Source organism: Callithrix jacchus, chromosome 7 (genome assembly GCF_049354715.1).
Source record: "Callithrix jacchus isolate 240 chromosome 7, calJac240_pri, whole genome shotgun sequence".
Taxonomy (NCBI): Eukaryota; Metazoa; Chordata; class Mammalia; order Primates; family Cebidae; genus Callithrix; species Callithrix jacchus.
This window is the reverse complement of record NC_133508.1, coordinates 147,819,900-147,961,391: the sequence shown is the minus strand read 5'-3', so window position 1 is coordinate 147,961,391 and position 141,492 is coordinate 147,819,900. Positions and strand designations below refer to the sequence as shown.

General features: G+C 47.6%; 3 protein-coding genes and 2 long non-coding RNA genes across 15 annotated transcripts in view; 2 read left to right on the top strand and 3 right to left on the bottom strand.

Moving 5' to 3' along the window:
* LOC144577071 (uncharacterized) overlaps positions 1 to 4,335 on the top strand; it is a 7,871-nt gene extending 3,536 nt beyond the window's left edge. For 3 of the 7 annotated variants that reach the window (XR_013520328.1, XR_013520326.1, XR_013520329.1), the window contains exon 3: positions 2,947 to 4,328. This is a non-coding gene — a long non-coding RNA (uncharacterized LOC144577071). Of the gene's footprint in view, positions 1 to 2,946 lie in introns of all 7 variants that reach the window. The other 4 variants (XR_013520330.1, XR_013520325.1, XR_013520327.1 and 1 more) reach the window with 4 other exon arrangements.
* Positions 4,336 to 7,982: 3,647 nt separating this feature from the next.
* Positions 7,983 to 11,880, bottom strand: LOC118143079 (uncharacterized). Of its 3 annotated transcripts, none has more exons than XR_013520333.1 (5): positions 11,780 to 11,880; positions 11,185 to 11,314; positions 10,663 to 10,848; positions 10,275 to 10,364; positions 7,983 to 8,397 (listed from the first exon to the last, which is right to left on the bottom strand). It is a non-coding gene; the product is annotated as an uncharacterized LOC118143079 (long non-coding RNA). The 3 variants fall into 3 exon arrangements; XR_013520332.1 differs by having other exon boundaries at positions 7,985 to 8,397; positions 11,185 to 11,325; XR_004727237.3 differs by lacking the exon at positions 11,185 to 11,314 and having other exon boundaries at positions 7,989 to 8,397.
* Positions 11,881 to 36,140: 24,260 nt separating this feature from the next.
* Positions 36,141 to 46,808, top strand: ALX3 (ALX homeobox 3). Its single transcript, XM_002751191.7, has 4 exons — positions 36,141 to 36,450; positions 41,670 to 41,986; positions 44,940 to 45,068; positions 45,430 to 46,808. The coding sequence occupies exons 1-4, from the start codon at positions 36,174 to 36,176 to the stop codon at positions 45,736 to 45,738; spliced, it is 1,032 nt and encodes a 343-aa protein (XP_002751237.3). The 5' UTR covers positions 36,141 to 36,173; the 3' UTR covers positions 45,739 to 46,808.
* A 5,272-nt stretch (positions 46,809 to 52,080) lies between these two features.
* STRIP1 (striatin interacting protein 1) lies at positions 52,081 to 72,243 on the bottom strand. 2 transcript variants are annotated; one of them, XM_009001853.5, is made up of 21 exons: positions 72,050 to 72,243; positions 68,496 to 68,568; positions 67,726 to 67,800; positions 67,177 to 67,311; positions 66,956 to 67,076; positions 65,891 to 65,959; positions 64,972 to 65,078; positions 64,756 to 64,883; positions 63,364 to 63,546; positions 62,793 to 63,010; positions 61,744 to 61,809; positions 61,571 to 61,634; positions 59,609 to 59,680; positions 59,070 to 59,144; positions 58,817 to 58,914; positions 57,474 to 57,600; positions 57,162 to 57,262; positions 56,304 to 56,370; positions 55,666 to 55,770; positions 54,837 to 55,041; positions 52,081 to 53,060 (listed from the first exon to the last, which is right to left on the bottom strand). In XM_009001853.5, the coding sequence occupies exons 1-21, from the start codon at positions 72,227 to 72,229 to the stop codon at positions 52,813 to 52,815; spliced, it is 2,517 nt and encodes an 838-aa protein (XP_009000101.1). In that variant the 5' UTR covers positions 72,230 to 72,243; the 3' UTR covers positions 52,081 to 52,812. The 2 variants fall into 2 exon arrangements, with proteins under 2 accessions (XP_009000101.1, XP_002751235.2); XM_002751189.7 differs by having other exon boundaries at positions 68,496 to 68,565.
* A 14,915-nt stretch (positions 72,244 to 87,158) lies between these two features.
* On the bottom strand, positions 87,159 to 128,348 carry AHCYL1 (adenosylhomocysteinase like 1). 2 transcript variants are annotated; one of them, XM_009001852.4, is made up of 17 exons: positions 127,556 to 128,348; positions 102,595 to 102,706; positions 100,106 to 100,249; positions 99,002 to 99,102; positions 98,460 to 98,562; positions 96,300 to 96,394; positions 95,631 to 95,737; positions 94,685 to 94,801; positions 94,402 to 94,465; positions 93,572 to 93,660; positions 93,138 to 93,208; positions 92,667 to 92,761; positions 92,485 to 92,583; positions 92,003 to 92,071; positions 91,260 to 91,338; positions 90,014 to 90,134; positions 87,159 to 89,229 (listed from the first exon to the last, which is right to left on the bottom strand). In XM_009001852.4, the coding sequence occupies exons 2-17, from the start codon at positions 102,683 to 102,685 to the stop codon at positions 89,223 to 89,225; spliced, it is 1,452 nt and encodes a 483-aa protein (XP_009000100.1). In that variant the 5' UTR covers positions 102,686 to 102,706; positions 127,556 to 128,348; the 3' UTR covers positions 87,159 to 89,222. The 2 variants fall into 2 exon arrangements, with proteins under 2 accessions (XP_009000100.1, XP_002751234.1); XM_002751188.4 differs by having other exon boundaries at positions 127,940 to 128,348.
* Positions 128,349 to 141,492: the final 13,144 nt, after the last annotated feature.

Here is a 141,492-nt window from a genome sequence, read left to right as displayed (position 1 = left end):
GTAGGTCTGGTGACTTGGGGAAATAATCAATGTGGCAGAGAGTGCTGGATAGTAGTAGGCTTGGACCCCTCTTGAAAACAACTGCAAATGCAATTTGTGTCGCTGGGAAACAAGCACGATGTCTGGCTGGGAAGATGGCTGGGCGTGGGAGGGTGCTTTGGAACAGGTCTGTGAACATCCGGGTTCCTCAGAAGCCCTTTGCAATCCTCTGAGCAGACTGACTGGACATTGTATGCTGAGGGTGTGAACTCCTCAACTCCTCAGGATAAAAGCCATATGTCCAGCTGCTGGCCTGGGACCTGCCCTGAGCAATCCCGTTCCTTGAGTCCCATTTTCCTCCTTTGTCTAACGGGAGTGTGATCACTGCCCAGGGTCCCTTGCAGGGTTGCTGTGAGGGCCAAAATAGGAAGGCCATGTCCCCAGGACCTAACACAGCTTCCAACCTATGAAGACATCCAGATGTATAGATTTAATTTATAAATGTAAATGGCAGCTCTTACTGTCACCCCTCAACAGTGAAGGAAGATCTCACTGTGCCTAGAACTATGCCCAAAGAGTGAATCCCCACAGGCCAGGGTGGGCCCCACTGCTTGCACAGGTCAGCAGGCAGAGGCCATTGCTGGCTGCTGACGGGGGCTCCAGGTGGTGGGAAGCTTACAACCACTCCCAGGGGCCACAGGAAAGGCTCATATGGAAGATAGGCCATGGCCTCTGCCCACCTCACTCCCCAGCAGATGATCAAGTTATTGCACTTCAATGATGTCAGGCTACCCTTCCAAGGAAGGTTCTTGGGATGGGGCAGAACCTGGGGAGACAGAGAAGGAGGGCAAAAGAAAGACAGAAATGGAGAGGGAAGAGAGAACAAGCAAGCTGAGCGCAGGAGCTGCTTGGGAAGGGGAGGACAGCAGAAGGGACACAAGGAAAAGGGAGTGGGATAAAAAGTGCAGGGGAGCAGTGCCAGGGAAGAAGGAAGACAAGAACCAGGGTGAGGGCGGTGGGGAGGAGCAGGAGCAGGAAGGGACAGTTGATGCAAACCAAGCGCAGTTGCCAGAGCTTCAGGCCTCCCTTCTAAGAGCACGGCCCTTCTGCCCCCTCTCCTTACAGTCTGCAAATGGTTCGTGGGAAACTTGGGCAGAGGGAGTGGAATCTGGGAAGCTGAGAGCACAAAGCTGTGGTCCCCAGCACACCCGGCTGCCTCCAGCCCATGCACCCGCATCACTCAACAGTGTGTCTCCAGTGCCCAAGATGTGCCGGCACCTGAAATGGTGAGGTGAAGACTGGCAGGTCCCTGGACACTGCCCTGCGGCAAGGGCTGCCCTGGGCCCACCACTGTGCTGCTGGAGACCCCACTCAGCCTGCGCCACCTCCTGTCACTGTCATGAGGAACCCCTCGCCCCTTTGAGGGAGAGGTCTGTCGGGGCTGCTCTGTGCCCTGTCAGGCCTAGCACTGGACAGGACAGCCAGCTTTGTAGATGGCCCCTGACCCAGGCTGCCCTCCACAGTGCCTGGTACACAGTAGGTGCTCAGTAGGTGTGGCCCACTCCCTGTCCCTCATCCACTGGCTGGCATTGGCTATCTCAGCAGCTGCACCAAAATGGGTCCATGGCTGCTCCCATGAGGGCCCTAAAGCCTCCTCCCTCCCTGGGTCTCAGGGAGCTGAGGCCCAGGTGAACCTGAGCCTGGGGCCTGCAGGGCCAAGGAGCTGGAGCAGGAGGAGGGCAGCAGAGCTCAGGGGCCCCAGGAGCCCAGGGGTCATCAGTTACAGTCCCAACCCTCTCTAGCTGACAGTGGGTAGTCCAACATCTGAGAGGCCTCGGTCCTCACACCAGACAACCTAAGTCCTGCCCTGCGCTGGTGTCCTGGAGCCCTGGAGAACTCAGGCACTGGCTGGGAGCAGCTGAGAAACCTGGCCCCATAGCCCACAAGGAACTCACACCAGCTGGAAAACCTCACCAGGCTGCAGCCTACCGTGACCACTAGATGTCACTGGTGACCTCACTGGCCAGCTCCAGTGGCTGACACCCTCCAAGTGGGCCTGAAGCCTGGGCACGACACCGCATGTGGAGACCAGCCCCCTCCTCCTGCAGACCACCAGCCATCCCCCTGCCCACCTAAGCTGGGATCAGCAATGGGCTTGCTTTCCCACACTGTCTCTGAGCTCCACTGGGACTCTCGGAACACCAGGACCCCAGCCAGTGCTATGCTGCCAAGAGTGAGTTTCTCCCTCCCTCAGTGCCTTCTCTGGTGTGCCCTAGAGGAGACAGTGTGCATGGTGTGGCTCGTGGCCCATTATCTCAGTTAGGGGTGCTTCCATCATGATCAACATAGGAGCATCTCCTGTGCCCGTCTGCACTCTGGGCTGTGTGATTTCAGCTGACAAAAAGTAATCTGCTTCAACCTGTAACTGTGGGACTGTGCCATCCATTTAAACATACCTCTAATCCCAGAACTTTGGGAGGCCAAGAGGCAGATTGCTTGAACCCAGGAGTTCAAGATCAGCCTGGGCAACAAGGCAAAACCCCATCTGTATAAAAAACACCAAATTAGCAGGGCATGGCAGTGTGCGTCTATGGTCCTAGCTACTCAGGAGGCTGAGGCAGGAGGATTGCCACCATTTCATTATCTTGCCTCAGCTTCCCAAAGTGCTGGGATTATAGGCATGAGCCACTGTTCCTGGCCTCCCTCTGGTTCTTGAGTACTTTTTCCCCTTTTGGGTCTTCTTAAAGTGCTTCCTGAAAAATCTACAATTTTATCTTGGTTGGAAGAATAAAGAAAAAAGGATTTATTCCCATCTAGGTCAGATTAGATGGAGAAGCAGAGGGCCTCCTGGGCCAGGCAGAATGGTGGCTATATTCTGGACGTTCTACGCAGGTCCAGCTGAGGGCCTGGACTTGGCAGGCACCCCCCACCTAGGAATGGCTTTGATCAATGTTCCCCTTCCTCTAGGGGTGACTGCTTCCTTGAAGATCTGTGTCATCAACCAGAGTGTCAGGAATCCTCCACCATGCGGTAAAAATCAAACATGATATATTAAAAGCAAGGACCAAGGCCCACGAAGCCCTGCCCTGAACACCTGCTCTTGCTGGTCTTGCCATCTACAGCCGAGTCTGGGTGGAGAAGCCTGTGCCTAATCTAAAGATGCTGCCACTTTGATTGCCCAGGACCAGAGAGCCCTTGATGCCCCTGGCGAGATACAAAAGCTGGTCTTTCATCAGGGCGGCTTGTGCTAGCCTTTCAGCCTGACTCTTGGCCTTAGGGTGCTAAGGCCAGTCCTTGGGTAAGATTCTTGCCAACAAGATCCCTTCTGTCAGTTGAGGAAAGCAGGCTCCTGCCAAGGAAGATGGCATGTAACAAGCTGCATGACCTCTGCCCAGAGGAAGCGGGAACCAAAGCGAAGGACCAAGGGAAAAAGAATGAGAAAGCTGGGAACAGACAGTGACGCTGGGCTTGGGGGAGCCTGTGAGACAGGCAAGGGGAAGGGAGACTGAATTACAGCTGAACAAGGGGGCTAGTAAACTTGGATTTGACTTAGGCTTGATTAACCCCAAGGAAGGCCACTTGGCAGGTGAGATGTTGGGTTAGGGTTACAATTAGGGTTGGCCTATTATTTTGTTTTCCTGCTATTCTAGCTGGTAGCTCTAACCACTTGCAGCCAGGCATCAGAAGAAGCTGGAGCCAAAAGCGAGAGGGAGAAAATGTAAATCCAGCCAACAGCCGACTGGATGATCCTAGGAGCGGCACAGACTGTATGGAAAAACCTGGCCTGATCAGGGGCCGTCTCAAGCTCCATATTAGACCATTGGAACTACTTCAATGGAGTCATTCCTGGTATCAAAACCCAAGTGACTAGCTGCTGCACCAGCAGCCTGAAATCCTCCTAGCTGATGGCCACCCCAGGGGTCACCAATATGAGCTTCTGCCCTCAAGTATCACACTGGACTGACAACCTTTTGTATATTAAGTATATTCCGTAATAAATGCTCCCAGGACCCGTAGATAAATCATCCCATTACTTTCACTAACAGGGACCTGATTAAGAGGTAAGTGTCTTGGAAGGGACAGGGCTCATGGCAAAGTGGGGAGTATAGAGCATCTGGCAACAGAACTGAGGGTGGCAGGGGCTGGCAAGAATGGCACGTGGGATCTTTGCCCTGGAGAAAACTAGAGCAAGACCAGGGAAACAGCTGTCAGCCCTGCCTCTCCTTTAGCCTCTCCAAAGAACTGCCTCCCTTTGTCTCCCACCCAGCAGAAGCCTGGATCCCAGGTTCAATAACTGCTGGCCTGAAACCATCTCTGGCATTTGCAATTGACCTGGACACAAGGTACTCAAAGGAGGAGTGAGAGGAACTGAGCAGAGCTCAGGTGATGGGAGGGCATGGCTGAATTGAGGCTGAGGGCCAGTCCCACAGCCCAAACTTTGGGCACCAGCTTCCTGGCAGGATGGCAGCTGCCCATCAATGCCAATCTCTATTGGGAGTGGTGTATCTGCAGTGATGTCCTGGAGGCCAGGAAGCAGGGTGGGAGAGTCATGTGGGGTGGCCCTGGGCTCCCTCCCTGCCTGTGGGTAGCCCAGTCAGGAAGAAGGAAGAGCCCTCCAACCAGGATGCAGCCGCAGGAAAACAGAAATGAGCACCCAGCCTCTGGGTACTGACTAAGCTTGTATGCCAGGCATTGGGTTTCTAGCACTGGGCCCCTCCAGCCCCTTGGCTGGGCAAAGGTAGATGTCACAGCCAGACTGTATTCTTTATGAGACAGGAACCAATGGCGCTAGAATGGGATGTGGCAGGAATCACACGGGTTAACAGATAGGGTCTTCTGTCCAAGCCACTTCAGGATCTCAGTTAGCGGTCAAGGCAGGAATCTCTGGAGCTATCCAAAACCATAGTGCACCCTCTCAAGCTCCACTGACACCTCACCCCTCCCCTACTTCTCTGCAAGGCGTGACATCTGAGTTCAGAGGATTGAGAATGACTCTCCTAATTTCTGATATAAGGCTGGGGATGTTGCTTCCTGAAAAACCAGAATAGGTGACTGGATGGTCCTGCCATACCCGAGCCTGGGGACTCACAGGCTGTAGAGTCATGGATTGTCAGAGACAACAGCAAGCTGAAAAAGCAGGCCCGACCACCCCCATCAAGAAAGTGGGGCCCAAAGAGGTGATTTGCTAACTCCAGGCCCATTGGGGAGGGGTTTCCAGGCCTGCAGAGCCCTGGGGACAATGCTTTCCAGGAGAGGAGCTGGCCCTGAGCCCAAGGAAGTAAAGCAGAATGGCCGTGGGGAACCAGGCATGGGGAGTGGTCCCCAAGGCCCCAGCCAAGATTCCGGGCCCCAGATGAAGAGTGAATCGCTGGTTCTCCCTGGAGGGGAGTAGTCAGTCACCCCATAAAAGTTTATTTTTATACATGTCTGATCTATTTCACATCCGCTCAGATATTTTGACACATACACAGGAAATGTAACTCTCCCCCATATGGCAGTGTTTGGTTGGCCGGACCTGGGGAAACTCAATAGGGTCACAGAGGAGCAGAGGGAAACTGCAGCATCAAGGAAGAACGTCAGAGGCCTGAGGCTGCCATGGGCACCCCTGGCCAGCAGGCTGGAGACGGAGGTCATGGTGAGGTCAGTGCAGAAGTCCTCCCGCCTGGGTACAGAGCCCTGGAGCCCCAGACCCAGGAAACTGAGTGTACTTCTGGTTGCTGCTCCCAGGAGGAATGGGAGATCCCCATGAGGATGAAGACAATCTGGACGAGCAGCCAGAGCCACCAAGGGCATGGGCAGCAGGACCGACAGACAGACATGTGGGTCTGAGCAGCAAAGGCTGGGGCATCTCTGACATCCGCAGGGAGCAGGGATTTTCTCCATGTTCTGGTGTCCTGGAAGGAGAAGATCAGGAGACCTACAGCTCAGATGACACAAGAGGAGAGGAAAACAGCTCTGGGCCGGGCGTTACCTGGTTAGAACTTCCCCCAGTTACCCAACTTCCTTGAGCTTCCATTTCCTCACATATAAATTGGGGACCCAGCAGGGAGGCCAGAAGGATTAAAGGAGAGAATGTGTGTGCTGCTTCTTGAAGAGGGCTGATAAAGAAGAGGTTGGCAGGTGCCAGCTCTCCTCATCCTGAACTCTAGCATCTCCCTGGCAGGGCAGAGGGAGGGTGAAAGGGGGCCATGTGCAGGAAGCCCCCAGCATCAGGCCTGGCTCTGGGGGCAGCAGGGAACACCGGCACTGAGCTCAGTCTAGAAGGGGAACCCACGGTCTGTAAGTGACACTGTGACAGGCCCAGTAGGCTGCTGTGGAAGAGCAGGATGGGGCAGCTTCCTCCCCTGACACCGGACAGGGAGGGTCCTCCTTTCCCAGAGAAAAAGTAAAATATGCAGCTCATAACTCCACGAGGGAGAGTGGGCTGGAAGAACACATTGATTGTGTGAAGCTTTTTCTTCTTCTTTTTTTTTTTTTTAATAGAGACAGGACCTCACTATGTTGTCCAAGCTTATTACAACTCCTGGGCACCAGGGATCCACCAGCCTCAGCCTCCCAAAGTGCTGGGATTACAGGTGTGAGCCACCGTGCCAGCCTTTTTAAGTTTAAATTCATGAACGTCACATTCCTACAGGGTGTCACGAGGAGGCAGGTGGATGGATGGGCATCCCCAACTCACAGAATCGACACCTGCTCGCTCCCTGTGATCCCTTGGGATGGGCAAGACTTGCCATGGATTTCCTAGTCCTGCATGCTTAGAATGTACACTGTTACCCTGGCTTCTGCTTCGACAGCTCTGTCTCTGTCTTGGCGCCTCCTTCTCCCTGGCTGGAGACCCTGCTGGCCTGGAATATGTGTTTTCTGCCTTGGTCATCAATGTGGCCCCAGGGGGCTGGTTCAGGATCTTAAAGCATCAAGGAGGAGCCTCAGAGTCCCTGCTTGGTAAATGGAGTGTGACAGCCAAGAAGTTGCTAAGTCATCCCCTTCCTCCCTTCTCCTCTGGAACCCAGAGAGTAGCAGCTCCAAAAAGCCCAGGGAGTGGAGTGTATCAGTAGGTAGCGACTGCACGTGGCCTCACCTTCCCCCATTCCCCAACCCACATCCCTATAAATCCTGGCGACACAACAGGAAGGCCCTTTAACTAGCATATAAAAGTGCTTTGGGCTTTCAAAGACCCTCTCTGCATTTACAGGGAGCCCAAGATTTTTATGGGCCATCTCTAGTCTCCCTTCCTCTGACCTGCTGACACATCTTGGTTTCTAGCTGTGGTGTGGGGAACTGTCACAGCCCAAGCCAAGTGGCCATGGGGTGTGGAAGGAGGACGAAAGACCCCTGGAACCTGGGAGGCAATGATGACCAATTAGACAGACTGACGCTTCAGACACCCACTGTGGCCCAGCATACTCTAGGTCCCTCTCTGATTTGCCCTCTGTCCTTCTTGTGGGGCAAAAAACAATTAAATACCCACAAAATTGTTATTTATCATTTGACTGATCTGCAGCCACAGTAGCTGTAGCTCAGCCTCGGAAGGGGCCCGATAAACACTTCTGAGTGAGTGGTGAGGGCCCTGTCCTGAGAGGTACACAGGCCCTTCTGGAGGAGGCTAGGCAGGTGAGCTACGAAGGCCAGCATCTTTTTTAGCCCTGAAAGAGTATGATTTGCCGTTCTATGAACCTACTGTAAATCTGCTGGCCAAGAGAGATTTTCCCCACCTGGTCCTCTGATCCTAACTAATCCAAAAACCTCTCTCAGGGATCTTGACTGTAAGTGCAAGGCAGGGGTAGGGGTGGTGGATGGGAGGTGGGCGTGAGGCTGTTCCAGAGAACAGGGAAGAAGAAATCTTATGTTCTGGTGGAGAGGGAAGAAACCCTAGCCCTGCAGATTCCCAAGGCAGTCACTGAGGCCCCTCATCAGCCGTCCTCTCTCTTCCGGCCCTTCCCATCTTTCTCCCACCAGCCCCACCCCGCTTCTTCCTCTTATCTAGCTTGCTTTCTTCTCCTCCTTCCCTTCCTCTCTGCCTGCGCCCCACCTTCCTGGCAGTTTTTCCTGCCCCTCTTCACTCTTTCTTTTCCATATTCTTCAGTCTCATTCCTCTTCTCCTCCAATCATTCTTTTTTTTCTCCTTTTCCTTTCCTTTTTACTTGCTTTAACTAGCTCTTCCCTCCCCTCCTAGACAAAATCATCTGCTAAGGTTTCAGTTAGCAATGAAATCACACAGTTTTAAGATCCAATCAACACGTGCCACGCACAGTATTAGGCACGCTCATGCCGTTACTGTATTTTTAGATAGCATGTTTAATGTAGCCTGTAATACGATGCCAGCTATTGTTCTTCATGTCCACAGTCCAGGTCCATACTTCTCCACAATGATCCCACGAGGTAGGTACTAGTACCGCACCCATTTTACAGATGATGAAACTGAGGTGCAAAGAGATTAAAGAATTTGCCCACGGTCACACAACTAGCAAGTAGTAGAACAAGACTGAAACGCAGTCACTTGCTGAGCCTCCAGACTGTATGCACCACTGCACACTCTCCCCCACACTCAGAGGCCTGTGAGCCCTGCCTACGGGATATGAAGGGGTCCAAGGCACATATCTGGGTCTGTGTGTCCTGAGGAACTCCAAGGCGAAGTGTTGGGGAGGGATAGAACGGGAAGGGGTCGGCTGAGACAAGAGGATCCTGTCTTCTTTCCAGAAAAGAGAGAATAAAGGCCTCTATTGGGAGCCCTCCCCACCCCAGCCCACTGGCTGTTCCTGGGAGGGCCTCTTGCCCCCCTCTCTGGGAAAGCCCAGGAGAAATTCTGACCCTGCTGCACCCCTCACACTCCCGGGGAGCAGCAGCTGAGTTCTGCCCAGGGAAGGGCCCGTCCACCAATGCCCACCAGCACCCCACTTGGACCACGGCCTCTCCAGCTCTGGGTACTTCCTGGTGGGTACCTGGCCCTGCCTCCCTCCCCTGGCATAGTGAGGAATGTGCCTCTGTCATCCTATCCTCCCTCTCCGACCCCAGCCCAGCACAGAATTGGATTAAGAACAAAAATATGAGCTGTGTTTGTTTTAATCAGCTTCAAGACATGGGGGCTTTTAGAGGAAAGGAGAACAGGCCGGAGCTGGCCCCGGGGCAGGCAGGCTGGGCGGCGATGCCATCCTGGGGTCAGAGGCACGCAGAGCAGTGAGTGAGTGCATCTGCAGGTCAGATCCTGGGCAGATAAGGCTAGGGGAGAGGACCTGGGGCCAATGGTGGAGGGAGGATAAAAAGGATGGGGAGGAGGGAGGGAAGACACGGGTTTTCCTGAGAGTCAGAGGGGCCAGGGCTGCCCACAATCCCTGTCCTGGAGTCAGGCGGGAGGGGAGGTGACACTGGAAAGCCATGGGAGCCCCCAGGGGCCTGCAGGAACCAATGGAGAGTAACTCTCCAGAGGAGGAGGTACCTCCTGGCCTTTGGAATGAGGGAGGATGGGAAGGAGGTGAGGGAGGGTCAGCAATGGTCTCCACCACCCAGTGGCAGCCAAGCAATGGCATCTGGAACTCGAGCTCTGTGCCTAGATGTTCTGGCGCCTGAGAAGACAGAGCTGAGTAAGCCGAACATGCAGAATTCAGTGGAAAGCGGAAGGTGTCAACGCCAGGTTTAAGGAGCAAAGGCCTGATAGGGCAAGAGGCTGGCAGAAAAACTACATTCCTGGGCAGATCTCAAGCTGGATGAAGACCTGGAGGCTGTGGGGTGTGGAGGAGCGCTCTGAGTGGGAGCCAGGACCCCAGCCTCCAGCATCAACTCTGTACCTGCTGCCAGCAGTGGGTCTCTGTCGCTGTTTCTCTCTAGTCCTTGGTCCCTTCACCCGTAAGACAGAGCAGCGGGGCATAAGCTAAGTGCTCTGGAATTGGGACATTTAGTCACTTCTTAAAAAGCCCCCAGAGCCATACCACTGTACATTTGCTACATTCGTGACTATCCTAACATTAGCTCAGTGAGCCAAGGAAAGGGGCCCAGAGAGATTCAGGGACTGGTCCAAGGTCACACAGCCAGTGTGAAAAGAAGCTGGTACAAGTGCCCATTTTGGCCAGTGCCCCAAAGGTTGAACAGCCTTGGGTTAGTGTGCAGGTCGAAGGATCTGGATAGAAACAATGATGTCATACAACTGAGGCCAGAGCCCCTAGAAGCCCTTCCCAGAGCCTTCCATTCTTTTACTGGGCAGCAGGAGAAGGGCCTGGGTTGGCTCTACTCTGCCCCAACCTGACTCCAGTGCTCCAGGCAGCCCCTTCCCAGAGGGGACTGTGCAGCAGTGGGGTCCCCACCTTAGACCAGAGTGTGCGCTCCTTGGGACAGGTCCGAGTCTAATTCAGGCTCACAGAAGGGTTTTGGTCCATGATAATGCTTGTACCAGTCTGAAATGAAGCCAAAAAATAACTAACGAATCCTCTGTACAGCTACATTTTAAACATTTTAGTTTAAAAATTTTAAATGGTATCATTCCTCCTCTTTCTTTTCTTTTCTCTTTCTTTCTTTCTTTTTTTTTTTTTTTTGAGACAGGCTCTTATCATCTAGGCTGGAGTGCAGTGGCACAATCACAGCTCACTGCAGCCTCAACCTCCTGGGCTCAGGTGATTCTTCCACAATGACATTAATTGAAGACATTCTCACCTAGCATAAGGCACAGTCCAGAGTACTTCATGACACACTTACTTAATAAATGTCAGGACCAGGTTGATGGAGTAAAGGCCTGGCGGTGCAAGAGGTTGGGAGAAGAGGACATTCTTGGCAACATCACACCTGGAGTCAGCGGGGACTGGGACTGAGAGCTCTAGAATCTGGAGCCTCAAATGGACAGGCCGGAGCAAATTACTTTATGTTTAGCCTCAGTTTCCTTTTCTGCAAAAGGAGGAGACAGGGCTATGAGGTGACCTCTGAGATGAATCCCAGCAGCAGCATTCCACAGCTGAGCTCATGGAAAACAGATACCCGACCAGTCTCAAGCACTGAGCACACAGCTATGCCCCAGGCAGAGAAGACATCCGACGAAGGGAAGCAGGGGACACACTGGGCCAGCCCCTGCAAGTTCTAATAGCAACAACAACGAAGGGCCTGTCAACCAGGAGAAAAGAGAACCTGACATCAACCAGGACCAGGCCAAACAATGGCCCCTTGCCCACTGTCCCAAGACCCTGGATGCATCTCCAAGCGCCTCCTGCCTGAGACCAGTCTCACTTCTCAGAGTGTCTCCTGCATCCACGAGTTATCTCATCTTCCCGCTCCCACCGTCAGTCAGTCCAATCCAGTTAATCAAACCTTGACTTAGCCCCTGCGCTGCGCCAAGGGTGGGGGCCATGTGCATGACCTAGGAAAAGACTGAATAGATTAGGGATACCAAATGTAAATTTTGAATCTATGTATTTAATGTAACTACTGCATCCAAACTTGTTAAGAGGCAATTAGACAAAATATCTCATTTGGGGTATGCTGTTATGTGTACCATTGACAAATCTCCCAAGCTCACAATATCATAGGGTGAATGCTTGGCCCTAAAGCCAGCATTTTCTTCATTGCAGCCTCTCTCTCACTCTATGACAGAGGTTTCCAGTCTGATTCCCCAACAAACAGATTCTGTCTGGTATTTAGCACGGCCCCAGGTACAAAGAGCACACAGATGTAAAGGGAAAGGAAACAGGGTGCAGATCACACATGAGTGTGACCAGCCTCTATGCTGGAGGGCCAGTTCTTCGAACTGCTGACTTTAAGGGGGATAGAGAGGAGAGAGGAGACCCAGGCCTCCCCCAGGAGAAGGTGGGTGTACCGCACAGACCTAGCAACTAGGCAAAACCAAAGGCAGAAGATGTGAACTGCTGGCCATCAATGGAGCCTGAGATGAAGACTTTTCCCTGAATGCTGGTGTTAGATTAGAATGGGGAGGGGAAGGGGTGAGGCCCTTCTGACTCCACCCCAAAGCATCATTCTTACATCACTATAGGGAGAGAAGGATGAGCTTGACCAGAGCAGGACACTGCCCACCCAGGCACTGTCTCCCAGGTGTGGGTGATTCTTCCCAGCCTTGTTCCAGTGATAAGGCAGGAAAGAGGTGTCTCTGCCAGGGCCTTGGGTGCAAGAGGAGTGGGCACAGTCATCTCCACTAAGTGTGGAAGGAACAGTGGTTCATGGTGCGGGGGTAGTGGCAGTCCTCCCTGCCCCCTCGAACTGCTCAGCTCTGCACATTCTCAGCCCCATTCCCCAGACACCGAAGGACACTCATTGCTGACACCACGGCATTGGGTTTCCCCTGGGCTGGCTCAGGCTCCTGTCACCAGGCCTGCCAGGAAATTGCTGCTGACACCTGGGGAAAGGCCCCAGGAGTGGAGAGGCCAGGGATTGGGAAGTCTGAGCCTGTGAAGTTCTGAGCGAGTGCTAGGTTGGGCCGGAGCAGGGGAGATAGCTACAGGTCTGAGAGGGATTCTCACCATGCAGGCTGGGCCCCTAAGTCTCTCTATCCTTATCCTGCCCCTCCTGGTCTCTCCCCAGGAGGCCGGGGAACCTCGGGGCTTGTGGCCAGTTTGGCCACATGGAGTGAGATGGGTATGGAGGGGAAGTGGCAGTATCAACTGAGGGCCCCAGGACCCCGCCACATCCCCAGTCCGAAAGTTGTACAAACTTGCTTCTCAGCCTCCTTTAGGGCAAAGCCAGGGCTGCCCCACACTTGCTGGGCCATGTGCACACTCAAAGGTCCCTCAGCAGCTTTAACCTGTGGAGGATGGTGTCTTTCCCTGGCCTAGCTCTGCGTCCTGGCAGCCTGCCCCCTGCATCCTCAGCCTGGCTCTGTACTCCAGCTCTTTATCTCTCACTTCCCTGCTGTCTCTCTTCTCTGCTGTATTTGTCAAGGTAAAAACATGCTTTGGCTCCCAGGCACCTCTGAGTATTTCAAAGTTTTGGAGAGAAACTACAGAGGGGGTTAGTGGTAAATGGCAGAAGGTGGGGAGGGATCCTCAGACTGGAAATACAGGTCACCCAACTGTTAGCACCCGCTCCTGGCCCTACACTAGGAAGTGTGTGTGTGTGTGTGTGCACGCGCACATGCACACGCATGCATATGTGGGTATGTGTGCTCGTGTGTGTGTGTGTATGCACATGGATGGAAGGACCAGGACACAGAGCACTCTGGGGCTCTCAAGTGCAATACTTAATAGGATGCTGAGCCCAACCCCACTTGCAAAGAAGCACCTGTGGATTTCTCTCCCTTCTGAACTGCACCCGTCCCTTCAGATGAAAGCCCTCATTCCTAGACTGTGACATCCCCATAGCTTTGAACCTGGACTGCCCCAAGCAGGAAGAAGAGAAAGGCCAGAGGTAGAGGTAGGTCTAGTGGAATGTGGGGAGGGGCCACAGCCTGGAGAACATGATGGAGGTGGAGTATCTGAATGAGAATGGGCTCAGTAGTGGGAGTCCAGCCAGGGACCCCCAGAAAGCGAGGGACAGTTCCTGGTACAAGGCTGGCAGCCCGGAGCATCTGACCTCACTGTCCAGCAACTTGGTGCTTAGTCCTTAGACAAAGAAAGCCCCATCTCCAGGAACTCCAAAGGCAGGAATGCAGCATCTGCCACAGGTGGTGGACCCATCAGCAGGTGTTCTAAATGCCCGCCACAGGCCCAGCGCTATGACAAACATCAGGATTGTCCCCAAACAGCCCATCTCTCCCTCAATCTAGGAGACTAAGGAAGGTACTGCTGAGGCAGGCAGGGTGGGGGCGAGAGCTCTACATTGCTGCTTCCCAAATTTGGTATTAACAGACTTTTGTTTTTGAGACAGGGTTTCACTCTGTCACCCATGCTAGAGTACAGTGGTGATCACAGCTCGCTGCAGCCTTAAACACCTGGGTTCAAACCACCTTCCCATCTCAGCCTTCTAAGCCACTAGGACTATAGACATGTGTCACTATACTCACTTTTTAAAACAAATTGTAGAGACAGGGTTTCACTATGTTGGTCAGGCTGGTCTTGAACTCCTGAGCTCAAGTGATCTGCCTGCCTCAGTCTCCCGAAGTGCTGGGATTATAGGCATGAGCCACTGTGCCCACCCCAGTCCATGAAATATTTTAATTTTCTTTTCACTGACTCAAGCAAGAGCATTAAAGAACAAACAAAAGGTATTTCAGCACTTTTTAAAAAAACAAACAGGATTAGATAAAAGACAGTCTTTCCCCAGTATCAATCAATAGTGACAGGGGTTGGCCCAGGAGTTTCTTTTGAGGGAACTGACTGAAGGCATAGAAAAGGTCTGGGGCACATTGGCCAAGTCTGGCTCTAGGTCCGGGAGGTGGATACACAGATGTAACACATGCAGAAATTCGCTGATCTGCGCATTGGGAATCAGTGCACTTTGCTTACATAAGATGCATCTCAGTGAAAAAGTAAATAGAGGCAGAAGTCAGACATTAAGCTTGTGGACTCGGGAGCCACACTTCATGGACACAAATTCTAGCTCTACCTCTTAGTATCCGTGCGACTTTGAATAAGTTACTTAACTTCTCTGTGTTTCCTCATCTCCAAAATGAGGATAATAATTGTACTTACTTCAAAGAGTTCTTGTGAGGAGCAAATGAGGTAACACATGTGAAACCCATCAAATGATGTTTGGTACACAGTAGTCACTCAGTAATTGGTTCACCATTATTATTTATATTCCAATCAATTCTAGCTGATGGGCAGAGCCATGTGAGGATCAGGGGAGAGTGGTCCAGGCAGGGAGAACAGAAGGGCAAAGCCCCTGAGGTGGGACGGAGTGTCAGAGCGGCAGAAAGAAGCCAGCCTGGCTTGGCTCTGGCTGACTGGCGTGTGCTGAGCCAGGGCAGAAGTTGTGAGGTCAGGAGAGGGAAGGAAGGGGAGAGTCAAAGCATGAAGGAGATTGGATTTTGTTCTGAGTGTCATGAGAAGCCACTGGGGGATTTTGAGCCAAGTGGTGATGCAATCACATTTAAGTCTTCAAAAGATCACTCTGGCTTTGGTGTGTGGCGAATGGCGAGGAGGAGGGAGACCAGCTAGGAGGAATTTGGGGTAATCCAGGCAAGAGATGGTGGGAGCACAGACCGGACCAGGAGGGTGGCAGAGGTCGCTGGATTCTGGATATTCTGGGAAGGTGGAGCCAACAGGACAGATGATTGAGTTGGATCTGGAGTGGGAGGACAAGAAAAGGGAATGTAAGCTTTGGGCCTGAGCATCTGGAAACTGGCAGTGCCTTTGACTGCGAAGGGACTTGAGAGAGCAGCTGGTTTGTGGGGGAAATCAAAGTTGCTGCTTTGTTTGAGCAGGTTAAGTTTGAGATACCCACTAGGTCTGCAAATGGGGAGGACCAATGGACAGCTGGACACACAAGCCTAGAAGGCAGGGGAGTGTGTGAAACTGAGAAAATCATTTAACAAGTGTCCACAGCAGAAGCATAGCTTGAATTCCCTGTTGGTTCTCATGCTTGGGGTTGTCTCATAGTCATTCAGGAAAAGTCTCTGTAGCTCCCCTGAGGAATATGGAAACAATCCTTCTAGGGTTGCCTCATTAAAGATGGACTATTCTGGGCAACATCAGCACCCTCCATCTCCCACAACTCCATCTGTTTTCCCCCCGTGGGCTGGAGAATGTGGCTGCAGTGGAGCAGATGTCCGATGGCAGTGTGCTCTGGGCAAAGGACAGTCAGGAATGAGATGAGAGGAACGCTTTAATTCAGTGGCCAGGGAAAAACTCCTCCTGGAGAGGTCCAGGGAAACCCTCAGTAACCCTGGGCAGAACCTGAGATAATCTTAGCTGGCACCCTAAACGCAGAGTGAGAAAGTCATTCCTCTCCTGTCCTCATTCCTGTCTGATTATAATGTGCCCTTTAAATGGTAGCTACATCTGGTCACCAAAAATGTGGCAGATGGGTGGGGAGGAGGTTAACGCCCCTCTAGCATTTGGTAGCATTCCTGTTTAAAAAAGCAAACCTGGGGCTCAAAACCTTTCACAGGCAACTCTAGCTACAACATGATAACATTGCCATGTTTCATTTCACTTGTATAGCTGCTCTGTTAATAACGAGTACTACAAGTGTTCCATTTATAGTAAGAATGTAAAATTCCCTTTAAATAGGTAGGGGTGTGTGTGTGTGTGTGTGTGTGTGTGTGTGTGTGTGTGTGTACTATGAGTTAAAGAAAAATGCTAATGATACAAGTGGCACTCAGATGTGGCAAAAATCATGAAGGTTCCCCTCCAGTCACTAAAGTCTGAAAAACACAACTCTAAAAGATGCTAAAACAAAAATATGAGCTTTGCCTGTCATGCCAGCACTGGGAGGCTGAGGCAGGCAGACTGCTTGAGCCCAGGAGTTGGAGACCAGCCTGGGAAACAAAGCAAGACCCTGTCTCTACAAAAAATACAAAACTTAGCAGGGCATGGTGGTGTGTTCCTGTGGTCCCAGCCACTCAGGAGGCTGAGGTGGGAGGATTGCTTGAGCATGAGAGATAGAGGCTGCAGTGAGCCAAGATTGTGCCACTGCCAGCCTGGGCAACAGAGCAAGACCTCTGTCTCTCTTTCTCTCTCTCTGTCTCTCTCTCTCTCTCTCTCTCTCTCTCTCTCTCTCTCTCTCTATATATATATATATATATATATATATATATATATATATATACACACACATACACACACACACACACACACACAAGCTCTGAGCCTCATATTCATATATGAGGCTCATAATCACCCAAGCCACCCTAAGACTAAGGATGGGAACATCCCCCTTCCCTTCACAGCCCCCTGTAGGCCGAAGGTGGATAACTTCCCCTCTTCAGGCCACTTTGGGATTGCTATACAGGGATTTCAACAGAGGGAGAAATTCTCTGATTAACAAATCTTAGCATCTCAAGGCCACAAAATTGATGTTGTAACTAATGCTATCCCCCTAAATGGTGCAAATTCATGAAATGGCTTGTGAATCAGTAGAGATTACGGTGTACCCTTTTAAATAAGCTGCAACTGACCACACTTCTGACGGGAGCAGAAGTTCTGGACAGCAGTGTTCTCAGATGATACGCTGCAAAAATGAGTGGGTTTGGCACATGTCAGTGGCCTAGGGCTGACCCTGAGGGGTCTCTGTGTCTTAGGTGGTCCACACACAGAACTGCCTGCCAGAGTCAGATGAGAGCACCCGTGTGGGGTCCACAGACACAAGCAGAGACCAAAGTTCAGGAGGAATGAGGTCAGGAGATAATCAGATGCGACTCCTGCTGCCTCTCTGGGACCCTGTGGAAGCCCCCACAGCCCTTCTCTGGAGACCTTTTGGCCCAGCAATGTTATCCCAAAAGTAGGAAGTGTGGGTTCTGGGTTCTCAGCACCTCCAGCTGCAGCTGGGCTGAGGAAGGCACAGCTGTCCTGCCTGAGGCTGTGTCTCTTGTGAAGGAGAAACATCCGGCCAATTCCATCAAGAATGTCAGTCAAAATCCCAGGGAGGGATCAGTCCAGTCGGCCCTCCTATCCAGCCAGCTCTTGTGTCCTGGGAGCAGGCCCTTGGACTCTCCTCAGCCAGGACCAGGAGAGGCGCATCTCCCAAAAGCTATGGCCTTGCTGCCCCTCATCCTGCACTCTCCCACCCAAAGCCTCGGACTGGTGGCCTGCAAGTGAGCAGGGGTTGATGCGGTGGTGCACCGGCCCCCGCAGGATATGACCCAGGATGTGAGGACCAGCAGGCTGGAGGAGAGATATGCGGAGGTGAAAGGGCAAACCTGTTTCCAGTCTCCTTATCAGGAGTAGTCGAGTGAAAGGGAAGTGGCAGCCCTGAAGGTCAGGCTGGGGGGTTGTGGCTGGGGCACAGCTAGGCTAGGTCTCCTGAGAGGAGACCCCGCTGGGCAGGGAAGAAAGAGAAAGGGGGGTTAGAGGGAGGGCCAGGGAGGAAAGGGGCTGGGAGGACTGACCATGAGTCCCTTTCCCAAGGGGAGGAGCAGCAGGGTGACCAGCCACCCAGACTTGCCCCAGACTGAGGGGCTTCCCAGGACATGGAACTTCTCATTAAACCCTGGATGGTTGGTCACCCAGGGAGCAGCCCTGGCTAAGGGATTGTCAGAACCTTGCCACCCATATCCCCTCCAGAGTCCCAGGCTCACATACTACCTTGTCTCAATGCCTTCTTACTTCTCTCCTTCCATTATTCATTCAATAAACATTAACAAAATGCCTACTATGTGTCGGGCCTGCTGCCAGGCTCTGGGAATTCAGCAGTAAAAGGACAGGCATGCCCTCTGCCATCGTAGAGCTTGGAGATTATGCATCCTTCAAAGTCACATGGGACCTTCACTCCCCTGCTGCCTGCCCGACCAGCCCACCCGCTGGGTTCTGTTTCTAGGAAGCCCTCCCTCAAGAGTGGGGATGGTGTCTAAATCACTGCCTCACCTGCCATGGTGCCTCACACAGGGCCCTGCACAGGGAGCTGCTTCATACGTGACTTTTGGTTGAGGAGCTAAGGTGTTGAAGGCAAGCTGGAGATGGGGGTCCCTCAGTCACCTGTCAATGCACGAAGCACCCTGTCACTACTGCCAGCACCCACGCATGTGTACGGGACATGCCTCTTCACCAAGCAGCATTCTCCCTGCCCCAGCACAATGGGGCTGACGTGTCCTCTTTTCAGCTGGGGAAAGAGGGCAGGCCTGTGGGCACCCCAGTCTAGTGTGGGGGCGGGGGGTCCCCAGGATGGAGGAATGGGACAAGTGCTGGCTTGTCTTCCCTGAGCTGAGAGGCCTTGGCCTTGGGCTCCAGCATCCTGTTCCCTCAGAGGTCCCACCTGCAGGGAAGCCACAAGAGTCAGTGTGCCCCATGTGTGCCTGGGGGCTTCTTGCAGAGGCTGAGCCAAGCCTAGGCTCCTCTGGCCTTGGTCCTTGCCAGTGAAGAAGCCAGTGGGGTCCCTGGGCAGATGCTAAGTAGGTGAAACACACAGAGACTGCTGGGGAGTAAGGAAGTGGAGCAGTGCTGGAAGAAACCGAGGGTTCCAGCTACAACTCCATCAGACTCCTCCGCCCAGCTAAGGAGTAGGGGACTGTATCATTGAAGCCACTGGGGGACCACAAGCTTCTTACAGGTGGGGGCTGAGTGCACGCATCTATCTTAGTATACCACAGGGCAGAGCTTACAGTAAGCTCTCACTTGCCGTGGAAAACAAGCCTGGCCCTCAGACAGCGGAGCCCCATGCTTCTGTCCTGCACCCTGGTGGCATTTCATTATATTGCAACTCCTGGGATACTACAGAAGCGGGAGTGTGAGCCCAGCCCAGTGGACCCCTGTCTTTGGGGTCTGGCTTTGAGATATCATTAGGATGGAACTCCTGAATGTTCTGGGAATAGCTGGAACCCCGCCACTCCCAACCAGCTGGGGCATGGGAGAAAAGAGCAGGACTCGGGAAGACCATGCCAGAGAAAAGGGCAGCATGAGATCTGATACACTCTCGATCCACAGCCCACAGACAAACAGGGAAGGCACAGAAGGCACCCTGGGGCGGTGCGGGGTGGGGGAGGTAGGGGGCGGGGGGGGGTTGGGTGGAAAGTCAGGCATCCAGAACTGGATCATGGTTTAATCATAACCTTTGGTTACTGACATGCCGTCATGCTTTTAATTGATTTTTCACTTAGGTAGTTTGCATAGCGCACAGGCACCTGTGAACCAGGGATTACTCAGGTAGTTTGTATAGCACACAGGCACCTGTGAGCCCTTTTCCTTCTTTCTCTCTCTCTGCCACAAGTTTTCTTCCAAAGGAAACTCCTCATGGAAACCCAGTATATGAAAAATGGAAAAGTGAAACTGCTCTGGCCGAAGTGGGGGTGGGGCCTGCCTGCTGCCTGCTTGGCCTCCCCGTGCGCTGCTCCAGCAGCCTTGGGTAGCCCCGGGGAGATCTGTAGAATACGATCTACACCATCCGGGCCAGGAGCGCGGGAAACTGTTTCCTCCATTTCTATGCCCCAGTGACTAGCACATGCCCAGTGCCCAGTTTGGTTCCTCATTTCAATAAATGTCGGGTGAAATATATTGAAACAGATGAACTTGTTCCAACCACCACTCAGGTCAGATTTGGGGAGGGGGGACTAGAAAGTGCCTCTGTCTCAGGATATTCTCCCCATCAACCTTCCACAGTATCTAGCATTCCCCATCACCATGCAGCCTAGCCCTTCAGGACCTAGAGCAAACACTACTTCCTCCACACTGCTTTCTCAGATGTCTCTAGCAGGAGTCTTCTCCTGCCCCTTGAACGGTGTAGCCGCTTGTTTCCCTCTCTCTCTTGCATCCTTCACACTCAGTCAGACTTCTGCGTAAGTTCCTGACATGTATGTTCATTTCCCCAACGGTGCAGACACTGCATGGCTCCAGAGTGGGAGATGTTTGACTTTGGCATCCATCTCAGTGCCTTCCCACAGTAACGTTCCATAAATGTTTGAGGAAGAAAGAAAGGTCTTCCGATGTTCCTCAGGACACCATGTCTCCAGGAGGGCAGCTGGAACCAATTTGACCTACTATGAAATTAGCATGAAGTAGTTTATAGACTGCAAACTGTCACCAAGCAGAGAGAATGGAAGGAGATTCAAGAAAAGGAAGATTTGGTGAAAAGAAATATCTAGGGCCCCAGTGGTACCACAGTTGCATGCACAGGATGGGTCCCTGGCCCTGAGAAAGAGTCAGAAAATGTGGCTTAGGAAGAGCTGGCAGTAGGGGTGGCAGGAGAGCCAAACTCTGGAGGAAGGTCTGGTCCTGCAGCACCTGAGTTTGCCTCCTGACTGGTTCCCTTTTTTCTCCCCCAGAACATCTGGGGCTACGTCAAACATGACGATCTGGTAGAGAAAATTGTTATAGAAATATGTAACCACGAGACGTTATCAAAGGTGTTTTTAAAGTCCCCTCTAACCCCCAGCCCGGTGGAGGGGACTGGAAATTGGAAAACTGGGAGACGATTACAGGACCATCAAAGTGGCCGAAATTCAATCCAATCTTCAGGTTCAAGTATGGCTAGCAGACCCCTGCCCCAGCCCAGAAGGCTGCAAACCCACTGTTTAAAAACTAAATCAACAGCATCATCAGATCCGGGTCTGGAGCAAACAAACTGCGCCCACAAAGGCTTCCCTGGATTTTCCTTGCGCTGGGGAAACCTGAGAAGCGAGGCCCTGGGGAGGTGCCTGGGAGGCTCCCAGCTTCCAAGGCTTCTATCCTTTCCTCCCTACCCCCAGTCTGGGCTGAGGTTCTTTATCTCTTCATCTCTCTTGATGCATTTCTTCTCCCACATCTTTTTTACCTACTCTTTCTCCTTCCATTTGTCTGCTCCTTCCCTCTTTCTTTTTCTAACAGCATTCCATCTCTTTTTGACTTGTTTCTCTGTACTGTTTCCCTCTCAGAATCTTTTATTTCGTGAATTTCATCCTTTTTGTGTATTTCAGCATTGTGTCTGTCTTTATATTTTGTATTCTTTCTCTCTCCGTAATAACCTTTTTTCCTTGGCCTCTAACTTTTCTGTCCTTTTTCTGCTTGTGAATTTCCTGCAATTTCAGACTATGGAAGAGGTGAAGGTCCTCTTCAGCTAGTTTATTTACTAATGGGAGTCCTCGGTATTTTTCCCAGGTGTCCAAACATGAATGACCCTCCATGTACACCCATCTAGGGATATTTCTCCCAATGTCCATCACCAAGAACTGTCCATTGCCTCGTTATAACTGTGCCAGCACATCAGGCACAGAAAATAGACATAAATTTCCACGCCTGTAGAGCCTGCTCATACCTATGACCAGGATCTACAGGCGTGGAAATTTATCAGGAGGGGTGGAATTCTACAGGACATGAAACTGATACACACAGAAAACGTCCACAATTAGCAATTCTTTTTTATGTGGTACGAGAGAAAGAAACCATAATTTTGCTCCAAAAAATTCTCCATGTTAATTCTCAAGGCGTGAGGCTTCATCTCCACTCACATTTCTCGTGGCCATAACCTTGGCGGCTATGTTAGACTGCAGGTTTTATTAAAAAGAACCCACTAGCACATCTCACTGGAAACCCAGAGGAGTTTTATCCTGTCCTGCAAAAGTTGTTGGTAATCATGCGTGGTTAGAAGAAATCTACATTTCGAGTCATTCGCCTAAAGAATCATTTTGGGAAAAGAAAGAGAACCACCACATATGCTTGTCAGAATGGACTTGAGAAAACGAAAGCACACACAGGCCTCCCGCCGCAGGAGCCCAAGGAGCGCACGGGAACCCGACCGACCGATGGCGGAATGTGACTGCCCGGCGGCTCCCCACCCCTGGCGGCTTCGACCGGCGTGGGCCGCGAGTTGTAGCGGCGGGTTCCCAGCATCCGCCCCTCTGTCCCGCCGCCCGTTGGACAGCCAGTCTTTCGTGGCCCCGCGCGTCCGCGCTCCCGGCTCCTGCGTTTCCTTTGCTTGCTGCCTCCGGCTCGATTCCCAGAGGCCCTGCCGCGCGACGGGCACCCAGCGGGTTGCGATCAAATCCAGGCCCCACGTTCACCGGCACTGCATCCATCTCCCTCGCTTGCCTGCGGTGCTCGAGCCGGTGGACCCGGCTGGAGAGAACAGCGCGGCTAGCGGCCGCGGTCTGGATTCCTGGGGCTCCCCGAGCCCCGAGGCCCCAGGGATCCGGGAAGAAACCAAATGCCTGTTCCCTTTGATCTGGTTTTATAAGGATTTAAGATTGACATTAAACTTTGCATAAATTCTAGCTATTTCGATCTTTTATTCCTATTTTGGGAAGGAGTCACCAGCGCGGCGAACAACCCCTGCGTGCTGGTGAGGGTGCGCAGAGGCACCCAGGCACGGGGATCAGCGCCCGACCAAGCGAGGGGGCGGAGGGGGGGCGGGGGAAGGGAGGCGACGCAGGGCGCACCCCCCTTCCCCACATCCACACTCAACTCCCACTCGCCCCACATACCTCTCACTCCTTCCCCTACAAGCGACCCGGACCTCTCCACAAAGCGGGCGCAGGAGGCTGGTACAAGGTCGCAGCGTGCCGGGGAGACTAGTGCGCCCCGAGACACCCAGAGGCACCGGGTGCGGAAGCTAGAGAGGAGCTGGGAGCAGCCGCCACCGCGCCTGGGCCCTCCCTCTGCAGTCCCCAGACCCACGCCAAGACTCAATTACTTTCAGGTGTGGACCACTTAATAAAATAAATCTTCCGGGGCAAGAGGCAAGTTTTTAGGGGCCAAACTCTCAAAGCAGCCGATTTCCAATAAATAAAAGAGGGGCTTCCCTAAAATATTATACGATTTTGGTGGAGGGGGAACGGAGGCTGGGGAGCAGGGAGTGTCTCTTCCTCAGGTGATACTGTCATTGTCTGGGCGCGGAGGCCCAGAGAGACTTGCTTTCTGTCGCCTTCCGACTGTCCTTGGCTCTGTCTCCGCCATCTCTGTTCTTGAATACATCAGAATGGAATCAACGGTTTTTGCTTTGAATCACCATCAAATCAACCAGATCCTCCCCAAGGGGAGACCCAGTGAAACTGAAAGCTCTGTCTCTCCCTCACCTCTTTCTCTTTGTTTCTACTTTTTCTCCATCATCCTCTACCCAACATTTTCTTCATCTGAGGTTTCCAAACCCAGCTTTGCAACACTCCGGGGCGACTCCAATTATCTCTACGGCTTTGTGAAATTCTCAAAATGAAATAAACGTCAATTGACTTTAATTATTTAACTGCAAGTTACAGATCCCTGATTGGGCAGGGGAAGCAGGGAAGATGTTGGTGAATCAAACAAACTAACCAGGGATGTGACAGCTCCCTGGAGGTGAGGAATGCTGGCTTTAGAATTTCGGGGCTCAGGAAAAAATCTGGGCTCAGGAAAAGAAAACCAAGTTCCCAGAAGAGAGGATGTTTGTTTTATTAAGGTTTGGGTTAAGGAAGGCTTTCACTGACAAGAGGGACTGGAGACTCTGTCCAATCCTGGGCTTCCTCCTACACCGCCTTGCCAACCATCTCCATCCCGGTTTTTAGAGAATGAAGGGAGTGGGTTTCTTCTTTCCCAGCACATGTGAAATCCTTCAGTAAGGCCCAGTTACACTGGACAAAGCAAATCGCTTCCTTATCTGTTTGCTAGAAAACTCAGACCACAAAACAACTTTTGCATGAATTCCCCAGGAATCAGAGCTGATGTAAACACACTCTGTTATGGTTCTGCTCTTTTAGAAGAGTTACTCACCCCAAAGTCTCAGAGGGCTCCTCGTGCCTCTTCACGCTGCCAGATCTAGGAAGCTGGTGGAGGGCAATTCACTCTGATGCAGCATCTGACATGGGCCTACATGTGTCCCGTGCAGAGAACAAATCTGCCCCATTAAAGCGTTACTCCGTTGGGGAAAACACTGATGCAATATTGGAAACATGCTGGGCCCACTGTGAAAGCCGGAAGAAGAGGCAGATCTTCCCAGGAAGGCAGCGAAGGCCAGTGGGCGAAACTAATCCTGCCACATCCACCCTCACTTGGCCTGGTAAATTAAGGGGGGGATTACTGACCAAAACATCTGCACAGAGCAAGACTTTGGGGCTAGTGGTGTCATTACAGGGAGAGCATCCGGGAACAGACAGGGGAAGATGGTGCTGGTGACTTGGGGAGCAGCCAGGGGAGCATGACTGTCCACCTGAGCTTGGGGCCAGACTGGAAAGGGACCTTGTAGCCACCAAGTCCATTTCCGAGAGCCTGAACTTTAATGGAAAATAATTCCATAGTTTGGGTACCAGCAACACTACTGATCTAAGTAGCTTATTAAAAAATTGAAAATACATAAACTACACAACAATTGCCTCTAATGTATTAAATATCCCCAAGTTATTTGCAAAATAAATAGCTGAGACCATATGGGTGAGGAGGAGAGTGACTGTGTCCTAACTAGCTGTGTGCTCTTGGCAAAAGTTTCTTCTCTAGGCCTCTATTCCCTCATTTCTAAGTGAAGATGGCAAACTAGATCAGGGGTTCTCAAACTTTAGAATACATTAAGATTACCTGGAAACAGCTTGTGAAAACAAGGATTGTTGGGCCCCACCCCAAGAGTTCCTGATTTAGTAGGTCTGCTGTAGGGCCCAACAGTTGGCCTTTTTTTTTTTTTTTTTCTTGAGATGGGGTCTCACTCTGTTGCCCAGGCTGGATTGCAGTGGTGCAATCTCGGCTCACCGCAACCTCCACCTCCTGGGTTCAAGCAATTCCCCTGCCTCAGCCTCCTGAGTAGCTGGGATTACAGGTGCCTGCCACCATACCTGGCTCATTTTTGTATTTTTAGTAGAGATGGGGTTTTATTATGTTGGCCAGGCTGGTCTTGAACTCCTGACCTCAAGTGATCCACCCACCTTGGCCTCCCAAAGTGCTGAGATTACAGGTGTGAGCCACCGCGCCTGGCCACAGTTTGCCTTTCTAACAAGTTCCTAGCTGTTGCTTCTGCCGCTGGCCTGAGGCCAAGACTTCCAGAACCTTTGGACTACATGATGTTTAAGCTCCCATCCAGAACTAACAATCCGTTCTATCCCATGCTCCTATATTTCCCCTGCACCCCCTGGAGTGTTTGCAGCCAAATATGATAGGGCCGATGTTTTCACACCCAAGCTTGTGCCCCCTGTCATCATTGCAGAATAAATCTTCCAGCTGGCCCACAGAGACTGGTCGCCCTGCCCACTGAGGGATTCCTGACCTCTCAGGGCAGATATTCCAGTTTGAACTCCTCCTTCAGCTGGCTGACCACAGTGCCCAAATCCTCCAGCAGTGGCTAATGCTGGTTTTCTTTTATGCTAAGCATCACTGGGCCTAATCCTAGCTAAATCCCAGGCAGGCCTGGGTGTAGAGGGCTGGCTTCGCAAGGATTGGCAACAGCCCAGGGTACATCTCCAGGCCTCCCAATGTGGCCTTGTATCTGCCAAACACTTGCCCCAACACACTCACACACACACACGCATGCTCACATGCACACACAGGCACAGGCACAGGCACATGCACACACACTTCACACACAGCACACCCAGTTAAGAAAACGAGTTTCACTTTGATGTACCTCTCACTGCACATTTGTTTCGGCTCCTCTCCTGCAGCCACAGTCTTATTTATCTTCTTGGCATGGGTTCTTAGAATCCCTCCATTCAGGCAACAGCAAACTCACTCAACTCCGCTGTTTTATGAAGTTTTTCAAACAGCAAAATATCCGGCCTCTTGGTCCAACAAATCTGGTGTGAATGTGCCTACAGAGCTGCTTTTCCCCAGATGTCTCAGGGACTGTGTGTGGTTACAAATACCCTCCCCTCTGAGGACCTTGCATGATCTAGGACTTGCCTGCTTCTTGCTGTAAGGGGCCTCCAAAGCAGATATAGGGCTTTAAGTCGCCTCCCAAATAGGGAGACACAGACACCAATACTTCACATATGCACATGCTCTGTTCACACCCCACCAACAGAGCCCCCCTCTTCCACAGCAGGCCCGCCTCCCTCTACACCTCCACACAACTGGCCTGGCATAGCGCAGTCCCAAAGAGGAGCCACTTCTAAAATCATCACTGGCCTGGGCCAGTGGCTCACGCCTGTAATCCCAACACTTTGGGAGGCCAAGGCAGGCAGATCACTGGAGGTCAGGAGTTCAAGACCAGCCTAGGCAACATGGTAAAGCCCTGTCTCTACTAAAAATACAAAAATTAGCCAGGTGTGGTGGCAAGCATCTGTAATCCCAGCTACTGGGGAGGCTGGGGCATGAGAATTGCTTGAACTTGGGAGGTGGAAGTTGCGTGAGCCAAGATTAAGCCTCTGCACTCCAGCCTGGGTGACAGAGCAAGACTCTGACTCAAAAAATAATCACTGTCTCAATCCTAAAGTTTGGGCCCTTTGTGGAGAGAGCCATTGCCCCACTCCGTTAAAGGGTCCATGTGTTTCATAGCCTCCACAAGAAGACTCAAGCAGCCACAGGCCTGGTCTTTCCCTCACTCCCCATCTCCCTTCCCCTCCCCCCAGCACCCTGCTTGCTTCCCAGCAATCCTCCTAATCCCAGGGGCCGGGCTCTCTCTCTCTAACCCCATTTGGGGCCTCTCAGCCTAGACTGTGGGTGGCTCATGCTCTCCGAGGGACAGGAGAGCCAGCAGCCTGGCCCGCTCTCATTCAGTACTTAGTATACCCAGTGCTGTCATTTGGATGGGCCCAATCACAGGATTCCTGCGCCTGGAAAGTCTACTCTGAGCCCTCTACCCTCTGCCCTCTGCCCCCTTAAGGAGATCCCCAAAGTCCAGAGAGCAGCCTGGGGCTTTGCAGATGCCCTGAGTTTGCAGTTCACGATACTGGATGAAGGACTCTTTCCTGCATAGAAATCTGGCTGAGAGGTTCACGACATTCACTGAAGACATGCTATCCCTCCTACTGATGCCAGATGTGGGGCCTCTGTGGCCCCTGTTCTCTGGGCTACTGTTCACCCATACACCCATACACACGTCCCTACCCAACCCTGATCTGGCAATAAGTCAGGTCATGACTTCCCTCTTCCTTCCTTGCATGCCTCTCCATTCTCTCGAACACATCCCAGTGCTGGCCTTTGTCACTGCACATCTGGACCAATCCCTTACCTGCTAAGTGCTTCCCCTTCTCCTCTGCCCCCTGGACACCTTGGGCAAGTTACCTCTCTGTGCCTTAGTTTTCTCATCTATAAAATGGAGATAATGGTACCTCCCTCCTAAGGAGGTTTAAATTAAATAAAATAATGTACTTAAAGGGCCGGGCCCATGGTAAGTGCTCAATAAATGTAAGGTATGATCATTTACTGTCATTACTCTAGTCAAGCTACCAAAATTATCTTCCCGAAGCGCAGCTCTCACTCTCCTGCTATGTAACAGCAGCAGTGGTAATAACACTCACGCTTATCCAACACTTACTGCAGGCCAGGCCAGGCCCCGCGTGCTTTCCAACACTCTTCAATGGCTCCTAGCTGCCCAAAAGAAAGTCGGCTGCATTTTCTGCACCTGCCACGTTTTCCTCCCACCCTGTCTGTTGCTGCTGCTGTCATCTCTGCTACGCCTTCACAGAATCCCCTGCTGAAGGCACCAAACTCCCTGTGACACCCCAGGCCACTTCCCAGGGTCAGCACCTGCCCTCCTCTCCATCTGCTCCCATTGTCCTGGCCCTTCACGTTTTCTCAGGCTGCAGCTCACAGATCTCCAAGGATTCTCTGCCAGGGGAAATGGCCCTTTCCCTTGGTCCCAAAGCCCATGCAGTTGGGACTCCAGTGATTGGTACTAACATGCTCATGACCACACAGTGGTTTCCTTCTCTACCTGGAAGTCACCTGGGAGTACCCCAGCCCCTTCCTTCTCACATCTGCTCCTCAGCAAGGGCAGGCCGACTCATGCTTATCAAATGTCTTGTATTTCTGGGTAATGTTCATGGGTCCAAATCTTGCCTCCCCAGGAGAAAAGGAAATGTAAAGGATCCACCCAAGCTGTGGAATGGAGGCACCTTTTTAGCCCCTTCATTCTGCTGAGCAGTCTCTGCCCCACTGAATGCTCAGATCCCCTGAATGGCAGGAGGGAAGGAAGGCACAGTTCTTGTCCATCTGAGATGGCTCAAGGCAGCATGAGACTCTGGCAATGGTGCAAGTCTACTAGGCCACCTGCCTGAGGTCCCTCCTGGTTCAGTCATTTAAGAGGAGTATGACACTTGGACAGTTTGCTTAATTTCTCTGAGTCTTTATCCTCATCTGTAAAGTTGAAATAATAATAGCTACCTCCTGACATAAGTATGTGCAATTTTAAAATGTGCAGTGACCAGTTCAGATCTAACTTATAGTGGGCTCTCAACAAACCTTTGGTGAGCTAACAGCAGAGCAAATAGGGAGTCCTAAGGCACTTCTCATACCTCTCCTCTGAAAAGCACAGAGAAAAGGTGAGTCTGTTTCCTTCGTCCACCCCGATGGGCTGAAAGGCCTGGAGGACCCCTGAGGCCACTCTCAGTACTGAGGGAGCCCTCCAGGAGTCATGGTGTAGAGAAAACCAGAGCACACCTTGGTCCCATCCCAGGGTCTCCCCAGTCTTTCCCAGGATAGGCAACATGACTCTCATTGTCCAGTGGGCTTTGCCGTTTGTGACAGTTGCAAACCTCTGACTCCTCTGAACCCATCAAGACAGCCACTCCTGACCCAACACTCAGCGTTAGAACCTTGCCTTTGAAGTCAGGCCAGTTGGGTCTGAATCCCAGCAGCACTTAGCAATGGTGGGATATGGGCAGTTTTCTGAACCAGTCCACAGTAGCCAGCCTCCAGAATGACCTTCAAGGAGGCTTGCCTTGTACACTCCTCTCTCGTGCTGAAGTAGAGCTGGCCGGTGTGACTATGGCAGCAGTACTGGTGAGTGAGTTGAGGCCAGGCCATAAACAGCTTCCATTTTGCTCTCTTGGGCCCTTTGCTGTGGGGAAAAGCAGCTACCAGGTGGTGAGGACACTCAGTCAGCCCTGGGGAGAGGTTCACATGGAGAGGGATGGAGGCCTCCAGTCAACAACAAACACCAACTTGCCAACCATGTGAGCAAGCCACCTTGGAAATAGGCCCTCCAAGCTCAGTGAAGCCTGCAGAATCCCGTAGCCCCAGCCAACATTTAACTTGCCATCCTAGGAGATCTCAAGCCAGAACCACTCAGCCAAGCTGCTCCTGAATCCCTGACCCACAGTAACTGCCTACTGTTGTTTTCATCACTGTGTTTTGGAGTGATTTGTTATGCAGCATTAGACAACTAACAAGCAGTCCAATCTCAGTTTCTTCATCTGTAAAATGTGGATAGGAACACCAGCTTTGTAACACTGTAAAGATTAGATGAGACGCTGTTTTCCCAGCATGGTAAGTGTTCTGTAAATAGTGGATTGTATTATCACTACCTACCCTCTACCTCTCCTTCCCTGGAGACTCCAGAGGAGTCTGGAAGCTGGGCAGAGGCCATCCACCCTCTCCTCTTGTTTTTCTCCCAGTTTCTTGTAAAGTTCAGGCCCAATCTCCCTCTTCTCTCTTCCTCCCGTGCAGGAGCAGACCCTGGGCTGGGGTAGATGCTTCTGTGTGCTCCAGTGAGGAGCTCCTTCCAGAACTCTGGAGTGGGTTTCACTCACACTTTTCAGGGTGTTCAGTGGTGTGTGTTTGCATTTCCTTTGAAAGGCTCCAAATGTGACAATTACATACTCATTAGTCCAATAAAATCACAAATCTGGAATCTGCACTCTGGAACCAATGGATTTCCTGGTGAAATGAGTTCAAGGGACGCCCTGGCCAGCATTCCCCGTAAGAGTCAAAATATGGCTACAAAAGGCCTCACAGACTACACCGCCCAGCCCACGCCACTCATCTCTGCCCCATCCTCTCAGCTCTCCAACTCCTGACTCCCAGCAAACAAATGCACTTTCTGTTCTTCTCCTTGTAGGTGCTCTTGTGCTTGTGTTTTCTTAAAGTCGTCTGCTGGTGTGGGTCCTGGGTACCCCCCTTTAGAGTAGGGGCACTTCCCAGGGCCTGGGGCTTCCTCCATATCTCCCCCTAGTGACTCAGTGCTTCAAGCCTGTGCTTGGCAGACCCAGTGCCTGTGGCGCCATTCTTTCCACTCTGGAGTTTCTCTAGATTCCTGTGGACTTTGCCTCCCTTCTCCCACCCCAACCCAAACTGTCTTCCTTCTCCAGGCTTCAGGAATATTCAACAAATTGAGTTCCCCAAGCTTGGCTTCCTGGCTCTCACTCTTGGGCCGTTCTCTCTGGAATGCCCTCTCTCTTTGCCCCTTGGTACTCCTTCACCAACACATCCCCCACCCAACTTTCCAGATTCTCAGATTCAAACTTAAAACATGCCTCATAGCTGCCCCTGCCTGAAGCTGGACAGCCGCCCTGCTCCTAGCTCCCAGGCCCGCTGTGCTCTCCCGCCCTCCACACAGTCACACTCCATGGCACAAATGCCTGTCGCTCTGTGTCTTCCTTCTGCTAGCCGAGAGAAGCCCTGGGAGCAAGGAGTAAGTGGTACTCTCTCAGGCTCCATTCTCACTGTGTGACCCCGCAATCTAGCACAGGGCAGGCAGTCAATAAATGCTTGGTGAATAAATGAATGTATAAAATTAATTAATCAAATTGTTAAAACTGCCAATACAGAATGCCAATTGTTAAAATTGCCAATTGTTAAAACAGAAAGGTCTGCTTTATATCAAGAATTAGTTCATGAAAAACTCCTCTATAAGACTGGGCACGGTGGCTCATACCTATAATCCCAGCACTTCGGGAGGCCGACGCAGGTGAATCACCTGAGATCAGGAGTTCGTGAACAGCCTGGCCAACACGGTGAAACGCTGTCTCTACTAAAAATACAAAATTAGCAGGGTGTGGTGGCTCATGCCTGTAATCCCAGCTACTTGGGAGGCTGCCTCCTGGGTTCAAGGAGAATAGCTTGAACCCAGGAGGCAGAGGTTGCAGTTAGCTGAGGTTGTGCCACTGCACTCCAACCTGGGTGATAGAGCGAGACTCCATTTCAAAAACAAAGAAACAAACAAAAATCTTCTACAAAATGACTTCTCTATGGTCCATGCCAGCAGTTGCCACAGAATCTATTCACCTTCACACAAAGGCAATAGCTCAAACTCAGGCCAGCCGCAGAAGAGACACACCTCTTGCCTCTCTGGCCCTTCCCCCCCATTACAATCCAACCTCAGTGAGCTGGGCAGAGAGAATGAGCAGAAAACGATAGGTTCCCTGGTGGATTCAGGCTCAAGAAATGTGTATAATCACTATCACATTCATTCATTCCCATAAAGCTGGAGTACAGATTCGTCTCTTCACATTTTCCTGTAAGAGAAAAACTTCCCAGAAATTTTACTCCAAAGCACAGACTTTCAGCCTGCATTGTTAGAATCGCAGCCAAGGATTCTGGGTGTCCCAGACACAAAGTTCTTTTCTTTTTTTTTTCATCTTGCTTCATTTCTTCCCTCCCTCCCTCCCTCCCTCCCTCTCCCTCCCTCCCTCCTTCTCCCTCTCTCTCTCTCTCTCTCTCTCTCTCTCTCTCTCTCTCTCTCTCTCTCTCTCTCTCTCTTTCTCTGTCTGTCTCTCTCTGTCTCTCTGGATCATGAGTGAGGAGGAAGCACCAGATCCGAAGGTTTATTTACCATTCCTCAGCCTGACCTTCCAGGAAGAATGTCACTAATGAGAAACAATCTTCTTGGGTTCCCAAACCCAGAATTTATATGAATCAATTTAGGATTTCAATATCTAAACAGGACAAAGGTAATACCAACTGTCTTTCCTTTGAAGGAAAAAAAAAGCAACTGAGTTTTTCCTGTTGGAAGGAAGTTGTGTGTATGTCAAACAAATCTCAGATCTGAGGTTACGTCTTTCTCCTTGTCCTGATCCCTTCCGGAGATCCACTGGGAGAGAAAGGCCGCAGGGTCCTTCTTGTGGTGCAGGCTGAGGGAAGTAGGGAATTAAAGGGAAAGTGGCGCTGGGGCTAATGTTCCCTAAATGAAAAGCTGACCTTACAGTTGAGGCCCCGAGCCAGGAACTCTTCTCCCAAGACCAGATTCCACTCTAATTCACATCCAAATGATGATTTTCTTCAATGTGGATGAAACACTTCCATTCTAGCAAAGTAGAAGCACTGTGAAGGCAGGGATCACATGCCGTGTGTGCCACTGAATCCTGATTCCCGTAAATGAGGATCACATGGTAGGCTCTCCTATTAAATGAATGAATTAAACATTCAGCCAGTGTAAAACAGCTAGTAAGTATCATCTCCATTTAAAAGGTAGCTCTTCTCAGCAGATGGAGAGGGGTTTTGTTCAGTTTTTTCATTACAGGACCTAGAATTATCTGGATCTTGCCATCCATTCATCTCTTACTCCGTGAACAATTTTTCAATGACAAATGCTTTTATGTTTCAATTGATTATTAAACAGCACGAATGGTGAACTCACGAATTCTCTTAAAATTCTGCCCCACATCTGGCTGTGTTGGTCGTAAACCTCTAAAGGGTTAAGCACTCTGTTTCATTTGGTCTTGGCTTAGCAGAAAATGCCTCCACCTTCCGTGCCAGCTGCTGCAGCTAGGCACACAAGTCTCAACGGATGCCACTTGCTGATCATGAAGGCAGCAGTGCAGTGTCCGCAGTCCACTCTGGCCTTGGCCTTCTGTTCCAGAAGGAGTCTCAGCCTTCCCCTGGGGAAAATGAGGGTGCACAGTGAATGATTTCAGCTTCATTCGCTGAAGAAGGACTGAAGAGTCATGTGGAGTTGGGAACCACAAATCTGAGTGTAAAATCTGGTTTTGCCCCTAACTGGCTCTGTCTACCTGAACAAATGGCTCCCTCTTGGCCTCAGGCTGTTTCTCTAGAAAACAGGGTAACTATATCATGGAATTGTGAAGATTAAATAAGCCAATCTTAGCCAGGCATGGTGGCACATGCCTGTAATCCCAGCTATTGGGGATGCTGAGGCCGGAGAATTGCTTGAACCTGGGAGGTTGCAGTGAGCTGAGATTATGGCCACTGTACTGTGGAGGTCAGGGCAAGTCAGGCAACAGAGTGAGACTCCATCTAAAAAACAAAAATTAATAAACCAATGTATGTAGAATACATGAGCTAGCACCCGGCACACTGTAGGTATATATCAGTGTCAGCTGTTGTTTTTATCCATAATATGAGGGCCTTTGTGGTACTCCATGATCTCCCAGCCTTCCTAAGAAGGACAATGTATTAACTCTGAGACTGCTGTTTTTGCAGTTTCTATGCACCTGTTCCATCAAACTCTTTCCAGACCACATACAGATACAAATAAAAGTTTGCACTAATGGTTTAAAAGAGGAAAGGAAAAGTCTCCTCCCAGTGTTCTGACTTGCATGGTTCTGGGAGAAAACTCTCCCAGGAGGGGCGACTCCATTTACCCACAAAAATACCATGTAATCTAGGGGTTTCTCTCTCCTCAGTTTAATTGGCCATACCATCCCAGAATAGAAATTGGCTCTGTTCAGAGACTGGGAGAATGTCAAGAGAAACTTCTGGACTTGGAAGTGGATGCAAGTCCCCACGTCTCTGCTCAGCTCCAGCCGTAGTCCCATTCAGTCTGAAGTCAGGAGCCGCCCACCTATTCAGTGAGGGAACCCATTGGAGATGGTAATTATCATCATCATCACCATCTGTTAAATTAACACAGTGTGTGAAAACACGAATGCTTCCCAAATACCCTACCTCCGTGTGTGGCCCACCTTTATGGTGAGGAAACTGAGGCTCAGAAAGGTTGTCACAGGAGGCAGAAGACTCAGCCTTTTATCCAGACTGCCTGGTTTAAATTGCTGGTGACATTTTCCTGGGTGATATTTGCATTCTCCACAGTAAACTGATAACTGTTGAATAGAATAGGTATCCTGAATTGACATTCTCCTAGAAAGTCAACAATATCCAATTTCATAGGTACAGGGAAGAGAGAAAAAAAACAATATCCAATCAACAACTATTGAAAAACCTTTTTAATGGGCAAAGGTGATCAGTTCAAATTGGTTGTCCAGAGCTGGATCCACTGGATCCTGGAGAAAGGACCCCTCTAGTGAGGCCAGAAGGGAAGCTTAATTTCAAGCCGAGCCTCCCTCTTCACTAGAAATACCAGCCCCAGGTGCTTCCATCTCTCTGGCCCCTCTGCATTCTGTGATTGGGGCCCTAATGGCCATAATGCCTCCAATGTGGTGTTAAAACCAATAAGGCTCCAGAGAAGTTACGGTATGTTTAATCATAGCTTAATGACTCCTTGTGAGATGCAAGGCTTCTGGTTCCTGTTTGGTCTTGATTTACAGCCCAACTCTGGCTGAGGAGAGCCAAGAAACCCCTTCTAACCTCCCAGCGGAAGAGGGAGGTGTTCATGCCAGGCCTCTTGGATTCCTTTAAAAATTGAGAATTCAAATGAAATATAAATGATGTTCGGCTCCCCACTGCTCTTGCTAGTCTGGGGCGGGGGGGGGGGGGGGGGGGCGGGGGTGGTAATACTGAAAATAAAAACAGTTTAACCCAGCCCCAAGGGCTCCTAAATCCATGGGAAGTGAGCAGGGTCCTCAGGTCCTCGGGTATTTCTTCCCAGCTCTTAGGGAGGGTGGGGTTTTTTCTTTTTTCTGAAACTCCAAGCTACTGTTCTAATCCTAGGTTTCCTTTTGGTTGGGGAGACTCAACTCTTAGAAGATGCAGTTCTACCCTCACCCCCTCCAAATCGGTAGGCCTGGGGGAGCACAGCCCTGAGGTCTGAGCTGCAGACAGCCTCTCTCCAGTGGAGCCCCAGACACTTGGATCATCTGCCCACTGAAAGGCATTCACTCCAAGCTGCTGCCCGAGGGAACGTCAGCCCTTCTGCTCATCCTCCACCTGCTCTATAAAGGCTGCCTCTGCAGGACACTGTTGGGTCCCGAGCTGCGGGTGGGAGTCTCCCTGTCTGCTCTGGCCCTGCCTCTAGTTCTGAAACACACCTCAAATACATACAAAGACCCAGAGTTGGCTTGCCCTGACCTCCACAGTCAGATGAGGACACTAATGATTGGCTCAAGGAGCCACAGCTAATTAATGATAGTGTCCAGGCCCAAGCTCCCCAGTACCCCATTCCTCGCTTAGATCCTCATCCACACAGCAATCCCAATAGCTCCTTTCTCTGAGAGAAACAAGAGATCTCTAAGGAAGGTGGTTTTTCCTGAGGCAACATTTTGCTCAGCTCCCAGCAGAGACCTAGGTAAAATTATAGCCTAAGGCCCGCCTGCCTGCCCGCCCACCCGGGCCCTCATCCTAGGCTGATGTCCAAAGTCAGGCCTAAAAGTGTTTGGGGGGATGCCCACACTGCCTCACCCCTCTAGGGGCAAGAGCCACTAGGCTGGATATCACGGGTGCTGCTCTGAGCAAGGGACTCACCTGGATGGGCAGACAAAGGGATCCCGCCCTAGAGAGGAGGTTGCTTCATCATCTCCTGAGCTGCCTGGGACTGGGCTCTGGGTGAATGGGGGGAGGGGGGTTCCCGGACTCCGAGGGGTTAACCCGCTCGGGGTTACACGTGACGTGGATGGTTCCAGCATTAAGTCAGAAACGCGGCCCCCTCCCCTGCCCCCCGCCCCCAGCCCCCCGCGGCGCGCGCCGCTCCCGGGGGCTCCGCGCCCCCGCGCCCAGGTCCCTCCCCCTTGGCTGGCGCTCACAGGCCGCGCGGGCAGCGCGAGCCCCGGAGCCCCGGAGGCCTCTGCGCCCGGAGCCGGCATGGACCCCGAGCACTGCGCGCCCTTCCGCGTGGGGCCTGCGCCCGGCCCGTATGCTGCCTCGGGGGACGAGCCTCCGGGCCCGCAGGGAACCCCCGCCGCTGCACCTCACCTGCACCCCGCGCCGCCCCGCGGCCCGGGGGTGACCCGCTTTCCGGGCTGCGGGTCCCTGGAGCCCTACCTCCCAGAGCCGGCCAAGCCGCCCGCCAAGTACCTGCAGGACCTCGGGCCCGGCCTGGCGCTCAACGGCGGCCACTTCTACGAGGGCCCCGCGGAAGGTAACGCGTGGCGCCGGGCGTAGCGCGCAGCCCGACCCTCTCTCCTTCTTCCCTACCTAGGCCCACCCTGGCCTTCCTGCTTATCTTTCCCGCTTGCCTATTTCTTAACTTTTGCCACTCTAGCCTTTCGCCACGGCTCCCACGGAAGCCGGGTCGGCGCTGGCCCAGGCCAGGCAAAGGCCGGTGCGGTGCGGGAGGGCGAACCGCGGTTCCTCGGTGGCGGGAATGGGAGGCGGGAGGTCGAGGAAAGTGGAGTGGCGACGGCTCGGGGGTCCAGTCGGGGCCCGGCCCGGAAGCAGCCGGACCTGGGAAGGAGAGATCATCCCTGCTGAAGCTGAACTGGAACTGTCACAGACCCTGAAGCCCAGACCCGACCGAGGGCTGGAGAGCCACACTGAGTCCTGACGCAGAAGCGCGGCTTTTGTGTCTGGCGCCCTTTGAGGGCCCCGAGGCTGGGCCTCGACCTAGAGTGGCCAAATCCGGGTCGGCTGGGGACTGCGGCCTGGCCTTGGCCCGCCTCTGCTCCCCAGGCCTAGCCTCCACAGGAAGGGCGCTGCCTGTGCGGCAGACTGGCATAATCTGGCCGCGACGAGTCACGCAGTGCCGCTGCTGTCCTCAAGGCGGAATAACTGTATTCTTATTTCTCAGACTAAGCTGGCTTCCATGCCGTTATGCACGATGATAGACGCCCTTCCTGCAGTCTTGGCTTCCCGTGCTGGATCATCAGTGCTGGGCAGTCAGAAGCAGCCCTAGGCAGCCGAACTCCCAGGCGCCGCGGGCTCGCGGGCCGCTGCCCTGTGCTAAGGCCCGCCGGACCGCAAGGGCATCCGAGAATGCGCCTGAAGGCAGCGGCCTGGCAGGCTGATCGGCAGGTCAGCTGCACCCGCTGACCTGTAAGGCACCTCGGCGCCTGCACCGCATCCACGGTATCTGCGCCGCCACATCCTGCAGCCTAGGCCCAGAGCTGGATCCTCCGAGAGCCGCCTCAACCCGCTGCGGCCGCCCGGCTGGCGCCTCGCGGGCCTCCACGTCGTGGCCCTACAACTCCGGCTTTCGCCCAGCTGGGGCGGTGGGAATGCGTAGGCGAGGGCGGGGAGGTGTGTGGGGGTCAACAGAGGAAATGAACGAGTCCGCGGAGCTTCGTGTCTGTGCCCTTTGAAAGAGGCTCTCCTGATAAAAACCACAGTTGGGACTTAATGAGAAGCAGTTGGCCAGGCTCCTCTGATCCCAGCCAGACGGCAGCGGCCGCACAGCGCGGTGAGCACCGCCATGGACAGGTACCCGGTCTGGCTCAGCACTCCGTGTCGGGCAGGAGCCACCCCACTGGGCCCACGTCTCTGAGAGGCGCGCCGCATCTGGCACCGATGGCTCGGGCGCCTGGACCACACCGGTGCCGCGCAAACTGCCGAGAGCGCTGGTGCGGAAGGAGCGGCCGGGAGGATCCTAGCACCCTGGAATCCGACGGCAAGGGTGTTCTTGACAACGAAATACTGAGAAAAAAAAACAAAGAAAGCGAACAACAACCAAGAAAAGAGGAAGGGAAATTGAACAAAACAACGGAGAGCGCGGCGAGAGCGAGAGATAAATGGCAGTCGGCGAGTTGGGATGACCTGAAAGGAATAAATGAAGAACGAACGGGAAAAAAAAAAGCAGAAGCAAGATGGAACAAAACCTGCAAATAGAGAAGAGGGAAAGGACAAAGGGGGAGGGAGCCGACAAAAGAAAAAGGAACATGTTTCAAGAGTGAAATACATCAAGATGAGAACAAAGGGGTAAGAAAATTAACGATTTCAGTTGAGCAGAGGACGGGGCCAAACGAAAGGGAGGCACGAGGGTGCGAGCGGAGCCGGGGAGAGAACCTGGCGGCTGCTCGCCTCCCAGGCGCTCTGGCCAGTGCTCGACGGACGGCGGTCAGCGTCCCTGCGGCAAAGCGGACCTCGCCACGGCTCGCGGTGGAGCCCGGCTGCTGGGGAAGATCAGCCCCCAGGGTCACGCAGCCTATTTTGTGGGAAGCGGCGGGCGAAGAGGGAACCCGCCTTATTTCCCGGCTTTTAAAATAACCAGCTCGGAGCGTTTTCAGTCCACACCAGTGAGCGCGCAGCTGCGCCCCATCTGCGGCGCGATCCTTCAGTAGGCTGGGCAGTTGCGCGCCCCAAAGCCTGGCGCACCTCGCTCCTTTCCTGCCCGCCGTCCGCCGCCCGCGCCCCGAACTGCCCTTTGCTGAGAGCGCCCAGCCCTGCTCTGAACCGAGGCTGCGTGCTGGCAGTGCCAGCCACTCTCCCGCCCTCCGCGCTTGGCTAGTCTGCCCCCGAGTTTGGCTCTGACGTCGAAACATGCTCTCGGCAAGCGACTCCTACTAGGTTTTGCCCGCTGGTGCGGAACGAGCAGCCGCTGAGGCTCTGAGCCGGATGACCCAGCAGACCGTCAACTTCTAGGAGAGTCCCAAGTTCTTAGACCTGGGCTGAGGCCTCTGGGCCAAGGCTGAGAAACCTCCAAGACGGGCACCGAAGCCTCACCGGGGTCCTGCCCACAGCATTTATGTCCACCCTGGCTTTGGGTCTTCGGCAAGAGCTGCAGGAGCCTGAGCCTCAGTGAGCTTTGCCGGTCGCTTAGCGACCCCACAGTGGCCAGAGGAAACAGTGCAGCGCGGAACAAGGCTGCAGCGAAAGGTGAAAGATGAGGCTGGTTCTACGGCCTCAATGGATGCCTTCTTTGGGGCAGGGGGGCCCTCGGGCCTGCAGCGGTACCGCTTCCTGGCTGTAGAGTAGCTTAGAAGCAGCCGCTGGTAGGGGCTCTGGCACGCCTCCGACTGAGGGGTGCTCACAGGCGGAAGACACCCCAGCGCAGAGTCTCCGGCTGTCTCCAACCGGCGTACACCACCTTAACCACCCAGTGTCTGGATCAGGTGCAGTGACGCCTGCACAGCCCATACACACCTCAGGTGTGCCCTGTCCTCAACAGAGCAGCCCTCTCTTCTTTACAAGCTTATGCTCAAACTGCTAGGTGCCATTCCTGGCCCGTTTTTCCTGGCTTCTGCCGTCCATTTATCCCAGTTCTATCTCTTTCCTCTTCTGGGCCTTGCTCCTCAGGAGGCTGCTCTGTGTTCTCTGAAGAGTGCCCTTCTCTCCCAAAGAGGGGGGATGCCGCCCTCCCTCTGGTGTCCTCCAGGTAGATCAAGGAGGTTTCAGGGCAATGACAATGAGGAGAGCAGTTCTGTGATCCCTTGGGAGGACTATAGACTGGGCAGGCTTAGCCTCTTTGGGGAAGTGTTCTGAGAAGTCCTACTGCACTTTCATCCCTTGTCCCTGGCAGCTTGGCTCAAGGTCAGGAAGGCAAGTCCCAGGGCCCCAGATCTGGTCACTTCCCCTGGGCAGGTCCTATTGAGACAGACACTGAGAATCCAAGAAGCAGGTGAGCAAGCCCCAGGGCTTTGGAGGGCCTCTGCTGGGGTGTCAGTAGTCTTGAACCCCAGCCCTGCCCCTCAGCCCTGAGCTACCCTCACCCCTTTTCTGCCTGAGTCCAGCACAGCCGCCCTACGAACCAAGACACTGAGACTCTTCCTTCTCAGGCTGAACATTTCCGTGGCCTGCTGTGTGTGTGTTGGGGGGGGGGTCCCCTTTCAGTGTCCCTGGCCTTCCTGATCATTTTCAATTATTTGGTTCAACTTCTGTGTCTTCCTTCGTAAGCTTCTATCAAATGCAACTGCCCCTAAACCCGAAATGTGCTGGCCAAGAATGGAAGTCAGGGACTAGAACACCTTCTCCCTGTGCTCCACCTGAGTTATGAAGGAACCTTGGTGCTGGGCTACCTGTGTACAGGCTGGGCATGGTCCAAGGCTAGGTGGGCCCTGCCTGACCATCCCAGTCCTCCAGGACACACACTCGGAGCTTATTTCGTGGTCTGGGTAGTCCTAGAAAGTCACTGACCACCTTCCAGCTGAAAGGGACCCTGCCTGATTTGTCCTTCACAGTGCAGCCAGGGACTCATCAGACCCTGATCCTGAGAGGCCCATTTCTCTAGTCCTATCCTCCCCCAGCTACAGCTGTGATCTCAGCACCAAGCCCTGGGAAGAAACTGCCTCTTGTGCCAGCTAGCTGGGTCTCCTCAGAGCCAGGCCTCCACTGGAGATGGGCCCAGAGCCAGGGAAGAGGGTGTGTGACTCAGTGGGGCGTCTTTGTGGCGTCTGATGGGCCATCCCAGTGGACTACTGAGGAGGGATTTCATGGGGACACTGCTGGGGGTCCTCGCCAGAGGGAGAGGGTGTGGGCAATCAGGGTGACCTATTTTTCACCACGTTCTGACCGTTGATCTGCCGTGGTAAGGCTCCACCAAGCTTCTGGAGTGAGGGTTAGCACGTCAGAGTGGGGCTGCTGGAAACTGTTCCCAGTCTGCAGTCAAGTCCCTCCCTGCCTGTTAAACATAGGCAATGGGGGAACAGTCAGAAACTCCTGGGGGTGGGGGCAGTGATGGGAATGAGGGGGACAGGGGGCTGTGCCCTGTTGTGACACTAGTCCCCACTCTCCTTCTCTGAGAGTGTCAGCTCTGCTTCTCTATTGCTGGAGCTTAGGTCCTTGCAAACATCACAATGTTAGGAGGAATGGAGGGAAGCAATCACTCTGGAAGCTTCTTTGTCCCATCTTGCCCTTCATACACCAGAGCTGGGCAACTTGAAATTGACCTGACACCTGGGATTCAGAGAATAAAGCTCAGCCGGACCAGCCAAAGATGGTCTGAGCACCCACGTCCACTGCCTGCCTGGCCCTGGGAACAGAGGCATGGGCATAAGGGCCTGGGAACGAGGAAGCACTTTCTGGCAGGGGTGGGAGATGTCAACCACCCCATCCTCACCCCCACCCTCTTCCCCCATTCTTGGCCTTGCCAGGGTGGTGGTCCTGCTGTGGCGCCAGTCCTGTCACATCCCTGTGGAACGCACCATTACAGAGCACTTCCCCGAAATGAACCCCACTCTGGCCCCAGCAGATCCGCCCAGACCACAGAGCTCATAGTTCCCCAGGGCCCCCTCCCCAGCTGGAGGCTCAGCAGGCAGGCCTCTAAATGCCAGGCTCCCATGGAGGGTGGCCGCTGGGAGGAAGGGAAGGGAAGGGAAAGGAAGGGGGAGGCGGAGACTGAGGCGTCAATGTTCTTCCCCCTCCCTCCATTCCAATCCACAAAAGCCCCTGGTTCTGTTGCCATCCTCCTTTTTGTGTTCTCCATTGCAGCTGAGGAGAAGGCCTCCAAAGCTGCCAGCTTCCCCCAGCTGCCCTTGGATTGCCGAGGGGGTCCCAGAGAGGGGCCCTCTAATCTGCAACCCTCCCCAGGCCCCTGCCTGGCCAGCCTGCGTCTTCCTCTTTCCCCGGGACACCCTGACTCCATGGAGTTGGCCAAGAACAAGAGCAAGAAGCGCCGTAACCGCACGACCTTCAGCACGTTCCAGCTGGAGGAGCTGGAGAAGGTCTTCCAGAAAACCCACTACCCTGATGTGTACGCCCGGGAACAGCTGGCTCTGCGCACAGACCTGACCGAGGCCCGGGTACAGGTGAGGGCACTGCAGAGATGGGGGCCTCTAGCTGCCTCTACCACCCACACAGTGACCAGATCCTGGAAGGGCTGGAAGAGGTGGGCGCTGGTCCCTCCCAGAGCTACCTTTTCCAGGGGCCTGCCCCTCCTGGGCTCACCCTCATGCCCAGCTCTGCTGCAGCCACAGGCTTTTCTGGCCCATATTGAGACTGATGCCTAGTATGAGGGCGATGGCCTCTGGAGCCGTCACCTGTGTGGGGCCCTAACTCTGCCGCTTACTGGAGGTTATTTGGAGTGTGTTATGGAATCTCTGTCTCAGTTTCCCAGTTCAGGAAAAGGGAATGATGGGACTGGCTGTGTGGGGACTATCTTGAGGATCACAGGGATGGCCACGTTATGGAAGCAGCAAAGTGCTGAACACACATCAGGGCTGCTCCTGAGGTGGTTGCCTAGAATGGAAGGGTCCCTGTCAAGAGGTCTAAGGGTCAGTGACTAAAATTTGTCAGTCCCCGCCAGCGCTCAGACCCTGGCTGGGAAAGGCTGGCTGGGAGCCCTTCCCCCACCTAACAAACTCCCCAGAGGAGATCAGGCACCAGGGCTTCCCAGAAGGGCCAGGGCCCCAATGCTGTACATTGGGGAAGCCCAGTCTGTGGATGGGTAAATGCTGAGAAGAAAGGAAGCGAAGGGAAGCCCATGTCCAAGCATGTTGGAAGTGACAAAGCACATGAAGGTGGCAAGCAGGCGGGGGATGGGGAAGGAGTTTCAGTAAGTCTGGCCCAAGTGGAAGATGGCCGTTCACTGGTTTGCATTGAACTGGCTGGATCATAGCAGGGATGTCAAGCAGGAGGCACTGGGAGGGGTAGGTTGGAGCTCTGGGGAAAGGCAAGGAGGTGACCCCCTAGGCAGAGGAGTCTCTCTCTCTCACCATGGAGGAGACTTGGCAGGGACAAAGCTCATGCTCTCCCACCCTGCATGGGGCCCTTCCAGAGACTCTTAGTGAAGGCACTAGGGCAGAAGACAGTCCTGGCAGGATACAGGGACTGGCAGGCCAGTCTGTAAAGAGGCCAGCTGTCAACCAATAGAGAAGGCCCTATAGCTGCATCCAACATAGGTTCAGAGAGGCTTGAGCTGTTTCCCCTTATCTGCTGGGTCCTCCTGCCTCCCAGGTGGCAGCCAAAACAGACCTCCAGGACTGTCCCCCAAGGCTCCCTAAGGGCTGAGGTCATCAGGGCAAGAGGCCCAGCATTCAAGGTAACCCCAGACGATATAAGCCATGGGAATTAGGACCATAGAGTCACCTCGGCAGGCCTCTAGGGTGGGGTCTAACCAGCTCTTCCCGAAGTGTTTGCAGGAGGTAGAGAGCACTTCCTCTGCTCCTCCCCTAGGCCTTTTCAACCTGAGAGGGTGCAGGAGTAGCCATGAGGTCCCCAGCCCTAGTCTAGAAGCTTCCCAAAGGATGGAGACCCTAGAGTAGGAATGTCTTCTCTGGCAGGAGCGTGAAACACACCCATACACCCTGCCCCATGGAGAGGAAGAATGAGACACCAGGCAACTCAGAGGGCAGGTCCAGAGCCCAGGGGAGGCCTACAGTGGGATCCCCAGGGGAGAATGGGTGATGACAGAGAAGGGAATGCCAAATAGCCAGATTCGCTGGCTCCAGGCTCCTTTATCCTTTGACAGGGGAGGGAGAGCAGAGAAAGGAAATCCAGGCAGCTGGGCAGGTTAGGATGGCCTTTCCCTGACCTTGCTACAGGCCTGCTCTGTTACTCTGTTATCTTGGCAACCTGGGAGGTAGGGGGATGAAGTATACACAGCCCCTTCACTGTTGGTGCCTTACCTGCCTGCATGAATAGGAAGAACCTGTACATGGGGCAGGGAGCCTGAGGGGCTGGGGTGGGATTTCTCATCTCAGATGGGGTAGATGGATTACTGACACACACGCAGCTTCTTCTGTTGTGACTCCCAGCTAGATATCCCTAGAAAGCAGGGGTTGTTTTTGTTTGGTTGGTTTTGTTTTGACATTGTTAAATTTAGCTTAGAGCCTAGCACATAAATGTTCATTAAATGATAGAAATACAAAACATAAATATCAATACACATAAATGTAACAGCCACAGCACATACACCAAACGAATTCATCACAGATATGTACACAGATGTGCACAACACACAGATGTGCCACCCCTACCTGCCAAGGGCTCACAAATAAGTGGGAGAAAGATTCCAAAATAGATCATGGTAATGGAATGGGGTGAGTACAAAGAGACATCCAGGGAGTCTTGCCAGTCCTGTGGAGGATGCCCAGCGTGGAGGTATGTGTTGAGGGGATGAGTAGCCCAGGAAGAGAAAACCTAAGCAAAGGATGGAAGGAGCAAGATAGCAGAGTGTTTCAGGAGAGCTGGGCGGGAGCTTGGGAGGCAACCAGGAAGAATCCAATGTGTTTGCCTGGCAGGACATGAGGCTCTGCAGAGAGGCAGGAGCCTCATTAGGAATCTGTGCCCTGGACCAAGGTCTCCAGGGAGTCACTGAGGGATTAAACAGGACCCTGACTGAACAGAAATGTCTAAGATTTGTTGGATGCTATGAGGTGGGTAGCTTGGAAAAGGAGAAGAGACAGGGAGACCAAAAATTCTACACATGTGCACAGTATACCCAAGAAGTGCCTAGGGCCCCTGAGACCCACAGACCCCCCACCATAACACCCTTACTAGACACAGTCAGGCTGGAAAACCAGCGTGACTCGTCTAGGGAGTGAGAGCTGGAGGCCCATGGGACCAATTAACCTGCTTGGGAATTGGGCCTCTCCCAGGCTTCCCTGGCCCCAAGAACAGTGCAGATTAATGGCCGAGATCCTCCATCCTGGAGCCAGCTGCCCATCCCACAAGAGGACACAACCATCAACTCTCTCTCTAGCAGACTCCTCTCCTCAGGGCTGCCCCATCACCCCCTCAAACTCCACAACCTGCCCCCAGGTCTGGTTCCAGAACCGCAGAGCCAAGTGGCGGAAGCGCGAGCGTTATGGGAAGATCCAGGAGGGGCGGAACCCCTTCACGGCTGCCTATGACATCTCGGTGCTGCCCCACGCTGACAGCCACCCTCAGGTAAGACCCCAGCCCTATCTGAGTCAGGCCCTGGCAGGGTCACCAAAAAGAATATGAGCTCAGGCCTGAAGAGACAGTGAGCACATCACTTAACTTCTTCCTCTGCAAATCGGGGCTCTTGCCTGGCTCATGAGTGACGAATCCAAAACACGAAGGAATCAAAGAAGAAAATCTCATTTTGAGAACAGTGGCAGGAGGCTCCTGAGATGTCACCGCCAGTGTTGGGGGCAAGACGGGTAGACCTGAGCCAAGTGCAGATTTCCTGGAAAGTTTCTGGGGCCCCAAGGACAGAGAAAGCCCCTGGGTAAGGAAGTCAGCTGAAGCTACCGGTTCATGGGCCTTCTTTCCCCTCTCTTTTCAGCTGCAGAACTCCCTGTGGGCCAGTCCAGGATCTGGGAGCCCTGGGGGCCCCTGCCTTGTGTCTCCAGAGGGCATCCCCTCACCATGCATGTCTCCATATTCCCACCCCCATGGGAGTGTGGCTGGCTTCATGGGGGTACCAGCCTCCTCTGCAGCTCACCCTGGCATCTACTCCATCCACAGCTTTCCCCCGACCCTTGGGGGCCACAGCTTTGAGTCCTCCTCAGACGGCGACTACAAGTCTCCAAGTCTCATCTCGCTCAGGGTAAAGCCCAAGGAGCCACCCGGCCTTCTGAACTGGACCACGTGATTGGTCACACGGACCTGCAGACTGAGCTGCCCACTTCCTTTTCCATTCCCAGCCGCTCCCAGCCCACCCCTGCCTGGACATCAGGGTGGAAGCACCTCTGTCTCCAAGCCCCAGATGGTTCTGGAGGCCTGGGAGAGCAGCTGGCACTGTCAGCCCTCAGCAGGGAACATGTTACAGGGTCTTTTCTCTTAGAATAAAGTGGGGCTGGCTAGGAGAAGGGGCTTCGAAGCAGGTAGGACTCTTCCTACCACAAACTGAGCCCCCTCGCCCGAACTCTGGGCAGGAGGCAGGGAGACCCTGCCTTGCTTCCTCCAGCTTTGTCCAAGTCCATTGTCATCTCTCCAGCTAAGACAGCTTACTTGGCTCCTCGTTCAGGGAACCCAGGAAAATGGGAGGAGAAGGGTGCCAAGTGGACTGGGGTAGCTCTTCATGATGAGACGGGAAACCACAAAGGGGGTCTCTGATGATGGGGTGGAATCAGCCCTGCTTCCCCTCCCCTCCAGCAGGGGTACACTGGCATCTGACACGAATGAGGGCCTGAAGGCCAAGGTCAGCATAGAAGGCAGCTGGCGCCCAGTGCAATGGCTCACACCTGTAATCCCAGCACTTTGGGAAGGTGAGGCAGGTAGATCATGAGGTCAAGAGATCAAGACCAGCCTGACCAACATGGTAAAACCCCCGTCTCTACTAAAAATGCAAAACTTAGCTGGGTGTGGTGGCCCACACCTGTAATCCCAGCTACTTGGGAGGCTGAGGCAGGAGAATTGCTTGAACCTGGGAGGTAGAGGTTGCAGTGAGCCGAGATCACTCCACTACACTCCAGCCTGGTGAGAGAGCAAGACTCCATCTCAAAAAAAAAAGAAAAAAAAGGCACCTGGCTCCCCAGCTCCAGCCGCCCTCACTCCCACCCTGTGCCTGCACTCCCAGATGCAGTCATCTTCCCCTGCAAGGGGGGCAGAAATTCCACCGGAAACCACCACATATTTGGAATCTCTTCCATGGGACCAGCCCAGAGCTATGCCATGGAAACCATATTGGATGTTGGGCAGAATAAAACAGAGTTCCACACACTAAGATCCTGATTCCCATTTTTGTAAAGACAGTTGAAAGAAAGAAGGGGGGAGGGAGGAAGGAAGGAAGGAAGGAAGGAAGGAAAGGAAGGAAGGAAGGAAAAAAAATTGCTGCCCAGAATTCTAATAGAGGTGGTGGTGCTGTTTTTATACCAGGTGACTGTCTACCCCCAGAGCTTGGTACTTGGTTGCTTTGAGGCTGATCTGTGTCCAGGATGCAGGCTGGGCCAGGACCACTGAGGGGCCAGTAAGGAAGGGGAAGGTGGTCCTGCCGCAGAGCCCTCAAGGGAGAAAAGCTCAGCTCTAGGGCTGGGCTCAAATGGCAGGGAAAACTGAGGGTGGGAAGGGCAGCAAAAATGCTGAAATAACTGGCTAAGCTGACAGTGGATGGGAGGTAGAATGGAAGAACAGGGTGCCCACTGAGGTTCTGCGCTCCCCATGGGCTGGGACCCCAGGGTGGTGGGATTGGGGTGGCTTCCTTCCAGATGCCCCAGGAACATGTCTGAGCTGTGGGGTAGAGACAAAAGCCAGAACTCTTTCTTGTGGTTTCAGAGTATTACCCATTCTATCCTTCATCCCCACTTTCTGCCTTATCTCCGAAGCCTGGAAGGCAGGAAAAAGGTCTGGCCCTCCCACCCTCCCAGTAAACACAACCACATTGCTCAGAAGAATTCAGCCTCAGCCAGCAGCCCAGCCACCCCCACCCCACGCCTCATCTTTCAGGCACAGAGAAACACAAGCCCACAAAGACACATCAGGGCTGAGCTGATTCCAGAGGAGGGGGTGAGTCCCCCACCAGATCAGATTTCTCAGCCAAGACAGTCGCATGTATCCCCAGAGGAGTCTGTGCCTTCCCTCCCTTCCTTCCCCTTCCCTCTATACAAGGGTCTGGCTTTTGGTGATTTCTTTCCTCTATCCTGTTGCTGGCTCTGAGGTCCAGGTGTGAGCCCTGTGTCCAGGAGGGGACCCAGCAGAAAGAGGAGAATCAGGGTAGGAAGGAGAGACATCTCTGCCTGCCACTGATGAACAGAATCTCCTTCACCTGGCTAGGCAGTAATGAAATTGGGGCTCAAGCCCACTTTCTGACTCCAGGGCTCACACCACTGTATAAGAAGTCTCTTCATCCAAGGAGTGATAGCAAAGTTTTGGACCTTCTTCCCCACAAAGTCAGAGAGATGTGAAAGTAGTTTCTTCTACAAACATTTTAGAGTACCAACTCAGCCTGGCGTTGTGCTGGGGGCCAAAAACATGATTCTTTCTCTCTCAAGAAGGCTTAGAAAGATGGAGGGAGGGAAGAGGAAAGGATCCGTAAAAACCCAAAGAAACCAGAAGTGGGAAGAGACAGACAGGAGAAAAAGCAAACTTGAGTCAGAGATCAATAAAGCAAGAGTGGGAGAGGCCGGCAGAGGCCAAGAGGGAACCCGTGGTGCACTGGGAGGCTGCTAGGGGAGGGCACAGGGAGGCCAGAGACTGGCTACTGGCTCTCATCCAGGGGCATCTGCCCACAGCTCATATTTTTCTGTCCAGTGACAGCTAAATGAAGAGAAAGCTAACTTTACAACCGCCCACTTCACACATAATGAATATGAATGGGCATCCCGGAGCCTGTTCCATGGGATCGTCTGTGAGCTGACAGGTCCTCCTACTGACTGGGCCATCCCAGCCAGCCTGTCCTGACTAGGACATGAGCAGCCCTTCCACCTGCTTCTCATTAGCTATGTCCCTCCTCCTCCTCCTCCACACCCCTAAGACACAGCCCCCAAAATCTCCAGATACCTCTGTCCTCAGCCTCACTCTAGAGATGACCTTAGACCTCCGCCCAGGCCAGTGGTTCCCCAAGGCCAGGCCTGTGCTCTGATCACTCCTTCTGGGAAAGGAGAAAGGAAGTGGCCCATCCTGAAATCCCAGCTCCCTTTGCTGAGGCTCCTGTCTCCCCCAGAGAAGATGCCACAGCCCTAAATTTTGGTCCTGGCAGGAACGTGGACACCAGGTCAGGACTGGAGGACCACAGCCAGGGGCCCATCGGTGCAGGCTTCCCACCTCAGTCAGCAGGTGGAAATGCTTCTCATACGTGGCATTCAATCCTCCTTCCTCACTTCTCCCATCTACACTTCAGCCTGAATTACAACCCCAAAGCGCAGACCCTCTGCAGCTCCAGACAGGAAGTCTAGCGTGGCCAGGAACTGGGAAGACCATAACATTTCCTTTATCCAGCACAGGAAAGACATACTTTGCCCCTGTCCAAGCCTCCTCCACAGGCTCATCCTAGCCATTTTCTCCTGGAGGGTGGTGAGCATGAAGCATCCGTTGTCAGAGCCCTTGCTCCTGTTGCTGGAGCCCCCTTCCTTCGCACTTAGTGACTGCTGGCTCCCCCAGCAATCTCTCCTCCAACAGGAAGAGGCTGGGACCAGTAGGACCTGTGGTGGGCCCTTCAGACATGTTACCTATCATACTACTGCTTTTACTTGCTCTTCTGGCTGTGTCTCCATCAACTGTGAGCTCAAGAGAAGTGAAAGAGCATGGTATCCTAGTCACCTGGAAATCCAGGGCATCTAGCACATGGCCTGGCTCCAGCAGGCCTTCACGGTGTGACGGCAGGTTGCTGAAAGAGTAGCTGACTCTTCTGAGACGCCTCTGGATTCAGAGCACCAAGCTAGGTCCAGGGGCTTTAAGGAAGCCTAAGACATGGTTCTGGTCCTTGAAGGGGATTTCTGTCTTCTGGGGAACACAGGAATAGTGTGCAAATTCACAGAAGGTTAAAGTTGGAGGGGCCACTGCCAAGACTAAGAACTGCTACCATTTATTGTCATCCCTTGTCAGCCAGATATATAGGCTCATTTCCATGACCTTACTCAGCCCACGCAATAGGACTATCATTAAACCAATTTTTACAGATGAGCCAACTGAGGCTTGGAGCTTGACTAGCTCTAGGTCCCTCAGTGAGTAAAGGTCAGAGCCCAGTTGAAAGTCAGGGCTATCTCACTCCCAGAGGGTGCACCTCCCTTGTTTTACAGCCAGCAGCCTGAGGCTCACTCTGCCAAGTGCCAAATGAATGTAACAGCTACTCTCCTCTGAGAAGTCAGCTCATTGAGGACAGACAGAAAGTCAGCCTCCTTAGAGATGAGCCTAACAGGTACAGAAGAGGCAGCCAACACAAAAGTTCTCTGGGACCCAGAGGAGAAAAAAATTTAGGCTCAGACTGAAAAGAAAAAACAGATGGCAGCAACAGCCAAGTTACCCTGAGGAGGGCACAGTCAGGGCACACTGGAGGCTAGGCCAAGGCCAAACTTGAGCTGCCCAGTTAGGATCTAAAGCAATGGACATTCGCTATGAATCCCATGCCAGAGACCATGCTAGAGCAATTATAAGTATTGGCTATGGTGCATAAGTGAGCAATGACTACATGAGTGTTAAGTGCTGGGGTATGACGATGACGAATTTAGCAAAGGGAGTGGAAAACACACATATGCTGAGACAGAGGCCTGGGTTTGAATCCTGGCTCTAGACTCCATATGACCTTGGGCAAGTTCTTTACCCTTTCTGTGTCACAGTTTTCTCCTGTGCAAAACAGGGATTAAAATGACATGTATCTTTCAGGATATTACAAGGAATATGTAAGATATTATACATCAAGTGGTTAGAATGCTGGCTGGCACAGAGTAAGTCCTCAGCATTTGCTGGTTGTGTAGAACATAAGCCTTCAAGAAGCATCTAATATTGTGCCTGGTACCTACTTGGCACCCTATAAGTAGTAACTCTTATATTAACAAGGGACAGCTCCCAGCCTTAGAGTGATACTACCTCAGGTTAATCTGTTCCTCTGTGGATTGAAAGAGCAGTGGACCCTGAGCCTACTTAGCAATAAAAAACCTTTTATGTAACTCAATCATTTACAAAGGGTCCTCATGTACTCTGCCCATTTCATGACCCAGATGAGATTTTAAAAGCCACAAAAAAGGGGTGGCTCCAAAAGACATTTCTGTACAAAGACCTGAGTTCAAATGGCCACCTGCCACCAACACACTCTGTGGCTGTGAGAAGCCCCTTCCTCTCCCCAGGCTGGCTCCTGGGCCTCTAGCTGAAGGGATTCATCTGCGCAGGCTTTACGGCCCTTGCGGCTTTGATAGTCCTGCATACTCTTTCGCAGGTCAGAGGAGAGACAGGCCTCTGAAGATGCAGGCTCAGTGACTCAGGCTTCACGGGGACAGTAAGAATGTGAAAATCCATCTCTCCCAAACTGACATCTCAAGGATACATATTTCCTATCAGTCCTTGCAAGAAATCGCCAGAAATCCATCATGCACATAAATTGTGTCAGTTCCCTTGTCCTGTGCAGGTTACTTTGGGATAAAGGGCCCATCAGTCACAGGGACTTCCCATCTCACAGACTGTGAGCACCAGGAGTCCGCTGCTTCCTTTCACCCCTGCTGTCCCTAACCATGCCGGCACATCAAAATGCCTGTCCTGAGGCTCAGCAGGTCCCAGGCCAGGCAGGCACTGAACACAAGACCCAATGAAAGGGAGATTCTCCCCAGAACACTGTTTCCTTTACAAGTCAAGACCCCTTGGAGATTCAAGAACCCATAAAACAACTGCCTACAGGTAAAATAAGAGCTTCCAGGAATTCTAAAAAGGAAACAGTCCTTTCACGAGCATCAAAACAGTAAAATCTTCTGAGGCAGACACAACCAGGAGTCTAGAGACCAGAGTGTAGGCTCCAGGTGTCTGTCCACTGACACCTACTAGAGATTCTCCTTGCTTTTCTCTCGCCCACAGTGGGGTCCTCGGCCCTCCAACTCTGTTTCCTACCATGCCCTGACTCCTGATGGTCTGCTTCCTAGGCTCCAACACTTAAGTTTCCGATCAGTCCCAACCACCTACCCCAGGGAGGGCCTAGAGCAGCTGATCCTCTTGCTTTCACCTAGTCCCTCCCTCCCTAGCACTGACACTGGTTTGGCTGAGGCTAGCTCAGGGATGGGATCCAGAGAAACCCGGGGCTCCTACTGAAATTCCAGCAAACCCAGGGGTGCAGGACAATTCATCAATAGAGTAACCTAGTGCTCTGGAGTTGGGCGAGAGCAATCCCAGATTACTGTGGAGTTAACTTACACTGGATAAATGCCAACCCCCCCTTCCTCTTCCCCCAGGATGGGAGTGGCGGGGAGCTTGGCAAAGACAAGCGGTGACCAGCAATACTGAAGGAAAAAAGACACTTTCTAGACCTGGAGGAGATAAAAAGAGGCCATATTTCCTGCAGACAAGCCAAGGGGAATTATTTTGCTTCTTTTTAATGTAAACAGAATACACAAACACATTAAAAACCCCAACATGACACAGGAGAATATACACGGAATTATATATAGATATTTACAAGCCATCAAAAGCAAAAAGGAAAAATGGCCCCTCTGGTTAAGGGAAGCTTCTCTTCCTATCTCATCCCTGTCCAAAATCAAAGTGCTGAGGCAGCTGCAGGAACCTCTGCGATTACTTCTGGATATAATGTAGCAGGAGGCTGGAATGACATCAGAAACCCCCCACCCCCACTCCAGAGCACAACCAAGATACTGACTTTCTGGCCCTGGCCCTAATCCTAAACCCTCCTCCTTTGCAAGCTGACAAAGCAAGGATTTGTCTGTCTCGGGAGGCGTCAGCTTGACCCCTGAAATTCAGATGCACTGCAGAGGGGTTCCCATCCCATTCCAGCTTTCCCAGCCTTGGGCTGATTGTGAAATGAGCCAAAGTCAACCATGTCCAAGAGAGGAGGGTGGAGGAAGTAAAGAAAGAATGGATCCCAGGCAGAGATGACTGCTTCTGAGCAGGACCCTGGGAACTAACGGGGAGGTCAAGCTGGGCTCACCAAAGCCCAGAAGAGACTGTGGAGGACACAGTGGGGCTGTGCTGCCACCTGGAGGGGAGTGGGAGCTCTGCAGCAATGAACTAGGACAGTACTGCAAGTACCTTGAGATCATCCTTTCTTTCAGTTTCAGTCTCCTAACCAACAGCCTCACTGCAGCAGCTCTTCCCAGGAAATGGGCTTGGAGAAGACCTCCCTTTCTAACCACAAGTCATAGTTCATCTGAAAGTCCTCAGGGAGGTCCACCCGTTGGCCCAGGACACTCTGCAGGCAGTTGTCCACTGGCAGGAAGTCAGGGTTGCTGTGGGCCCGGTCATAGCGCCGGGCATTGAAGCGTTCAATGTTGGCACGGAGGGCACACTCCTCTGCCTGGAAGTCCCAAGGCCGGGCATCAAGATCTGAGACAAAGCAGGAAGAACACAGTTAGGAGCCAAGCCCTGTGGCAGCTCCCCATGGATTCACTGCAGCTCAGGGGCCTGGCTAGGAATGTTGAGTGTCAACTAGGAGCAGGACACCTCCGAGTTCATCCTCAGAAAGATGACAGGAATTCCCTCCTAGATCCAAAGGAGAGTCAAGGATAAGCAGAAAAGACAGAGGTACTGAGAAAGAGGCTTATACTGTACGGATTATGTAGACCCAGAGAGGGAGAGCCATGTATTCAATACGTTTCTGTCTAAGTGGCATTCTCCCTGGCTCTCTGGGGTCAAAGGCAGGAAGCCTGGCAATACTCTCATTTGCTCGTTCTCTCCCAACTCCCTGACCAGGTACTGCGTGCCACCATGGGCCTGCACACATTCATAGGGCATTGGGAGTACAGACACAGTCATTTAGCCATGGTGCTATATTCCAGGTACACAACAACGCAGCAACACACACACAGAGCAGCCCAGGTGGGCAGGGGAGGTACTGCGGACAGAAGGAAGAGTGCCTGCAGAGCCTGGCAGTGGGAGCCACATGGCTCATGTGCCAGGACCAAGCACTCCTTGTGCCTGTTGCCCTGGGTATGATGGAGGCTGGGCTGACAGCAGGGAACAAGGTTGAAAAGGAAGCTGGGTCAGATTGCAGAGGAGGAGAATGAAAAAGGACGAGTGAGCCTCACATGCCCTGCCTAAGAGTTTGAGTCTAATTCTAAGGGAAATAGGAAGCTAATGAAGGATTTTACTCAGGGCAGTAACAGCACAGGATCTGCATGTTGAAAAGATTCACTAGGGGGCCAGGTGCAGTGGCTCATGCCTATAATCCCAACCCTTTGGGAGGCCAAGGCTGATGGATCCCTTGAACCCAGGAGTTCAAGACCACCCTGAGAAGGCGCAGTGGCTCATGCCTATAATCCCAGCACTTTGGGAGGCCAAGGCGGGTGGATCACTTGAGACCAGGAACTTGAGACCAGCCCGGCCAACATGGTGAAACCCTGTCTCTACAACAAATCCAAAAATTAGCTGGATGAGGTGGCATCCAATTGTAGTCCCAGCTACTTGAAAGGTTGAGGTGGGAGAATCGCTTAAACTTGGGCGATGGAGGATGCAGTGAGCTGAGAGCCTGGGCGACAGAATCTCTATCTAAAAAAAAAAAAAAGTCCACCCTGGGCAACATAGTGAAACCCTATCTCTACAAAAAAGATACAATTAGCTGGGCATAGTGGCAAGTGCCTGTAGTCCCAGCTACTTGGGATGCTAAGGCAGAAGGATCACTTTAGCCCAGGAGGCAGAGGTTGTGGTGAGCCGAGATCACACTCCAGGCTGGGCAAGAGAGCGAGACCCTATCTTTAAAATAAAAAATTAAAGTAAAAAAGAATCACTAGGGAAATCTGAGACACTGATGGAGGGGAAGGAACTGGAGGAAGGGAAGTCAGTCTGGAACTATACTATAAGAGTTTAGGTAGCCAAAATGGGGGTGAAAAGAGGGGACAAAGTCTTTAAACAATTTCTAGAAAATGAATGACTGGGAGGGACAGGGAGAGATGGGGCATGATCAGAGATGCCAAGCCTGGGTAGCTTCCCAACGTCCTTCCTAGAGTGCCTGTCCTGAGGCAGCAAAAGCAGGAGCTGGGCTCCTTCCTGCTCCTCGGTGGGAAGCTCAGGGCAGAGAAGTGCCTGAGTACCACGGGCAGGGACTGAAAGATGTCACCTTTCCCAAACACCCCAATCCCAACCTGGCTGAGTGCAGAGCCTCACCATTGCCGTATGCCCAGTCGTCGTTCAGCCGATGCCGCACCTTCTGGTAGATGGCAGACATGGTCTTCATGTTGCTCTTTCGCCACTGCCGCCCCAAGTATTTGGTCTGCACCTTGAGCAACTTCAGCACATAGAGCTGCATCATGGCTTGTTTCACCTTGAGGGCCCGCTTCAGGATGGGGGCTGACTTGAACACCACCAGCATCTAGGAAGGGAGATCAGAAAGCAGCCCAAGGTGAGGACAGAACTAAATGCAGACGGTCGGGTCACACTGCCGCTTAACCCTCTGGAAGTTATGGGCAGGGTGACAAACCATCCCAGTTCCCCTTGGACTGAAGGGTTTCCTGATACATAGGACTTTAAATGCTAAAACCAGTAGAGTTCCAGGCTAACCAGGATGGTCAGTCACCCTAACTATGGGTCACTTTGGAATCTGAAGCTATGGATTCTTCCCAGAAATATTCCTGTGTACACAGACACAAGTATCAGAGGATTCAAGGACCTCCTCACCCCAAAGGCATCCAGACCCAGAGTCAAGGAGGATTCTCACAATCCTGGTTATGTTACCCATCAAGATTAAGGCGACACGGAAAAAGCTCTTCTGTAAGTGTAGATTTGTTTCAGTGTATGGCTTAGCCTCTTCCAGCTTCCAGTTCATCTCATCAAGAACTGGGAATTAGCCCTTAAAATGCAAGGATATGGCTACAGCAAAGTTAAGGGAAAAGGCCCAGTGAGCTCTGCCCTGGGGACTCCCTGCTCCCAGCATGAAATGCGACACTCTTCTTCGAGCTCCAAGTTCCAAGCCTGCTGACTGCACTGACTCACTTACCATTGTCCTTGAATGCTTCCACTTTGTCAGTTTGTTCAAGATCCGAAGCAGATTGATACAGGAAAAGAGGTTCCTCCAGCAAAACTGGTTACTGTCGCCTGCTTCCTGCAGGGACAATCGGGGACAATCAGGGACAATCAGCCCCCACGGCTGCAGCAGGCCCTCACATGCGATCTCAGGACAGCTGGGCCTCCAGGCCTCTTCCAGGAACCCCCTGCTCTCAGAGCAGCCTGGGGACTCCATCCCAGAAGTTGGCAGGGGACTAGGGCAAGAGGGAAGCTCCCTAGACTTTTCCTGCAGGAAACATGAACCAGGATCCTGGGAGCTGTGGCCTCAGGCTGCCCCAGAGCTCCTACTGCTGAGTCCAGTGTTCGGGGAAAGAAGCACTCTACAGTGAGCTCTGGATCAGCAGCCCCTGAAGAGCACACTCCCTAACTAATCCCTAAATCCAAATCTCTCTGCTCTGCAAGGGCCCTCCTCTTGGCCCTTCTGTACACTTACAGTTCTTTCAAAGCCGGGCACTCCACAGTGACCTCACCTGTGGGAGACACCTCTATTCCTGTCTTGTTGGGGGAGGCAGGCTCTCTACCCACTGACCCTGGTGCTAAAGAACAGCTGAGGAGAACCCAGCCACTCACCAGACTCTCTGCAGTCAGCTCTGGGAGCTCATGCACCACGCAGTGAGGGTAATCCAGGACAGAAATGCTGCAGAGGGGAGAGGACCCAGGTGCCCACCATGAGCAAAGGCCAAGGGCCTGGCGGAGCAGCCGTGCCTGAGCCAGTTCCCAGCTTTCCTCCCTCACTTGTTGGAGTAGAAGTAGCAATCTACCTGGTCTGTCCCACTGTCTTTCCCAGTTTCCCCAGCTATAAGATGAGGAAATATCTGCTACAAGAGAACTTGTAAGGCACCCCTGTAGCCAGCGACTAGCATGTTGATCTTGTAAGGGGCAGAGACCCTCAAATCTTTCCCCATAGCAATGAATGTGGGGCAGGGGAGATCGTTCAGGGCAACTAATTTATGCCAAGCCTTTCTGGAGACTGGTCTGGCCGGCGCCCTATGGTATATCACACCAATGAGCAAGTAATGTCAAGTACAGCTGGCACCAAGCCAACAGCAGGGGCTGAGTTAGCAGGCGCAGCATTACAGGGCACATGGCGGAGATCCTTAGAGACAGCAAGCAGCCCATGGTCTCCTCAAAAAAAAAAAAAAAAAGTACAGAAGGGACAAGAAAGTACTAGATTCCAGGATGAAAACCCTCCTGCCCAGGCACAACCAAGTCACCTGGGGCAAGACTGGCCAGACTCAGATCTGACACACTGGGCTCTCCACAGGCAGGGGTCATGCCTCATTGATCTTTGTGTCCTGATGCCCAGCACAGTGCTGGCTCGTAGATTCTGGAAAAATGTTAGCTGAATGGACACAGGGGGAAATAGTAGCTGGGAACTCTGCTGTCTGACCATACCCGCCCCTTCACGGACCCTGGTCCTCTCATCACCTGTTCTTGGCGGTGATGTAGGACATGATGTTTTGATTGAAGAACTTTAGGATCAAAGGAATGCAGTTGGCAAACACCAGGTGCTGGGCCATGTATTCAAACTGAAGCCAACAGAAAAAAAACAGTGTATCCCTTGGGACCTTGCCCTCTTTCCTCCAGGGATGAAAGGCCTTGGTTGGAGGGCCTTGTCTTAGAACATTCATGCAGAGTTCAAACGGGGTCGAAGGCCAAGGCCCCTGTTCTTGTGGGCTGGAGGGGCAGCAGTGTCTGAGGCCCCAGCCCACAGGACGGGAGGGAAAGCCCTGCCGGTACCTGGTAGACATGGTTCAACTTGAAGTGTTTGAGCAGCAGCAGCAGGACGGCAGAAATGGCCTTAACAATGACCTCTTTGTGGCGGTTCACGTCCACCCCCAGCTTCATGCTCTGCAACACTGTGGTGCTGGAAACGTAATTGCCTGGGTGAGCCGCCAGTATGTTTAGTACCTCCTTTCTAGGTGCCCGCAGCAAAGATGGACTCCGGAGCCTCCCTAGGCAAAGACTCCCACCTCCCCACTCACCCCCTGGACATCTCGGAGGTCAGCCCAGAGCTCCCCACCCACCTCCCAAGCAATGTAGCCTGGCACAGTTTATTCCTTCTCCATGATGCCCTCAAATACATTCTTAGTCTGTTTCTCTCTCCTTTCCTCCAAAAATGAACTTCTTCTGCTTTCCAAGATCTCCCCTAAGCTTCTGCTGCCATATTAACCTGAGTTCCCCAAACTGTGTTCTGTGGAATACCAGGATATTGACAAGTTTCATGCCATGGAAAAGAAGGGTTTTGGAGTCAGATACATTTAGGAAGCACTGAGTCACATCGGTTTCTTAATTCACGACTTCTCATTGTACATCTTTATAAGAGGAATTCCTCTTTGTAAGAGAAATCTATGAATCGGATATACAGTATTTGACTCTAGAAGCTTTTTTCTCTAGAACCATCATCACATGTGGCCTAGTGTTCCTGCGATCCTCCCTCTGGTATTAGCCAATCCCTGCCTCCTCCCTCACCTGGCCATCACTGCCACACTCCAGGGGCTGGGTGGCCCTGGCAGGCAGGAGAGCAGGTAAAGGCTCAGGTCCTTCTCAAAGTAGAACATGATCTCAATTGTACTCTCACATGAAAGAGAGGAGTACAGGGCCCAGGGCAAAAGAACGCTGAAGAATCTCACTCTGTTGCCCTGAGACACTTGCTAGCATTCTGCAGGCCTGCTGCTCACTGGGGGAAAGGGAAGGCTTTACACCTGGTGCAGGCTCAGCTGCTGCTGGACGAACTAACCCTCCTCATCCTGGGTGTCCCGATCACACAGCTGGAGAGGGGTGCTTTGGGGAATGTCAACTGCGGCCCCATTCATTTTATAGAGGAGGAAATGACTTGCCCCAATTCACTCAGGAGTTCGCTCAGTGACAGAATCTACACTAGAATCCAGGCCAACTGGGCCAAGCCATCTCCCCAACCAGTGAAACTCTTTAATATAGTAGCTTCCTTTTTTTGAGTCAAAAATACCTACATTTAACCTGCAGAGAAGCTGGGCCAACAACAACCAACTAACAAAATGAAAACGTTTGCCCTTCCCTATCTGTCTGCTGCCCCCCTGCTCCATTCACAGAACAGTACTCACGGCATCTCCTCAGGCAGGACATCTGCTAGGATGTTGATTGAGTCTGTTTTGGCTTTTGAGGTGGGTGCTGCAGCCAACAGGATCTTCAGCAGGGCAATCTGGGAAGAGCAGACCCTTCAGACAAAGGTCTGATAGCCCAGGGCCAAAATTAAGCCCTAAGCAGTCCTGCTGTTGGTCCAAAGGTGGCAGGAAGAGGGCAGGGCCCACTCTAAGGCTAGTGTAGTGGGAGGGTCCCACCGCAGGCGCCACTCACCATATACTGAGGCAAGCTGGGGAGCAAGCCTTGGTAGAGGGTTTCTGCAGGGACTTGCTCAACTTCTTCTTCTCCCTTTTAACATAATGGGTGCAAGCATGAAACCCCAGCCCAGAATACAATCTCCTGAGCCAGCTTGCTAGCTGGCTGGAGGAGAACCTGTAAACAGTGATGTACATCATGATGTTAATGGTAATAGCAAACCCTGAACACACACTATGTGTCAAGCATTTTACTTGTAATAACTCAGTTCATCCTTACAACCCTATGATGGTCTTAGTATTCCTCTTTTACAGATAAGGAAATAAAGCTTAGGGAGACCCAGTAACTTGCCTAAATTGCCATTCAAGGTGGCAGGTCAGAGGCAGGGTCCTGGCTCAGTCTCTATTCTTAACCCTGCACTAGACACGTGTCACCTTCAACACTGGAAGGTAGACTGGGAGCTCTTTGAGGCCCTGGGGCAGCTTTGTGGTCTAATCCCAGTACAATGCCTGGGAAGAGCTGGGGATCCTGGGGGCTGAAGAGGACCCCCAACTTACCCCTGAGAGAGGGGAGCGGAGGTACTCCTCCTCCATCTGCGCCTGGACCTCTGCAATTGATGTGTACTTGTGCTGGAGGGAGAGACGTGAAAAGAGGAGCTGGGGAAAACATTCTTTGGCCAAACTCCCTGCACTCCAGCAAAAACCCCACACATGTGTCTTCAACACAGTCTTCTTAAAAAGGATTGAATCACCACAAAAATCCCTAACTAAAATCCCAAACCCAAATATTTTTCTTTTTTGAGACGGAGTCTTCCTCTGTCGCCCAGGCTGGAGTGCAGTGGCGTGATCTTGGCTCACTGGAACTTCTGCCTCCCAGGTTCAAGTGAGTCTCCTGCCTCAGCCTCCCGAGTAGCTGGGACTACAGGCGTGCATCACCATGCCCAGCTAATGTTTGTATTTTTAGTAGAGATGAGATTTTGCTATGTTGGCCAGGCTGGTGTTGAACTCCTGACCTCAGGTGATCCACCCACCTCAGCCTCTCAAAGTGCTGGGATTACAGGAGTGAGCCAGCATGCCCAGCCCCAAAATATTTTTCTAAGTGGGCACCTACTTCTTGCAACAGGGTAAGAAGCCCACAGTAGATAAGAAAAAAGTAAATATAAGGAGGGAAACAGGCTTTCGGATAGCTACAGTGACAGGAGAAAAACGAAAAGAAAATCAAGTACTCAAAAAGCCCAGACGCACAGAGACCACTTAGTACTACAAATTCCAAAAATATATTTCAAAAACATATAAACAGTTTCACTCCAGACAGCTGTTAGGGGAGACGCCTCTTCCCGACTCTTAATGTTCTCTCCCACGTGGAGAGACACGGGTGTGCCAAACACCCCTTGTCTCTCTCTGCCCAGTCTAGACACTCACTCCTCTATTTTCTGACTGGAGACTATGGGAGGGGACACAGGGCAGCCTTGTCCCCACCCTTCTCTTTCCCCTTTAGAACCTGTCTGCCTGCTGAGAGCCTGTGCTCTCTTCTCCTCCCCCACCAGGCTTAGCAGGGTCTCTCTGCACTGCCTGGGACGGGTAGGTAATTCTGCCTAATCCTGGAACAATGTATTAGGACGCTACTGCTGTATTAAGCCTCATTCTCCACAGCTCTATGAGCTATAAAGTTGGCATTACAATCTCCATCTGCCTACTCCTCTATTTCAACTGCCTGAGAATGTGAGCAAGGAAAAGGAAGGCTATTTATTGGGCTCCTTAGAATTCCAGCAACTGTCAAGACCGGGCGCGGTGGCTCACACCTATAATCCCAGCACTATGGGAGGCCAAGGCGGGCAAGTCACCTGAGGTTGGAAGTTTGAAACCAGCCTGACCAACATGAAGAAATCCCGTCTCTACTAAAAATACAAAATTAGCTAGGTGTGGTGGTGCATGTCTGTAATCCCAGCTTCTCAGGAGGCTGAGGCAGAAGAATCACTTGAACCTGGGAGGCAGAGGTTGCGGTGAGCCAAGATCACGCCATTGCACTCCAGCCTAGGCAACAAGAGCGAGACTGTCAGGAAAAAAAAAAAAAAGAATTCCAACAACTGTCAAATAATATAATCCTTTTTTTTAAGAGTCGGGGGTCTCACTCTGTAGCCCGTGCTAGAGTGCAGGGGCGTGATCATAGCTCACTGTAGCCTTGATCTCCCGTGCTCAGTCAGGAGGTTGATCTCCTGCATCAGCCTCTTGAGTAGCTGGGACTACAGGCATATACCTTGGCGCCCAGTGGTCAGGTAATATAATCTTTAAAGACTTTCCGGTCAGTCCCAAACAAAAGCTCACCTTAAACAGTAAAACTTAAAATAAAACTAGCAAAACTCATAAAAGACTGTTTTTAGGTTATTTCGAAGTCTACCCCTGCCTCTACCCCAGGTTCCTTCAAGCAGACAAGAGTCTTAAAACCGTCTCCCTACAGGCTGGTTTCACTTTACTCACTAGGGACCCAACGAGGCCAAAAGCTCACCCGCAGTCACTCACCTGTTTCAGAGTCTTGATGCTTTCGTGGATTGGCCTGGGCAGCCCCACCACTGTGTTCGTGTCACTGGAGAATAAAGAAGGCCCTGTGTTGAGCCCTGACATCAATTCACCTGGGACCCCAAACACCAAAGGACAGGAGAGCTCACAGCAAAAGGAACTCAGCTTCTACTCACCTGCCGAGAGTGTAACCTATAAATTTGCTGCGGCTGGACTCGAGGAACACCTCAATGTCTTTCTCTCTGCCGTGCCCCCAAAACAAGAGGGAGAAAAGGTTTTTAACAAAAGCTATTTCAAAGTGCTACAGTTAACAAAAATGTAGAACATCCAGAAAGTGTGAAGCCAGGACAAGAAAAGTCTCCTACAATTGTTTTTCTCCTTGAAAGAAAGGGAAAAAAATTGAAATTTTCATAGTATTTTAATGTTTCTTATCATTTTACTGGATCAATAACCTGAAAATATATTATATGTTAATTAGTTTATTCATAAAATTAAGGGGATACATCAAACTTAAAAACATACTTTACTCAGAGAATATGAACAAGTTTGTCAGCAGACTTTCTTAAATATTAAAGTTTTTAAACAAAGCTGCAGGCCACCGATTTTTCATTCAGGTCACATTTTCCTATCCCAAACAATCAGCATACCTTGCATTTTCAGAGTCCCTTCACAGATCACTGAAAACTGAGGCTTTACCTGGATCAAGAAAGTGACTTCTATATCCTCTCACACATTCATCTACTTTATTTCTTAAGTTGCTGCCTCTCAAACAGACACCATTTATGTATCTCCAGGTACCTTTCCACCCATTTACCCACATATACCTCAAACATTTTCATCATAGCTCTAAAGAAACGCTTCCTTAATCCATCACTGTTCTGTTAAAAGTCATACACAAGCCCAGGGTGGATGGGGGCATGTTTGCTTAAATGCTCTTGTTTTTATCTGTTTCTATTCCCTTTCACTAGCATGCCTAACTAACCAAGAGCTAACTCAAATTGCTGACTCAGTAGCCACATGGGGGCCATGTTGTGTGAGACCAGCAAGGCCAGCCTCCCTGAGACCCTCAGGCCAGCACAGGGAGCTTTAAAAGAGCCTCATCTCAGAGCCAGGGTCAGCCTGCCCTCAGATGACCACTCACGGTGACGCAGGCCAGGTGGCAGGCCTGAGGGTGTGAAGGCTCTAGCTTCAGAAGCCAAGAATGCTCTGGAGGTGTGAGACTCACCTGACCTTGGGAGCCCACGGTAGCCCTTTGGGGCAGGTCAGCCTGTCAGTCTGCGGGTGCTGTAGTGGGGGAGGCATCACTTCATCCCGTTCCAGGGGGAACGTCTCCCCCTCCAGACTGTTGTCATCATCATTCTCCTCTTCCTCTTCTCGAGAATCATCAGCCTTGTAGGGATCCCGCTCGTTGAAGGCATCTAGGTTGTCCTGCTTTATCAGAGCCTGAAACCAGGGAAGGGAGATGAGACAAGAGCCAACTGAGGACACAGACCAGAAGAGACAGAGCACAGAGGTGTGTCGGGCAGAGCTTAGAACAGTGGAACAACCAGAGGCAGAGTCAAGACGGGGGCCAAACAATCAACTACTTCTTCCTCCGGTCCCTCAAAAGCACCACGTGCTGAGCACACATCATAAACTAGACCAGAGCAGGGGACAAAGTGTCCTTGCCATGGAGGCATGATTCTGACTGGCTACTCGGTGCTCATTTCCAGTAGCCCTGCTCCTCCAAGGACCGCACTGCTCCAGCGTGCACCTTGAGGACCCTCAGGAGTCACAGGGACCTCTGTCGCCCTCACCTTGTGCTCTCGGCGGCCTCGTTTCTGCTGCTGCTCAATCAAGTCTGAAGCAGATGCTGGTGGAGAGGCGGCCCTCATGTTGCGAATCACTTTGATGCTGTCCTCAGGAAGTGGGGGGAGACCCAGAATGCTGCGCTTCTCAGCCTTCATGCTCTGCAGCTCCTCAAAGCCACCCAGCGTGCACTGCATCATAGACGGGAGCAGAGCCAGGGTCAACATGTCCACAGGGTTGGTCCCTAACCATTATGTCAGGCTCAGAAGCACCCATGACATCATGACCTGGGTCTCTTTATAGAGACCCAGGCAACCTCTGAATAAGGGACTAAAGCCACTCACAAGAATTCAGTGACACCATCAAGCGAAAGGAGAAAAAGGAACAAGGAAAGGGTATAGAGATGCAGGCTGACTGACTCTTGTACAGACACACTGAACTCTGCACCTATGACATACTCTTCAATTTAAAAAAAGGACAACAGCCTAACCCTTCAAGTTCCTAGAAGTTGGTAAGACTCATATGTTTCACAAGTTGTACATGCAAGTCTTTCAAAGTCAAATTGGAGATACAGTTGGATGCTCAAATTTGAAAGAAAAAAAAAGCTTCAACTAAACACCTCCCAAGAAGCAGAAACCCCAGAACCATGCAGCAATTTTACACTGCTTAGTTTTACTGTTTCTGCGCAATTCAGCTTTCCTCTCTGGCCTCAGCAAGGCGTTGTGAAGAACAGAATATGTGTCCAAGATAAAATGCGTCAATGACTCTTGAGAAATCCTACACTTACTGGCTCCAGGGTCAACCCATTCTGAAAGGAGGAGGGATGAGCCCCAGTGCAGCAGCAGTCCCAACTCACCTCCACCATCTCCCCACGCCACTCCTCCTGGGATGGCCTGGCTGCGAACAACACTCCAAGCCTGGTGTGCTGGCCGGCCCACCCTGGCAGCCAGTCCCTCCCTCCCTAGACACAGAATCAGGTTGACAGTATACCCTGAAGAAAATGAAGACTGGCTCAGGGCTCACTCTTGCCCCTTCAAATGACATCTAACCAGGGCCCCAGTTACACAGGCTTTAACTTTGCCTCAAATCCCTTTACAAACTCCAGGTTCAGAGCTGCTTGATGAGAGGCAACTTGTCTGGGAGAGAGCTGTCTGTGACTGAGAAAACAGCTTCCAGGGATCAACAGTCTATTCTGACTCAAGGCCTATGTCCTCGCTGGCTACAGTGGAACAAAAGTGGCACTTCTTTGTCATCTCTTTAGCGGCTTTTTAAATATATATATTTTTCTTACCAAAGCAGTTTTATAACCACGTCATTCAATATTCAAAAGGATAGTCAAGGAACAGTCTTCCTACTGCCCCTCCCCTACCACCCGAGTTCTCCTCCAAGGAGGTGCTCACCAATACAGTCTTCCAGAGCAGCAAGAGAACTTTCTTCATGGGGAAGTGAGGGGCGTGACCGCTGCAAAATTTGGTCACCATCCCAAACAGCATGATGGCAAATGGCTCATTGTTGTACAGCGGGGAGCCTGGAGGTGACACAAAGGTATCAGGACCCTCCCAAGGCCTCCTGCCTCCTCCAGGCAGGGCCTCTTCAGAGGATCCCCAGGGTCCTACCCAGCTCGGCTCTGAAGGTCTGTCGCATGGTCCTCCACTCAGCCTTGTCACCCTCACACTCCTGGTGAACAGTCTCCACTATCAGGTACATGATGTTGAGCAGGACCCTGAGGACAAGAGCCAGCTCACAATGGAGTAGGATCGGGAGTCAAGGGAGCACCCTAGTGTCTAACGAAGTGCTTACTCAAGGCAGGGGCTTAATATTAATAAATGGTAGTGAATAAACAAACATGAACAAGAATGGTTAAAAGCATTTACTGCCCTAAGCTTCCTGAAGAGAAAATACCACAGAGGTGGTAGTGAGCTGTAGGGTCACAGTGAGAACAAAAAACAGGGCTTATGACGAGGAAGTGGAAAGCAGGAGCTGGGACGTGACACCCAGCGATCCTAACACTCAGGAGGGAACACTACAACCACAATCTACAAACTCCAAATTCACAAAACAGCCAGATTTCAACCCTCAAAAACTGGAGGGTCATCTTGTTGTTTAGCAGTTGCTTGAACTCCTGGGCAGCCATGAAACATTAGCAAGTTGCTGGGTCTAATCCAATGAAGATGAGGATCAAGCTGTGTACACAAAGAAGGCCCAGGGAGCCCAGGGAACATCATCATGTGTTTCATCCAAATATAAAACACCCCATACCCGGGTCCTCGTAACAGTGTGAGGAGGAGGCTCACACTTAGCTGTGGCTCTAATTAGTCACTTGACCCTGGATTGCCTTTGGGAGTCTCAACCAAGAGCCCCACCTAAGTCGAGCCCTCAGCAGTTCCTACTAATCATTCACACTGAGCCCATCATACCTGCAGATGAGCGTGTACAGAAGCACACACACCAAGGACACCAAGACAGCCTCCCACGCCCTGCTCTGATCTCATCTCTGACTAAGGCTTGGGAGCCCAGGCGTGCCGCGTGCCTCACCTCAGGTCTGTGCTGTCAGCCAGGGAGATGGCGGGCTTCCTCACAGCACTGCTGCAGGCGGCACTGTTGCTGCAGGAGATTTGCAGAGTCAGCTTCTTCCTCCAAGAAGGAGGGTCAGTGAAGTCCCTGACAAGTACTGACCCATGGGGAAACAAAAGGCTTGGGCTGCACGAGGCCACAGGATACGGTGGTTAAGAACTCAGGCCACAGCTGGGCGCGGTGGCTCACACCTGTAATCCCAGCACTTTGGGAGGCCAAGGCAGGTGGATCATCTGAGGTCAGGAGTTCGAGATCAGCCTGGCCAACATGGTGAAACCCCATCTCTACTAAAAATACAAAAATAGCCGGGCGTGGTGGCAGGCGTCTGTAATCCCAGCTACTCCGGAGGCTGAGGCGGGAGAATCACTTCAACACGGGAGGCAGAGATTGCAGTGAGCTGAGATCACACCACTGCACTCCAGCTGGGACAACAGAGTGAGACTCCATCTCAAAAAAAAAAAATAGAGATGATAATATTATCTATATCCATAGCACAAATTAATACATGTAATGTCCTGAGAACAATGCCCCGGACACACAGGCACTCAATGAGTGGTCTTAGCTATTATCATTAGATGAGCAGCAGCTGACCTGTCCACTGGACAAAGGACAAAGGTGACACAGGCAAGGCCAGGCACTGGTTAAGCCCATGTGTCAGTCTTAGGCCTGGCCTCCTGCCAAGGGGGAAACTGCAGGACACACACAGCAGAGTCTGCAGGTTCAAAAGTGAGCTCAAAGTGAGGAGTCCCCTGAGGAGCACCCCAGGCCTGGCCAGGGCCTGCAGTGTCTGGTGTAAAAACTCTGGCGTCGGAGAGCTGCAGCGACCTGTCATTAGTCTCCATCAGTCTTCAGGGTGTAAGTAAGCAACTCTGTTATTCAACCTGGGTGACCAGAACAGAGCCTAGGACCAGACCTTCTGCCCCACGTGGCCCATTTAACCCTCTAAAAGCCAGTTAGTTCTGCAAGCTCTGTCCCCCTTCCCACCCGAGCCTCCCCTTCCCTACTCAGCCCCTAAAAATTGCTCACTCTATTTCCATGTTCAGAAGCTCCACCAAAGCATTGAACGTGCCCACCTCCAGGAGAAGAAAGATGTTGTAGCGCATCCAGGACTGCACCTCTGCCTCGGAGCTGCACTCCCCAAACGTGCCTGCAACACAGGGTTCAGCTCACTGAGCCCCTCTGTGCATCTGAGTGGGCAATCTCACTAGAAGAGGTGCCAGGGGAGCCCGTGGAAGTCCACTCAATACCTTGAGCAACGTAGAGAATTGCTCGAGCCACCTTGAGTCTCTTCTCCCTGGCAGTGACTTCCAAGCCATCCAGGAGCCTCATGGCATGGGTCCGGTGCTGGTTGGTGTCCAGCTCAGTCCACTTCCTGTCTGTCACTTCAGGGCAAGAAACCAGTTACACCTGAGCCTAGAACAATCCTCACAATGGCATGGACCCATGTTAACTCTCCAAATCTAGAACTGCCATAGGACCAGAAAGACAAGTTTCCCCCTATTTCAGTGGTAAGATCATACTACTGCTCTATGAATTTGATTTCCAAATTGAAATGCTGGTATTTTGGGTGCAATTTTAATCACATGAATTATTTTTTCTCCCCATATGCACATTCTGAAAAGCCCCCACCAAAGTGCCCAAGCCCACTGTACATGTATCTGACTTTGAACCATCAGGATTCAGTAGGTTTCTCAGGCTGTTCCAGAATGACACAGGTCATTCAGATACCCAAAAGAAACCCTGCAGCTCTTGTTATGCAGGGCAAAGGAAGCAAGAAGTGGGGGAAATCATCTCACCATGGATCCGGAAGTCCTCCTCAAAGCATTTTCGATTCATCAGGAATTCTGGCCCTTCCGTGTAGCTGTAAAGCTCTGTCGGAACAAAGTCTCGTCACCACTGGTTCCATGTCTGCATTGCACACCAGGTCTCACATGTGCAGAGAGAGCAAGGTGTTTGCTTCCACTCTCAACTCTGTCCCTGAGTACAGTGACTCCTGGACTAAGTTCTGTAATTACGAAAGGGATCTTAGTGCTCTGATGTACACAACAGAGAGAACCAGAGTGCCAGAGTGCCATCTGCACACTTCCAGTCTGATAGGCATCCATCCCACCATGCCATGCCAGGCTGGCGGCCACCTGGGATGCATCTCTCAAGTGGCTGCTACCTCTTGGGCAGGACCTGTATTATTAGAGGCTTAGAGAAGCAGCTCACACCGACCTCGTGTTACATGAGAGTGGCAGTGGCAGCAGCAGATGGGCACAGATGCAGGCATCCCTCATGACCCATTGCTGGAGGAGAGACCACTGTCAGGGTCACATGGACAGCCAAGGAACATCACTGTCTGACAATGGGACTGGGCTCTAGCCAGCTTCATAAAAGTAAAGGACAACAACAAGTTATAAGATACACAAGGCTTGAATCAAATAACTAACATGTTTTATATACATACAATTAACTGAACTAACTAGGGAAAGAAATGAAGTCCTAAATGATATTCATTCTTAATTTTCTTAAAGACCAATGAGGAAAAAACCACCCCCAAATAACACAAAGGTCCCTGCCTTACCCGAAAGCTCTGCAGCCCACTTGTCCGTGTCAGCATACTCAAACTCCAGGTCTGGCGACTCTGAATAGCCCTGCTAAGAAGAAAGAGCTTTAGGAATCAGATCATTCTCTCAAAGAAAGAAACACATGCTTCGAGACACTGTTGTATTACAGGATACCACTGCCTCCACTTTTTTGATGTTTTCTTCATATTTTGTTTCCTAAAACCTCTAAGAGTATCCTATACTTTTCCTTCAGAGCACTTACCATAACTTATCATTATAGGATGTGTTTGGTGCCTGCCTTTCCACACGACTGCAAGTTCCTTGAGAACAAGAACATCATTCATTTAACTTACCAATGATTTCACAAAGTCCAGCATAGGACCTGGCATGAATAAGTGAATGAATTAATGGTCTATACTCAAATATTTGTTAAATAAATAAATACAAGGTTTCTATATATTTTGTGCAGTGAATGGTCCTTCCATGTGATGCTAAGATTCCGGAAATCTTATTTCTTTCTGGCTAGTGGGCTGTCAATAGCTCAGGACAAAACAAGTATTGAAACTCTCAGCTTTCCCACCCTTGTCTCAAATTTCAGTGAGAACTGACAAAGAAGGCAGCAGCCCCTCCTAACATAAGAGAGAATGTGACAAAGACAATCTTTTTCCTGCTGGAAATAGGTGATTACTGAGAATATACCATCTTGGAAGACTTGTACTGGGAAGACAGAAGTGAGAAAAAAAAAAAATAGGTAAAGTCCTTAGGTTTAATTACAATCTATGTAGGAAGACAAAGACCAGTCACAAAATGACATAACATACCCAGAAACATCCAGGTACGGTAGCTCACACCTGGAATCCTAGCACTTTGGGAGGCCAAGGTTGGGGGATCATTTGAGGTCAGGAGTGCAAAACCAGCTTGGACAACATGGTAAAACCCAGTCTCTAACAAAAATATAAAAATCAGCCAGGCATGGTGGTGCACACCTGTAATCCCAGCTACTGGGGAGGCTAAAGCAGGAGAATATCTTGAGCCCAGGAGGTGGAGGTTGCAGTGAGCAGAAATAGAGCCACAGCACTCCAGCCTGGGCAACAGAGGGAGACCCTGTCTCAAAAACAAAACAAAACCACTCCCACAAACAAGAACTCCACACTATGTTCAGAGACAACACAGTGTACACTCACACAAGTTACTGAACTTCAGTTACTTCATTCATTGAATGGCAATTATGAAACCCTACCTTGAAGATTTTTAAGGACTAATCAAAATTATGTAGTACACAGTGGGCTCTCATAAAATGCCAGCCTCCCTGTCCTCCAGGCATTCACTGATCAAGCTCCCAACTACAGATTTCAGCTATGACTAAAGGAAGATCACAGCATCAGCCTCTTTAAAGAAATGGATTTAGCCAGGCACGGTGGCTCACGCCTGTAATCCTAGCACTTTGGGAGGCCGAGGTGCATGGATCACCTAAGGTCAGGAGTTCAACACCAGCCTGGCCATCATGGTGAAACCCCATCTTAAAAAAAAAAAAAAAAAAAGAAATGGATTTAGACAGGTCTCTGCTTAAATGTGTCCATTTGACTGGTCTTTCATTAAATTAGTCTATTCGGAAATGTATGTATGTATGTATTTGGAGGCGGAGTCTCGCTCTCTTGCCCAGGCTGGAGTGCTGTGGCATGATCTCTCTCCGCTCACTGCAACCTCCACCTTCCAAGTTCAAGTGATTCTCCTGCCTCAGCCTCCCAAGTAGTTGAGACTACAGGCCCCGTGCCTCCATACCCTGCTAATTTTTTGTATTTTTAGTAGAGACGGGGTTTCACCGTGTTAGCCAGGATCTCCATCTCCTGACCTCGTGATCCGCCCCCCCTCCCCGGGCTTCCCAAAGTGATGGGATTACAGGCGTGAGCTACCACACCCGGCCTCTATGTGGAAATTAAGGGGTAAAAAGAGAAATTAAAATTCGTCAAAGGGTATTTATTTGACCATTCATAGCTACTTAGGAAAATTTAAACCGTTTTTCAAAATGATAACTCCTCTCATGATGAAGGAAGTTCACTACCCTCCACTTTAGTAATCCTCTCAAGCCTGTAAACCCAGCATTTTGGGAGGCCGAGGCGGTGGATCACGAGGTCAAGAGATCAAGACCATCCTGGTCAACATGGTGAAACCCCGTCTCTACTAAAAATACAAAAAATTAGCTGGGCGTGGTGGTGGCGGCGCGTGCCTGTAATCCCAGCTACTCAGGAGACTGAGGCGGGAGAATTGCTTGAACCCAAGAGGTGGAGGGTGCGGTGAGCCGAGATCGCGCCATTGCACTCCAGCCTGGGTCACAAGAGCGAAACTCCGTCTCAAAAAAAAAAAAGGAAAAACTGAGTAGTTACCACTGATGTCCATCATCCTAGCATGCAAGGGCTCCTTAAAGGTCAGTTTCTTTGTTTTTTCAAATTATTCACTCTAAGCTCAGATTACTTCTACTTTGGGGTTGCCAATTGTTGACACGTTTTATCAGGGGTTTAGGCTTGCTAACAAAAACAAAAGCTTGTGAGGAACTGATTTCACAAGTCTAAAGATAGTATCATTGCTCTATGAGTACATTATGCTTGGACAATGAGGAATTCCCTCTCATTAACTTGGCTGATTCGCTTGGGGGCTGATTAACATAGGAGATGGCATAGTAAGTGCTCTGGGAACGTGCTGATTAAGAAGCCCTAAAACGCCCCGACATGTGTATCTTCATTCATGAATTCTGCAGAGGAAGGCAGTGGGAGGAATTCTTTAACTTGGGGTGAGGTTACTAGTCGGCTCCAGACTATGCCATCTCCAGAACGGCAGGAACTGCTCACTAGAGAGAGAGGAAGGAATGCTGGGTCCTAATGCATGTTTTAAAATGTCTATTTCTCATCTTTAACAGTTCAGTATCAGGCGCACTGGGCAAAATACCCACCAGAGGCACTGTCAACCCATGGCCCGATCCGGCTCAGGTCAGAAGAACAAGGCATAGTTTCCCCCTCCTACTCTCGGAACCTCCGGCAGCGCAATACTCTCAGTGATAACTATCTCGGTCTGGCCTTAAGTGCCTCCTAGATCCTCGCCGGTGCCTTGCCTGCCCACACGCGCCGTCCTCTGCGCGCGGCACGACCCAGGAGCCTGCGCCCCAGTACCAGGGGCAGAGGCCCGAGAGGTTTAGAGGTTGGGGGCGCGGCCGCCCAGCGCCCTGGAGTGCACGCAGACCCCCAAATTCCCACCCGCGAGTTGGGGTGAAGGAGGCTTCCCAGGGTCAGGGGCCTCGAGGCCACGCCCACAGCCGGGGCCCAGGAGAGCAAACCAGCGATCGCAGGCTCCGGGACGCTCTCCTGGGCGGCGGAGCTCGAGCGGGGACCCGGGCTTCATGCCTCTGACCCCAGGAGCTGCCAACCTCGCTTCCTGCTCCTTTCGCTGTATAATGACAGCTCCCGGCCGGGCTCTACCGAGCCCTTCGGGAAGCCCAGCCTGGCCCCTAGAGCGGCCCAATGCCCGGGACCCCCGGCGCCCCCCGCCCGGTGCGAGCCTCGCCCCCGAAGCTCCTGACCTCCGAGTCTTTGCGCTGGTTGCGGTTGAACTCGCGGGCTTTGCCCCCGGGCAGGAGGCCCGCGCCGGCCCGCGGTCCCCCAGGTGGAGGCTGTGCGGTTGCCGGCGGCGGAGGTGGCGGAGGCTGGGGCTGCTTGTTGTTCACGATCAGTGGGCCCGGACTGCCGGCTGCCGGCTCCATCTTGGCTGCTCCACACCCCCAGCTTATTTCGCGGACAGCCGCCGTGATGCAACTCTCGCGTGATTTTCTCCAGGAACTTTACCTGGTCGCCATATTAAGTGTGGCGGCCTGCGATAGAAGCCATCTTGGCTGACCAGCACGATACTGTCTGCAGTTCTTCCCTTCTTGATCTTTTTAGTTTTCCTCCCTTTCAGTTTCAGTTTCAATGTAATTGTATTTGTGAGGCTTCCCTTAGCTTCTTCAGTCAGTTTAGTCACCCCTCCTTCCTCTAAATCGCTTTGCACTTATCGAAGACTTGTTCAAGTCTTAGGCGGTATTTTGTAAAGAACAAAATGGGTAGGATCCTAGTCTTCACAGAGTTACAGTTGTGATGAGTGCTAATCACTCATTCAACAAACATTGAATAAATGTCTCCTGTGTGCCAAGCGGTTAAGATAAAATGAGGGACAAGTGTCTGCAGTCATGGTACATAACAGTGCTTGGTGGGTCCAACAAACAATAGACAAATATAGAGAAATAAATGCTGAAAAGTGTCAGAGGAAAATTTGCTCGTGAAACTAATTAAAGATGGTAAGGCAGACGTTATGTCAGAGAGCCCAGGTGATAGTTCTAGAGACCGCTACAACCAGACCTTGCAGTGAAGAAGAGGAATTGAACTTAACTCTGACTCCAACAAGAAATAGTAGGGATTTATGATCAAAAAGCAGGATGAGAGTCAGTGGACAGAAAATTACTAAGAGAAACATCAAGGATAAGAAGTTTCTTGCTAAACTGACCTAACAGGATTATTGCTGAAAGCAGGATAGGGTGCTAAGATATTGAGGGTGGTCAGATACCAAGTGTTATGGTTTGAATGTGTCTCCCAAATTCCATATGTTGGAAACTCAATCCTCAAATTCATATGTTGATGGTATTTGGAGGTGGAGCTTTGAGGGGATAATCAGGATTAGATAAAGTCATCAGGGTAGGGTCCCTGTGAGGGGACTGATGACTTTATAAGAGGAGGAGCGATCTGAGCTGGCCCACGTGCTCTTGCTCTCTCCCTATGCAGTTTAAGAAAGTCCTCACCAGACCCAACCCCTTGACTTTGGGCTCTCCAGACTCCAGAACTGCAAAAAATAACTTTCTTTCCTTTAGAAATTATCCAGTCTTTGGTATTCTGTTATAGCAACAAAAAAATGGACTAAGACACCAAGAGTGGAGCGTTCTTGCACAGACTGGGTTCGACAAGGCCAGAAAGGGAAGCCCAAGGGGTTGGGCCCAGTCAGGCAGAAGACTCACAGAAGCTAGCCTAGAGCTTTGGCCAAAGAAGATGATCTTTGTGAGAAGAAACAAAAATAAATATAAGAGATTAGAAGGTGGCAAGGGGATAGGTTGGTGGAGGTGGAGAGTGTGGCAATGAGAGGCACGCTGCCCAGTGAAGGCAAGTCTGAAGGTGTGATTTGGGATGGGTTCTGAAAGAGGTAAGGGAAAGCCTGGCAAAGTTCCAGGAAGGGCACACAGACAGAGACGATGGCTAAATGCGAAGGCCCTGAGGTTAGCGTGTCTGAAACCGAGTGAGCCAATAGCAGTTGATGAGAGCCATGTAATGATAATGCAGGGGCCAGAAGGCAGGGCCTTGAAGGTAGTGGGAAGGAGTTTGAATTTTATTCTAAGCGAAATGGAAAACCATTCGAAGGTGTTGACCAGCAAGATGTTACGGTGTGATGTGTAAAAGATCAACTTGGCTGCTTTTGGAGAAGGGACTGGAGACTTGCAAGAGTGGTTAGGGGCAAGACAAGTTCGGGGACCACGTAGCTGGAGATAATGGTGCTTGTACCGGAGTGGATTGGGTTGATACTTATATACTGAGTAGGAAGCGGGGACGGGATTTGCTGACATTTTTTTTGTTTGTTTGTTTTGTTTTGAGACGGAGTCTTGCTCTGTCACCCAGGCTGGAATGCAGTGGCATGATCTTGGCTCCCTGCATCCTCTGCCTCCGGCGTTCAAGCTGTTTCTCCTGCCTCAGCTTCTTGAGTAGCTGGGACTACAAACCTGTGCCACCACGCCCGGCTAAGGTATTTTTAGTATGGACCAGGTTTCACTCTGTTGGCCAAGATGGTCTCAATCTCCTGACCTTGTGATCCACCCACCTCAGCCTCCCAAGGTGCTGGGATTACAGGCATGAGCCACAACACCCGGCCTACTGGAATCTTAAGAGCTGGAAGAGGGGAATAAACAGAGACCTCCTAGATTTAGGTTTGAGCAACTGAGTGGATGGCTGCATCACTTTATAATAAATAAGTAAGCCTGAGAGTAAGAAAAACAGGTTTAGAGGAAAGATCAAGACTTCTGTTTTGGACACATCAAGTTCGAGATATTCATCAGACATCTTAGAGGTGTTGTGTAATAACAGCTGTTACTGTTATCCGTTGCTATACTGTGAAATCCTTAACGGCATTTGATCCATCTTTGTCTCTCCAGCTTTACACCTTGCCTGCTTCACACCCCAGGCTCAAGTCCAGAAAGTCCCTGTGATACAACTCCCCAGTGAGTTCCCCTGAGGTCCAACCTAGTAGGTGCTTAAAAAGTCTTTGTCGTAAGTTAATAAATTAATCCAAAACCATCACACTGCAATTTCTTCCTGCCTATCTTCCTGTACCTGTCACAAGCTGTATCACTGGTGAAAAACATTTTTCAGCTAAATTCAAAACAGGTAAGGTTTTGGTGCAATAATTCCACTTCTAGTAATAGATTCTAAGGAAATAATTAGATTTAGATAAAGATAGGTATATGATAATATTCCAGGCAATGGTGTTTTCAATAGTGTAAAGCTGGGATCAACCTAATTTGAAAAACAGCCAATAAGAAAACGGCTAACTTTGAGGGGCCAGACACTATGACTCATGCCTGTAATCTCAGCAATTTGGGAAGTTGGGGTGGGAGGATCGCTTGAGCCCAGGAATTTAAGACCAGCCTGGGCAACAGGGCGAGACCCTATCTCCACAAAAAAATAAAAATAAAAAAACCGAAAAACAGTTAAATTTAAAATTTTTTAAAAAAGAAAATGGCTACCTAATGGAATGGGGCATTCATAAGACAGAGTATATGGATCTAGAAGGAAAAAGAATCCCAGATGTGAAGGAGCAGAAGCACAGCTGGAGAGCTGACTACTACAACTGGCTAGGAAACTTTCAGAAAAGCACAACTCAGTAGAGAGTAGAAGTTGTACAAGTGTCTTCATGTACTTCTCTTTTTTCTTCCTTCCCCATCTGTAAAATGAGAATAATCCTACCTGTATTTCTGTCAGAAGTGTGTGAACCAGAGCAACTCCATCTTGAATAGAGGCTGAATAAAATGAGGCTGAGACCTACTGGGCTGCATTCCCAGGAGATTAAGGCATTCTTAGTCACGGGATGAGATACAAGGCCCGCACAAGATACAGGTGACAAGGAACCTGCTGATAAAACAGTCTGCAGTAAAGAAGCCGCCCAAACCCACCACAACCAATATGGCGATGAGAGTGACCTCTGGTCCGCCTCACTTTTGCACTCCCACCAGTTCCGTGAGGGTCTGCAAATGCCATGGCAACACCAGGAAGTTACCCCAGATGGCCTAAAAAAGGGAGACATACAGAATCCACCCCTTGTTTAGCATATAATCAAGAAATAAGCATACAAATGGGCAACCAGCAGCCCTTGGGGCTGCTCTGCCTATGGTGCAGCCATTATTGTATTCCTTCACTTTCATAATAAGCTTGCCTTCACTTTACCCTGTGGACTCACCCGGAATTATTTCTTGTGAGAGATCTAAGAGCCCTCTCTTGGTGTCTGGATTGAGACCCCTTTCCTGTAATATTTTGAGGCTGTGGATCAAATGAGCTAATTTATGTGAACTAATTGAAAACTATAAAGCTAGTTGGGTACGGTGGCTCACACCTGTAATCCCAGCACTTTGGGAGGCTGAGGTGGGCGGATCACTTGAGGTCACAGGTTCAAGACCAGCCTGGTCAATATGATGAAACCCTCTCTCTACTAAAAATGCAAAAATTAGCTGGGCGTGGTGGGCATGTGCCTGTAATCCCAGCCACTCAGGAGGCCGAGGTGAGAGAATCGCTTGAGCCCTGGAGTTCCAGGCTACAGTGAGCTAGATCCTGCCATTGCACTCCAGCCTGAGCCAAAGGGAAAGACCCTGTCTCTAAAAACAAAATCTTAAAAAAAGATTAAGGCAAAGTACTATGTAATATGCTGTGTCTTCATCTATTTTATAAACACCTGGGAAATTCTCAATTTCAAAACACAAGGATTTCAGAGAAAGAATTGCAGACCTGTATTTTATTATCCTTTGTTGGCCAGAGACAACCAGAGCACATGAGAAAATGCGCCATCTGGTGGTTGTAATGAAGAACCACTCCACAAGACAGCCAGATGAGGGAGAAAGGCCACCACCCAGAATAATTCCTTCTAGAGGACCTTTTAAAATGTCTTCAAGTGCTGCTTGTGTAGACAGAAGAGATGTTACTTTAGCTTAATAAATTAATATTATTAAAGAAAAAAAACCATTACTTAAGCTTTTTAAAGTTCAGCTTATAGGCTAAGCACTGTAGCTCACACCTGTAGTCCCAGGATTTTAGGAAGCCAAGGTGGGTGGATAACCTGAGGTCAGGAGTTCAAGACCACCCTGGCCAACACAGTGAAACCCCATATCTACTAAAAATACAAAAATTAGCTAGGTATGGTGGCACGTGCCTGTAGTCCCAGCTACTCAGGAGGCTGAGGCGAGAGAATCACTTGAACCCAAGAGGCAGAGGTTGCAGTGAGCCTAGACCACACCATTGCACTCCAGCCTGGGTGACAAAGTGAGACTCTGTCTCAAAAAAAAAAGTTCCAATACTGTGTACTTATATGTTTCCAATACATAATATAACTTTCCGGCCAGGCACGGTGGCTCACGCCTATAATCCCAGCACTTTGGGAGGCCGAGGCGGGTGGATCACGAGGTCAAGAGATTGAGACCATCCTGGTCAACAAGGTGAACCCCGTCTCTGCTAAAAATACAAAAATTAGCTGGGCATGGTGGTGTGCGCCTGTAGTCCCAGCTACTCGGGAGGCTGAGGCAGGAGAATTGCTTGAACCCAGAAGGCGGAGGTTGCAGTGAGCCGAGATTGTGCCATTGCACTCCAGTCTGGGTAACAACAGCGAAACTCCGTCTCAAAAAAATATGTATATATATATATTTTTTTTTATATATTTATTTGTATATATAAAACTTTCCAATACTATACATAAAATTGGTTGCAACTTAAAATTATGTTTAAATTGATTATACAAGTACACATAATTATTTATTTATTTTTCTTTGAGACCAAGTCTCTCTCTGTTGCCCAAGCTGGAGGGCAGTGGCACAATCTTGGCTCAGCCTCTGCCTCCTGGGTTCAAGCAGTTTTCCTGCCTCAACCTCCTAAGTAGCTGGGATTACAGGCATGAGCCCTCATGCTCGGCTAATTTTTGAATTTTTAGTAGAGATGGTTTTTACCATGTTGGCCACGCTGGTCTTGAACTCCTGACCTCAGGTGATCCTCCTGGCCTCGGCCTCCCAAAGTGCTGAGATTACAGGCATTAGCCACCGTGCCCGACTCAAGTACATATTCTAGAATGCAATAACAATTACCTTCCCAAGCGCTATCTGAGTTGCTTTGTCAGTCTGCTGTCATTTCCTGATCCCAAAGGGAATCCTGGCCAGGATGCGGGTGAATTTAGCATCTGCAACCAGACTGGAAAATGCTTTGTTTGATATCCTTCCTTTTCTAATACTTTCATTCTCTGTTACTGCTCTCACACAGAGATCCCTCTTCTTACCTAACAGAATGCAAATTAAATGCTTTCTGATACCTCTTTCCCTTTCTGCCTAACACAACCTTTATACCTGGGATCAGCAAACTTTCTGCAAAGGGCCAGATAGTTAGCATTTTGAGTTTTGCAGGCCATTTGTTTGCACCTATTCAACTACCACTGTGGCATGAAAATAGCCATAGACATTTCATGAATGAATGACTGTGGCTATAATCAAAATTTTAAACATGAAATAATCAGTCTAACAAAAAAGTAGCAAGTATATATAATTTTTTCCTGACCCATCTGAAAGCGAATTGCTGACTTGATGACCCATCACTCCTGATACTTCAGTGTCACTCCATTTATGGACACTAAAATTTGAATCTTAGATCATTTTCACGTGTCACAGAATATTAGTGATTTTTTTTCCAACTGTTTAAAAATGAAAAAACCATTCCTAGCTTGGGGACTACACACACAAGCAGTAGACCAGGTTGGCTTGTGGGAGAGCTATAGTTTTGCCAACCATTGCTCTAATTGAGTATTTCATCATCAGTTAGCAGAGAAGTACTGATGTTAATTCTGCTTTCACATTTTTTTTTTTTTTGAGATGGAATCTCACTCTGTTGCCCAGGCTGGAGTGCAGTGGCATAATCTTGGCACACTGCAACCTCCGCCACCCGGGTTCAAGCGATTCTCCTGCCTTAGCCTCCTGAGTAGCTGGGATTACAGGTGCCTGCCACTGTGCCTGGCTAATTTTTGTTTTAGTAGAGACAGAATTTCACCAACTTGGCCAGGCTGGTCTTGAACTCCTGACCTCGTGATCTACCTGCCTCAGCCTCCCAAAGTGCTGGGATTACAGGTGTGAGCCACCGTGCCCAGCCTACATTCTTTCAAAACGTACAGATTTCTCTAGCAATGTCCTGAATTCAGGAGCAATTTGGCAGGGAAGCCTTTGTTCAGTATCCATAACCAAAGAACACTTTGGAGTAGTTCCTCTCAACCCCACTCATCACTTTTACTTTTTCTTTTTTATTTGAGACAGGGTCTCAACCTTCCACTCAGGGTGGTATGCAGTGGCATGATCAGGGTTACACTGCAGCCTTGACTTCCCGGGCTCAAGCAATCTTCCCACCTCAGCCCTCAAAGTAGTCGGGACTACAGGTGTGCAGCTCCATACCCGACTAATTTTTTAAATGAGTCTCAGTATGTTGCCCAGGCTGGTCTCAAACCCCTGAGCTCAACAGTCCTCCCACCCTGGCCTCACAAAGTACTGGGATTACAGGAGAAAGCCACTGTACTAGCCTCCGCTTTCTTGTTGAACTGTCTGGTCTGTATATTACTTTAGTTGTGCTGTATTCTCAGTGAAATACTTTTTTGCATAGACATATAAAACACCATTTTTCTGTTGGTTTTGTTTTATTTTCCTTTACTAATCCAAAAGCCTTTACCTTTATTATTTGGTCTAAGATGTCCCTAAATAGAGCACAGTTGAGTTTTTAAATTTTCTTAATTGATCAGGCCAGCCTGACTTTTTTGTCTTCAAATTCTCATTGAACAAAATTTTAACTTTGAAATAATCAAACTAACAAAAAAGTAGCAAGTATATTACAAACAGTTTTTTCCTGACCCACCTGAAAGGGAGTTGTTGATGACTCATCACTCCTAATACTTTCGTGTTTATTTTCTACAAAAAAGCTTTCTATATAACCAACTTAGCCATTCACATTTGGAAATTGACAAATATATCTCATCCTCTGAGCCCTTTCAAGTTTTTTTTTCCCCTTTCAAATTTTATTGGTTGCCCCAATAAGATCCTTTATATCTTTATATAACAAAATGAACAAGTTCAGGATAGCATTTAGTTTTTTTTTGTTGTTTTTTTGAGATGGAGTCTCCCTTTGTGGTCGCCCAGGCTGCAGTGGTGTGATCTTGGCTCACTGCAGCCTCTGCCTCCCTGATTCAAGTGACTCTCCTGCCTCAGCCTCCTGAGTGGCTGGGATTACAGACGCCCGCCACTGCATCCAGCTCATTTTTGTATTTTTAGTAGAGATGGGGTTTCACTATGTTGGCCAGGCTGGTCTCAAACTCCTGGCCTCATGGTCCACTGGCCTCAGCCTCCCAAAGTGCTGGGATTACAGGTGTGAACCACTGCACCCGGCCTAGGTATATTAGTCTCCTGCAGTTATTTAGTCATTCTTTGACTTTGATACTTTAGAAGATTAGTTCTGTTGTAAAATGCCCTTCAATATGGATTTGTCTTAGAAGGGAAGCTGTGCTCCTCTCAATGCAACCTATCAAGTGGTTTGAAGATCTAGATTTGTCCCACTATCGATGCTCATTTCTTTCTATTGATTAAGGTGGTCTGCCAGACTTCTTCACTGTGAAGCTACTCTTTTCCCCATTATTGTATTTAAGAAATACTTTATGGAAGGCTACTTTGAAAGTATACACAGGCTGAGCGCGGTGGCTCATGCCTGTAATCCCAGCACTTTGAGAGGCTGAGGCAGGTAGATTACAAGGTCAGGAGTTTAATACCAGTGCGGCCAACATGATGAAAACCTGTCTCTACTAAAAATACAAAAATTAGCTGGGTGTGGTGGCAGGAGCATGTGATCCCAGCTACTCGGGAGACTGAGGAAAAGAATCACTTGGACCTGGGAGGCAGAGGTTGCAGTGAGGCAAGATCATGCCATTGCATTCCAGCCTGGGCAACAGAGCCAGACTCCATCTCAAAAAAGAAAAAGAAAAAAGAAAAACAGAAAGTATATACATATACCATTCTTCATTAAACTTCTATTTACTTATTCATTTCTATTAGCAAAGAGTCATAGTTTTTTATTTTGCTCAATGAGTGACTCAGATTTACCCCCATGTAAATCCCTTAAAGCTGGCTTATGTATCCTTTCTTAAGTCCTTCCTTGCTTTCTGGCTTATCTTGTACATTTTTTGCTCCACCATGGAATCAGTTATTTCTCCAACGAGTCCTGGCTCCTTTCAGTGGAGAATGTAGTGCCTAGACCTGTCCCCTCTGGAGGTTAGGTGGATGCACCGGGGGAAGACAGGAACCGCTGCTCCAAGGCTTGCTTAGTAGACAGAGCGAGGGAGTGTTTGTACACACACACGTACATTGACATCTGTATTTCTTTATCTAGGTTGTAATTTATGAGTTCACACCAACATCTCCTGTTCAAACCCAACAGCAGAGTTCATTCTAGTGTTTTCCCTTTCCAATGTGTAACACCTTCCTCGAAAATGAGAAAGCTGGCTTCCATTACCCTGCGTGTTGTCACTTACAGTGATCAAATCCCTTATCCCTAACCAATCCACCATTGCCATTCATCCCCTGCATGGATGCATTTCCCATCTCACTTAGGATCTGACTCCTCGTACCAAACTACACGCCCAGTTCCAATAGGGATACCACCCACACTTACAGGATGCAAATCCACAAGGATCCCTAGCTTGCTCTGCCTTACCTAATGGCCGAATTGTGGCTAAAGGAAAAAGGGGAAGGAGAAGTCTGAATCTTGTTGGAATTTTACATAAACATCACAAAGGAAGAGATCTTCTGATTTAAACTCATGTATCCCAAGTATCCAAAACAGACTTTGGCACATACTAGGTACTCACTAAAAAAAAAAACAAGGTCGGGCACAGTGGCTCAAGCCTGTAATCCCAGCACTTTGGGAAGCCGAGGCAGGTGGATCACGAGGTCAAGAGATTGAGACCATCCTGGTGGACATGGTGAAACCCCGTATCTACTAAAAATGCAACAAATTAGTTGGGCATGGTGGCGCGTGCCTGTAATCCCAGCTACTTGGGAGGCTGAGGCAGAATTGCCTAAACCCAGGAGGCAGAGGTTGCGGTGCCATTGCACTCCAGCCTGGTTTACAAGAGCGAAACTCTGTCTCAAAAAAAAAACAAAACAAAACTGTAGAAACAATTTTTATAAAATTTTAAGGTCAACATTCGTTTACATTCTTTTATTTAGAGACAGGGTCCTGCTCTGTTGCCCAGACCCGAATGCAGTGCTGTGATCATGGCTCACTACAACCTGGAGCTCCTGGGCTCAAGTGATCCTCCTGGCTCAGGCTACTGAGGAGCTAGGACTGCAGGTATGCACCACCATGCCTAATTGTTTTTTTTTAAACGTTTTTTTAGAGATGGGATCTCACTTTGTTGCCCAGGCTAGTCCAGAACTCCTGGTCTCAAGTGATCCTCCTTTCCCAGCCTCCCACAGTGCTGGAATTACAGGCACAAGCCACCATGCCTGACCCATTAAAATTCATTATATTTAAATATTTAACTTCAAGGTATTCTCCCACCATTACAGACAACTTTTTTCAAACTAGAAAGTTATCAAATAGATTAGCGAGACAGTAAAGGTAACATCTGGGCAATATGGAGTTTATTTTAAATTTGGATTTATGCAAATCATAAAGCCTTTCAGAATTAAAAACACTGACTTTACAAGACTGCATAAAACTAATTAACATTGTTTGGGACCAATCTGATACAAGAAAATAGAAAAGATATTACTTTTATTTATTTATTTTTTGAGATGGAGTTTTGCTCTTGTCGCCCCAGACTGGAGGGTGATGGTGTGATCTTGGCTCACTGCAACCTCTACCTCTCAGGTTCAAGTGATTCTCCTACCTCAGCCTCCCAAGTAGCTGGGATTACAGGTGCGTGCCGCCATACTCAGCTAATTTTTGTATTATTAGCAGAGATGGGGTTTTACCATATTGTCTAGCGTAGTCTCGAACTCCTTACCTTAGGTCATCCATCCACCTCAGCCTCCCAAAGTGCTAAAATTACAGGTGTGAGCCACCACGCCCAGCCAAAGATATTACTTTTTTTTTTTTTTAAAGATGGGGTTTCACCATGTTGGTCAGGCTGGTCTTGAACTCCCGACTTCAGGTGATCCACCTGCCTTGGCCTCCAAAGTGCATGGATCCCAGGCGTGTGCCACCACGCCAGGCCATAAGATATTACTTTTTTAACAACATGCTTGATACTGCTATGGTTTGAACGTCTGTGCCCCCTCCAAAATTCATGTAGAAATTTAACCTCCAATGAAACAGTATCAAGAGGTGGGGCCTTTATGAGGTAATCAGGCAGTGAGGGCTCTGTCCTCATCAGTGTGAGTAGTGTCTTATAAAAGGGCAGGAGGGAACTAGCTAAGGTTTTGTTTTTGTTTGTTTTTTTGAAAAGTAGTCTCACTCTGTCACCCAGGCTGGAGTGCAGTGGCACCATCTAAGCTCACTGCAAGTCCACCTCCCGGGTTCAAGCGATTCTCCTGCCTCAGTCTCCCAAGTAGCTGGGATTACAGGCACGCACCACCATGTGCCTATAATCATGGAATTACAAAGTGCTGGAATTACAGGCATGAGGCACCTCCAAAAGTGCTGGAATTACAGGTGTGAGCCACTGCGCCTGGCCCTAGCTAGGGCTTTTTGTCCTCTCTCTCTTCCACCATGTTGAGAACACAGTGCTCATCCCCTCCACACCCTGCAGAGGGTGCAGCAACAAGGCACCATCTTGAAAGCAAAGACTGGGCCCTCCCCAGACACTGAACCTGCTGGCACCTGGAGAGCTGTGGGCAATACATTTATGTTGTTTACAAATTACCCAGTCTAAGGTGTTTTGTTATAGCAGCAGGAACCAGGACAGAAATTGGTACTGGGAGTGGGGGCATTGTTATTAACAAATACTTTAAAAAGTGGAAGTGGCTTTGGAATTGGATAATGGGTAGAGTCTGGATGGTAAAGGGCTACTCTGTTAAGCGCTCAGAAGAAGAGAGCTGTGTTAAGTCCTTTACGGTTACTTCAGCCGTCATCATCAGAATGCTTGTAGACACATGGACGTAAAGGCAATTGTGATAAGGTCTCAGACAGAAGGAACAAGGTATCAGAAACTGGAGGAAAGTTCATCCTAGTTATAAAGTGGCAAAGAACTTGGCTAAATTGTATCTGTGTCCTGCTGCTTTGTGGAAGGCAAAACTTGCAAACAATGAACTAGAATATTTGGGGGAAGAACTCTATAAGCAGTGTGGAGGATGCAGTGTAACTTCTCTTGACTCCTTATAATAAAATGTGAGAAGAAGTCAATGAATTTTATTATAACAGCAAAATTTTTAATAAAAAGGAGAGCAGAACTTTCAGATGTGAAAAATTCTCAGCCTGGCCAGATTGCAAAGAATAAAAGGCATGTTTGGGAGAGACTAGCAAGGGTGTGGCCAAGTTATAAGAGTTAAAGAGGAAAGAAACACAAAAAGTGGCTCAACAAACACAGATTTACTTTGAAGAATAAACCTGAGAGGAGCTTCTGGCTGATTTCAGTCAGGAGTATTCTCTTTTTTTTTTTTTTAAGACGGGGTTTCACCATGTTGGTCAGGCAGGTCTTGAACTCCTGACCTCAGGTGATCCGCCCGCCTTGGTCTCCAAAGTGCTTGGATTACAGACGTGAGCCACTACGCTCAGCTAAGAGTAGTCTCTCTTATAGACCAAGAATATTTAAGAGTTTAGTAAGCAGGTAGCTTATTGCAGGCTCAGAATGTTTCTGTGAATGAAAGTTTATTGCAGGGTTAGAATGTCTCTGGTTGGGGAGGAGGCTATCTCGGGGTTGGCATGTTTCTGGTTGGAGGGGGGTTTAGTTTATCTTACGGTTGGAATGTTTCTGCTTAGCTGACATTAGTCATTAGGCTGATTTTTTGGACTGGATTTAGGTGGTTTTCTAATCAAGGGGAATTTAAAATGGTGGTGTTTGTTCAGGATGGCGATACCCCTGCTCTGGTGGAAGTGAATGTTTGAACTATGAATCTAAAGAAGTCGGTGAGACGATGAAGACAGACCCTGAAGGCATTTCGGACATTCAAGGCTGCCACTCCAAGTACCAGAGCCCTGAAGCAGCAGGTTTCAAAGGAGAAATCCAGGGTGCCTGGGGTGGGTGGGGGTCTTGGGGCTTGCTGTCCAGGGCTGCCTCAAGTTTCTGTTCCTCAAATTCTGGTGAGGCATCCCTTAATAACTGCCCCAGTTGTTGGTTCAAAAGTGGACCCCAAGCAATGTGAGCTGCTGTTCCAGAGGTCGCGAGCAATAAACCTTGGCAGTGTCCACGTGGCGCTAACCCTGCAGGTGCACAGAAAGCACAAGCTACGGAGGCACAGCTGCCTCTACGTAGATTTCAAAGGATGCCTTGGAGAGCTCTGAGTTTCAGGCAGAGAACTGCCACAGTAGCAGGGCTACTGCAGAGTCACCACCAGGGCAATGCCTAGTGGAGCTACGGGAACAAAGTGGCTTCAAGAACCTAGAACAAACTCCAGCCTGGGAGAGCTGCCACATGGGTTGCACCCAGCAAAGCTTTTGGGGCCCAAACCCCACCCCAGTGCATCCAGAAGGTAGAGCATGGGAGTCTGATTATTTTGAAGCGTGAGATTTAACACGTGTCCTGTTGGGTTTTAGATTTGATTGGGATCTGTTACTCCTTTTTTCTTTCCTATTTCTCCCTTTCAGAATAACAATGTTCCCTATGCCTATCCCACTATTGTATTTTGTAAGTACATAACTCATTCGATTTCACAGGTTCACAGCTGGAGAGCAGTTTGTCTCAGGATAAACTGTATCCTTTTTTGTGTGTGAGATGAAGTCTCCCTCTGTTGCCCAGGCTGGAGTGCAATGGCGCCATCTTGGCTTACTCAATTCAAACTCTGCCTCCGTTTCAAGCAATAATCTTGCCTCAGCCCCCTCTCCCCCAACCCCATCCCCCGCAGTAGCTGGGATTACAGGCGCCAGCCACCAGGTCCAGCTAATTTTTGTATTTTTAGTAGAGACAGGGTTTGGCCATGTTGGCCAGGCTGGTCTCAAACTCCTGACCTCAGGTGATCCTCCTGCTTCAGCCTCCCAAAGTGCTGGGATTACAGGTATGAGCCACTGTGCCCAGCCTTGAATGAACTGTATCTTGAGTTTCACCTGTATTTGATTTAGATGAGACTCTAGACTTCTGAGTTGGTAATGGAATGAGTTAAGACTTTATGGGGTTTTGGATATATTTTGCATATAGGGAGGACATAAATTTGGTGGGCCAAGGATGGAATGCTGTGATCTGAGAATCTTTCAAAATTCATCTGTTGAAGCTTAATTGCCAATGTGATAGTATCGAGAGGTAGGGCCTTTTTTAGGAGCTCTGTCCTCATGAATGGGGTGAATGTCCTTAAACAAGGACTAGAGGGAAATAGGTAGGCCCGTTTTGTTCTACCTTTTGCTATATGAGGATGCATAAGAGGCACCATCTTGGAGGTGGGGAACAGCCATCTTCATACAGCAAATCTGCCAACGACTTGACCTTGGACTTCCTGGCCTCCAGAACTGTGAGAATATCAATTTCTGTTCTTCATAAATTACTCAGTCTCAGGATTTTGTTGGAGCAACAGAAACTGACCAAGACAGATACTTTGTTACATCAGAAGACACAGGCCAGGCACTGCGGCTCACGCCTGTAATCCTAGCACTTTGGGAGGCAGAGGCAGGAGGATCACCTGAGCCCAGGAGTTTTGAGATCCGCCTGGACTACATGGTGAAACCCCATCTCTACCAAAAATACAAAAAAATTAGCTGAGACTGTGGTCTCAGCTACTCACGAGGTTGAGGTGGGAGGACTGCTTAAGCCTGGGAGGCAGAAGTTGCAGTGAGCTAAGATCAAGCCACTGCACTCCAACCTGGGTGACAGTGAGACCCTGTCTCAAAAAAAAAGAAGACACTGAGATCACTTCAGAAACGGATACAGGTGCCGGGGGAGGCTGAAGCTTACATAACTTTGGGGGCATTCTTTAGAAATGAGATTTTAGAAGGAACTATGCAAATGAGGAGCCCTGAGGCTTAAGCAGCAAATCTGCTTTCTGAAAGAGGTTAGGAGTGAAAGTACCCAGGCTGGGTGCTTGGCACAGAGCAGGAAAACAAAACTTCAGGTATTACTGAAGAATACTGTATCCAGCCTCTACAAATTAGGTCCTCAACAAATCTCTATTAAATGCTGCTGACCTATAACTTGTCATACCTTAGAAAACAGGTTCTAGTGAAGTTTTGGTGTTCAACAAAGAATGATACACAGACTGCCAATAAGGTCTTATCATTTTAATTGATTTTAATGATTATTGCTAATCTGCAAGGATTAATATTGCATTCATTAAAAATCATTCAATACAAAATGAACTCGTTCCTCCCAAGTTGCTCTCCACATGCTCCCTCTGATGCCAGACTGTTTTTTTTTTTTTTTTTACAGTGTCCTTTGTTACATGGCTTGACAGAGACAGAGCCCTTACCTATTATTCCTATGGACACAGTAATAGACATGGGATCAGGGGACAGGCCAGAGGGCAGGTTAATGTGGGTGCCTTCCCTCCAGCAGGGCCAACGTGATGGATAGGTTGTTGGCCAGGTTGCCTCCCCTAACAGATGTGGTGTTCTGACTGGCTGGTTAAGTGCCCGAGGAAAAAGGGCCTCAACTGTTAACATCTACAGAGAAGAAAGCATGGTTATACACTGGCAAGGAATGAGAAGGGACTGGGTGGGGGAAAATGGGAGAGAAAAGGGAAAGAAGTTTTGGCAAGACAATTGTCCCCTGCTAAGAAGGTGCAGGGTGAAAGCTTTCCTTTCTTTTATTTTCGTTTTTATATGTCTGACTCTCTGATCAATGGAAAAGTGAAAATTTCTAGTATCTAGCACTAATGTATGACCCAACTTTGAAGGATCACAAGCTAGAACAGGTTGAGGATTTAAAATCCTGGATAATTGTATACTTAAAGCTCACGAGCATACAGCTCATTTGACCATGCAGAGATGCTGGGCAGCAGGGTGCATGGCATGGAAATACATCTCCCTGATCTTTGAGAGAGCCTCTCTGGAGATTCTTTCAGAGCATAAGCCAGGATGGACTGATGACTTTCTCCACACATCAATTGCCCTTTGAGATCTCAGTTCATAAACTTTTTGTGGTATGTAGCAATCAAAAGTCATTATTACTTCTGTAAAACCACCATTATATAGGCTGTATAGTCCCAGACAAATTATATGAAGCTAGATTTTTCTCACCCTGGCCCAATTTATCATTCCTCCTCCTGCCCACACCTACCCCCCCTTAAATATTTCAGGTTGCAGAAGCACAGCTGACCAGAAATTTGCTCTTAAAGATAAATGCTAAAGATAGAAGTCAGTGCTTTATACTGAGTAATGGCTCAAGAAATTCGCCTTCAGCACAGCTGTATGGGACAGAGCTGACAGAATTTGCTGTTATGGCTCCAGTTCACTGATGCTATAAACTATGGGTTAGAAACACAGGGCCATAACAGGGTTTGAGACTAGCATTTCTCTAGACTCAGCATCCTTAGCTCCAAGGGTTTAAAATTTAGAGAAATTGGTAACGACTAACCACTCAAGCAGTTCCTCAGCATTAACACTAAAAATTTTCCTTAATTTTTCTTTTTGGACAATAGAAATAAATCCTAGAGGACAAAATTCAATTCAACTCAATAGAGTACAGTCTAGTTAAAAACTAGAAAAATGAGAAAGTCTGGTGGGAGTAGAGGAAAGGTGTACTATACATCCAAGTGGGCTTCCTGGTCTTAACAAGCAATGCTCATTATACACATCTCTGAACCAGACATACCACCTTTACACAGGAAACAGGGCTTGGAACTTCTAAGGGAAATTAACATGCACCACCTACATCTAACCTACCTGCCTGGTAGATACCATCCCTACTTCTCTGAAGAAGTGAAAGAGCCCTGATTTCAGCAGCTAAGAAATGGGCTCTTTTAAGGCGATTTAGACATTGCAGATTGTTCCACAGAGAAGGTACCTTAGCATTTCCTGTTAATAAGGTACCTAATTAAGACTAAAGTCCCCAGAAATGGTAAAGAAAGAATCACCTTTCTGGGCTGGGAGAGTAAAATCCTTCTTTAGTGACTGGGATGAGGAACCCTGAACTTCCATTTCATCTAAAGAGCTATGAAGCAAGTTCCTTTGGGGTCTGCAGAACTTAGATAAGGAGATGAAAAAACAAGAATGAAATTACAGGAAAAACGATCAAGAGGAAAGGAGTAAGAAGAAAATAAAAGTTATCTTAAAAAATATTTCTTTTAGAGTGTGTGGTTCACGTGGACTGGTCCTTGGTAATATGGTCCATTAATATCTGTAAAGAGAGAGAGTGATTGGTTAACACTTACGTTTTCCATATGAGAGCTCCAAGACGACAATTGGAAACCGAGCACCTTCTCCAACGCCCCTCCCCAGCCGGTGTGGGATCCCTGCAGTCATTTCCCAGGACACCATTATTCCTTGTTCTTATACAGCGTCTCTGACAATGCCACTTCTGGTATTACCACCTGCTCCCAAGAGTCAGTGTTTTTCAACTCTGACTAAACATTATAATAATCTGGGGAGGTGTTACAAAATAACGTTTTGTAAATTTGGTCCCATCAGAATCTCTTGGGGTGAAGCCCAGGTTCCAAAATTTCAAAAAATCCCCTAACTCCCTTACATTCATCACAATCTCTGTCTACCTTGTTAACTAGAACAGTTGGGTTTTTTTTTTGAGACAGAGCCTCACTCTATCACCCAGGCTGGAGTGCAGTGGTGTGATCCTGGCTCACTCTGCCTCCCAGGTTCAAGCAATTCTCGTGCCACAGCCTCCTGAGTAGCTATGACTACAGGCGCATGCCCCTACACTCAGCTAAGAGATAGGGTTTTGCGACATTGGCCAGGCTGGTCTTGAACTCCTGACCTCAAGTGATCCATGCGCCTAGGCCTCTGAAAGTGCTGGGATTATAGGCGTGAGCCATCATACCTGGCCTGGAACAGATTTCTTGTACTCTTCAAAATCAGGTACAACATTTGATCTTTATGTCAGAAAGAGGCTAGCCTGCTTGGTTTAATACTGGGAAAAAGAGCTTTTCACTTGCTTCTCCTCAGGTTACCTGTAATAATTAGGTTTGAATGGCCCGTTTTTGTTGAGTCCCAGATACTTTGCTTGGTCATCTGTCAGCTCTGTAAGGTGGGCATCAAATGATGGCAGGTGCAAGCTGGCAACATATTCATCTAGGAAGAGCAAAGTGGCAGGAGAGCAGACTCCTTTTCAATATGCCTCTCAGGTTATAACTTCCCACTACTTTCATTTGAAGCTTTTTTAAGAAAGCAGACAAGGGGTGGAATAACTGAAAGAATTCACAACTTGAAATACTTGCTTAACCAAAAAAAAACCTCAAAGCTGCCTTTCTTGGCAGGGCGCTTCTCTCAGCACATCTCAAGTGTGTTCAGAAAACCACTTACCAGTAATAAAAGGGGGTGGCTTTTACCTCTCTACCGAACTCTGGCAAAGCTGGGGGCTTCCCTGCAGTGGCCAACATGTCACGTGCTACTCCTATTTTCTTGTGACAACTTCCTTAACTAGATTAAATTACAGTCAAATTATGAATCAAAGTGGACACCAGTAAGCTAGAAAGAGCCTGTGTCATTAACACTCATTTAGGATAAGAGCCACCGATCTCAGGATCAAATCTTAGGATCAGGGATTTCTAAGGTAGTTGACACAAAATTATTACTTTTCCACAGATAAGCTTCCCTTTTATAATTATATATTTAAAAAGAAGTCTGAAGTAAGCTATTGGAGGAGAAGAGAGCAAGAAGTATCTTACTGTTAAGAAGTCAGGGATTTGGGCTGGCCAAGGAGATATGGCAGATGGGTACCAACATGCAGAAAGGTAACGGACTAGAGACTATGTATTATGTTGATATATACATGAACACAGCACGAGCTGCTTACATGAGATTGGATAGTCTGCATATCCTCACAGAAAATGGACAACAAAACCTGTGTTTGTTTCTCTCATTTTGGTCCAAGGCTGTATATACTCAGCTGCACTGGGAAGTTCACTGAACTTCATAAGGCTACTTAGAATAAGAACATCTATCCTAAACCATTGTGTTACGCATGGTTACTCATTAGCTGTGATTCTCGTACAATTCTACAATGTATGTAGTATTATTCTCATTTTACCAATCAAGAAACTGAGGCTCATGGAGACTAGAACTTTTCCTGAGGTCAAACAACCAGTAAGCACAAGAACAGGAACTGGAACTCACTCTAAATCCAGTACCTTTCCTAGCAGTAGCTTTACCAAACGATGCAGCTGTCTGCACAGGTTTCCACTGCTTTTCACTCACCCATTTTCTTAGGAAGTAAGTACACATCCTGTTTGTATCGTCCTTCAGGTGCATTATAGAGTTCTATCAGTGCCAGAGCCTAAGGTGGGAAAAGGAGGCCAGAAAACACAAAAAATATTTCTTAAGCACATACAAATAAAACCAGGTTTAACGGCATCTGGGTAAGTACTGCAGTGATCTACCACAGCGACAGTATCTCGGACTTTGCCTATACTAAAGGCCAGCACACATTATCAGAGGATGTGTTGTTTTTGTTTAGTTCCTGACAAAAGAACGAATCAAATAAAACTAAGCTGGAACATTATATTCTCAACTAAAACAGCCAATTCAACAAACATTGACTAGTGACTCTTTTCTTTTTCCTTTTTTTTTTTTTTTTTTGGAGACAGTCTCGCTCTGTTGCCCATGCTGGAGTGCAGTGGTATGATCTCGGCTCACTATAACCTCCGCCTTCCGGATTCAAGCGGTTCTCCTGCCTCACCCTCCCGAATATCTGGGACTACAGGTGCGTGCCAGCATGCCCAGCTAATTTTTCTATTTTTAGTAGAGATGGGGTTTCACTATGTTAGCCAGGACAGGTGACTCTTCTGTACTTAAGAATGCCTAAGTCTCAACAATTTATTAAACTCATTAAAAAAGAATAGGTTGATGAGAACATTGTACAGTACACCCTCACTGGAACTCTGATCTATGCCCAGTTCTACAAATCGCAGTGCAGCAGAAGCAGGCATTTTGCCACATACCTGTGTTGTGGCTGTGATGGACAGAACAAAGGTGGGAACTGTGGAGCAGCTCAAATTGAGAAGACGACCCTGGAAAGGTAAGAGAGAGCCCCCTGGGATGAGCTCTGTCTCAGATTCCAATGATACAAGTCAAGCCAAAGTGGGAGAGGACTTTATACCCCTCTAGACTCAGTTGGAAGAGGAAGAATTACAGTTCCAGATCAGGAGTCTAGACTTTTTCCTATTTTCTGCAAATCCATCTGAGTCTGAAAGGTTAAAGAATCAGCTGTGGTTAGGAAATAGTGTTACTTAGTAAAGAGTAGGTTTTTTTTTTTTTTTAAGTGGTTTTATTTTGGAGACCAGACAATTTGTGAAAAATATATCTCTCTCCAAAGATAAAATTCAGGGAAACATAGGCTCAATATTTCTTTCCCTCCTCTCTCTCCTCATGGATCTAACTTCTCTGCTTGTGCTGCTCTGCCAGAGTCCTTCTCTGCGTGTACCTCTGCCAGGAGGACAACTCGTTTGCCATCTGGCCAGATGACATGGTCCACCTGAGAACGTACTCGCTCCCACGTCAGCTCCGGAGTGCGGAGGCTGGTCTGAAAGGAAGAAAGCGTAGTTGACTACGGTTATTAGTGAAAGGTAGGGGAGAAATGCCTAGCAACACACGAGAGAACCTTACCACATCGATTTCCGTGTTGGAGTGGCCCATATTGCATACAATACAACTGTTTTTCATGCGATCCAAGTGCTCCCGTGTCACTACATTCTTATTTCCTAAAAGTAAAGATGGGTGGCTAAGGAAAGAGATGCCGGGCAACAAAGGTACCGGCTGGCTTTCAGGCAGAACACAGGAGACAGGAGGTTTGCTGGCATTAAAGAACATGTACACATTCTGAGAGAAGAGGTGCATAACCACTTCCTTAGGCTACCTGGTCTTAAGATGAAACAGTACACAAAGTCACCACGGAAAAAGGTTTTTCACTCTGGAAAATGGTTTTTACACTGGAAAATATGTTAAGGTTCTGATAGCTTATTCTGGTTCTGCGATCTATATACTGAACAGAGGTCTCAGCTCCTCTGTATACAAGTCAGTCAGACTACTTTCAAGATTCAGCCTCTGAATAAACACTCCTCTATGCAGGTTATTTACCTGTACAAGTTATTACGACATCGACTTGCCGGATGACTTCATTTAGCTTTACCACCCTGAACCCATCCATGCTGGAGGAAAAGAAAACACCATGAGTAAAGCAAGAAGGCAGTGGGAGGGAAGATGGTCATGAAATGAGACGGCAAGATCCCCTTCTAAAGTTGGATCCAGTGCCACCTCACAGGAATGGCGAGTGATACGCTGTGCTCAACTATATACACTGGCCTCTTCAGAGTCCCCGAGACTCCATCCAGGAAGGAAAAATGCCAAGAGGCTCTAAGAAAGCCCCAGGGTTAGAGTGAGAAGAACACAGCAATCCTAGCCTTCTCTTCTAAGTGATTTCTGCAAAAATGATTAATATAGTCAATTATGAATTCTCAGAAACATAAAGTACCTGGAGTGAATCTAACAGTATTATCACTCCATTCTCTTACCAGGCCTGCAGAGCACAGATGGGGTCGATTTCAGTAATGTAGACAATTGCTCCAAGAGCTTTGAGAGCAGCACAGCAGCCCTTACCTACCTGCAGAACAAAAGAAAGTTCAAGTCATTGGGTTCATTAAGTCATGGATATTTAGGGTAGGTAGGTTCTTTGTGAGACAGGAATTAACCTTCATGAAAGAACCCATCATCTGGTGAGCATCTGCACAGACACTTCAATCCCAAGCAGAACAGAAACAGACCCAGATTACGCTGTGAACCTGTCAGAGAGGTAATTTAGCAGACATCTCGTAGGAAGGACTGGGGCTTCGCATAGCAGTTTTCATTGGGGAAACAAGACTAACAAAAACAACTTACTCTAAGCAACCTAACTTCTTGTTCTCTTACTTGAGATGAGTCTACTTAAGGATAGCCTAGTAGCTCAGGAACTTCCGTGGGTCATTGCTGAAGACAACAAAATATGTGACCTATTCCAGTTTGGAGATACACAATTAAATGCCACCTCAGATTCCACCCTTAATTCTACTGCAAGTCACTTGTGGAGCTAAAATGCTACATATTCCCTTAAGTCTCATTAAAGATTATTGTTATATAATTGGGGAAAATTATACTGTTATCTATTTCACAAGACAAAATGGTAAAATCTGAACACTCTTCATTTTGTATGTTTCTATTCATAAATCTGAATAAAAGACTTTGCTATTGTTTGAGATACATTATCTAAAAAAATTTAAACCTTGCTTCAGTGATTCTATATTGACAGCACCAGCCTCCTTCACCCAGGTACACAAAAAGAAACAGACACTGAGACCCAGCTATTTACCTCACCATAGCCACACACCACCACTTGTTTCCCACCAAACATCACATCTGTGGTCCTCTTCAGGCTGTGGAAACAGACAAGGGCTCAACTCAAACATTAACAGCTCAAACTCAGTCCCTCTTTACAAAGTCAGAAGTGTGGGCCAATGCCCATGAGAATGACAACTGGAAGCTGGCTGAGCTCAGTATAAAATGGTCCCTCCCATAAACTTTTAAGGCCAAAGGAAGACCAGCGGACAAGACTGGAGCCCATAAAAGTTTGAATATATATACATTCAACCTACCCATCCAAAATGGATTCTCGGCAGCAGTACAAGTTATCAAACTTCTGTTTGGTAACAGAATCATTCACGTTCATGGCCGGAACACAGAGCTTCCCAGCTTTGGAGAGCTGATATAACCTAAAGGGAGAAGAGGTCACAAAAACAAACAAAAACCAAGTTAGCTGGCAGAACATAAAACATGGCGAAATCTGCCTAATTCTCTTCAAGTTCCATGCTGCCCTTCCCAGTTTCATTTATTGCCCAAGGATATCAGAAAACATGATTATTTCCTTGTCATCCCTCCACACTTCTTTGCATTTTCTTCTCCCTTTACCCCTTTTTTGGAAGAAAAGAAAAACCTTTCAATTGAAGAAATGTACATCTCTTCCCCCTATAGGGAGTGTTATTGCCTTTGATTAGCAATTTTCAATAGAAACCCATGCCTACTTCTGATAAACAAAGACTATCAATGATTCTGATATGGTTCTGTGTGTGTGTGTGTGTGTGTGTGCACGCGCACGCGCAAGCATGCACAATGTTTCCCCAAGAAACACTCAGATATCTTTTCAGTATTTCGACAAGCCAAGAATATTTTGCCCAGTTTTACTTTTCGTAGTATGTATAACATGTAGTTTTACAATACAGTTGTTCTTCATATTTCAAATATAAAATGATAATACAATATTGAATACAGTTTTTCAAGATACACTTATTCCCTATCCGCCCCTCAACACTAGTTGAGAATCACTCAGTGGAGTAAATGGGAGAGAAAAATGTACGAACTAGAACCTGAAATAACTTCCTTCTAGGGTCAACTTGATTTTGAAAAGTAAAAACTCAAAAGTTTTATCTAATGAAAATATTCCCATTTAGTTATAAGTCTGAAACACAGTCCTAAAGCCTGACAGAGACCAGAAGAGTTTGCTGAGGCAAGGACACAAGGGGCAGCTACTCCAGAATCTGTTACCTGTGAACACCAGTCACGCTCTCTTCCACAATGCCTCGGATCTTCTTAAACACGTTTGGATACTTCTTATAAACCCAGTGGGTTAAGTCTCCCCCATCATCCAGGATCTATAGAACAGCCAGAAGACTTCTATGGGCATTCAGGCTGCTAGGGCTGGGGGGAACTTTGAACCCACTTTCTGTACTAGTAAGAGAGCCCTGTATGTTTTGGAAGAGTACTCCTCAGAGCTCCTTAGAGCAGGCTTAGACAGTGGAAATACAGTCAAAATTGTTGGTGTAAAAGGGTTAAAAGGATTCCTACGTTTGTTTTAGGCTACAGTGATGAGTATTAAGCTAATTACAGACTCATTTTTAGTCTAGAGTCTTGAAATATATAGCCCCTTTGAATGCAAAAGGAGAACTGGGGCAGGAAGGAAAGAAGGCAGAATCCTACTCCAAAGCAGCACCACTATTTAATTCTGGTGTGTTTGAGCCATGTGTTCAGTTTACCCTTCCCCCACCTTTCCATTCAGTACTCAGACCCATTCTGAATAGGTAGCAAGCTAAACACTTTAGCAACAAAGTCAGTGCATGAGACCAAACATCCAAAACATATTTAGGGAACCATGCTTTGAGGGAAAAAAAGGAAATAAATCTATCGTCAAACTGTAGGACGGAGATGCATTATTACCATGTTGGCCTGCCACCCATCCAGGTTCACACAGCGGTCAATACACCACCAGAAGTCATCTTCTGACTCGCCCTTCCAAGCAAACACTGCAACTCCTGTAGAGACAGAACTGAATCAGCTGATTGCTCCTCTCAGGAGTGTCCTGGACCAAATCACTTTCTGAGATCCATGTGGAGAGAAAAAGGCAAAATAAACTATTTCAGAAAGGAAAAAACTTAGAGCAAAAAGTCAAAGAATCATTTTTGGCTCAGAAATTCTTTAGGTTAAGAAATGAAAGAATTTTTGTTCTCAAAGTATTTTGGAACCTTAAACTGTTCCTTTCTTTGGGCTAATTTTATACATAGGAGACAAAAGGAAGTGGGAGTTAATACAAAGTTGTTAACTGGAGCATTACTGATACTAGTAAACATCTTGAAACAACCTAAATGTTCAACATTGGGAAAACAGTCAAGCCATGAGTATTACATATCATGCTGTCAAAGTTTTCAGTGACATGGAAAACTACGTCTGAAAATACTATATTTAGGTTATAAAACTGTATACATGTTATAATTTATTTCATCCATGTAAAGTAGAAAAAAAGGAAAAGGAAAACTCAAATACTATATGAAGTAGGATTTTAGGTTTTTGGGAACTTCCTACATTTTCTGAAACACAATCCTAAAGCCTTTATCACTTATCAGAAAAGAATAAACAAAAAAACCCTAAAAGTATTATAAAGTTGCTTTCTGAGCATCTTAGAAAGATAGGTCCAGCCAGGTGTGGTGATTGATGCCTATAACGCCACACTTTGGGAAGCCAAGGCAGGCAGATGACTGGAGGTCAGGAGTTCGAGATCAGTCTGGCCAACATGGTGAAATCCTATCTTTACTAAAAATACAAAAATTATCTGGGTGTGGTGGTGTGCACCTGCAATCCCAGCTTCTCATGGGGCTGAGGCACAAGAATCACTTGAACCTGGGAGGCAGAGGTTGTAGTGAGTTGAGATTGTGCCACTACACTCCAGCCTGGGCAACAGAGTGAGACTCTGTCTCAAGAAAAAACAAAAAGAGAAAGATGAGAGGTCCTCAAAGAAACTTCACAGTGATTTTCTTCTGAATATTTGAATAATAAAAATTATTATTATTATTATTATTTTTGAGATGGAGTTTCACTCTGTTGCCCAGGCTGCATTGCAGTGGCACGATCTCAGATCAGTGCAGCTCATTGCAACCTCTGCCTCCCGGATTCAAGCGATTCTCCTGCCTCAGCCTCCCAAGTAGCTGGGATTATGGGTGCACACCACCACACTCAGCTAATTTTTGTATTTTTAGTAGAGACTGGGTTTCGCCATGTTGGCCAGGCTGGTCTTGAACTCCTGGCCTCAAGTGATCTGCCCGCTTTGGTCTCCCAAAGTGCTGGGATTATAGGCGTGGGCCACCGTGCCTGGATGAATAATAAAAATTACTTTATGTTTAACTAAACTCATGAAAGCCATATATTTTAATGCCATACTGAATACCAAACTATTTAATGCACTACCAACATAACAGGTACTTCTTATTTGTGCTCTCTCACAAAACTGATAGCACTTACATAGTTTAACATTCTTCCTTGTTCAACTAACATTAGAACTGTGCATTTCCCCATGCCATTAGATTCCTTTCAAAGGTCTTTTTTTTTTGAGATGGAATTTCGCTCTGTTACCAGGGTGGAGTGCAGTGGCGTAATCTTGGCTCACTACAACCTCTGCTTCTTGGTTTCAAGCTATTCTCTTGCTTCAGCCTCCCAAGTAGCTGGGACCTATAGGCACCTAGCACCATGCCCAGTTAATTTTTTTCTAAATATATTTTTAGTAGAGACAGGGTTTCACCATGTTAGCCAGGGTGTTCTTGATCTCTTGACCTCATGATCCACCCACCTCAGCCTCCCAAAGTGCTAGGATTACAGGCATGAGCCATCGTGCCCAGCATCAAAGGTCATTTTTAATGACTATATAAAATTCCATCATGGATAAACGTCTTAATTTTAGTATCCACTTTTTTCCTGTTGAGGTTTTTATCATTCCCAATTTTGCAGCCTCCAGACATATATGATACTGTAATGACAATTTCGATACATAAAACTTATATGTTTGGATAATTATTTTGGGGCAAAGTTAGTGAAAACATCTGAACTTACCAGCCTCAGCCAGTGCTGCAGCGACTTCATTCTGAGTTGAGTAGATGTTACAAGCAGACCAGCGGCACTGGGCCCCCAGGGCACAGAGTGTCTCAATCAACACCTGTGTAGAGGTGTAGGAAGACAGGGTGAGGAAGAGAAGGGCTACCCAGACATAGAGAGCAAACGTCAGCAAGGTAACAATACCTATCAGCTCTGCACCAACAGGCACTACACTGGGAAGTTACAGAAGGGTGTAATCCAGCAAGGTGGTGCCCTGGTACTGAACTTGACAGAGAACATAGATTTCTAGTCTTAATAACATCTTAAAACAATCATATGTTTGCAAATCTAGACCTTCCTAGGTCAAGTTTGCTAAAAGTGGGTTTGCTTATACAAACAAAAACAGAAAACCCCGTTATTGTGTTACTAGGGAGATCCTACTAATAAGATCCTCCGAACTCGCATTTGGAGGTTGGCAAGTTACGAAAAGCGAAACAAACAAAAAATCCATTTCTTTCTTCCCCTTGTCAGAAGTCCCTCTTTTCTTCCAAAAAACTCACCGCTGTCTGGGCCGTGATATGTGTACAGCCCACTATTTTAGCACCAGCCAAGGGCTTCTCCCCCTGAGCACGTTTCCTGAGTGAAATCAGAGCAGACATGTCTGTGAAAGAACAGAGGATTTGAGCTAGGTCTGCACTAGCAGTATCATCAATTTCTGCCCCAGAGCTGGTCTGGATCTGTTGAGATATGGTGAAATGAGGCAGAAAAACTTTGAGCCTATTTTCATGACAACTGGCAGCTTCAACAGCAGAGTAACAGTGGAGAGCTGTCATGCAACCACTTGGAGTTTCTCTCTTCCTCTACTGCTTCAGCTTTATATGCAGAGGGCTGAAGAGAGAATGAAGTAAATCCTCAAAACTGATCAAAATGAAGGGTGAGTCTCATCATTCAGTTGGGAAGAGAGAGAAGTAGTTAAGGCATTGGCTAACAGATTCCTATGTAGAATCATCAGACCAGGAAGACTACCCTCGGCGGAACCCACTGACTTCTGTTTTTCTATGTTGTCTTACGGTATCCTGTCAGTCTGTTTGGTTTCTCTACTGCCTCTCAGTATAGAACATGCCTCCAATGTGTAAACAACACAAGACTAAAGAAGACCTTACTGGGAGTGGCTGGACTAGAGAAACCAAGATTTAACTGTCAGTCATTTCTACTCTTTGTCAGCAGAGGGTGCTCAGGACCAAACAAGACTCTAGGTCACCACATCCTTAGCTTAAAACCCTTCCTAATCAGCTGCTTCTGGGAAATCTGGGTCTCTGCCATTGGCAGCTATAGTAATATCCCATATAACAAACTACCACGTAGTGATCTAGGACTTGCCAGCTCTGGCATGTAGATCTTTGAAGACGGTGGTGGTAGTGGGAGCGGGGAGGAAAACAGAAACTCTCTGTGTGTAATCACCACATGCTGAGAACAGGAGAAAGAGAGAACAAGAGTCCTGAGTCTCAAGTTCCATAGAGAGAGAAGTGTTTATCCTAAAGTCCATAATATAGTCTTTCTTCCTAGGATATTTTCAAGTCAGCTTTCAAGTCTTAAGTTGTTTGTGGATCTGACGGCCAACAAGAGGGTTGCTTCTGGCCCCCTAACCCACTCCCTTTCTTTACCTTGCTCTGCAATCTCAATCTCCCGGCGTCCAAATTCTGCCTGCTTGATGTTCTTCACACAGAAATTGCTGCTACCCTTGGAGTTGGTTTGCTGCTTCTCTCGGGGAGAAACCTCATCATCAGAGCTATCTGTGTAGGATGCAGCTAGAGCCAGGAAAGAAAAAAAAACAAGGATAGAAAAACCTCAGTGGCCCCAACTCTGCAGCGCAGTCCCAAAGGACTTTCATTTAAGTTAAGGGAGCTACCTTTCACGAGCCTCTCAGTTCTGCTCCTCTAGGTGGCATGAATGAAACTGTTGTGGATGCTTCTGTGTTACAGCTCTTTCACCCACCCTAATACTGTGCTATTAGTGCCTGTGATAAGAGACCACTGATTCTAAACCTGTACCAACTATAGTAATTCCGGATAAAAGAGGTACCTGGTCCCGTCTGGATTGGAAGCAGACCTGGCGAAAACGGAAGAATTAATTTAGGGCAGATAAGGAAAGCTATTTCTATAGATCACTGGTTCTCAAATTCAAGCATCTATCACAATCACATGGGAGGTTTGTTAAAATATGTATTACTAGACCCCATGGCCAGTTTCCCATTTGGTAGGTATGGAGTGGCGCCTAATAATCAGTATTTCCAGCATGTTACCAGGTGTTGCTGATGCTGTTAGTCAGAGGACCTCACTTTAAGAACCAAGGGTAAAGACAAAGTGATAAGATAGTCTACAAGGGATTTTACACTAGCTTGTGCTCAAGGAATAGAGAAAGAAAGAAACGGCACAAAAGACAAGCAGCTCTATTGTTAGCACTGGGAAAGCCTGTCAAAATGATCAACTTTAAAAAGCAGTTTCACATAAAAGCCAAAAAAGCCAACAGACATGCAAGAAGACATACAGCAACCATTCCTTACCTCTCAAATCACTTCGTTCCTCTCTGAATTGAGCGCTTTCCTCATCACTGTTTCTGCTCGTATACCTGGTCTCTCTCACTGACTGACTTCTATATACAGGTCCTCCTCCTGTCCAGCTAACACAAATACTACTAAAGATTACCTTCCGGCCAGGTGCAGTGGCTTATGCCTGTAATCCCAGCACTTCGGGAGGCCGAGGCAGGCGGATCAAGAGGTCAAGAGATTGAGACCATCCTGGCCAACATGATGAAACCCTGTCTCTACTAAAAAGACAAAAATTAGCTAGGTGTGGTGGCATGCGCCTGTAGTCCCAGCTACTTGGAAGGTTGAGGCAGGAGAATCTCTTGAACAAAGGAGGCAGAGGTTGCAATGAGCTGCCATTACACCACTGCACTCCACCTGGGCAACAGAGAGAGACTCTGTCTTTAAAAAAAAAAAAAAAAATATCTTCCCCACTGTAACAATTTAACCACATCACTAGGCTTTTTAAAAGGCTCTAATACATTTCTGCAACATGGCCATCAAGATCTTTGAAGACTTTTTAAAAGCCTTCTTCAGTCATTTTATCATTCTTCCTCTCATAACTGAACTTTTCACGATGTTTCTTCTTTCTTAGCTACAATTAGCCTGCTTGTCACCCACCTCTTTTTATCTGTCACTCCAAGATCATATATAATGGCTTTTCATTTATGTTAATCCTTAATGTTAATAACACAATGCAAAAGGTATTCTGGCAAAGGACAATGAATGGCTTTTGGTACAAATATCTCTGCTGATCATTAATAGCAATCTGTAACCTGTAATCTTTTTAACAGTGAGTTTTCAGTTAAACAATGACAAGGTTTTACTGGATGCCCCATTAGATATCCCTGATGTTTTCTCCTATATTCAGTTGCCAAGATTCTATATTCTTTTCTATGCTAATTTTCTAATACATGCTCTATAGTTGGGAAGGACACAATATGAATCAGAAAAAGACTTTACTTATAGAGAGTTAAGATAGGAGGAGAGGACTAAGAAGAAACAGAGCTGGAGTCACATTATAGTAGAGTCTGAATCTTTCCTACTTCAGAGGCTAACAGGGGAGGATATTACAACAGAAGGAATAACCTCGTAAATAAAAGGAGCCAAAATACTAACTATGATCTAAGCAGTTATTGTTACAATCTAAGTAGTCTTGGGGACAAGAAAGAAAAAGATAGGGGGCAGGGTATATTTTATACAAAGAAATCGTGCTTCAAAATGCACTTCGTTTTCAAGGCCAATTCTGTCAGCCAAAATAGCATTGATTTCTTCCCTTTGAAATGTGGGCAGCTCAATGTGGGAATGGGAACTAGCCCAGTCCTACCAACTGGGCACTGGCCACAGACCACACACATAGACGGCCAGGGGGAAGAAAGTCTCGCGTCAACAAAAGCTTCCCCAGCTACTAGCCTGAATGCAGAACATTCCCACTGCTCAGCCACTAACTGTTTTCAGCACAATGGTGGGCAGTCATAACAGGAGGTATTTCCAGGCTGGTAAGTGAAGAGCACAGGTAGCAAACAGGGAAGAGAGATTCAAGAGGTCATGGAGTTTATTCACATCTACCTGAACTGTAGCTATCAGTAGAGGACTGTGAGATGGAGCGAGACAAAGATCTTCGGCCAGTTTTGGTGGGGAATTTGGTGAACTCCTGCATGTCATCAGCAAACTGGATTTGCTATACAAAAGAAAGACAAAAAGTTGAAAACTTGTAAGGAAATTCCATGAAATGTTCCATTTTTTAAACTGTCTTTCCTAAAAGCCAATGTTATCACATGGCTCCTACTAAGCCAGCACTTTCCCACCAGAAACAGGGGAAGGCAAGGCTACTCTCTTGACTTCTCCCAAAACATCAATCACTTTCTCCTCCCAATTATTTCTGCAGGATTTGGAAGGAGGGGCTAAGATTAAGCCCAACTTCTTTTAGTATTTGTCCAATTTTATAAACCTTTCTCACATTCCATAAAGTTTTCCTCCCTCTTATAACCCTGACATGTTAAACTCTTTGCCCCCTTCCCAAATCTTTCAGAAAACAGAATCTCATAGTGTTACTGGGTTTTTTTGGTTTTTGTTTTCAGAATATTCTCTGGTAGCATATTCCTAAAGTTGGCAATGGTCTTGCTTTCTGAAAGAATTATGAAGAGATGCCTAGAAATGATGATGGGCATTAAGGTGCCAGTACTCAGAGCCCAACCATATGTCTATACTTCACAAAGCCAAGGTACTATCCCCAAAACCTTCTATCCTAGTAAAAAATTTAAAATACCAGAATGATAAAGAAAAATTGAAAAACCCGCATACACTATAGTCAATTCTAACTCATTAGGACTAATATGAATGAAGGAGAAAATAATGACTTGGTAAACTTCGTATTAAAAAATACCTTAAATGAAATAAACCAGAACTAGATAATTCTTTGAAGGATACTTGGAAAACTGGCTCTAATCAACAGCAAATAGCTGGTAATTAATATTAATTATAGATTTATACAGTATGTAACACTTTTATTACATGGTTTAAATCTGCTGAACTCCTGTTTAAACTCTGACAAACCCCCTTCAAAATAAAATAAACTTCACCATCCTGAAATAAGCAGGATGGCTTGAGAATCTCAACTGAGATTCTGTTCACAGTCTGACTAAATTTGAAAAGGTTCCCATGGAGAATCCATTAAGCTAAGCCTTTAGCGAATACTTCAGAAATGTAAACAACTACAGATTAAAATCTTCTCTGCATAATACTGGCAACATGGTTATAGCCATTTTAAAGCCAGGAACAGTAAACTACCCATTAGTTACAGCTGCAAAAGCTTCCCCTCCTCTTTCACATGTACTCTTCAGCTAGGAGAGCACCAGACTGCAGTGTAAGAATCGGGTTTAAGGGGGCAGCCTAGGCATACGCAGCTAACATAAATAAATTAAAAACTGAATTAGCAGGACTCCACAGGTAATAAGGCAGTAATCAAGGGAACACAAGTCTAGCACAGTTCACACCAAGAATGAAAGCAGAGACCAGCCATGTAGTAATAGCCATGCATACTATGAGTACCAGGCCTAAGAGAAAACCCTGTGGGTATTTCTATTTAAAATTTAACCAGGCAAGTTTTCGTTAGCCTACTCTGTGAAATAAGGAGGGGACAGAGGACAGATCCTGTTTAATTAAATCTAGGAACACATCCTAAAGGCATGGAAGGGAAAGAGCTACCTATGCTGGCACCCAGCCCAGGTTCTTAAACATGTAGGAAGGCATTCAATGAATGCCTGTAGAATGAGTCATCGTTTCAAAATCCTTTCTTGTGTTTCCACACAATTAGGATATGGTTCAAAAAGGGAAAGAAAGAAAGACTTTCTCGTGTAAGATAAATCAATCAAGTTTCAAAGATAAATAAGAAAGTAAATAAAGACTCAAGCCAAACCACATATACTGCACCGGAGCTTGACTAACAAATATCTTTATACATCCAAAGCGGCATTTTTAGTTCAGGTGTTAAAATTTTAATGATAAATAGCTTAAACATCGAAAGGACATTGTCTTTAAAAGAAAAAAAAAAATACTCATTGAGGTGGCCACAGGTCAGCATTTGCCCTTCTAGACAGGATTTCTCACTGCATGTTCACATGATTTCTGCAGTCAGCAAAGCTAGTTTCACTGAAGAAATTAATCCAGGACCAAGGTACTGACTTCCAAGTCAATATACTGTTATTTTGGTGATGGAAAAAAAATACACAATCAAGAGACGATCAACCCTGCTTAACACTCTCCAGAGGCAGCCCTTCCTCTACCAGCCTCCCTGCTGCCGGCATATGCAGTCTCTTCTATTTGGAAGCTCCTCTCCCCTCCGCTATGATTCCTTCCCCTGTTCGTCTTTCTTCAAAGGGTTCTGGGCCTGTTCCCAGACACCACCTACATAGAGGGTGAGGGTGGGGGAGGAAACTGCAGTAACATTTGCAGTTTTTCAGAGAGAGAGGTGGCTATGGCAAGACAGAAATGTGTTTCTTCAGCAACCTAAAAACTGAACAGTCATAATTTCCCCTTATGTTAATAAAGCTCATCGGTAGCCTAAAGCTGAGCAAAATCTTTCCCATCTAAAAATACTGGACTATGTTGCAAGCAGCTTACTAATCAGTTCAGTGCCCCTACCTCCCCACCTCTCAAATAATGAATATGGTCCATATTTGAAGTGGGCAGAATGTTAACTCAAGCCATGGAAAGGATGAACGGCTGTGTATTTTTGCAGCTCTCTGACATTCTCACCACTTACAGGGTGTCCCAACAATACAAAGATGCATGAAAACCTGGTCTTCTCTTCCACCCCAAATTACATGCTGATGAGAGTCTGTGTCACAACTGATGCTGTGGAATCCGTCTGCTCTGCCAGTTTCCTGCAGACCGGCTACGTTCACTGGCTGTCTTCACGGCGAGCAGCTGTTTTCCCTTGGTGAAGTACCTCCTGGAGTGTCGTTCACCCTCACACTGTAAATATAGACACTGCTGCCAAAAGCAATTTTTGGATGTCATAATTTTTCTCTCTACATCTCAACAACAGCCTTCTGGCCGGGCACGGTGGCTCACGCCTGTAATCCCAGCACTCCGGGAGGCTGAGGTGGGCGGATCATCTGAGGTCGGGAGTTCAAGACCAGCCTGACCAACATGGTGAAACCCTGTCTTTTGAAAACAACAACAGCAGCCTTCTGACTGGGTTAGACTCACTGCATTCGAGGCAAATATGGTAACCTGGATAAGAAGAAAACCAAGACTACAAACTTGTTCTGTTTCTGTTAATTCCTATTATCATCATTTCTTCCAAACTTTAAGTCTTAGTTGCTGTGCTTTCATCTTTCTTCAAATCTACATCTAACAAAGAATACTACATCTAAATAACAAGCAGGATTGGGAAGAGAAGGAATGGAAAGGAAATCAAGTGGCTGAAACGCAGAAAGTATCTTTCAGTAAAAAGTCTTAAAGAACGATGTTCTGCTTAAGTGCTCACCACCCCATAAACAGCCTTACCCACAACTGAACAAGCACAGCAGTATTCCATTCTTACACAAGAGCATATTTATGAAAGGCTAGAAGGTCAGATCGACCCATTCTTCAAATAGCACACCCAAATACAGAAGTCTACTTGCTGCGTCTTAAAAACCCAATTAAATATCAGGCTAGTTTAACATGCTATTTAAAGCACCTCTTCAAATAGCTTAGCAGGTTCAACGGTTGACTTTCTTCCACGTGATACTGAGAATGGTAAAGAAAAGCTCTATCAAATGAATAATTTGGGGAATATCCACTACCTAGTGGTAAGTCTGGTGACAAAGTGAGCTGAAAGAATTGTCGTGCAGACCTTACCAAGAAGGGAGGATCAGAGGCAATCCAAAAAAGTTACGTCTCAAGAGAAGAAAAATTGTATGCTATTAATTTTATTGATCCTAAGAGATATTTTCACATTAGAAGCTGAGTTTACTTTCACAAACACACATATTCTCAGATGTTACATAGCCCAGCTACACTCCTTCCCAGGTACCACCCACTTTTGCCTTCTAGCTTCTGAATGAGAAAGAATTAAAAGCCACCAGAATTCCACTACAACATTTTAGCCAAGAAATTGTGATCAGGATATCTGTGGTGCATTATATTCTTTAGTCAACGCATTTGCTGGGCACCAACTAAGTACCCAGTGCTACTCCAGGAAAGTTCTCTGCAAGGAAGAGAACTTATGTCTACATGGTCCCTTCAAAACTGTAGACATAAAGGCCGGGCACGGTGGCTCACGCCTGTAATCCCAGCACTTTGGGAGGCTGAGGCAGGCAGATCACCTGAGGTTGGGAGTTCCAGACCAGTCTGACCAACATGGAGAAACTCCATCTCTACTAAAAATAAAGAATTAGGCAGATGTGGTGGCACGTGCCTGTAATCTCAGCTACTTGGGAGGCTGAGGCAAAATTGCTTGAACCCGGGAGGCGGAGGTTGCAGTGAGCCAAGATTGAGTCATTGCACTCCAGCCTAGGCAACAAGAGCAAAACTCTGTCTCAAAAAGAAAAAAAAAAAAAAAAAAAATCTGTGGACATGTTTTGACCCACAGCAGTGGCATGGAATTTCACTGCTCCATGAGAAATATGCCAGGTATTACAGTCTTCATAGCCATATCAAAGTATCGTTTGACTTAGACATACTGCCAAATTTGTTATTTTAAATGCCAATCTAATAGCATTTAATTTCCTCAGAAAGGTTTCTTCCTAAGGGTGAAGAACTAGATTCAAGATAAACAGCAATTACTAGGAAAACAAATCATTAAGAAAGAATAACGTAGAAGTGAGCAGAGCAGTCTTTCTTACTGCAGAGAATTATTTGAAGGGCTAGTATCCCTCTTTTGGTACACTACTGATTTTCTGGGACATTGCTAAATTTATATATTCTGTCCCATTGTATCCTCTAGCATATTGTGTATAGAGATTTTTCTGTTTAGAAATTATGGGCAGCATCTTAGCAACTGAGCAAAGAAAAAAAAAGCGACGATAAAAAACTAGAAATTTTAACAAGGTCATCATTACTAACTAAGCCTATCATGTTAGAACACTTTTCAAGATTCCTACATCTTTTCTAATCCCTCTTTCACACATATTTTCAGGCTAACTTATTCTTTTTTCTATAGATTCTACCCTCACTGACTCCTTTTCCAGAGGAAAGGAAAAGGATAGGCAGTCAGCCAAAACACGTGTAACACCTTTACTTTCTTCCTTTCTCTCTCATTCTCTCTCTCTTTTTAAAGAGACAGGGTCTCACTGTGTTTGCCAGGCTGGCTGCAAACTGCTGGGCTCAAGCAATCTTGCCACCTCCTGAGTAGCTGGGACTACAGGCCCACATGACCATGCCCAGTTTTTCTTGATATTTACCAGTCTGATTCCCATTTCAGATGAACTCAAAGAAAGTTATCAGCAGAAACCCACTCCTTGGTACAAGAAATACCCAAGTCTGAATACCTTTCACCTCAATTAAGTAAAAAAGTTTCCCAAAAGAAAGGAATTCCCTTCCCAACACAATGCCCCCAGACACACCTACCGGAAAACAACTTATCTCAAGGGAATCAATCTCAGGCCAGAGTTGAATCCACAGCCACCTTCAGTCACTTCTTCCATTCCCTCGTGCAGAAACCAGTCTTCTGAGTGAGACTCAGCCGGTTTTGGCTGCTCCCTACTCTCCTTCCCTGTCTCAGGTTTCTTAAGTTCTCAGTCTCCCCAGAAGGGGCCTGAGTTTCTTCGGTGGGTAGGGGACAGGCTGACTAATCTCAGCACATATCTTTCCCCCAACTCCCGCCTCTGTGTCTCGACAATAACAGGATATAAAACACAGAGCTAGAATCCAATTCCACAGTCAGAAGCAATACTCCTTTCAAAGTAGGACTCAACCAGACCTTTTGTCAATGCTGGTGGCAAGAAGAGGTGAGCAATACCAGGCCCCACGCTGCTGAGTCACTTAAAAGGTAAGGAACATACAGCTTGAAAAATTCTGCCAAACAGTAGTTTGACTGTTAGGAGCTACTCTCCTCTCTTCCTATAAAACAAAATACTTCACTGACTTCACTTCGCTATTATCTCCTTAAGTGCTTCAGTCAATGTGAGTGATTGAGGCCCGCAACTGCCAACTAGAAGTAAAATTAAGAGGTTAAGAAAAGGCAGTAAGTAGGACAGAAAAGGGCTTCCCAATCTTTTGAACACCACAATCTGCAACAGAATGTAACACACATCCAGACCGTTTCAATGCCTATTTAGCTACTGACCTGCCCAGTTGCCTGACCTGTACATACTTTCCTTTCCCTCAGTCTCACTACCAACACTATACAAACGCAGGCCAGTCCTCTCGGTTTCTCCTGACAGTGAATTATCATCAATTCTAGCTGTTAAAAAAAATCAGTACAGGTGACTGAAGACATCCTGATTCCTGGAACATACCCACTACTTTAGTGACAACACGAAAGTCTCCTCTCCCACTCCCTGTTGTACTATTTATTTTTTCAATTTTATTATCATTTTCAGCATATAAAAAAATTTAACGCATAGTATAATGAACGTCTGTACTTCTCCATCTAGATTGAATCTTTCCGTAATAGGTTTTTTCTCTGTATATATACACACATACACATACATACTTTCACACGGTCCTACCAAAACAAAAAAGGTTGCAAACATGAACATTTACCAATAAATTCTTCAGAATGTGTCTCCTAAGAATAAGAATATTCTCCTACAGAACTATGCTGACATATCACACTTAACAGTAACAATTATTTTGTATCTTCATATATCCAAACTGTCCAGGTTATATTCACATTTCCCCAATTTTCTCAATATTTTTACATCCCAACAGTCTCCTCAACCCTGCCAACCCAGCATGGATTCAAGATTCATTAAATGCAGCTGGTTGTTAGGTTCCTTTAGCCTCTACCAATCTAGAACAGTCTCTCCAATGTCCCTCACCCCCTTGTGATACTAACTTTTCTTTGAGGAATCCAGACTAGTTGTCTCATAGAATTGCTCATGTTTTGAATTTTTCAGAGGGTTTCCTTCCTATAAACTGGAAGTTCAGTTCTGAGGTTTTATTAGAAAGAGGTTAACATTCTGGCAAGAATATTTCCTGGATTATGTAGTGTATTTCACCTTGTATCACATCGAGAAGTACATGTCGGGTGGTTCCACTATTAGCAATGCTAAGATTGAGTCCTGGTTAAAGTGAGACCAACAGATCTCTCCTTTGAAAGGCACATTTTCTCTTTTGCAAGTAAAAGTTAATTTGTGGGTGATACTTTTCATCATGTTAATAGCCTATTCCCTAATGACTTTACCATCTGTTAATAATCCTTGTCTGAGTGAAAATGTGGCATATATACACCATGGAATATTATGCGGCAATCAAAAATGATGAGTCCATGTCCTTTGTACAGACATGGATGAACCTGGAGACCATCATTCTCAGCAAACTGACACAAGAACAGAAAATGAAATACCGCATGTTCTCATTCATAGGCGGGTGTTGAACAATGAGAACACAAGCACACAGGGAGGGGAGCACTACACACTGGGGTCTGTTGGGGGGAATAGGGGAGGGACAGCAAGGGGTGGGGAGTTGGGGAGAGATAGCATGGGGAGAAATGCCAGATATAGGTGGAGGGGAGAAAGGCAGCAAATCACACTGCCACGTGTGTACCTATGCAACTATTTTGCATGTTCTTCACATGTACCCCAAAACCTAAAATGCAATAAAAATAAATTTAAAAAAATAAATAAATAAATAAAATAAAAAAGAGAAAAAAATAATCCTTGTCTGAACCAATTTTATTGGGAAGGTTATAGAATCACAACTGTGTTTTTCTATCAATCCTTCTACATTAGCTGGCATTCTTTTGTAAAGAAAATTCTTCTCCCTTTTTTATCAATCAGATTTTTATTTCTTTAATAGGTTACACTCAATTATACATTAATTGCACTGAATGCTCATATTTCCTTAAATTGTGCCAGTGGGAGCCTCCTTCAAGCTGGCTCTTCTGTCCTTTTGACATGATTCCATTACAGTCCTTCCACTCTTTTTGAAAAAAGAAGATATATCAAGCTCACCTTGTTCTTCCTCTTCTCTAAACCTGGAATCAACCATTTCTCTCCAGAGCCTTTCTTTAAGTAAGGAGTAGTATTTAGAAACCAATGTCTGGAGTAAGAGGTGTGATAATTGCTATTAGAGATGCCACTCCTCCTAGGTTCTTCAGGTAGAGAGAGGAATCTCAATTTTTTATCATGAATTCATATTGATATTTCTACTTCAAATTTAACATCACCTTTTAAAAAAAGTTTAATTTTCCTATTTGTATGTCTTGTCTTCTCTCTAATAATGTTTTCTTATTTGATTTATTCTATAATGCATATAAAATAGTTTTAGAACTATTTTATTTATTCTATAATGCATATAAAATAGTTTTAAAACTACTTTAACAAGACTAATGTTATCCCTCACCAAAATTTACTGAGTGAAGTGTCAAGGTTTCATTGAAATTCTTTTTGTCCTCAGACCACATTTCATAAAGATGAACAGTCAAAGTACTATTTTCTGGGTGACTGTGTAGTGTAATCAATTTGATATATTAGGTTAAGTTAGATTTTATATTTTAGTTAGGTTCATTCCTTTGTGTTGGTAAGCAATTTAAAGATTTCCTTTTTTTTTCTGATTTTGAAATATAAAACATTTACACGTCTCAGAACTTGAAGACATACTCAAGAGAAGTCTCACTGCTATTCCTAGCCCTGACACTCTGCGTCTCCCTCCCCATTCTCACTGGTTTCTGGTTTATCCTTCTTATGCTTCTTTTTAGGAGTGTGGGAAGCAAATACACATTATTTTCCCTCCCTTACTCAAAATGTGGCATGATAATATAGTTTACACCTTGTTTTTTTCACTTGGGAATCATTTTGTATTGATTCATAGGGTATTAGAACTAAGTAGTACAGGCTCAGGGAAAGAAAAAGCTGTCAAAACTCAACATTAAATAAACCTGACTTTAAGGACCTAATATTAAATAGTGACTATACAGTACCAGATATTGTTTCCAAACATGACTGAGTTAATGGGACCTTTCAGAATCCGTTTGGCATATTTTCAAGTTCAAAGAACGAAGTGAAACTCCTTTAAGATCAGCTGACTTTAGTTCCCACAGTTTTTAAAACCAAAACAAAGAGTATTAGGCCTCTAGACCAAGGGTATCCAATCTTTTGACTTCTGCGGGCCATATTGGAGGAAGACATGCCTTGGGCCACACCTAAAATACACTACCACTAATAATAGCTAATGAGCTAAAAAAAAATCTCATAATGTGTTAAGAAAGTTTACAAATTTGTGTTGGCTACATTCAAAGCCATCCTGGGCCACATAGGGCCAGGCTGAACAAGCTTACTTTAGAAGAAACTAGAGACACAATAAGCAGATAAGACTCTATCAGTTCGTCATGTCAAACCATTTTAAAAACATAACTGTGTTGTTACCCTAGATAGCCAATAGTTGCCATTGTTCTTGACTTTCTAACTTGAGATGTCTATGTTCAATTTTAGATAAGACTATCAGTCTTATGTAAAATGACCACAGATGGTCTGTAAGAAACAAGCTGATTAAAGAGAATTGTTGGCTATGACTTCTCTGGGCCTATCTAAAAATAAGATTTACCTATTGCTTTTGCAGGCTTTCATGATGCAAAAAAAAAAAAAAAAAAAAAATTTTTTTTTTACCTATTACTCCAGAATAACGTGGTATCCCAACCCCACCCTCTCTACCTCCCAGACCAGAATACAGAAGTTTGAATTCTCCTGACCTGTGACTTTCTGAACAGCCATTTTCTACCAGGTAAAGCAGACAGAAGCACAAGGGTAATAAGACTCTCTTGCTTCATATTGTATGGCAAACCAAAAGTCAAAATTAAATTTTTAGGCATGGTGGCTCACGCCTGTAATCCCAGCGCTTTGGGAGGCTGAGAAGGGCAGATCAAGAGGTCAGGAGTTCGAGACCAGCCTGGCCAACATAGTGAAACCCCATTTCTACTAATAATACAAAAATTAGCTGGGTAGTCCCAGATACTTGGGAGGCTGAGGCAGAAGAATCACTTGAACCCGGGAGGCGGAGGTTATAGAGAGACTGCACCATTGTACTCCAGCCTGGGCAAAAGAGTAAGACTCTGTCTCAAAAAAAGAAAAAATTTAATTTTGTATAGGAAAATATTTGGCAAATTTTGTCAATACCTATCACTGCTAGAATATCACTGATCTCTATATTTTACAAACCATTTTTGTGAACTCTTGGCATACAAAGAACAAGCCTCACTGGTAACACCACCTGTCAGCACTAGATGAAGATTTTTACTTAAAACTGATAGAACAGGAAGTCTGAAATCCACACTTCCCAGTAGGATGAACAACAAGATCCTGAATGCCTAGATTTATATGACTTTAAGTGCTCTGCCTCAACATCTGAGACTTACAGAGGATTTGTATTTTCAAAACATTCTAGAATCCTTTGAATGTTGCATCTATGCTTCACAAATGAGAAAAGAGAACAGGGGTTAAGGCTAAGTGACTTGCTTAAGGCATTGAGATTTAAAAAGCAAAAACCAAAAAAGAAAAAACACCATCACCACCACCCACAAGTCCCATTCTATTTTCCTTCTTTTGGAACAGGCTGGGGAAACAGCCTTCCCCTTTATTTCCAAGGGGTCAGTTTACTGAACGGTCTCCTGGTACACTATAAGCTTTCTAAGCTTATAATACCAGATAAACATTTGTAAGCATTGGTAAAGGAAAATAATTCTTTCAGCTCCAAAAATCTTTGTTAATTTTCAGAAAAGTAAAATGATGCAAAGAAATGTAATGTTTTTAAGCTGCCAACGAATTGCCATTGAGAGGTTCTGCTCCACAGACCTGGAAAGGTGAGGGGAGCCCAGTAATAGCAGAGCCCAAACACTGTGGTAACAAAATGTTCCATTTTAGAATATATTTCCATTGTCTTTCCAGGATGGAGTAAGGAGGAGAATATACGAGCAACTGAATCTTACTACTAGGACGAAAGAAATTAATTCAGAATTCCCTATCTATCATTTCCACCTGTGTTTATACAGGATATTTTTACTTTGGTATAGTTAAATTGACCACTGATTACCTTAAATGTTCATTCTGAAGGGGTTTATCCTGTGCTGAACCGCGCTGGGGGAATATTTCTTTCACACATGAACACTTAGCACAATCAGAGAATTTCTTTTAAATTAAAAACATTCCACAGGGTTCCTTTCTCATCTGTGGTATGCCACTCAGAAAGCACCCTTTCCAAGTCACCTCACATCTTATGTCTAAAAGATCTAGCAAAGTTGAATTCTACCAACAAAAAAAGTTCTATTTGGCCAGGCGCAGTGGCCACTTATAAACTCAGCACTTTGGGAGGATGAGGAGGGAGGATCCCTGGATCCTAGGAATTTGACAGCAGCCCTGGCAACATCGTGAGACCTTGTCTCTACAAAAAAAACAATCGGCGGGGAATGGTGGTACACACTTGTAGTCCCAGCTACTCAGGAGGCTGAGGCAAGAGGATCACTTGAAGCTGGAAGGTCAGGGGTTGCAGTGAGCTGAGATCATGCCACTCACCCTGGCCTGGGCAAAAGAGTGAAACTTTGTCTCAAAAAAAAAGAAAAGAATTTTTATTTATTTTAGTTTTAGTTTTTAGAGACAGGGTCTCCCTGTATTGCCCACGCTGGTCTCAAACTCCTGGACTGAGGGGATCCTCCTGCCTTGGCCTCCCAAAGCGCTAGCATTACAGGCATGAGCCACCACACTTGACCCAAGAATAAGAATTTTTAATGATAAATTTTAAGCATAATTTTTCCAAAAACTGAGAAGCAAGTTTTAACTATGTAACTTCACAAGCTAAATACAACTGCAAAGCAGTCCCAGTCCCAGTAAGTGAGGTGTAAAGTTCTTTTGGTTATTTTAAAGGGCTTCTTTAAAAATAGAATATAAAGATAATTGGTATGTGATTATATTCTTTAGCTTAGGCAGCCTCACCTTTAATGCATCACTGAGCAAACAAAGAGACGTCTTTATGTGAGTAGCTGCTTGGAAGATTTCACAGAACAGGTTTTCCATATGCAGGAGGGCGGTTATGACTGGAACCACCGAGAGCCCCCTCACTCCTCCGGGAGGACCGTGGGCTCTGTTCTCTAATGAGTTTCGCCTGAACACAGCCCTTATTCAGCTATCTTTCAGTGTGTGTATGGAGAGTCTCCCTTAGATATCCCTGTAAAGATCAACCTAAAGTAAATAGGTCTTGGCCTGTGGTTATACTAAAGATCAGATTTCAGGGAGGTAAAGGTAGAACTGGCACAGGACTCTGCGCCAACCTCTAAATCTGGCTGTGTCTTTCTACATAATTCTCTGTCCCAGTGTCCCATTTCATTCATGTTTCTGCAGTAAGGGTTACACACTGTACCAACCCTCAGGCAGAGTTTGGCCATTCTTTCAAGTCAAACACCAACTTTTCCAGCAACCGAGATATATTAACATTGGTTAATATATCAAGCAAACCCTTATCTGCCCTCCCCCTTTTTATTCCAGGTCCTCTTTCATAATAAAGCAACAGTGACAGCCCCCTTCAACACCAAAAAGGAGTATTTTTTGCATGTGAGTCTCAGGTCTGCTCACTTTGGTGTAAGGAGAAAGCTGCTCTCCTGGTGACTGTCTGAGTTCTGCCTTCCTTTTCCTCCTGTCATCTTTCTCTAATCTTTACTCTTTGGCTATTTCACCAGCCCTCAACCAACTCCTCTCACTTTCTGTTTTTAAAGCCAGAATTTCACTAAAATGTCCTCTTCTCATGATCTTTATAACTTTACTATCACTCTCAGTCTAGGAATTCATAATATAAATGAGTACATTAGGGAAATTCTTATTCTGACCTGACTTTTAATCCATTGAGCACCAGAAGCCAAACGAACTAGGGGTAAGAGTGAGAACAGAGTCAGAATCATTTTTAGCATTTCAATAAAACACAGACTCTTTAGCTTAGAGACGTTCTGGCCATTCTCTCTTTTTCTAGTGATATTCTTGAGTTGTTTACACACTGCTTTGCCTATACAGATCAAGAAACTACAACCAAGTCTGGCTAGGAGATAATCGTTCCAAACACCCAATTCAGGGCCTGGCTTTGTCCCAATCACCACATCCTCAATTCTAGACAAATCTTCTAGGTTCTCAGCCCTGGGTCTATGGATGGGCTTCAGGCTGGCAATTCCCCCTTATATGGCCCTGTGCTACATAATGAAAGTTGGTCAGTGATGGACCACATATACAGTGGTGGTTCCATAAGAATATGACGGAGCTGAAAAATTCCTATCACCTGGTGACGTCGCAGAGCAGCGCATTATTCACGTGTTTATGGTGATGCTGGTGTAACAAACCTACTGCACTGCCGGTCATTTAAAATCTCTATGATGTTTGCACAACAACCTAATTGTCTAAGGACACGGTTTACAGAATGCATCCCCCTTGTTAAGTGACACATGATTGTATGTGCACTTTGCTGAAATATGTACACATCTCTCAGAGGGTTCAAAACCCCAAACTACAGTGGACTTAAATAATCCAAATAATAACCTCACAAGAACATCAGCTCTATAGAGTACGAATCTTTGTTTTGTTCACTAATGTACCCTAAGTGCCTAGCACAGGTCCTGGGACACTGCAACCTGAGCAGACAGGGCAACATGATTTCTGGTCATGGTTTACTCTTACTCTTGGAGAAGAGCAAGAGCAGACTATTTTCAGGACCTTCCACATGAGGACCAAGATTTCTCCTTGTGATCAAAATCATCCAGGAGAGGTGGCAGCTGCATTACCGTCTTTTATTCTTTTTTGAGACACAGTCTTGCTCTGTTGCCCTGGCTGGAGTTCAGTGATGCCATCTTGGCTCACTGCAACCTCTTCTGCCTCCTGGGTTCAAGCGACTCTTCTGCCTCAGCCTCCCAAGTAGCTGGCACTACAGGCACCCACCACTACACCTGGCTAATTTTTCATTTTTAGTAGAGATGGGGTTTTGCCACATTGGCCAGGCTGGTCCTGAACTCCTGACCTCAGGTGATCTGCCTGCCTCGGCCTCCCAAAGTGCTGGGATTACAGGTGTGAGCCACCATGCCTGGCCCATTACCATCTCAATATTAGATTTACTAACAATTTTGGCCAGTCTTGCTAGATAATCTAAAGGAATGGTTCTAAATCTGAAAGCTTTCAAGTTTATCTGGTGAAGCTGTTTCAAAATGCCAATCCATTCTCAATCAGCTTTCTTACTCTCAGCTCCTCCCCCATTCTGATTACATAGCTCTAGTTCAGAGCCAGGTAATGAATTACTGCAAAAAAGCTCCCTGTGTTACTAAAACCTTCTTCTTCTCCTACAGTATGAGAAGTGCTGATCTAAGAAATAATCTAAGCAGGATCTGAAAAGGAAACAGAAGTATAGTGAGTTTACCAGGCTCTTGATAAAGCTACTTCCAACACAGGGAACAAATGAGTTAGATATACCTTGTTCAGAAATAAATAAGGCAAAGGAAGTCGAGCATCTACCTTTAATACCAAGTCCATCTGTCAGGAACAGACAATCCATCAGATGGATCCATAGGGGTTAGGAGAACACAACAAAGGGACTGAGGAAGACAGAGACCGTATTTTTATTACGATTTGGTCCAAATTCAGTAAAAATTGGCAAAGTGCTCTCATTCCAAACATGCCCAGCGCTCAGCTAATCCCCTCACTGTGGAGTAAGGAAAGAATGTACAGAATTATGAACCCCCTACTCCCCAAATAGGAGGGGCTCCACCTCCTGAATGCAGGGGCTGAAACTAACCTCATCAACTATCCCCTCCTAATTATAAACTAGGTAGAAAAAAATAAGGTGCTTAATACAGGTGATCTCCTTCTAAACTTAATGATTTGTAAACATGCTTTACCCCTCCTCCACTAAAAACCCAGCCTTTGCCAACCTCAATTCATTCTCGATTGGCAAACAAGACCAGAAATTATCCCCAGAATAATGTTTCTCTCTGGAAAATCTTGGGGGAATGGGTGCAATAAGGTCAGCCCTGCAAGATGCATTTTCCTTGAACTTACAATACAGCGTATTATACTGAGAACGCCATGTTACCAACCAGCTTGGTCTCTTTTCTGTTACAAACCTGAAGTAAACAGATTCTACAGCAGCTACAAGTCTGTTACCAAGGCCACTGTATTGATCAATATAATTAACATTCACAATTCATCTAGCCCAGCATGACAAACCAGCTGGGCTACTTCTCATAAATGAACACTGAGAATCTTCATTTCTTGCTTGCTAAGAAATCTGGTGCTCAGAAGCTGGGGACCAAACCCTCAAGTACTGATTTAGAAACGGGATACCACCTGGCCACCCACAGGAAACTGAATTAGTTACCAAAGCAACTAGTCCCATCTGCTATCTCTAGGAAGCACCTATTTCAACTTCCAAAACAGCAAAATTCGTTGGGCATGATGGCTCACACCTGTAATCCCAGCACTTTGGGAGGCCGAGGAAGGTGGATCACCTGAGGTCAGGAGTTTGAGACTACTCTGACCAACATGGTGAAAACTCGTCTCTACTTAAAAAAAAAAATTCGCCAGGCATGGTGGCACACGCCTATAATCCCAGCTACTTGGGTGGCTGAGGCAGGAGAAGCGCTTGAACCCAGCAGGTTGCAGTGAGCTGAGATTGCACTATCGCACTCCAGCCTAGGCGACAAGAGCGAAAATCCATCTCAAACAAACCAACCCACAAAATAGCAAATTCTGAAGGTGTCCCTTTCCCCTGAATCTTGCCTAAGTTACACACTTGAAGTGAAACAGCACACACAAAATTTAGTGCCAACTAGAGCCTGAGCTTCTGGCTAGGACCAGCATTGGCCCGGTTCCCAGAAGATTGTAATTCTAAAGAAGGTGTTTCAAAGAGAGAAGGGCATGTATAGCTTTTGAGCATCAAACTCAGCCTTTGGTTCAGAAGGGGCAGCCAAGGTTGCAGAGTAAGAATCAGAAGTCTGCTCATCACTGCTGGGCAGAGCTGTTGTTTATTACTTTCAGGGTTCCAACGTACTTTCCAAAATCAAACTATTCAACTCATCACTAATCTCCAAACCTCAAACACCCTAAGTGAAAGCCTCCCTGGTCTTTAAATCAACAGCATGTATAAATCAGGATACCAGTTTCAATTTTGGGCAGTGTCCCTAATGCAAAGGGTTTAAAAGTTGTTTCAATGGTGAGAAATTCAAGTTACCACCCTCATTATGGTCTAAGGATATCCCTATGCCCACTGCTACTGGGCTAAGCAGCTGGAGGCACATATTCAGATGTCTTCTCCCTGACCTCCTATTTCTGGCATTATAAAGGGATCTATTAAGGTGGTGGAAATTCTCACAAATTTCTCACCTGTGGTTCTCTGTACTTCCTTATACCTATGTGAGTGGGCTCTAAGTTAGAAAAATCATCCCAGCCAACTGAAAGGGAAAGTGAGTCAAAGCCAAGTCCAACTTACTTTCTCTTAAGAATGATTATCTCACATTATTTATTTATTTTTTTCTTTTTGAGACAGAGTTTCACTTTTGTTACCCAGGCTGGAGTGCAATGGCACGATCTCGGCTCACCGCAACCTCCACCTCCTGGGTTCAGGCAATTCTCCTGCCTCAGCCTCCAGAGCAGCTGGGATTACAGGCACGCACCACCATGCCCAGCTAATTTTTTGTATCTTTAGTAGAGACGAGGTTTCACCATGTTGATCAGGATGGTCTCGATCTCTTGACCTCGTGATCCACCCGCCTCGGCCTCCCAAAGTGCTGGGATTACAGGCTTGGGCCACCGCGCCCGGCCTCACATTATTTTTTATTTTTATTTTTTTGAGATGGAGTCTCACTCTGTCACCCAGGCTGAAGTGCAGTGGCAAGATGTTGGCTCACTGCAACCCCCGCCTCCCAGGCTCAAGCAATTCTCCTGCCTCAGCCTCCTGAATACCTAGGATTACAGGTGTGCACCACCACACCTGGCTAATTCTTGTATTTTTAGTAGAGACGGGGTTACACCATGTTGATCAGGCTGGTCTTGAACTCCTCATCTCGTGATCCACCCACCTCAGTCTCCCAAAGTGCTGGGATTACAGGCGTGAGCCACTGCACCCAGCCTATCTCACGCTATTTTATTCAATAAACATTTTTTGACAGTATTGTGCGCCAGGTACTCTACTATACATATGTGTGAGATATGGTCCTTGCCCTTAACATGTTTCACCTAGAAAAGTCAAGTAATGAGCAAGATTCAAATACCATCAGGTCAGTCCTTATAATATAATAGTTTGAGAAGTCCTACATTGAAATAGAATCTATTTTTGAGAGACATAGAAAAGCAAATTATTTTGTTTAGTTTTGATAATCTACTATGTGAGCTCCCTGTTTCAAACACTCCTATGGAATCAGCTCTGGAGCTTCAGGGGCATCTGCATTTCATATCAAGAGCAGTACAGCTGAGACAATACCAAAAAATCCCACAAGTGGCCAAAATGCTGGTTTGAATGTAAGTTCCTGAGTTGAACTCTCAAGGCATTTATAATGAGTCTTTTGGGAAGCTGAGGAGCATCCTAAAGAGGCAGGTGACAACACCGACAACCTCAGCTTTGTTCCAAGCCATAAGGACAAACTGCAGGCTGGCAATTTAACCTCTTAGCAGTCTGTGGACTTGTAACAAAAAGAGATAGTGTGGCTTGGAGGCCTGCCCCTCTACATCAGGGTTTTAAAACCCAGGATCCATGAGTTTCAGAAGTCCCATAAATCCTCTGACAGAAGTCCCACAAATTTTAGTGCTCCTGAATTTTCCTGAGGAAAGAACCATGATTTTCATTAAATTCTTAAAAGGATCCCTGACTCAAAGAGTAAGAATCATTGTTCCACAGTCTCCAACCCAGTGATTCTCAAGAGTATTCCCTCAAACAGGCAAAAGAGAAGCATATTCCAATCTTCTGTCTTCCACACTGATCTGTCTACTTATTGACCTCTCTTCTAAAATTAGAAACAAAGACAGAGGTGTGCATTTTGAAAATTCAAGGTCAATCTCTTTTCTGCATCTCTAAAATAAAGTGAACAGTCATGAGAGCCTGAATAAACTTTCCTTAAAGTCTTTGAGGAAGGAGAAAGGGTGAGTCTCGTCAAAGAGGGCAGATCAGAATCTCTGTCCTATTAACTTTTTTTTTTTTGAGACAGAGTCCCGCTCTGTCAACAGGCTGGAGTGCAGTGGTGCGATCTCAGCTCACCGCAACCTCCACCTCCCAGGTTCAAGTGATTCTCCTGCCTCAGCCTCCTGAGTAGCTGGGACTACAGGTATGCACTGCTATGCCCAGCTAATTTTTTTTGGTATTTTTAGTAGAGACAGGTTTCAGCATGTTGGCCAGGATGGTCTCGATCTCCTGACCTCATGATCCGCCCACCTTGGCCTCCCAAAGTGCTGGGATTATAGGCATGAGCCACAATGCCCAGTCTGTCCCATTAACTTTTATGATAAGTTGGTCTCTCTCTGTCTCTCTGTCTCTCTCTGTTTTCTCCCCACGTTTCTGGAACCACAATGAAAACAGGTCATGGCCCAAAAGCGTTGACATGAGGTCAAGCCAGTCCTGGGGGAAAAGGGATAAAGTACTTCCCATTATGCACAAGGAAACCTACGTCCCAAAGGTTCACTTAACACAATTAGTAATAGAAGAGTTGGAGCCATATATTAAAAACAGAACTTCCAAAATCCTCATTGCTCAAAACTCAGTATGAATGGCTTCATTCAGGAGGTCTAAGTGAATGAAAGATGGTTACACTCACCTCCTCTAAGCCTCTTGTCCCTTTACCCTGTCACTCCCAAATTTACCATATAGTTCACACTGAGCCATGCATCATTGTGGATCAGCATATTAGCATTTTCCTTGGCACACAGGCTCAGCGGGATTCCACTAACGCCATCGTATGCTTGTAGGTTCAGGTGAGAAGAGAAAAATGTTAAACAACAGGGTGTGCTCTCATTGGACAGTTCCTAAAATTGTGAAGAAGTAAGCCTGAGGCAGGTCCAAGATGAACAGCATGGAACAGTGAGCAGTCTCAGACCCCTTCTGCTTATTATGCCTCATTTCCATCGCACAGCTGAGTACAGGCTGTCCACTTTAAAACCAGTGAACTGGCTTGGGCTGGTAGAGGAGAACATGTTAAGCTCATTAAGCCCCACAGGTTAAGTACACAGGCATATTAGCGGAGGCGTTGACGCTTTCACAGTAAGAAAGCAGGAGCATGCTTAGAGAGTACTGTACCTGTGGTTCTCAAAAGTACTTTCCCAATCTCTACCCCAGGATTCCAAATACTATCTTTTACCAGTAGTTCATTAAACTTTTTATTTTGTGTCCCATTTGGGTAGTAAATGATTAAGCCCCCAATGTGTAACACTAAGCAGCACCAATCATTACCTACGTTCTGAGATTAAGGCACCTGGCTGAATCCTTTAAAAATTAAACAGAGATAGAAACAAAAATGAAATCGGTCTTAGCATCGTCAGCAAAGGAATGGATGCTCTGCTCTAGTTCTATGAGTGGTATGCAGCAAAAGCCACACATTTCTATAGGAGAAAATCAGTTACGTATAATTAGGAGCAGGCTGTTAAGAGCAATGAGAAGACAGTACCTGGAGTATGTATCTAAAATGATGAAGTCACAGTTCAGAAGTCTTTGGAATTATTTCATGTAATTCAAGAATTCTACTTTGGGAAAACCCCCAAACACCTGCAGTTTAAGGAAATAAACTTCTGGACTGAGAGTGGCCCAGTGTCGGACAAATACCCGCATTCTATGAGTGCATTATATATTATGGGAAATGAATGGGGGAATGGTAAGGTAGAGCACACCTCACCTCCATCAAAAGCTCTAAGATCTCTGTCTATACACCCAGCCCCTGTAATCAACAAATGTTTTAGAGTTCAGTAGCTATGAACTCTATATAAAATAACCTTTTTGTTAGAAAAAAAAATTCTCCTGTTGAAAAAACATTCCAATAGAAATTTCTTTGTTTTGGCTCTTTCAAAATTAGGCTCCCATTTGCACTATCGTGTTGCACCATCCAGAAAGTTAATGAATAGGGTGACCACATAGCAGGGGACTTTTCAGAGTTAAGGAGGCACTCATTGGACAGTATGCTAGGAAAACAGGTATAAACAAGAACTGCACCAGGCAAACTACAATATATGGTCACTCTAGTTACAAAAACTAATTAATATTTACTAAATGCTAATCCTCTCAACCAACTATATAGGTGGCACGATCACTGTTCTCCATTTTATAGACGAGAAACTGGACACTCTGGCAGGCTAAGTCACTTGTCCAAGGTCACACAACTATTAGATGGTAGAGATTAAAGGTAAAACTGACTCCAAAAATCAAGTACTTAACTTATATTGCACTACTACTCAGTTTTAGGAACAGAAACGGGAAGTTAAAGGGGTCTTATGTAACAGCCAAGCAACAGTGGGAAAAGAACTACTTAAGTGAAAAAAAACATGGAATCAGAAGAGGACAGGCAACTGCAATTCTGGGTGAATTTTTAACTGCTGACTACACAACAGGCACCGATAGTATTGACAATAACCAAAGGAAAATTTGTGGTAAGAATTTGTCTTCAACTTGGGATTCTCAGATTACAGGCTGGAAAAAACTCTGGGTGTGCTTATATGTTGTCCTTCACACATGACAGGAATGCTCCTGATGTACCTCATTAGCATGTGTTCTGAATTACTATGAATTATATGTCCAGTATAGTCAGGATGGACATTCCTTACAAAAATGCAGTACTCACATTCCCAAACTTGAGAAACAGGTAGGTATAAATGATTCTCCTTTACTCGCCAATTCCTTTAAAACAACCCCAAGAGGGCATTAAAGTACTTATTTACAGATCGTTAACTACTTGGAGTGGCAGAGTAAACTTGCTAAGAGTCACAGGCAACTGAAGACCTGCATGATTCTATGTTACAAAATATCCTTTATAGACAACTTTCCAGGAATACTATATCCAGGGTGGGCGGGAGGTAGGAAGATTGCTTGAGCCCAGGAGTTCGAGACCAGCCTGGGCAACACAGGGATTTCCCCATCTCTATAAAGAATAAAAATACATTTTAAAAAAAGAATCTTATATTGGGTAAAACACTCTGGATCCAAATGGCACACTCTTGATAAAAGAAAAAGTATACATTTGTAACCTTGCCAGCAAAAGATCTAGACAACCACTGATCTAGAAATCTAACAGATTTCTTTCTGTTACAAGCTAAATGTTTAAAGGAATTTGGAACAAAGTAATTTGGAAACCAGAATGTAACTAACTAAACCATGTAAGAAAAAGAGAGGTAATCAATATCTGTGGAGAAATCTTAAAAAGAGGATCTGCTTACACCCTGACTTCTGTTTCAAAGACTGCTATGAAAGCAGCAGCCACTCTAACAGAATCAAGAGATACTAATGATGTGAAGAAGACAGGAAATGCCAACTTATCAAATCTCCTTTCAGTGATTCTGACAAGTCCTGGTATAAATTCATAAAACTGTACCAAAAATTAACCATAAGATAACTGATGAGAAAAGGAGAATCCTGGATTCTACCTATCGGGTTAACACCCAAGCTGTACCCACTGGGGCTCTACTTGCTGTGCTTCCTAAGTCTCAGCTGACCCTTTTGATGAATCAGTACTACAGAGGTTCATTCGAATAAAGAATATCCTGTAAACGAAAGCAGTTTCTTTTGTGCTGTTCTCTTTCCCCAATTTTGCTGGCGGTAAAGGTCTGACTACACAGATCCTAGGTCAAATGTTTAATGGATCACTCTGGAGAGTGCCCTTAATGTTCAGAAGTCCAGAGAACAGCAAATGTTCTGATAGGCCTTGCAGAGAAACATGCTTACTGTAAGAGGTCTCAACAAGTTGGAGATTTGGGTTTACACTGTGAAAAAAGAATCAACTTGACACAATGTCAACTTCCAAAGGTCCAAGGACAGTTATCACTCCTGTTACACAAAAGAGCAGAAAAAGAGAATAACCAGTGGTTATGGGGAACTAGATGACTTACTTGGTTTGACTGATAACGGCCAACATTAAACAGGGATCTTCTTCAGTTGTGGTACAATGTACAATTAGTCTACAACTCAAGGATTCCTTCTCTTACCTCGAGCTATACCATCTTTCCTAGCTAGACCATCTGAAATCACCAGTGACAATCGTGAATTAGCCTTACAATGTGAATCATACTATAGCTATTAATATAATCCTGTGAAAATTTCTTTTAGAACTCTGTGTCAGGAAAAGTTGTCCTCTTGAGGAACTGACATGCATTCTTTCCCATGCCTGTTAAGGAAACTCTGCGATTCCTCTTATCCTCTAGCTGCTAAGAGTTTAAAGTTGCATGTGGTGATCAACCTCATCAACTAACTTAGCTCTGAGGTTAACAATTTTTTTCATTCTTTCTATGGTTTTTACTTCCTTTTATATAAAATAAGTATCCTGTGTTATAAGCCACTTCAAATGTCCACTGAAGAATATAAATATGCGAACAGACTTTTAAAAAATTACGCTTGCTATCTTAACTCCCCAGCATGCCTCTATCTCCGCCTGTTCCAGAAAAGTAGGCACTTATTTGGCAGATGAGGAGATGAATGTACAAAAGCTAATTAATTTGCTCAACTATAAAGTCAACCCTTTAGTTGACTTCTGGACGCCCACACATCTCAAATCTTCAGTCAAACCAACAAGCCCCATTTTGTTCAGGAGCAGTGTGATAGACGCCATGGCACCCGCAACTGAGTAAGTCATGTGTATTGCTGGAGGATCTAGATACTTATGCTTTTAATTGATGGACATCCACTCCTACCTCAAACAAAACAAACAACAGGAATAAAACCTGGCCAGAAAGCGACACTGGGATCTGATCTAATTGAGGACCAACAAGGTCACCCTGAAGTAACCCATATCCTCTGGCATCAAGAACATCCTCTATTCCTCAGGGGCCTCAGAGGTTCAGAACGATCCAAGGATTACTGGTCTAGAGCCAGGGTAGAATTCCCACAGGTGAAGGACTGCACCGCTTGAAGAGGTCTTGTTGTCACAGCATTAATACCACATCAAGTTACTTTTTTCCCCTCTTACTTTACCCATGCTTTCTCACGTTATCAACACATGGCAGAAGTACAAAAGTGACAAGTCATAATGTTCAATTCAGCAGAAGTTTTGAAAAACAGATGGCCTAGGACTTGCTACATGACCTTGACTAGTCTTCAACTGATCCATTAACTAAATAAATGCCTTTTATCATCACTAGGGGAAGGGTAATTAGTCATCATAAAGAACTTTATTACAAAGTCCTACGTAAATGCTAAACAATAAAACTCAGAAGAGAAAGATTAATAAGAAACACAGTGGGACACATTTACCGGCAAATGGAATCTTAAAACAGGGTCTTCCCACATTCCTGGCAGGGCCTGCTTCTTTTAGCTAATGGAATATAAGTCTAAAATCATTAGCACTTGGCCTGACAATAGCGCACATTAGCAATATTCCTCCTGGGAAGAAGAGAGGAAAAGGGATAGTTATTCCTGGTAGATAGCCATATGGACATCTCAGTTACTAGTTAGCCAGGTGGGCAATTAATATTTGAGTACCTACTATATGCTGGGTACAGAGCTAGGCACACTGGATACAAAGGTGAACAAGAATCTCCGCCTTAATGAGTTTAACAATCTACAATATAGACTTTGTCTTATCAACAGTGGTACTTTCAAGAATACAGATTTACTAACATAAAGGCAAATAAGAGCAAAGATGCCAGAGTCTGGAAAATTCGGGAACTGGGGCTTTCCCATTCTTTCCTCTAACTCCTCTGAGGTCCTACCCTCAATCATTTTGCTTATAAGGACCGTGACTGTTTCTCCAAAGAATAGTGTAGACTGCAAAAGTTCACTCTACCAACTGAACTGACAGCACTAAAGTTAGTCAGATTTCTCAGAGTCGAGGGATCTTCCACAATCTTTTAAAGGAATTAATAAATTCTTAATTTTGTGAGAAAAAAGAGCTAAAGCATACAATGGCGACTTGTCTTTTTAAATCTTGCATTTGATTTCTGGAGTTGCAGGTTAATTCCCTTAAAAAAAAAAAAAAAGCCATCTCTCCTGCTTAAGACGGCTTAACTAGTTGAAGCCTCAAGGACTTAACTATTCCTGCAACCCTTGCTTTGTTCAGCCCTGCATCCCATTAAACGCTGCAGGCAGAGGCGGCTTTAAGACTCCGTCTTTATACAGAAGGGAGACATTTATCTGGGTTCTCATTGGCTTCAGGAAGGTCACCTCTTTATAAAGGTTCTCTTCTACTGCTAACTGGGTGCCAGGTGTATGGAAAATCAAGACATGGTTGGCAGTAAATGATCAGAAAGCAGTAAGGATCCCAATTCCACCACTCAGAGCTAGTTAGACTACAATCTCCAAAGGTTGCCATTTATGAGAGAGTTTGAAGGGTGTCCTTTGAGCTCAACCCACTGCACAATAGATCAAACTTGTTCTGCCTCAAAAGTACAGTCAAGAATGAGCAATCGTTCCTTACCACCCACCACTCCAACCCACCCAAGTTCCCTTCTCCAGGGATGCCTAAGTGATCTATTCACATGACTAGGATCCACCTGTATCCATGACAGTGTCTCCTGTCACCAACCTCCAAATGTCAATTTCTTACATATTTCGAAGTAACGGGAGGCTGTAGAAAGTGAAAATCATAGATTTTCACTTTCCTTTTACCCTCGTTGCTTTCACCTGTATATTAGAGCTAGCTTCACGCATTCTTTTCTCTTGGCTCCCAGCTATCACGCAGTTGTTGGATAAACCGGCCACTGCTCCCAAAGATTTGACGGAAATTCTGCCCGATTTACCCACTCACCTGAAGTGAGATTTTCTGAGCACCCCATGTCCCTGGGCTGGTCACAAGGGTCAGCTGAGTTGGTTCACCCCCTCCCACTCTTGACTTCGAGGCCCTTCATCCAGGAAAAGTCAGCCACAAATTTAAGGCCTGGCCCTGTCGGGTTTCAAAACGATCCCAGAGGACTTGGGCCGAGGGACAAAGGAAAGCGAGGTCAGGGGCGGCCTTTTCAGCCCGGGATATGCCTGGGGCCGCACGGCCGCCACCCCCTACATCACCTCCGCCGCCTCCAGTCACCCCAACCCCAGCCTCAGAGGTCCCGAACTAGCCAGAGCCTGGGGTTTGCTCGCGTCCCTTCCGCGAGGCCGGAGCCGGAGCCCCCGCCGCCACCCAGAGCCCCCGCACCTTCTTGGGCGCCTTGGTGACGGTGGCCATGAAGGAGTACTTCTCGGCGTCCTCGATCTCCTTGGCCTGCTTCAGCTCCTCCCCGACCCCGGGCAGCGGCATCGCGTCAGGCATCGACATCCCCCGGCCGGCCCGGCCCGCGGCTGACCCGCCGCCCCCGCCTCTTTCCCCCTCCGGCGTCCGCCCGCCTGCCCGCGCGGCACCCTCCAACACGCGATCGCCCACCCTCCCGCCGGGCCCTGCGTCGAGCTGCGTCGGCTTCTGAGGTGCTGTGGTCCGCGCCTCGTCTGCTTGGCCGCCCAAGGCAGCCGGACAGCGATCGCGGCCACCAGAGAACCAGAAGCAGCAGCTCCGAGCTCCGACCTGCCCGCGCCGCCACCTCCGCTGCACGCAAACACGCACGCAAAGCGAGGGTAGAGGGCGGTGACGCCACGTCAAGTACTGGCAGCTCCCGGGAGAGGGAAGAGGCGGGGAGACACGGCACTCTGTCGTGACGTCACCACGCTGGGCTGGAGCACAGAAGCCGCTCCTTCTCGCCCGCTTGAGAGCGAAGTTCTCAGGGTGAGCGGGACCCTTTGTGCCACCAGGTGGCGCCATCAGCCCTGGGAGCAGCGCGTCGTTCATGCAAGGATGTTGCAGAACGGAGGGGTCTTTGGGCTGCGGGGCTCCTGGCGAAGCCTCAGAGGGGCATAAAATGGGTGTTTGAGAGCAAAGACCAGAGCCCCACACGACACATCCTACAGCCATTCCTAGGAAAAGTCTGGGGCTTGAGGCATTCCACTCACTCATTGATCCAGCCCCAGGTCCTTTGGATTAAAACTCCTTCCCAAGAGGCCTGCCTCTTGGACTTTATAGGGGGCAAAACTGACTCAGAATAGTCTGGTTCCTGCACAACGCTTTGTGACTTTCTCCAACACCATCTCCTCCTGGGCCTTGCCTGTTTACAAAACCCTCAGGCTGCAGAGCTGATTTTAAGCCGTCATTGGGATAGGGCTGATGGATATGAGGGTGGAGCCCAGGAGGGCTGATGGAGAAGTCCCCAGCCAGAATGGCTTTCCGGTCCTTGCTCCACCAAAACATTAGACTCTTCCAGCTCTCCGTGGGCATCCAGGACATTCATGGACCGTTCACACCCTTTTACTGGGCCCACTATGTGCAGTCCCTGTGCTAAGGCCCAGATGGCAAAAGGGCATGTGACACATTTTATGTTTTGCAAGGCTTAGTTCAGCTGGAGAGGCAAAGCCTGCCTGTAACCTAATGTCAGCTGAGGTAGCTTGTCCTCTGAGATTCAAATGGCATTGGCTCCAATTACCATGTCCTGTGGAAAGTCCAGTGCCCTCCCCGGGATTTCTGTGAATTACTGGGAGGACTTACATTTTCACGGTCACCTCTGGCTCTAGTTTTTTGCCTCGTCTGGCATTTTATTCACTATTCTGGTCTTGTGACTGTTTCTGTAGCTCCTGGGGTCAATTCAGCCCCTTCTCCTTTCAACCCCCACCCCGTTTTAAAGCAACTACAAAAATAAGGTTGTAACATGTAGTAAAACGTTTAATAAAGGTTTGTGGGTCGCAGGGGAGAGATTACATCACATAGCAAATGATTTAAGATCACATTTCTGAAATGTTCTGAAAAGTTATTTTGCCTGTCTCACCACTGGGGATTTCTCAATGGCCACAAGACCCCATCACACTCCCTAGCCCATTGCCATCTAATCTAGCTTCCTCCTGTTCCTTCCTTCCCATCCCTGCACCTTGCCCTTCCTTCCTTTATGGACTCTGGGAAACCAGATTCTCCTTTGCTGTGCTGAGCAACTCCGGTCTTCCCAGTGCCCTTTCCCTAAATTTCTCCCGAGGACCACCTTTTAACACCCAAAAACCTCCCAGGTTTTTAACAGGGTCCACCCTTTCAAGAAGGAAGTTGCGGTTTGAAATGACATTTTCCCCACTGATTTGTGTTCAGGGCTGGGGAAAGTGTGAAATACTCACCTCTAGGGCCTTAAAAGTCTTAGTCAGGGTAGCCCGTGTTCCAGCCACCTAGCCTCATGAGACTGTTTGAAGAGGTCTGTAGAAGCACCTGGAAGAATACACCCTTTGCAGATCCTGGTCTTGAACTGTTAGAATTCTTTCGTCTGCTTACTTTTTTGAGCACTCAGACTTCCCTGTCAGGGGCATCACTGTAGCAGAAGGGGAAGGGAGACGGAGACCAGAATACCAGGCTCATCCATGATAGTGCCAGACTGGCATCTTTCAGCTGGGGGTCAAAAGCCACACCTGGTGCACTAAGGACTCTCTGGACATAAGGCTCATAGGGGCTTTCATCCTGGTGGGTTTGCCCAAACTGTTGTCAGAGCCCAGGGATCAGGGATGCCTGCTCAAAAACCCGAGGCAGAGCCCGTTGGAAACAGGAATGAAATCTTGAGTCCTTAGAACGGAAAAACATATGACTTAAGATAATCTTTTTTTTAAGAGAAGCATCAGTATGTCTGTCTTTTGGATTTGATTTTTTAGAACTCGCTTTGTCTACACATTTTGTCTCTCAGTCCCCAGTTCCTCTGTGCATTAAGCATCTAGACTGTAAGCTTCCTGGAGATTGAAGTTCAGTCTTTCCTTTACTCCTCCTGGACCAGGTTTGCCCTAGCACCAGGCTCACAGTGTTGCCTGCTGTTGCTGCTGCAGCTGAGGATGACAGACAGGGCCAGGCCCAGAGCATGCAGCACCTTAGCAGTCTAGGCCAAGAAGGAGACCAGCAGGTCTCCTGAGCAGCTCCCCTGAGCAGCTGGCCTGAGGGGAGGTTGATGAGCTGACGTAGGACAGCCAGGCAGCTTAGACTGGAGAGGGGAAGGGCAGCGCTCCTACCCTAAGCATTAGGCCGATGTGGTTCAAGTGAGGTCAGTGGCCCCAGATATTCTTGGAAACCAGCCACTGCAAGGGACATGGGTGGCTGACATCCCTCCCACCAAGTGTGTGTTGGAGATCAAAGAGCTCACCCAGCCAGGGAGTGTGACAATGTAATATTCCTGAGAATCATTGCTCTCTGTCCCCCATCCCCAAAGCCAGTCCTAAGATAGCTTCACACAGTGCAGCTAAGGCGATTGCTTCTCATGAATACCAAGAGATGACTAGTCTTCAGCCCACCCACCCAACCTGACTCAGCAACTCTCCCGGCAAGCTCACTGCCCTGAACAGCGCAGTCCACACACGGGTGAGAGACCCCTCTACAGGCCAGTTGGAGAACAGCAGGGACCAAAGACAGATGCACCTGCTGTGTGCGGTGGTGGGAAGTCTCCAAGGGCCTGGAGACCAGAGAGGACCCACTAAAAAGGAGTGGTCTAAGGGCAGCGGTGAATCAGGAAATACTGTTACCAGAAATGTAGTGGCATTGGGCTACCACACGTGGTCTTGGTCTGGTTAGTCAGATTCATTCTTTGTCCACCCCCAAATTTATGTTCCACATTCAGTCATTTGTTCTTTTATTTACAAAATAAATATATTGAGTGCTGAAAATGCCAGGAGCAGGGCTAGGTGTCAGTCGGGACTACAGAGACAAAGAAGCTGAGGTGCTGATCTGTATGTGGGGACAGGTGATGGGGGTGGGGTGCAGTGGAGGGCTGCACTGAGGGAGATGCTGCTGGAGCTGAGTCTTAACAGATAAGCAGCTGGGCAAGGGAGGGAAGATTCTCCAGGCTGAAGAAACAGTCTGGGAATAGACAGGGTGATGGAAACAGCTTGGCATATTATGGCAACTGTAAATATTGCAGTGTGGGTGGGGCACAGGGTGCAAAGCATGGTGGAGTGAGCTCTCACGCCACAGCCAGATCCTCAGGGCCTGGTAAGCCCTAGGTGGGTGGTGGCGATGTCTGCCATGCTTGGGAACACAGGAGGAGAAGCAGATATGGCTGGAGGCGTGGCAGGGGGCGCTGCCGAGAGAGAATGAGTCAGCTTGGGACATGCTGAGTTTGATGTGTCTGTGGAGGGCACTGTCCCTGAGTCTCAGGGGAGCCCCAGGTTGGCACGTTTTGGAACTGCCGGCTCCCTGCCAGTCAGCCTCCCCACTAGGGGGAGGCTGTGCTCCTCCTGAAGGCCTTTCATCTGCTGTCAGCCAAGGTGCTCATTAGCCCTCTGGAATGAAAGTGCAGAAAAACTGCAGAGATCTTGGGTAACGATGGAAGTCCAGAACAGGTGAAGAGGGTGGTGAGCAAACCCTCCCCAGCTCCAGTCTTCTTTCTGTCCCAGAATTGCTACCTTGCACAGCTCTAGGAGGCACCATGACATTGTCATTGTTGTGAAAGATGCCCTGGAGGACCACTTCAGGCTGGTCACCTATCTGACTGGCCCTGAGGGACCCCCAGAGGAGGCTGGGCTCCCTGTTGCAAGTCTGTGGCTGTGGGTGAGGGTCTTCAGGCTTCCTGGCTCCTGCTGCCCACCGAGCTCCCTCCCTCCCTCTTTGCAGCCTCTTCTCCTTCCCCTTCTCCAGTTCCAGCAGGAAACATTCCTCCTTCTCTGTCTCCCACGCTGCTTATTATTATCATATTTATTATGATCATTTACTCTTTAATATCATTTCGAACATTACAGAAAAGAAAAACCCGTGAAGATTAAAAAAATACCTTTTCATCTTGTTAAGTTCACTCCTGGTTCTTCTCAATTTGCAGAAACTCATTTTTACATACCTGTAATAGGTAGTTTCATGTCCTTTTGTGTTCTGCTTTGATCAAATTACAGCACATCAAAAACACATGACCCATGCAGAGAACATTGACATACCTGTTATCGTCCGAGTTTCCCAAGCATTCTGTCTTATTGCTTTACGAGTTTGCTTAACTGTTTCCTACTGTGGGGTATTTGAGTTGCTTCCAATTAGTGCAATATCATGGAATGGGGGGAGGTGGTTTCAGAGTGGGTGTGGGGATGGCTTTCAGGCAAAACAGGCAAACATAGGTCATAGTACCAGGTCCTGCTAGAGAAAAGGGAGCAAAAATGTAAGTAGTGGGGCCAGCTGTACTGGCTGTAAACAAGCCCCAGGATCAGGAGGCACCTTTTGGCGCTAGAGGATCTGAGGTCCTGTGTCTGGAACTCGTGAGAGCTGACTCACGGTGAGGCTGCGTGGTGTGGTGTGAGGAAGCGGGAGAACTGGGCGGAGATGTGGGCTCGAATCCTCCCTCTGCTACTGACTAGGCCACTGGCATCCTGGACCTTTTCTGAACTCTGCTTCCTCATGAAAGACAGGTTGATAACTCACCATCTGGGGCTTGCGGTGACCTACTCCAGTAAGATCATATGTATGCAAGAGCTTTGAACAAGTTGCAAATATTGTGCAAATATAAGATACTAAGATGTGGAGGGAAAAGAGCTATTGATTAGAATTTGGAATTCCCTCTGTGCTCCGATTCCCAGAGTGACAGGAATAAGCAGAAACCCCGCCTGCTGCAGGAAACGATTGTCGCTGCTGGTTTTGAGTACTTGCTGACACGTGGATTGTGTTTCCTCACAGAGCAGGGCTGACACTGCCCAGCCACGAGCAATTGCTGCTTTCCTGGCCCAACCTGGCCCCGGGTCTGGCTATGTGACCAGCAGCCCCTTGGAACTCCCTCACACGCTTTTATCGGGTTGGACAGAGATCCTGATGTATCTTTCTTCACTTCCCAAAACTGCGGCACATTAGAAGGCATCCAGCAACTGTAAACAATGCTCCAGAAATCTGTTCTGATGACTCTGTGTGCTACTTTGTATGTTTTTTCTGTTCTTAAGTGTGTGTGTGGGAGGGGGGAGAAGGGGGTGGGGATGATGAGAAGTTTACCAAAAAAGCAGAAATTATGAAATGGCCTTGCACTTCAGCCTCCGCCGGGTCAGTTATTTCTTGAGCATCGAGTTTGTCTCAGGAGCTGTGCTGAGCGCCAGAGATCCACAGTAAACAGTACAGACACAGTTCCTGTCCTCATGGAGCTTAGAGTCCCTAGCAGAGCTTTGTCAGAAAATCGAGGTTCCCAGTATTGCCTGAGAAGGCGCACCCCCTCCTTGCTATCCCCATGTGCCCTACCCTGAGCAGTCCCCCAGAGTGCATGGCATGCTTCCTCTCCCTGCCTCTGATGCTGTGTCCAGCCCCCTGCTAGGGAAGGAAGAGCAGTCTCTCTCCCAAGTTCAGAGATGCTGACCCACCCTTGAAGTAGCCCCGAGTCTTTTAGAAGTTTCTAGGATACTGATTCCCTGGTGGATGTGCTCCCCCAGGACAATGGTGAATGGGTTAATGGGATGCAAGTGTCTTCTGGGACAAGAGAGACCACTGCCTGTCTGTGCTTCTCCCAGGTCCACTCCTCTACCGACAACCTCCATTCCACAACTGGAAACAGTCCTGGAATCGCAGAGATGCAGGTGGCCAGGATGGTTTGATACCCTGGTGGGTACTCCTTCGGGACGCCTGCTGGGGACCAGCAGAGGATTTGTCTTGACTGGAAAGGCACTGGGGCTGACGGAGTGGAACAGACAGAAGTTGCCATCTCCCAAAGCTCAGGTGCTCAGGGTCTTGCTCCTTTGCCCTGAAGGGCCCGCCCTATGGCTGGTTTGCTGGAGCCAGAAGAGAGTGGTTGGCTGCTGGTGGTGCAGAGCTGCCGCGGGGCGGGTGGTGGGGGGGGAGCCTGTCTTCCTCACCCTCTCTGGTGTGCAGGGCGGGCCCCATTGCATCACCCTTGGAGCCTCTGCTCCTGGCTTTGCAGCCAGCTGGGCCCCTGGAGGAGAGACTCTCCCTGTTTTTCAAAAAGCCATTAACCATTTCGCCCTCTCAGCCCTCCCTGCAGCCAACCTGGATTCCCAAGGCTGCCCCTCATGGCTCTCAACCCTGGTCTTGAAAACCTCCCTTCTACTCCATGATTCCAGGAGCTCTGCCTGGGCAGCCTTCTAAGGGTTGAAGGTTCCACATGCACAACGCAAGCCTGGCCTCTTCCCCGGGGAAAGAGTTAAGCTCCGTCCTCCACACCCTCAGTATTTGTCCCATTCTGCAGCGGTGAGGACAGAGCTCCTCAGCCTCCAGCATGAGCTCATGCCACTTCCACAGAGTCTCGCCAGAGGGTCAACGCCATGTTTTAGACCATCAGCAAGAATGGAGCTCACGCCAGAGGCCAGGAGCTTGAACCTCGACCTCTCCACAAAGGCCCTTCAGCCATTGCCTGCAGACCTGCTTGGGCCTTTGACCTCTTCATAGGGGCCCAGGGAAGGAGTGGGTGACGTGAGGGCCTGGAAGGGCTCAGGGGACTGATGGAAAAGAGTTGCAAGTACACAGTGTTTTCCTGTTTCTGTCGGGCTGGATGAGGAGACATCAAGGGGTGGGGATGGAGAGGCAGTTCCAGTCGGTGAAGCCCAGGCCAGTTCCCTCTCGGGCCTTTTATCTCCCAGGCCCAACATTCCCTTCATTGCCCCACCCATTCCAGGGCCTGAAATAGCCCGAAACTTCATCCAAGCCTAGGCCCAGGTCCCAGTTTTAGTTCCACAAACATTTGGCTGCTCCATAGCTTGCAGGATCCTGACCTGGGTCCTGTGGGGGATGCAGAGATGAATGCGGCCCAGCCCCTGCCTTCAGGCAGCTTGCAGAATGTGTCCACATGACTGCAGCCAGAGGTGGAGGATGCCTGTGGAAGAAGAAAGATGCTTCCCATGGAGGGAATGGGGCAACCTTGCGAAGGAGAGTTGGTTTTGTTGAATCTTAAAGAGTGACTAGGATTTGAAGAGGTGGACATGAGGGACACTTACTCTAGATGAAGGGAACAGCAAGAGTGAGAATATGGAGGTGTGAAATGTAGGGTATATGCTCTGGAGTACGGCCAGCAATCTGGTTTGACTGGAGCACGTGGGAGAATGTGGAGCTGCTTGCAGTTTCTGTGGATGTGTAGGTCTGTCTGGATTCCATATGGGCTGAGGCTCCCAAGTGCCAATGACCCACAAATTCCCAGAGCTTTACGGAGCAGCCTATTTGCTAATCCTCCATGTAGAAGCAGAAAGGTAAGAAACTTGCTCAGACCTATAAAGCACATTGGTGACAGAGCAAGGCCTGCTCCCAGGTTCTCCTGCCCCTGTCTGTTTTGGCTCAGTTTCGAGCCCTTAATCCAGGGGGCTTCATCCATGGGGTTGGCTGACTCAACAGACCTTACCACCCCTTCAAGGTCCAAGGCAGTATATGAAATAAACAACCAGTGATCATGGGTGAACATGTGAATGCTCCTCATGGTGTTGCATATTTGCATATTAACAAGGAAGAATAGCTTCATGACACTTGATGGGAAAGACATGCCAGTATTCTTTATTTTCCCGCATTTATTTAAATCCCATCCACAATGGGTGGGAAGTCTAATATCATTATTAGGCCTTCCTCCCTTGGCTCATTGGATTTTACAAAAAAAAACCAAAAAATTTAAAACAAAAACAAAACCCCCCAAATAAACAAAGAATTTGTTCTTGCAGGACCAGGGCAGCTGGCTGGGATTCAGTGGAGCTCACTGCTGCTAACGGCTGTCCCCCGGGCTGTATGCAGGTCCTCCCTGTCTGTGGGTACTGCTTCTTCGGGCAGGCTGGGAAGCTGCCCACTCGCAGTGGTCTCTCCCAACAGCAGGCTACTTAGTGGGCTTTCTTCCAGCCTCCTTCCCCTCGGCTCCACTCCAGGTTGTGCCATCCCTAGGTTGGAGGGAAGAGTTTCAGTTGGATCTCAACTGCTGCCACTTGTGGACACTTGTGACCTTTCACCCTCTTTCCTGGTGCTGGAAGTCGCTGCCCACAGGTAAGGCTACTCTGCTTTTCAGTGGAAAAACCACCTTCTAACCTCTTAGACATCCTGGCCTTGAAGTCCTGGCTGCCCCCTTGGGAGGATGTGGAGAAAATAGTTCACATTCTTTTCTGAAGAGTCCACAGCCAAGAAAACCAGATATGGCTGATTTCTCAATCACGTTCTTCTGCCGCATTAAATGTTCAATTAATCACCATGTTACACTTACAATGGCAAAAGAAAAGCTCAGCAGTAAGTGACTAAAAATACTGTATAGTCACCGAAGTCCATATCGTGTAGCCTGGCAGAACGATATTTAATGACACGAAAAGTTGTTCATCATAATATTGGCAGCTGAAAGAAAGCAGTTTTGAAAACAGCCTTAGGGTGACCCAATTTTTTGGCAAACATGAAATTATATATTTATATAAAGAAAAAATAACTGAAAGGTAAACACAAAAATGTGTGTTTCCTCTATGTGGTGAGATTGAAGACCATTTTTATTTTCCCATTTTTGCTTGTTTTCCTTTTTCAAAAGTTCTGCAATGAGTGTGTAGTACCTTATGTTGATGAATAATTCAAAGAAAATTTTAATGTAATTTTTTTTTTTTCCTGAGACAGAGTCTTGCTCTGTCACCCGGACTGGAGTGCAGAGGCACAATTATGGCTCACAGCAGCCTCAAACTCCCAAGCTCAAGTGGTACTCCCACCTCACCCTCCCAAGGAGCTGGGACTATAGGCATGTGCCACCACACCCAGCTAATGTTTTATTTTTAGTAGAGATATGATCTCACTATGTTGCCCAGGCTGGTCCTGAATTCCTGGGCTCAAGCAATCCTTCTGCCTCAGCCTCCCAAAGTGTTGGGATTATAGGCATGAGCCACCTTATTAGGATATTTATCAGCACTAAATGAGTTAGTACATGTAAAGCTCTTAGAGAGGAGGTTGCAGTGAGCTGAGATCGCACCACTGCACTCCAGCAAGACTCTGTCTTAAAAATATATATATATATATATACATGTAGTTCATGTAATCCAGGCCTTTAGCAAAGCATGGCATTTGGTTGAGTAGACTGCCCACCTGAGACCCATGGTTGTTGAGATAAAGGCCATCCCAGATCTTCGGTCTAAAATAATTTTTTAACCTACAAAAGTAAAGCATACTCATTGTAAAAAGTCTAAACAAACAGATGTACATGCAACAAAAGTGAAAAATCCTCTACCTCCCTACCAACTCCCACACTCCAGGTATAGAGTGGGGGGGACCTCACCTCCATATCATATTTTCATATGTGGATTTTAAAATTGGACGTATGGTACTTCTCGTATTATTCAGCAAGCCCTTCTGTGATTGTCTCCTAGTGATACCCACCTTATTAGGATATTTATCAGAATTAAATGAGTTAATACATGTGAAGCTCTTAGAGCAGTACCTGGCATATAAAAAACACCACATGAATTTTAACTATTTTAATGTACTTATTAATCATTTATTTCCCACTCTACTTCATAAACATTCCTCCACATTAGGACTACATACATTTAGGAAAAAGTTAAAAATAGTGTTGTTGTTTTTTTTATGAAACAAGATAAATGAATAACTAACTTCTTGTGTCTTCTTCCTACCGCTTGGAGAGGGGCTGACTGGTGGAAATGTCTCCCTTAGGTTTCACATGTCCTAGCCGATGACCCAGGATGGCCTTTGTCTGAACAACCATGGGCATCAGGTGGGCAGTCTACTCAGCCAAATGCCATGCTTTGCTAGATGCCTGGGTTACCTGAACTATATGCATTTTTTTTTTTTTTTGAGATGGAGTCTTGCTCTGTTGCCCAGGCTGGAGTGCAGTGGCGTGATCTTGGCTCACTGCAACCTATGCCTTCCAGGTTCAAGCAATTCTCTGCCTCAGCCCCCTGAGTAGCTGGGATTCTAGGCACCCCCCTCCCCCCACCATACTGGCTAATTTTTGTATTTTTAGTAGAGACAAGGTTTCACCACCTTGGCCAGACTGGTCTTGAACTCCTGACCTCATGATCCACATGCCTCAGCCTCCCAAAGTGCTGGGATTACCAGTGTAAGCCACTGAGCTCAGCTTAAACTATAAGTACTTTTCTAGAGGAAAAGGAAGCAGAAATGCCCTAAGCTCCCTGGAATTTACATAGTTGTGAAATATACAGAGGTCTTGTCTTAGTTCACCCAGTTGTTAGATTTTGTTCCACTTTGGCTGTGGCTATGAAACAGAAGAAGAAAAAGCCATCAGGTTGGCCATGCAGCTGTAGAAAAATATAAACATAAACATTTGTTGCATCAGTCACTGAAAATGTGTCAGCAGGAAAATCCCGTTTTAAGAATTATGATAAGACAGTGAGATTATAACAGTCAGTTATCACTGAGAATAACATGACTATCATCTGCATTTGAGATTAGGAGCAAAACATAGCCATATTCAATTCACAGACCAACAAATGCTACCAGGAAGTGTCTTTTATGGGATATTTGCACAATCCTTCTCATTTCTGAAATTCTATCCTTTAAAACAAAAAAAGGATTAGTACATGAATAAGATATCATTGTATCAAGACCAGAAAAAAAAAATCAGAAAACTACAGACCAATATCTTTCATGAACATAGACACAAAGGATTTTTACACCATGCTCATGTGGGTGTGCAAGCCTTGTTCCATATTTGAAATATGGGGAATGCAAGACTTGTTCCATATTTAAAAATGAAAAAAAATCAATGTAATCCCCATATTTACCATTTAAAGAAAAAAGCTATTGCAATTAATGCGCAAAAAACATTTGACAAAAATTTAAATATATTTATGATAAAAATAAATAAAAGGCATGCAATTTGGACAAGAAAAAATAAAAGCATCTCTAGTCACATATGACATGATTGTATTATAGAAAAGCCTGAAGAATTCACACACACACACACACACACACACTCTATAACTAATAAGTGAATTTAACAAGGTTGCAGGATGTAAGGTCAACATATAAAAATCAATCATATTTCTATATACTAAAAACAAAAATTGGAAACCAAACTCAAAAAAACCAATGCCATTTCAAAGAATTAAAAAATAAAGTATTTAGATGTAAATAACCTAAAACATGTTCAGGACTTATATGCTGAAAACTATAAAACACTGATGAAAGAACTCAAAGAAGATCTAAATAAACACAGAGACATACCATGTTCGGGAATTGGAAAACTCAATTGAATATACATTCAATTCTCTGCAAAGTGATAAAAAAAATTTAGCTCAAATAAATTTAACTCAATTAAACTCGAAGATTTTTAGTAGGCATAGAAAAGCTTACTCCAAAGTTTATACAGAAAGGAAAAGGAACTGGAATAGCTAGAAAAATTTTGAAAAAGAATTTTAAAAGTGAATAACTCACACTATCTGATTTTAAGACTTACCACGAAGCTACAGTAATGAAAACATTGTGGTATCGGAAACGGAAGAGATACAGAGATTAATGAAACAGAATAAAGAATCTAGAAATAGACACACATAAATATGGCCAATTGATGTTTTTAAAAGGTGCAAATGCAATTCACTGGAGAAAGGATAATCTTGTTAACGGATTGTGTCGGAACAGGTGGATACCTGTATGCAGAAAAACAAATGCCAACCTCAACCTCACACTATGCAAAAATCAGTTCCGAAAGAATCACAGATGTAAAACATAAAACCACAAAACTTTCAGGAGAGAATGTCAACGACCTGGAATTAGGCATAAAGACCTAAGACATGACAAGAAAAGCATGATCCATAAAATAAAAATATGGGTATATTGGGCTTCATCAAAGTTAAAAAAAAAAAACTGCTGTAAAATACACAAGAGGAATGAAAAGCTGCAGACTGGGAGAAAATATTTACAAATCAGATTGTTTAAAGGACTTGAATGTAGAATATATAAAGCTTTCTCAAAACTTCACATAAGAAATCAAACAACCCAATAAAAAATGCATAAAAGACACTTTACCAAAGATGATATACAAAGCAAATAAGGGTGTCCAACATCATTAGTTACTGGAAACATGCAAATTAAACCCTTAATAAGATGCATGACACCTGTTAGAATGATGACAATAAAAATACTGACAATACAAAGGGCTGATGAGCAGGCTCACCCGCCGGGAACTCACACACTGCTGGCGGAAATGCAAAATGGCACGGCCACTCTGGAAGAGCCTCACAATTTTTTATAAAATGAAACATAGATTACCATCTGACCCTGCAATTGTACTATCTAGGGCAACTATCTAGATATAGGACAAAAATAAAAATTCGTGTCCACACAAAAACCCGTATGAGAATATTTATGGCAGCCTTATATATGATTGCCCAAAATGGAAATAATCTAAATATTTTTAAACAAGTAAGTGGATAAACAAACTGCAGTTCATCCACACAATAGATTAAAAAGGAATAAACTGTCAATACATGAAAGAACGCTGATGCATTTAAGGCATGCTGAGTGAAAGAGATCAGTCTTTCAAGGATTACTCACTGTATGATTCCATTTATGTGGCATTCTTCAGTAATGGAGAGCAAATCAGTGGTTGGCCGTGGTTAGAGGTAGGGAAAAAGTGTCATTGCAAAAAGACAGAATGAAGGAGTTTTTGAGGTGAGGTGTCCTGAGTGTGGTGATGGTTACACAAACCTATACATATGTTAAAATGTTTAAGTATACATGCATCCATGCCAATTTAATTTTATGTTAAAATTTTAAAAATTAGATGATTTTCTAGAGAAGCTTTAGGTTCATAGCAAAATTGAAGAGGCGGTATG

What these genes read in the sequence shown, in the direction of transcription:
- ALX3 (XM_002751191.7), top strand. Translation starts at nt 36,174, where the DNA reads ATGGACCCCGAGCACTGCGCGCCCTTCCGCGTGGGGCCTGCGCCCGGC. An exon ending in TGACCGAGGCCCGGGTACAG is followed by an intron (nt 41,987 to 44,939) that starts GTGAGGGCACTG and finishes ACCTGCCCCCAG; the next exon opens with GTCTGGTTCCAGAACCGCAG. An exon ending in ACGCTGACAGCCACCCTCAG is followed by an intron (nt 45,069 to 45,429) that starts GTAAGACCCCAG and finishes CTCTCTTTTCAG; the next exon opens with CTGCAGAACTCCCTGTGGGC.
- STRIP1 (XM_009001853.5), bottom strand. Translation starts at nt 72,229, where the DNA reads ATGGAGCCGGCAGCCGGCAGTCCGGGCCCACTGATCGTGAACAACAAG. An exon ending in GTGGGCTGCAGAGCTTTCGG is followed by an intron (nt 67,801 to 68,495) that starts GTAAGGCAGGGA and finishes TTGTTCCGACAG; the next exon opens with AGCTTTACAGCTACACGGAA. An exon ending in CCAGCTTGCCTCAGTATATG is followed by an intron (nt 58,915 to 59,069) that starts GTGAGTGGCGCC and finishes TGCTCTTCCCAG; the next exon opens with ATTGCCCTGCTGAAGATCCT.
- AHCYL1 (XM_002751188.4), bottom strand. Translation starts at nt 128,059, where the DNA reads ATGTCGATGCCTGACGCGATGCCGCTGCCCGGGGTCGGGGAGGAGCTG. An exon ending in TCACCAAGGCGCCCAAGAAG is followed by an intron (nt 102,707 to 127,939) that starts GTGCGGGGGCTC and finishes TCTTTTGTATAG; the next exon opens with CAAATCCAGTTTGCTGATGA. An exon ending in ATGGGTGGCAGGCCAACATG is followed by an intron (nt 95,738 to 96,299) that starts GTAATAATGCAT and finishes GCTGTTCTATAG; the next exon opens with ATCCTGGATGATGGGGGAGA.